At 46.6% G+C, this 120,618-nt stretch overlaps 3 protein-coding genes, 2 long non-coding RNA genes, 5 other non-coding genes and 1 pseudogene across 28 annotated transcripts; 6 read left to right on the top strand and 5 right to left on the bottom strand.

The window, feature by feature from the left end:
* Positions 1 to 15,886: 15,886 nt before the first annotated feature.
* LOC118143488 (U11 spliceosomal RNA) lies at positions 15,887 to 16,020 on the bottom strand. Its single transcript, XR_004727697.2, has one exon. It is a non-coding gene; the product is annotated as a U11 spliceosomal RNA (small nuclear RNA).
* LOC103794324 (uncharacterized) lies at positions 15,909 to 22,976 on the bottom strand. Its single transcript, XR_001912711.4, has 2 exons — positions 22,626 to 22,976; positions 15,909 to 16,427 (listed from the first exon to the last, which is right to left on the bottom strand). It is a non-coding gene; the product is annotated as an uncharacterized LOC103794324 (long non-coding RNA).
* TAF12 (TATA-box binding protein associated factor 12) lies at positions 16,304 to 71,008 on the top strand. Of its 14 annotated transcripts, XR_013519896.1 has the most exons (9): positions 23,039 to 23,151; positions 24,991 to 25,095; positions 43,613 to 43,693; positions 45,500 to 45,751; positions 50,243 to 50,320; positions 57,046 to 57,160; positions 63,517 to 63,635; positions 68,531 to 68,619; positions 70,529 to 71,008. XR_013519896.1 is itself a non-coding variant. In XM_078330925.1 (8 exons), the coding sequence occupies exons 4-8, from the start codon at positions 45,584 to 45,586 to the stop codon at positions 70,562 to 70,564; spliced, it is 486 nt and encodes a 161-aa protein (XP_078187051.1). In that variant the 5' UTR covers positions 23,039 to 23,151; positions 24,991 to 25,091; positions 30,944 to 31,058; positions 45,500 to 45,583; the 3' UTR covers positions 70,565 to 71,008. The 14 variants fall into 14 exon arrangements, 13 of the variants coding, with proteins under 13 accessions (XP_054114994.1, XP_078187051.1, XP_078187047.1 ...); XM_078330925.1 differs by lacking the exons at positions 43,613 to 43,693; positions 63,517 to 63,635 and adding an exon at positions 30,944 to 31,058 and having other exon boundaries at positions 24,991 to 25,091; XM_078330921.1 differs by lacking the exon at positions 63,517 to 63,635.
* On the bottom strand, positions 63,724 to 64,954 carry LOC103794323 (tRNA (guanine-N(7)-)-methyltransferase pseudogene; annotated as a pseudogene).
* A 6,773-nt stretch (positions 71,009 to 77,781) lies between the features above and the next one.
* On the bottom strand, positions 77,782 to 80,806 carry RAB42 (RAB42, member RAS oncogene family). The gene is made up of 2 exons (XM_002750518.7): positions 80,563 to 80,806; positions 77,782 to 79,943 (listed from the first exon to the last, which is right to left on the bottom strand). The coding sequence occupies exons 1-2, from the start codon at positions 80,793 to 80,795 to the stop codon at positions 79,520 to 79,522; spliced, it is 657 nt and encodes a 218-aa protein (XP_002750564.2). The 5' UTR covers positions 80,796 to 80,806; the 3' UTR covers positions 77,782 to 79,519.
* Positions 80,807 to 85,526: 4,720 nt separating this feature from the next.
* LOC103794322 (uncharacterized) lies at positions 85,527 to 89,128 on the top strand. Of its 5 annotated transcripts, none has more exons than XR_621651.5 (6): positions 85,527 to 85,802; positions 86,251 to 86,286; positions 86,737 to 86,830; positions 87,637 to 87,703; positions 88,034 to 88,086; positions 88,984 to 89,128. It is a non-coding gene; the product is annotated as an uncharacterized LOC103794322 (long non-coding RNA). The 5 variants fall into 5 exon arrangements; XR_004745847.3 differs by having other exon boundaries at positions 86,737 to 86,967; XR_621645.5 differs by lacking the exon at positions 86,251 to 86,286.
* LOC118143462 (small nucleolar RNA SNORA16B/SNORA16A family) lies at positions 86,327 to 86,461 on the top strand. Its single transcript, XR_004727674.1, has one exon. It is a non-coding gene; the product is annotated as a small nucleolar RNA SNORA16B/SNORA16A family (small nucleolar RNA).
* Positions 86,880 to 87,009, top strand: LOC118143473 (small nucleolar RNA SNORA44). Its single transcript, XR_004727685.1, has one exon. It is a non-coding gene; the product is annotated as a small nucleolar RNA SNORA44 (small nucleolar RNA).
* On the top strand, positions 87,733 to 87,862 carry LOC118143477 (small nucleolar RNA SNORA61). The gene has a single exon (XR_004727689.1). It is a non-coding gene; the product is annotated as a small nucleolar RNA SNORA61 (small nucleolar RNA).
* Positions 88,840 to 88,913, top strand: LOC118143502 (small nucleolar RNA SNORD99). The gene has a single exon (XR_004727708.1). It is a non-coding gene; the product is annotated as a small nucleolar RNA SNORD99 (small nucleolar RNA).
* Positions 89,129 to 90,093: 965 nt separating the features above from the next.
* Positions 90,094 to 115,118, bottom strand: TRNAU1AP (tRNA selenocysteine 1 associated protein 1). 2 transcript variants are annotated; one of them, XM_002750517.7, is made up of 9 exons: positions 115,003 to 115,118; positions 114,403 to 114,500; positions 105,200 to 105,299; positions 104,520 to 104,572; positions 101,924 to 102,055; positions 99,299 to 99,418; positions 95,599 to 95,761; positions 95,039 to 95,072; positions 90,094 to 90,660 (listed from the first exon to the last, which is right to left on the bottom strand). In XM_002750517.7, exons 1-9 carry the CDS (start codon positions 115,027 to 115,029, stop codon positions 90,524 to 90,526), a joined length of 864 nt encoding a protein of 287 aa, XP_002750563.1. In that variant the 5' UTR covers positions 115,030 to 115,118; the 3' UTR covers positions 90,094 to 90,523. The 2 variants fall into 2 exon arrangements, with proteins under 2 accessions (XP_002750563.1, XP_008999006.1); XM_009000758.5 differs by lacking the exon at positions 99,299 to 99,418.
* Between the last annotated feature and the right edge of the window lie 5,500 nt (positions 115,119 to 120,618).

Genomic DNA, 120,618 nt, shown 5'->3' with positions numbered 1-120,618 from the left:
CCAAAGTCCTGGAATTACAAGTGTGAGCCACTGTATGTATGTATGTATGTATGTATTTATTTATTTATTTATTCCAGTCTCACTCTGTCACCAGGCTGGAGTGCAGTGGTGCGATCTCGGCTTACTGCAACCTCTGCCTTCTGGGTTCGATTCTTCTGCCTCAGCCTCCTCAAAAGTAGCTGGGACTATAGGTGTGTGCCATCACACCCAGCTAATTTTTGTATTTTTAGTAGAGACGGGGTTTTACCATGTTGGCCAGGATAGTCTCGATCTCTTCATTTCATAATTCACTCGTCTCGGCCTCCCAAAGTGCTGGGATTACAGGCATGAGCCACCGTGCTCGGCCATTTATTTTTATTTAGTTTTTTTTTGGGGGACAGAGTCTCACTGTCAACCAGGCTGGAGTGCAGTGGCGCAATCTCAGTTCATCTCCTCAACCTCCCGGGCGCAAGTGATCCTCCAAACTTGACCTCCTGAGTAGCTGGGACTACAGGCTTGCACAACCATGTCTAGCTACTTTTTGTATTTTTCATAAAGAAGGAATTTACCAAGGCTGGTCTCAAATTCCTGAGCTCGAGTGATCCACCCAGTTCAGCCTCCCAAAGTGCTGGGATTACAGGCGAGAGCCACCATACCTGGATGATAACTTTTTCTTTCTTTTTTTTGAGATAGAGTCTTGCTCTGTCGCCCAAGCCGGAGTGCAGTGGCCCACGGTCTCAGCTCACTGCAACCTCCACCTTCTAAGTTCATGGATTTCTCCTGCCTCAGCCTCCCAAGTAGCTGGGATTATAGGCATGCGCTGCCATCCCTGGCTAATTTTTGTATTTTTAGTTGAGATGCTGTATTGGACAGGCTGGTCTCAAACTCATGACCTCAGGTGACCCACCCACCTCAGCCTCCCACAACGCTGGGATTACAGGCATGAGCCACTGTGCCCGGCCTATAACTAATTTTTTTGTTTTTTTGGAGACAGAGTCTCGCTCTTGTCACCCAGACTGGAATGCAGTGGCGTTATCACTCACTGCAACCTCTGCCTCCCAAGTTCAAGTGATTCTCCTGCCTCAGCCCCCCCAAGCAGGTGGGATTACAGGGGCCACCATCATGCCTGGCTAATTTCTGTATTTTTAACAGAGATGGGGTTTCATCGTGTTGGCCAGGCTGGTCTTGAACTCTTAACCTCAGGTGAGCCATCCACCTCAGCCTCCCAAAGTGCTGGGATTACAGGCATAAGCCACTGCTTCCGGCAACTTATTTTTTAAAAGATAAAAACTTCAAGCATCATCTGGTCTCTCCTCCAGCTTGGAACAGTATCTCTGACTGTCCACCGACTCTCCATACTCTATATGCCCACAACTAAATTGATTTCTCTCCCCACCTCCCCTTACATGTCTCCAACAAACCTGCTTCTCTCCTGGTGTCCTCCACCTAAGGAATGTTGCCCTTATTTCTCAGTCACCTCCCAAAGACCCGTAGAATATTGCCTCTTCTCTAACCCTGCCTTGGTCCAGATCATCATCTCTTGCCTCTGTCACAGCCAAAGCCTCCTAATTGGTCTCTCTACTTCCTGTCTTGCTGCCTCTGAGTCTTCATTCTTAATTATTCTAGTGGCCTCCTATCCCCCTAGAAAAAAAAATTGATTGTGGCCAGGCACAGTGGCTCATGCCTGTAATCCCAGCACTTTGGGAGACCAAGATGGGTGGATCATGAGGTCAAGAGATGAAGACCATCCTGGCCAACATGGTGAAACCCCATCTCTACTAAAAATACAAAAATTACCTGGACATGGTGGCATGCACCTGTAGTCCCACTCAAGAGGCCGAGGCAGAAGAATCACTTGCAGGAGGCAGAGATTACAGTGAGCCAAGATCGTGCCATTGCACTCTAGCCTGGTAACAGAGCAAGACTCTGGCTCAAAAAAAGAAAAATTGATTGTGAACTCCCCATCATGGTCTACAGCTGGCACTGGGATCCTCTCTTGACTTGCTTTTTTTTTTTTGAGACTGTCTTACTCTGTCACCCAGACTGGAGTGCAGTGGTGCAATCTCAGTTCACTGCAACCTCTGCCTCCCAATATCAAGTGATTCTCCCACCTCATTCTCCCAAGTAGCTGGGAATACAGACACGTGTCACCATGCCTGGCTAAGTTTTATATTTTTAGTAGAGGCGGGGTTTCACCACATTGGTCAGGCTGGTCTCGAACTCCTGACCTCAGATGATCCACCCACCTCAGCCTCCCAAAGTGCTGAGATTACAGATGTGAGCCACCATGCCAGGCCTTGACTTGCTTTCTTTGTGGCACTCTGGTACAGCCACACTGGACTTCTTAAAGTTCCTCCGGCACATGGATTTCACAGACTTTCCCTATACCGTTTCACCAGGGTAGGCACCCTCTTCCTGTGGATCTTCAGCTGCCTCCTTCCCATCCCGCAGATCCCAGTTCCTCAGCCTGGTCTTCCCTGTTCTAATTGTCTCAAGTCATGCCCCCTCTCCAGACACTCTCACCTCCTTTATAGTCCTTACCCATTTCTGACATATCTTGTCCCCATCTGTATCCACAGCCCACTCCCCTCCCCTCCATACATATATATCCTGCAATGGAACCTCTGTGAGAGCAGGGACAAAGTCAATTTTATTCACGGTGGGACTCCCCTAGCTCCTAGAACATTGCTTGATATCTAGAGAGCACTCAAAAAATATTTAAAAGCCTATTAAGGACTGCCTGTGTTTTTGTATGTACTTCCCCACCCCCTACAGCTTACCCCATCCTTTTGCATCCACATTCTCAGAAGCCAGAAGCCACTAACAGATGGAGAGTGAATCAGAAAAGGAGGCAGAGAGAGAAAGCCAGGAAATTCTTCCAGTTGGTGCAAAAAAAAAAAAAGACTATGATGAATCTAGATGTGGCAGTTAGGTGTATCACCTCCTCCTCCACCCCACTGCAACCCTACCCTCACCCAGGGTCCACCACCATGACCTAAGCAAAATCAAGGCCACATGTGGTGGCTCACACCTATAATCCCAGCGCTTTGGAAGGCCAAGGCGGGTGGATGGCTTGAGTCCAGGAGTTCAAGGAGGCAGTGAGCCATGATCAGGCCACTGCACTCCAGCCTATATGACTGTCTCAAACAACAACAAAAACCTTCCACTAACACTTACCACCCACTCACCTTACAGAACTCAGAGCCCAGTCAGTGCTGCCTCCGTTGCCATGTGACCTTCCTTCCTTTGTGAAGGCTCTCTCTGGGCCTCGGTCTACCTATCTGTGATGGTGACCATTATGCCAGCTAAAATTAAGGCTCTTGAGGCACAAATAATTTGATAAAGGCTTATTGGAAGTCAAATGTGAGGACTAACCCCAGGAAGACACACCAACAGAGTTGAGCATGTTATGGAGCCTGTCCCAAGGAGAAAGATTTTGTCTTTTTTTTTTCTTTTTCTTTTTTTTTTTTTTGAGACGGAGTTTCGCTCTTGTTACCCAGGCTGGAGTGCAATGGTGCGATCTCGGCTCACTGCAATCTCTGCCTCCTGGGTTCAGGCAATTCTCCTGCCTCAGCCTCCTGAGTAGCTGGGATTACAGGCACGCACCACCGGGCCCAGCTAATTTTTTGTATTTTTAGTAGAGACGGGGTTTCACCATGTTGACCATGATGGTCTCGATCTCTTGACCTTGTGATCCACCCGCCTCGGCCTCCCAAAGTGCTGGGATTACAGGCTTGAGCCACGGCGCCCGGCCCAAGGAGAAAGGTTTTTACAGGAAAGTTTGAAACGAGGGCGTAGGCTTCTCATACCAAAATTGTCCTTTTTTTTTGCTGTTTTTAGATGGAGTCTTGCTCTGTCACCAGCCTGGAGTGCAGTGGCATGATCTCGGCTCACTGCAACCTCCACCTCCCGGTTCAAACGATTCTCCTGCCTCAGCCTTCCAAGTAGCTGGGACTACAGGGACATGCCGCCACTCAGCTAATTTTTATATTTAATAAAAATACAAAGAGGCTTGCCCAGCCTCTTTTTTCTTTTTTTTTTTTTTTTTGAGACGGAGTTTCACTCTTGTTACCCAGGCTGGAGTGCAATGGCACGATCTCGGCTCACCACAACCTCCGCCTCCTGGGTTCAGGCAATTCTCCTGCCTCAGCCTCCTGAGTAGCTGGGATTACAGGCACGCACCACCATGCCCAGCCAATTTTTTGTATATTTTTTAGTAGAGACGGGGTTTCACCATGTCGACCAGGATGGTCTCGATCTCTTGACCTCGTGATCCACCCGCCTCGGCCTCCCAAAGTGCTGGGATTACAGGCGTGAGCCACCGCACCCGGCCCCTCTTTTTCCTTCTTTTTTTTTTTTTTAAGAGACAGGGTCAGGCCGGGCACGGTGGCTCACACTTGTAATCCCAGCACTTTGGGAGGCCGAGGTGGGTGGATCACGAGGTCAAGAGATCGAGACCATCCTGGTCGACATGGTGAAACCCCGTCTCTACTAAAAATACAAAAATTAGCTGGGCATGGTGGCGCGTGCCTGTAATCCCAGCTACTCAGGAGGCTGAGGCAGGAGAATTGCCTGAACCCAGGAGGTGGAGGTTGCGGTGAGCCGAGATCGCGCCAATGCACTCCAACCTGGGTAACAAGAGTGAAACTCCGTCTCAAAAAAAAAAGAGAGACAGGGTCTCACTATGTTGCCCAAACTGGAGTGCAGTGGCTATTCACAGGCGCCATCCGACTACTGATCAGCACAGGAGTTTTGACCTGCTCTGTTTCTGACCTGGGCCAGTTCACCCCTCCTTAGGCAACCTGCTGGTTCCCCACTCCCAGGAGGTCACCATATTGATGCCGAATTTAGTGCGGATACCCGATCGGCATAGTACACTACAGCCCAGAACTGCTGGACTCAAGAGATTCTCCAGCCTCAGCCTCCTGAATAGCTGAGACTATAGGCACATGCTACCATGCCCAGATTTTTTTTTTTTTTTTTTTTTTAGAGACAGGGTCTCACTTCAATGCTTAGGGTGGAGTACAATGGCACAATCATAACTCACTATAGCCTGGAACTCCTGGGCTCAAGGGATCCTTTCGCCTCAGCCTCCAGAGTAGCTAGGCATGCTTCAGTTAGTCTTAAAATAAATCAGCGTCCTAGTTAGTGTCCCACAGGTTACACATTGATCAGTACAACAATTTGAGGAATTTACAATAAGATTCTTTGCTGGGATGTTCCCATTGTTCCGTACAAAGAAGAAAAAAACAAAACAGTTTTTTTTTTTTTTTTTTTTTGAGACAGAGTCTCTATCGCCAGACTGGAGTGTAGTGGCAGGATCTCGGCTCACTGCAACCTCCGCCTCCCAGGTACAAGCAATTCTCCTGCCTCTGCCTCCTGAGTAGCTGGGACTACAGGCACGCGCCACCACACCCAGCTGATTTTTGTATTTTTTAGTAGAGACGGGGTTTCACCATGTTGGCCAGGATGGTCTTGATCTCTTGACCTCATGATTCGCCTGCCTCGGCCTCCCAAAGTACTGGGATTACAGGTATGAACCACCACACCGAGCCGGATTTTTTATTTCTTTTTCTGAGGAAGGGTTTCACTCTGTTACCCAGGCTGGAATGTAGTGGCACCATCTTGGCTCACTGCAACCTTCACCTCCTGGATTCAAGCAATTCTCCTGCCTCAGCCTCCCAAGTAGCTCAGATTACAGGTGCCTGCCATCACTCACAGCTAATTTTTTAAAAATTATTATTATTTTTTCGAGACGGAGTTTCACTGTTGTTACCCAGACTGGACGGCAATGGCATGATCTCGACTCACCGCAACCTCCGCCTCCTGGGTTCAAGCAATTCTCCTGCCTCAGCCTCCAAGTAGCTGGGACTACAGGCGTGCACCACCATACCCAGCTAATTTTTTGTTTTTTGTTTTGTTTTGTTTTTGAGATGGAGTTTCGCTCTTGTTACCCAGGCTGGAGTGCAATGGCGCGATCTCGGCTCACTGCAACCTCCGCCTCCTGGGTTCAGGCAATTCTCCTGCCTCAGCCTCCTGAGTAGCTGGGATTACAGGCACACGCCACCATACCCAGCTAATTTTTTGTATTTTTAGTAGAGATGGGGTTTCACCATGTTGACCATGATGGTCTCGATCTCTTGACCTTGTGATCCACCCGCCTCAGCCTCCCAAAGTGCTGGGATTATAGGCGTTAGCCACCGCGCCCGGCCCTAAAAATTATTTTTAATAGAGACGGGGTTTCACCATGTTGGTGTGCCTGGTCTGCGAACGCCTGACCTCAGGTGATCCACCCGCCTTGGCCACCGAAAGTACTGGGATTACAGGCATGAGCCACCAAGCCCAGCGAAAACAGAGACAGAATATCACCATCGAGTCATAAGACTTCTCCAAGGTGGATTAATTTGGAATCCTGTTTACTTTCAAAAGTGAGCTGAGGGTTATCAAATAATAACTGCATTTATGAGCACTTCTGCTCTACCATGTGTGGTGTGGACACTTGGTATACACACTGTTGGCCCATTATCATGTAGGCCCCCTGAACCAATGACCACCTCCCAGCCCAGTGCCAGGGATATCATAGGCACACTTGAAGTCTTACTCTTCAATATCTTTCCCTTTTTTTTTTTTTTTTTTTTTGAGATGGGAGTTTCACTCTTGTCACCCAGGCTGGAGTGCAATGGGTACTATCTCAGCTCACTGCAACCTCCACCTCCCAGGTTCAAGTGATTCTCCTGTTTTAGCTTCCTGAGTAGCTGGGATTACAGGTGCCCAGCACCAGGCCCAGCTAATTTTTGTATTTTTACTAGAGACGGGGTTACACCATGTTGGTCAGGCTGATCTTGAACTCCTGACCTCAGGTGATCCGCCTACCTCAGCCTCCCAAAGTGCTGGGATTACAGGTGTGAGCCACCACGCCTGGCCTATAAATTAACTTTTATTTATTTATTTATTTTGAGACAGAGTTTCGCTGTTGTTACCCAGACTGGAGTGCAATAGCACGATCTTGGCTCACCGCAACCTCCGCCTCCTGGGTTCAAGCAATTCTCCTGCCTCAGCCTCCTGAGTGGCTGGGACTACAGGCGCACACCACCATGCCCAGCTAATTTTTGTATTTTTTTCATTTTTTGAGCTGGAGTTTCGCTCTTGTTACCCAGGCTGGAGTGCAATGGCGTGATCTCGGCTCACCGCAACCTCCACCTCCTGGGTTCAGGTAATTCTCCTGCCTCAGCCTCCTGAGTAGCTGGGATTACAGGCATGCACCACCATGCCCAGCTAATTTTTTGTATTTTTAGTAGAGACGGGGTTTCACCATGTTGACCAGGATGGTCTTGATCTGTTGACCTTGTGATCCACCCGCCTCGGCCTCCCAAAGTGCTGGGATTATAGGCTTGAGCCACCACGCCCCGCCCAATATTTGTATTTTTAATAGAGACGGGGTTTCACCTTGTTGACCAGGATGGTCTCGATCTCTTGACCTCATGATCCACCCGCCTCAGCCTCCCAAAGTGCTGGGATTATAGGCATGAGCCACCGCGCCCAGCCTAACTTTTAATTTTTTATTGTGATAAAATAGACATTATATAAAGTTGATGATTTTAACCTTTTGAGACAGAGTCTTGCTCTGTCACTCAGGCTGGAGTGCAGTGGTGCAATCTTGGCTCACTGTAACCTCTGCTTCTCCGGTTCAAGCAATTCTCCCATTTCAGCCTCGAGAGTAGCCGGGCTACAGGCATGTGCCACCACACATGGCTAATTTTTGTACTTTTAGTAGAGACAGGGTTTCACCATGTTGTCCAGGCTGGTCTCAAACTTGTGACCTCCAGTGATCCACCCACCTTAGCCTCCCAAAGTGCTGGGATTATAGGCTTGAGCCACCGAACCTGGCCAGAATTTGACTGTGCTGAGTGTTTCATATGTTATAATATTTGTCCTTTTGAGTCTGATTAATTTTACTTAGCATAATGTGTTCAAGATTCATTCATGCTATAGCATGTTTCAGTACTTCATTCCTTTTTATGATCAAATAATAATTCCATTGTATAGACATCCATTCATTTGGTTTCCATTTATCCTTTGATGGACATTTGAATTATTTCTACCTTTTGGCTATTGTGAATAATGCTGCTATAAATGTGGTTGTACAAATATCTGTTCAAGGTCCTGCTTTCAATTGTTTTGGGTCTATAACCGAAAAGGATTTGCTGGATCACATGTTTATTCTGTGTTGATTTTTTTTTTTGAGATGGAGTTTTGCTCTTGTTGCCCAAGCTGGAGTGCAGTGGCTGATCTTGGCTCTCTGCAACCTCAGCCTCCCAGGTTCAAGTGATTCTCCTGCCTCAGCCTCCTGAGTGGCTGGAATTACAGGCATGCACCACCATGCCCAGCTAATTTTTTGTACTTTTAGTAGAGACAGGGTTTCATCATGTTAGCCAGGCTGGTCTTGAACTTCTGACTTCGGGTGATCCACTTGTCTGGGCCTCCCAAAGTGCAAGGATTACAGGCTTGAGCCACTGCGCCTGGCCCCGTGTTGATTTTTTTTTCTTTTTTTCTTTTTTTTTTGAGATGGAGTCTCATTCTGTCAGCCAGGCTGGAGTGTAGTGACTCAGTCTCTGCTTCTGCCTCCCAGGTTCAAGCAATTCTTCTGCCTCAGCCTCCTGAGTAGCTGGGACTACAGGTGCACACCACCACGCTCGGCCAATTTTTGTATTTTTAGTAGAGATGGGTTTTCATGATTTTGACCAGGCCGGTCTCGAACTCCTGACCTCAATTGATCTGCTGCCTCAGCCTCCCAAAGTGCTGAGATTACAGGTGTGAGCCACCATATACAGTACCTACTGCATTCTTACTTAATTTGTATAAGCAGAAAACTTTCAGGTTAAGTGGACAAAAGACTAATTTGAGGCCAGGAGGCTGAGGCAGGTGGATCACATGAGGTCAGGAATTCAAGACCAGCCTGCCCAACAAGGGGAAACCCCATCTCTACTAAAAATACAACAAATTAGCCAGGCATAGTGGCAGGTGCCTGTAATCCCAGCTACTCAGGAGGCTGGATCCCAGAAGACAGACGTTGCAGTGAGCGGAGATTGCACCACTGCACTCCAGCCTGGGCAACAAAAGCTAAAATGTCTCAAAAAAAAAAAAAAAAAAGACTATGCCGGGCCCGGTGGCTCACACCTGTAATCCCAGCACTTTGGGAGGCCCAGGTTTGTGGATCATGAGGTTAAGAGATTGAGACCATCCTGGTCAACATGGTGAAACCCCGTCTCTACTAAAAATACAAAAATTAGCTGGGCATGGTGGTGCGTGCCTGTAATCCCAGCTACTCAGGAGGCTGAGGCAGGAGAATCACTTGAACCTGGTAGACGGAGGTTGCAGCAAGTTGAGACAGCATCCAGCCTGGGCAACAAGAAGGAAACTCCATCTCAAAAACAAAACAAAACAAAAAAGCAATATTGTATCCCTGGAGGGGTTGCAGAGATTAGTGTCACCATTAAGGATCTGAAAGACAAAGAGATGATGATTCCCACCACATCTCCTTTCAACTCTCCTATTTGGCCTTTGCAGAAAACAGATCTTGGAGAATGAGAGTGGATTATAGTAAGCTTAACCAAGTGGTGACTCTAGTTGCAGGTTCTGTACCAGATGTGCCTTCGTTGCTTGAGCAAATTAACACATCTTCTGGTACCTGTTATGCAGCTACTGATATGGCAAATGCCTTTTTCTCCATTCCTGTCCCTAAGACCCACCAAAAGCAATTTGCCTTTAGCTGGTGAGGCCAGCAATATACTTTCACTGCCTTACCTCAGGTGTATATCAACTCTCCAGCTTCATGTCATAATGTTGTTCGCAGAGATCTTGATCACTTTTCCCTTCCACAAGATATCACACTGGTCCATTACATTGATGACGTTATGCTGATTACACCCAGTGAGAGGGATGTAGCAAACACTGGACTTTTGGTGAGACGTGTGCTAGGGATGGGAAGTAAATCTGACTAAAATTCAAGGACCTTCTACCTCAGTGAAATTTCTAGGAGCCCAGTGGTGTGGGGCCTGTTGAGATATTCCTTCTAAGGTGAAGGATAAGTTGCTGCATTTGACTCCTCCTACAACAAAGAAACACCTACTGGGCCTATTTAGATTTGGGGGCAATACATTCCTCATTTGGATATGTTACTCCAGCCCATTTATCAAGTGACCCGAAGGCTGCCAGTTTTGAGTGGGGTCCAGAACAGGAGAAGGCTCTGCAACAGGTCCAGCTGCTGTGCAAGCTGCTCTGCCACTTGGGCCATAGGACCCAGCAAATCCAATGGTGCTTGAGGTGTCAGTGGCAGATAGGAATGCTGTTTGGTGCCTTTGACAGGCCCCTGTAGGTGAATCACAGCAGAGGCCTCTAGGATTGTGCAGCAAGGCCCTGCCATCTTCTGCAGATAATTATTCTTCTTTAGAGAGACAGCTGTTGGCCAATTACTGGGCTTTGGTAGAAACCGAACATTTGATGATAGGTCATCAAGTTACCATGTGACCTGAACTGCCTATCATGAACTGGGTGCTTTCTGACCCATCTAGCCATAAAGTTGGGTGTGCACAGCAGCATTCCATCCTCAAATGGAAGAGGTTATACGTGATCGAGCTGGAACAGGTCCGGAAGACACAAGTAAGTTGCATGACTCAAATGCCCGTGGTCTCTACTCCTGCCACCCTACCTTCTCTCCCCCAGCCTGTACCCATCGCCTCATAGGGAGTTCCCCCTGATGAGTTGACAGAGGAAGAGAAGACTAGGGCCTGGTTTACAGATACATACATGATATGCAGGCATCACCCCAAAATGAACAGCTGCAGCACTACAGTCCCTTTCTAGGACATCTCTGAAGGACAACAGTTAAGGGAAACCTTCCCAGTGGGCAGAACGAGAAGTGCACCTGGTTGTGCACTTTGCTTAGAGGGAGAAGTGACCAGATGTGCAGTTATATATTAATTCATGGGCTGTAGCCAGTGTTTTAGTTGGATAGTCAGGAACTTGGAAGAAGCATGATTGAAAAATTGGTGATAAATTCTGGAGGCTGGGCGCGGTGGCTCACGCCTATAATCCTAGCACTTTGGGAGGCTGAGGCGGGTGGATCACGAGGTCAAGAGATTGAGACCATCCTGGTCAACGAGGTGAAACCCCCTCTCAACTAAAAATACAAAAATTAGCTGGGCATGGTGGCGCGTGCCTGTAATCCAGCTACTCGGGAGGCTAAGGCAGGAGAATTGCTTGAACCCAGAAGGCGGAGGTTGCAGTGAGCCGAGATCGTGCCATTGCACTCCAGTCTGGGTAACAACAGCAGAACTCCGTCTCAAAAAAAAAAAAAGAAAGAAAGAAATTCTGGAAAGAAGTATGTGCAGGGACCTCTTTGAGTGGTCAAAAACTGTGAAGATGGCCGGGCTCGGTGGCGCATGCCTGTAATCCCAGCACTTTAGGAGGCTGAGGCGGGCAGATCACCTGGAGTTCAAGACTAACCTGGCCAACATAGTGAAACCCCGTCTCTACTAGAAATACAAAAATTAGCCAGGCGTGGTGGCAGGCACCTCTAATCCCAGCTACTCAGGAGACTGAGGCATGACAATTGCTGGAACCCGGGAGGCAGAGGCTATAGTGAGCCGAGATCATGTCACTGCACTCCAGCCTGGGCGACCGAGAAAGACTCCGTCTCAAAAAAAAAAAAAAAAGTAAAGATATTTGTATCCCATGTGAATGCCTACCAATGGGTGGCCTCGGCAGAGGAAATTTTTTTTTCCCCTGGGCTCAAGAGTTCCTCTCACCTTGGCCTCCCAAAGCACGGAGATTACAGGTGTGAGCCACAGCACTGATCTTTATTATTATTTTGAATTATTGTCTGGCAGCATCTTGGGCCAGAGTACTCTCAGAGAAACTCCCAATATATATTTTTAAATAATAGCTATCCTAATGGGTGTGAAGTGCTATCTCATTATGGTTTTGATTTGCATTTTCCTAATGATTAGTGATGCTGAGCATCTTTTCATATGCTTATTGGCCATCTTTGGAGAAATGTCTATAGAAGTCCTTTTTTTTTTTGAGACGGAGTTTCACTGTTGTTACCCAGATTGGAGTTCAATGGCACGATCTCGGCTCACTGCAACCTCCGCCTTCTGGGTTCAAGCAATTCTCCTGCCTCAGCCTCCCGAGTAGCTGGGATTACAGGCACACGCCACCATGCCCAGCTAATTTTTGTATTTTTAGTAGAGATGGGGTTTCACCATGTTAACCAGGATGGTCTCGATCTCTTGACCTTGTGATCCACCCGCCTCGGCCTCCCAAAGTGCTGGGATTATAGGCGTGAGCCACCGCGCCCGGCCCTTTTGCCCATTTTTAAATTGGGCTGGGTTTGTGTCGTTGTTATGAGTTCCTTGTGTATTGTGGATATTAATCCATTATGAAATATATGATTTCTCCAATTCTGTGGGTTCTTTCCACTCTGTTGATAGTGTCCTTTGATGTACAAGGGTTTTTCTTTTTCTTTTTTTTTTTTGAGACAGCATCTCTCTCTGTCACGAGGTGCCAGGATGGAGTGCAGTGGCGCAATCTTGGCTGACTGCAACCTCTGTCTCCCAGGTTCAAGCGATTCTCCTGCCTGAGCCTCTGGAGTAGCTGGGACTACAGGGACTCGCCACCATGCCCAGCTAATTTTTGTATTTTTAATTTTTTCTTTATTTTATTTTATTTATTTTTTAGAAACGGGGTTTCTCCATGTTAGGCTGGTCTCGAACTCCTAACCTCAGGTGATCCGCTCGCCTTGGCCTCCCAAAGTGCTGGGATTACAGGTGTGAGCCACCGTGCCCGGCCAATTTTTGTATTTTTTTAGTAGAGACAGGGTTTCACCAGGTTGGCCAGAATGCTCTCGATCTCTTGACCTCATGATCTGCCTGCGCTGGCCTCCCAAAGTGCTGGGATTACAGGCATGAGCCACCGTGCCAGGCTTTTTTTTTTTTTTTTTTTTTTGAGATGGAGTTTCACTCTTGTCACCCAGGCTAGAGTACAATGGCACAAACTCGTCTAACTGCCACTCTGCCTCCTGGGTTCAAGCAATTCTCCTGTCTCAGCCTCCTGAGTAGCTGGTATTACAGGCGGCTGCCACCATGCCCGGCTAATTTTTGTATTTTTAGTAAAGACGGCGTTTCACCATGTTGGCTAGGTTGGTCTTGAATTCCTGACGTCAGGTGATCTGCTCACCTCAGTTTCCCAAAGTGCTGGGATTATAGGCGTGACCCACTGTGCCTGGCCAGGTTTTTCATTTTAATTTTAAAATTAATTTTACAGGAGGCCAGGAATTTGAGAGCAGCCTGGTCAACATAGTGAGACCTCCGTCTCCACAAGAAAAAAAAAAAAACAGCTTTTAAAATTAATTTTAATGTTTTAAAATTTGATGGCCGGGTGTGGTGGCTCACGCCTGTAATCCCAGCACTTTGGGAGGCCGAGGCGGGTGGATCACGAGGTCAACAGATCGAGACCATCCTGGTCAACATGGCGAAACCCCATCTCTACTAAAAATACAAAAAATTAGCTGGGCATGGTGGCGTGTGCCTGTAGTCCCAGCTACTCAGGAGGCTGAGGCAGGAGAATTGCCTGAACCCAGGAGGCAGAGGTTGCGGTGAGCTGAGATTGCGCCACTGCACTCCAGCCTGCGTAACAAGAGCGAAACTCCGTCTCAAAAAATATAAATATAAATATAAATAAAATTTGATGAAGACTAATTTAATTATTTGTTGTTGCGTGTGCACCATTGTGTTATATCTGAGAAATCATTGACAAATTCAATGCCATTTCCCCCTGTGTTTTCTCTTTTTTTTTTTTTTTTTTGAGATAGAGTCTAGCTCTGTCGCCCAGGCTGGAGTGCCGAAGTGCAGTGGCATGATCTCAGCTCACTGCAGCCTCCCAGGTTCAAGCAATTCTCCTGCTTCAACCTCCCCAGTAGCTGGGATTATAGGCGCCCACCGCCATGCCCAGGTAATTTTTGCATTTTTAGTAGAGACAAGGTTTCACTGTGTTGGCAGGATGGTCTCGAACTCCTGACCTTAAGTCATCGGCCTGCCTTGGCCTCCCAAAAGTCCTGGGACTACAAGTGTGAGCCACCGTGCCTGGCTTTCTTTTTTTCTAGAGATGGAGTCTTGCTCAGTCACCCTGGCTGGAGTGCAGTGTCGCCCAGGCTGGTCTCAAACTTCTGAGCTCAGGCAATCTACCCACCTGGGCCTCCCAAAGTGCTAGCATTACAGGCGTGAGCCACTGCACCCGGCCTTCTCTAAATTTTACACTTTAAACTCTTACGTTTAGGTCTTTGATCCATTTTGAATTAATCTTTTTTTTTTTTTTTTTTGAGACGGAGTTTCACTGTTGTTACCCAGACTGGAGTGCAATGGCACGATCTCGGCTCACCGCAATCTCCACCTTCTGGGTTCAAGCAATTCTCCTGCCTCAGCCTCCCGAGTAGCTAGGACTACAGGCGCACACCACCATGCCCAGCTAATTTTTGTATTTTTAGTAGAGATGGGGTTTCACCTTGTTGACCAGGATGGTCTTAATCTCTTGACCTCGTGATCCACCAGCCTCGGCCTCCCAAAGTGCTGGGATTATAGGTTGAATTAATCTTTTGTATATGGTATAAGGTGTAGAAAGTTTGCTGAGGCCTAATAAAGGTAATTTCCATTTCTTCTGCTTTATAAAATAATATTGCAGGCCAGGCATGGGTGGCTCATGCCTGTAATCCCAGCATTTTGGGAGGTTGAGGCAGGTGGATCACGAGGTCAAGAAATGGAGACCAGCCTAGCCAACTAGGTGAAACCCCATCTCTACTAAAAATACAGATATTAACGCCAGGCTTGGTGGCTCACGCCTGGAATCCCAGCACTTTGGGAGGCCAAGGCAGATGGATCACGAGGTCAGATGTTCGAGACTAGCCTGGCCAACATGGTGAAACTCCATCTCTACTAAAATCACAAAAAAATTAGCTGGGTGTGATGGCACACGCCTGTAATCCCAGCTACTCAGGAGGCTGAGGCAAGAGAATTGCTTGAACCCAGGAGGTGGAGGTTGCAGTGAGCTGAGATCGTGCCACTGCACTACAGCCTGGGCAACAGAGCAAGGCTCTGTCCCAAAAACCAACCAAACAAAATTAGCTGGGCATGGTGGCACCCGCCGGTAGTCCCAGCTACTCGGGAGGCTGAGGCAGGAGAATCGCTTGAACTGGGGAGGCAGAGGTTGCAGTTAGCTGAGATCGCGCCACTGCACTCTAGCCTGGCGACAGAGGGAGACTCCATGACAAGAAAAAAAAATTGCAATGACCATTCAAGGCTCATTCAATATGCCTGGCCACTTGGATGGTTGGTACCACTCTGGTCTTTTACTCCCTGAATTGGAGCACATTCTCTCCAACGTGGAGTGTTATGCCTTTTCTTAAATTGCCGCTTCCATACTTGCCAGCTCTTCATGTATTTATTCTTTAATTTTCAGCTTCAAAGTCATTGCCTCAGGAACGACTTCCTCCGTATCAAATTCAGAGTCATAGTTAAGTCTTGTGAAGTCAAGAACTAGGACTATTCCATTTGCTGTTAGATTGTAACACAGTCAGTATTTTAATGACAACACGCAGGAATAATTCTCTAAATGTTCTTGTTACAGGGGCTTCTGATGTATTGTTCAACCTGGCCTCCCACATGCGATCACGCGGTTGTCCGCCCCACGAGTTACCTCACCCCCGGGACCACGCGGCTATCTTAAAGCTTCGACCACTACTTACATATGTGGTTGAGTTGATGCCTGTAACTGTTCCCAAATAACTCACGTGAAAATGCATCATAAGAAGAAACACCAAATCAAAACGCAATATCTAACTTACAAACAATGAAAGAAGGGCGCCGGGACCAACGATCACCAGCTGCCCAAATACCAAAAAATTATGCTTCCGAAATCTCTTGATGTCGATTCCGCACGAAAAGCAATCGAGTTGCTCTACGTGTGCCACTCACGACAGAAGCCCTTTTTGCCATCCCGGTTACCAAAGCAGACTGGCAGTGTTAGCAAATTCATATTTTGGTAAAGGTGAACACAAAAACCTAAGCAAAGCCTTATTCCATGTTCGTTGCTGAAGTCGAAGAGGGAATTCCGGTTCTTCTGAATTGAAAGGAAGACTTACAAGGAAAATCTGGAATTTGTCTTTTCGATTTTTATTTAGAAGTAAAGGACGTGAGTTGATATGCAAATTTGAGCAGTGCTTGCTGGGAAGGTGCTGGCGGGAGTCAAGGGAGTGGCGGGGAAGAGCGGCTGCGCGAGCGAGGGAGAACCTGCTCCTTCCGGTTGCAGTTAGCGGTGGTTCTCTCTTGTCAACTGCTCAGGAAAGCAGGCGTTTCCTGGCGTTGGAATACTGGCTTTCAGCGGCTGTGGATACCTAACTGGGGAAGACAAGAATCACAGCCTATCCAAATTGAAAATGTGTAATTTGTGCCACCCCTAGCCACCACCCTGGAGCAGCCCAGGCAGTCGTGCAGTGGAAGCACAAGCTCACTGTAAGCGAAAACACCTTTCTGACAACAACACATAAGCTGACTGTCATGGTGTGTTCATAGGGTGGCAGGCTATATGCTGCACTTCTAAGGAATGTTATTATAAAGTAAAAAAAATTGATAAGAGTTGTAGAATAAGGTACAGCATAGCATTAAGTGAAAAATAATACTGTACCTCAGATGACTGAAGTAGATCTTCAACACAGTTTTTTTTAAACAGTGTCTCACTCTTGTTGCCCAGGCTGGAGTGCAGTGACGAAATCTTGGCTCACTGCAACGTCTGCCTCCTGAGTTCAAGTGATTTTCCTGCCTCAGCCTCCCAAGTAGCCGGGACTACAGGTTTGTTTGTGCCACCATGCCAGGCTAATTTTTTATTTTTAGTAGAGATGGGGTTTCACCATTTGTTCAGTCTGTTCTTGAACTCCTGACCTCAGCTTCCCAGTGCTGGGATTACAGGTGTGAGCCACCACCCCCAGCCAACACAGATGTTTTTAAAAGTGGAAAAAATGTGTTGAATAGGGTACAGCCTACTACTGTTGATCTAATCAAGAGCATGCAGGCATACCGGCAAAACCCTGTGCTATGTATATTCTACGGCCATGTGTTTGTATGAACAATATAAGATGTTAAAGAAGATCAGGAAACATATCAATGATTACCCCTTGGAAGGAGGTAGGGGATTAGGATGGGAGCAGTTGACACACAGGACTTTAGATTTATCTCTAATGTTCTCATTTTTTTGTTAAGGGTAATGATGGACAGCTGCGGTGGTTCATGCCTGTAATCCCAACACTTTGAGAGCCCAGGAGTTTGAGACCACTTTGGGCAACATACAGAGACCTCGTCTCTACCCCAAAATAAAAAATTAACCAGGTATCATGACATGGGCCTGTAGTCCTAGCTACCCCAGAGGCTGGGGCAAGAGGATTGCTTGAGCCAGGGAAGTCAAGGCTGCAGTGAGCCATAATCATGCCACTGCACTCCAGCCTGGGTGACAGATGAAGACCCTGCCTCAAAAAAAATTTTAAAAACAAAAAACCCAATATGTGACAATGGTAAGAAATTGAAATAGCACAGAAATGATATAAAATATATATAAAAAAGAAATAAATGCGGCCGGGCGCGGTGGCTCAAGCCTGTAATCCCAGCACTTTGGGAGGCCGAGGTGGGTGGATCACGAGGTCAAGAGATCGAGACCATCCTGGTCAACATGGTGAAACCCCGTCTCTACTAAAAATACAAAAAATTAGCCTAGCATGGTGGTGCACGCCTGTAGTCCCAGCCACTCAGGAGGCTGAGGCAGGAGAATTGCCTGAACCCAGGAGGCAGAGGTTGCGGTGAGCTGAGATCGCGCCATTGCACTCCAGCCTGGGTAACAAGAGCGAAACTCCGTCTCAAAAAAAAAAAATGATATAAAATTCGCTCACACATGTAATCCTAGCACTTTGGGAGGCCAAGACAGGTGGATTACCTGAGATTGGAAGTTCGAGACCAGCCTGACCAACATGGAGAAACCCCATCTCTACTAAAAATACAAAATTAGCCAAATGTGGTAGCACATGCTTATAATCCCAGCTACTTGGGAGGGTGAGGCAGGAGAATCACTTGACCCCAAGAGGCAGAGGTTGCTGTGAGCTGAGATCGTGCCATTGCACTCCAGCCTGGGCAAAAAGAGTGAAACTCCATCTCAAAAAAAAAAAAAAGTGAAAATGCTTCCTCCAAACTACTGTTAACAGTTTAGTGTTTATCTTGCCAGACTGCTTGCTATGTACATACACATTATATACATATAAATAAATGTTTTGGGCTGGGATTACACCTGTAATCCCAGCACTTTGGGAGGCCAAGGTGGGCAGATCACCTGAGGTCAGGAGTTTGAGACCAGCCTGGACAACACGATGAAATCCTATCTCTACTAAAAATATCAAAAATTAGCTGGGCGTGGTGGTGGGCACCTGCAATCCCAGCTACTCAGGAGGCTGAGACAGGAGAATTGCTTGAACCTGGGAGGCAGAGGTTGCAGTGAGCCGAGATTGCAGGAGATGGAGGTTGCAGTGAGCTGAGATCACACCATTGCACTCCAGCCTGGGCAACAAGAGTGAAACTCCATCTCAAAAATAAATAAATACATACATACATATATAATAATAAAATGAAGTCAATAAAAAATACAGGCTATTAGGTAATTTACTTTTTTTTTTTCTTTTTAAGATGGAGTCTTGCTCTGTTGCCCAGGCTGGAGTACAGTGGTACGATCTTGGCTCACTGCAACCTCTGCCTCCCTGGTTCAAGCAATTCTCCTGCCTCAGCCTCCTGAGTAGCTGGGATTACAGGCGCACACCACCATGCCCAGCTAATTTTTGTATTTTTAGTAGAGATGGGGGTTTCACCTTGTTGACCAGGATGGTCTCGATCTCCTGACCTAGTGATCCACCCTCCTTGGCCTCCCAAAGTGCTGGGACTACAGGCGTAAGCCACCGCGCCTGGCCAATTTACGTTCTTTTTTTTTTTTTGCCTATCAGTTTGAGCTTATGAGGTTGCTCAGGTTAGCCTTGAACTGATGACCTCGCCTTCGCAAGCACCATGACCTCCGGCGGGAGCCACTTTGGACCCCACGTTCTTTAATATATTTAAATAATACATGGAGGTCTTTGCTCTTTACAAAGTAGAAGTCATAAGAGAAAGGACATACATAAACAGCTCTTACATTGTTATAGGAAGCAGAGGTGTTACATAAACTTGTGAGAAGCCCAGAGATGGTACTGTCAATTGCTCTTCCTGTCATCCACCAGTGTTGTGTTATCTCTTTCTCTTTCTTTATTTCTTTCTTTATTTTTTGACAGAGTGTTGCTCTGTCACCCATGCTGGAGTGCACTATGGAGTGCAGTCATAGCTCACTGCAGCCTGGAACTTCTAGGCTCAAGCAGATCCTCTTGCCTGTCAGTCTCCAGAGTGACTGGGACTGCAGGCCCACACCACCATGCTGAGGCTAATTTTTTTTTTTTAACAGAGACGTTGGACCAGACGTGGTGGCGCATGCCTGTAATCCAAGCACTTTGGAGGCCAAGGCAGGTGGATCACCTGAGGTGGGGAGTTCAAAACCAGCCTGATCAACATGATGAAACCCTCTCTTTTAAATAAATAAATAAAATAAATAAATAAATAAATAGAGACATTGTCTCCATATGTTGCCCAGGCTGGTCAAACTACTGGGCTCAAGCAATCTTCCTGCCTGGGCCTCCCAAAGTGTTGGGATTACAGGCATAAGCCACCACATCTGACTTTATCTGTTTTTTTTTTCTTTTCCTTTTTTTTTTCAGACAGAGTCTCACTCTGTTGCCCAGGTTGGAGTGCAGTGGCATGATCTTGGCTCACTGCAACCTTTGCTTCCCGGCTTCAAGTGATTGTCCTGCCTCAGCCTCCTGAGTAGCTGGGACTACAGGCATGCGCCACCACGCCTGGCTAATATTTTTAGTAGAGACAGGTTTCACCCTGTTGGCCAGGCTGGTTTCAAACTCCTGACCTCAAGTGATCCACCCACCTTTGCCTCCCAAGGTGCTGGGATTACTGGCGTAAGCTACCGTGCCTGGCCTGGCCTTATCTCTCTTTTTTTCCTTTTTTTTTTTTTGAGATGGAGTCTCACTCCTGTGGCACAGGCTGGAGCCTAGTGGTGTGATCTCGGCCCACTACAACCTCCACCTCCCAGGTTCAAGCAATTCTACTTCCTCAGCCTCCCAAGTAGCTGGGATTACAAGCATGCCCCACCACACCTGGCTAATTTTTGTTTTTAATAGAGATGCATTTCATATGTTGGCCAGGCTGGTCTCGAACTTCTGACCTCAGGTGATCACCCACCTTGGCCTCCCAAAGTGCTAGGATTACAGGCCTGAGCCACTGCTCCCAGTACCTTATCTCTTAAAAATATAACAAAGAAAAAAGAAAAATCAGGCCGGGCATGGTGGCTCATGCCTGTCATCCCAGCACTTTGGGAGGCCGAGGCAGGTGGATCACTTGAGGCCAGGAGTTCAAGACCAGCCTGGCCAACGTGGCGAAACCCTGTTCTACTAAAAATACAAAAATTAGCCAGGGGTGGTGGCAGATGCCTGTAATCCCAGCTACTTGGGAGGCTGAGGCAGGAGAATCGCTTGAACCGGGGAGGTGGGGATTGTAATGAGCTAAGATGGCGCCATTGCACTACAGCCTGGGTGACAGAGTGAGACTCCATCTCAAAAAAAAAAAAAAAAAAAAAAAAAAAAAAAGAAGGGTCGGGTGCGGTGGCTCAAGCCTGTAATCCCAGCACTTTGGGAGGCCGAGGCGGGTGGATCACGAGGTCAAGAGATCGAGACCATCCTGGTCAACATGGTCAAACCCTGTCTCTACTAAAAATACAAAAAACTAGCTGGGCATGGTGGCGCGTGCCTGTAATCCCAGCTACTCAGGAGGCTGAGGCAGAAGAATTGCCTGAACCCAGGAGGCGGAGGTTGCGGTGAGCCGAGATCGCGCCATTGCACTCCAGCCTGGGTAACAAGAGCGAAACTCAGTCTCAAAAAAAAAAAGGAAAAATCATCTACTTGGGAGGCTGATGTGGCTCACTTAAACACAGGAGTTTGAGGCTGCAGTTAACTATGATTGTGCCACTGCACTCCAGCCCAGGTGACAAAGTGAGACCCTGTCTCATTTAACAATCACCATAATTTCACCATTCTTCCAATACCTTCCCATTGCATACTGAATAAAATCTCAAGTCCCCATCATAATCTAGTCTAAAAGGTCCAGACTAGAACAAACCCCTGCCCACCTCTCCAAACTCATTGTCTTTCCAGGTTATCGAAGCTCCCCACCACCTTGGCCTTCTTGGTCCTTGAATAAGTACTTTCCTTACTGAGGACCATGGCTCAGGCCATCAGTTAGCTAGGTAAGTCTGGCTTATTCTGGTATTCTCTCCTTTTACCCTTTTGTGCAGTTGCTAATGGTCTGTTTGTTTCCCACCCTAGGTTGCAAACTTTTTTTTTTTTTTTGAGATGGAGTCTCGCTCTGTCACCCAGGCTGGACTGGAGTGCAGTGGTGCGATCATGGCTTATTGTAACCTCTGCCTCCTGGGTTTAAACAATTCTGTCTTCACTTCCTGAGTAGCTGGGATTACAGGCATGCGCCACCAGGCCTGACTAATTTTTTTTTGTATTTTTAGTAGAGACTGGGCTTCACCATATTGGCCAGGCTGGTCTCAAACTACTGACCTTGTGATCTGCCTGCCTCGGCCTCCCAGAGTGCTGGGATTACAGAACTGCGCACAGCCCAGGTTGCAAACTTTTTAAGAACCAGGATATCATCCGTCTTAGACACCAGTTATGTACTCAGGACATAGCAAAAGGCTTGGCACACAAGACTCAATAAACACTTGTCAAATGATTCAATCTGGGTCTTAAAAAAGAGGTATAGGTGTTCAATAACAAAAAGTGGAATGCCAGACCCTAAAAAGAATGGAGAGCAGTGGCAGGGAAATAAGGCTAGGAATACAGCTTGGAGCCCAATGTTCATGAGGACTTGAATCTGAGAATTTGGATTGGGTGGCAGTGAAGAGCGTGGATTGGGAGTGTGGTAGGATGATTCGGAAGATATAAAGACAGGGGAGGATGCCGCACCAATTTGGGCAGCTCTTTGTGATTCCTGCTGGCAGATACTGTGGCTTACTCTGGGCTGTCACAGCTCTTTATAAATTTTTTGGTGTTTGTGGGTTCTTCTCCGACTTACTGTGAACCTCACAGATGCTGGAATTGTGAGGCATGCTTGCATGCCTAACATTCCAGTCTGGCAACAAGTAAAAAAAATACAGCAGTTCTCACCAAGCATTTGACAACTGAAAAACTGAAAGCACTAGAGATTGCTACAGGACAGGCTCTGGCGTAGGAGTGAGTTCTGAGTTCAAGCTGAGGCTCTGCACTTATTAGCTAGAACTTTTCTTAATCACTCACAGGTCTCCTCTGATTAAATGTCGTAACGGAGGAGGTAAGCGGATTAGCATAATTCCTGGCAAACAGTAAGCATTCAACTGTATTGTTGAATTGATAGTTCACAAGCACAACCAACCGATTTCTCTCGTCTCCCAGTTCTTGTGCTGCCAACTTCCTCGTTGAGGTCCAACAGGATATCTATAGGGTAATGTGTCCCAGATGATATCCCGGTCCTGACACCATGACAAAGACAACAACCAAAAATGGCGACCTCAAAGCCATCTGAGGGCGTCAATTACCCGTCCTGCTACCGATAGATAAATAAGCAGGGTCAGTTAGAGAAGCTAGTGAAGGATTCTTAACGCTGGGGTGGAATACGCAGAGCTCACTCACGTTGCCACTCAATCACAAGCAGTTAAAACCGCAAGCTGCAGAGTCTAGCTACATACAGCCCAATACAGCCACCACGTGTCGGAGGGCAGTCTGCGCCTGCGCTAGCGAGGCGCGCGCCCGCCTGCCGGAAGAGCCGCGCGTTTCCGGGTTGGAGGCGGGGAGCGGTGCCGGAAGTAGTCGGGGAGGGCCGCGCAGTCGGACCGGCTGCTGAGACGAACGCTACATTGGGGCAGTCTCCGCATATCATGGGGAGATAGACGCTGCTGCCTGTGAGTCTTGGGCCCTGGCAGTTGAGGAACAAGAGCGGGAGGAGGGAGTCAGGACCCAGACCTACAGTAGGTCAGTGTTCGAAGGTCCAGGTTGTGAACGAGATGGGGCTGTGAGGATTCAGGTTCTCGGGAAGGGACCTACTGAGAGGATCGGGCTCGGAGAAGACGCGGCTCTGGGGACCCGGGCTCTAGATGGGACTTAGGGAACGGGAATGGATGTGAGTTCTCCAGCATCTGAGGGAAAGCGGTCTGAGAGGAACAGGATTATGAGAACCGGCACTCCTAAGAGGAGAGGGTCGTAAGTGAATGGGGCGTGAAGACGGGCTCCGGAGTGGTAAAAGTGGAGCGGTGAGGACTTGGGCTCCTAAGAGGCAGAAGCGGGACAGTGAAGACCCGGGCTCCTAAGGATTCAGAAACGGGGCAGCGAAGACTTAGGTTCCTGAGGGGCAGAAGCAGACAGCGAAAACTTGAGTTTGGAAGGGAACAGAAGCGGACAGTGAAGGCTGGAGCTTCTGTGGGGATGGGATCCGGGCTTTGAGACTCCGAGTTCCTGAGTCTCAGAACAGGGCTGTGAGCACCAGAGCTCCTAAAAGCCTTGGATCTAAGGGACCATGGATGTGAGATCAGCCTACAAAGTAAAGGGAAAGGGCTTGGAAAAGATTCAGTGATCCATTTTTTTCTCGTATTCTCTGAACCCAGAGGGATAAAGGACATATCAGGGGAAGACAACTTCTCCTTCGCACTGCCTTTTTGGCTCTTGGCAGGCTTTTCTTGTGTCAGATACTCAATCTAGGAAGCCCACATGCAAACATCTTCATTTTCTGCTTCATTCTTGGGAATCAGATGTGAAGTTGAAAACAGTTGAAACTCAGTTATATACTTAGTAAGTGCTTTAAATCCCATTCCACTCAACCCTGAATGATCACAGAACTCTGCGTCTCAAATTAAAGAGTGTCAGTGATGGAAGGGTCCCAAAAGATCATCTCTTAAAAACTCCTATTTTACATTTAAAGAAGCTAAGTTTCAAAGAGACTTAGATCACAGTGAGGCAATGGTTAGTTAGATCATAATTTTAATACAGTACCCTGCTATATGTAGCAAATGAGATGCTTGGTTAATGTGCCTTAAATAAATGCTTCTAGAATGTTTGCTTTATCTTCAAGCTCAGGAGGAAATTTTTTTTTTTAAGGCAGGGTCTCTGTCACCCAGGCTGAAGTGCAGTGGCTCAGTCTTGGCCATGCACCCTCAACTTCTGTCTCAAGCAATCTTCCCACCTATACCTCGTGAGCAGCTTGAACTACAGGCATGTACCACCATGCCCTGTTAATTTTTAAATTTTTTGTAGAGACAGGGTCTCACTATATTGCCCAGGCTGGTCTCAAACTCCTAGGTGCAAGCGATCCCCTCCCACCTTGGCCTCCCAAAGTGCTGAGATTACAGGCATGAGTCACCTTGCCCCCTCCTCCAGTTTTGTTTGTTTTTGAGACAGAGTCACCCAGGCTGGAGTGCAGTGGCAAGATCTCGGCTCACTGCAATCTCTGCCTTCCTGGTTCAAATGATTCTTCTGCCTCAGCCTACGGAGTAGCTGGAATTACAGGTGTGTGTTGCAACGCCCGGCTAATTTTTGTATTTTCAGTAGAGATGGGGTATTGCCATGTTGGTCAGGCTGTCTTGAACTCCTGCCACCACCATCAGCCTCCCAAAGTGCTGGGATATAGGCGTGAGCCACTGTGCCTGGCCCAGTTTTTATTGAATGTTGTTAATGTATTGACATCAATATAGTGAATGTCACTTAATAGTGAGGAAATCTTTTTTTTTATTTTTCTATTTTTGAGACAGGGTCTTGTTCTGTTGCCCAGATTGGAGTACAGTGGCATCATCATGGTTTGCTGCAACCTATATTCTTGGGCTCAAGCACTCCTCCTGTGTCAGCCTCCCAGGTAGGTGGGACTATAGGCATGAGCCACCACACCCAGCTAATTTTTTTTTTTTTTTTGAGACAGTCTCTGTTGCCCAGGCTGGAGTGCAATGGTGCAGTCTCAGCTCATTACAACCTCTGCCTCCTGGGTTTGAGCAATTCTCCTGCCTTAGCCTCCCGAGTAGCTGGGATTATAGGTGCCCGCCACCACCTGTGGCTAATTTTTGTATTTTTAGTAGAGATGGGGTTTCACCATGTTGGCTAGGCTGGTCCCGAACTCCTGACCTTGTGATCCGCCCACCTCAGCCTCCCAAATTGCTGAGATTACAGGGGTGAGCCACCGCACTGGACGGCACCCAGTTAATTTTTTAATTTTTTTAATAGAGACAGTGTTTGGCTGTGTTGCCTAGGTTGATGTTGAATTTTTGGCCTCAAGTGATCCTCCCGCCTTGGCCTCCCAAAATATTGGGATTATAGGCATGAGCTACTACTGCACCTGGCTGGAACCTTCAAATAAAGCTCAGTGTTATTTGTTTATTTAACAAGCCGTTTGGAAAGTCATAAATAAGTGTGTCCTATATTTTTAATAGAAGCATTTATTAGAGATGGCCACTTTTGGGTAAGGATGGTGGGGAGACTTGCACTAGTCACTTCCTTCAATATGACTATCTTTTTCTGAAACCTACTCAGATTAACTAAGCACAGCTTAAGCACTTTCAAGTATTGTATGATTTAATTATCACAGCCCCACAAGTTAGATATTGTCAGTCCTGTTGTACAGATAATGAAATAGGTTTAGAGAGGTTAAATACTTTGCCTGAAATCACACAGTACTGAGTGACCGAACTCCAGTTATGTATGCCTCTGAAACTTTTTTCTACTTTTCTTCTTTTTTTTTGAGACGGAGTTTCACTCTTGTTACCCAGGCTGGAGTGCAATGGCGCAATCTCGGCTCACCGCAACCTCCGCCTCCTGGGTTCAGGCAATTCTCCTGCCTCAGCCTCCTGAGTAGCTGGGATTATAGGCACGCGCCACCATGCCCAGCTAATTTTTTGTATTTTTAGTAGAGACGGGGTTTCACCATGTTGACCAGGATGGTCTCGATCTCTTGACCTCGTGATCCACCCGCCTCGGCCTCCCAAAGTGCTGGGATTACAGGCTTGAGCCACCGCGCCCGGCCCTACTTTTCTTCTTTTTTTAGAGATAGGATTTCACCATGTTGGTCAGGAGGCTGGTCTCAAACTCCTGACCTCGTGATCCACCCACCTCAGCCTCCCAAAGTGCTGGGATTACAGGTTTGAGCACTGCCACCAGCCACTTTTTTCTACTTTTCTAAGTGGATTCCTCTGTCTCAGTTTGCCCTTCAGCAAATTAGAAGTAATAGTTATACAAAACATATCATTGAATGAAAGCATCCCCTCCTTAAGGCTCCTCTAAATGTCAAGAACCAGAACTTATCAGGGTACTTACGTATTGTGGCATTTAAGGAGAATTAAATTGTTTTCACAGAAGCATAGATTTCAAGATAGAAAAATGGGAACTTTGTAGAGCTTTTTCTTGCAATATAGTAAGAAATATTTAATTTTAGATTTAGGAGACCAAGAAAGACTAATTTGGACTGGGCGTGGTGGCTCATGCCTATAATCCCAGCACTTTGGGAAGCCAAGGCCGGTGGGTCACCTGAGGTCAAGAGTTGGAGACCAGCCTGACCATCATGGCAAAACCCTGTTTCTACTAAAAATACAAAAATTAGCTGGGCATGGTGGGGCATGCCCAGAGTCCCAGCTACTCTGGAGGCTGAGGTGGAAGAATTACTTGAACTCTGGAGGTAGAGGTTCCAATGAGCCAAGATTGTGTCACTGCCCTCCAGCCTGGATGACAGAATGAGACTCCATCTAAAAAAAAATAATAATAATAATTTGAAAAACAAGGGCTTAAATTTGATTAACTTTGCAGTTAATTATATCATGAACTAGATGTTTGGGGGACTTGGGCTACTTTGTTAAAACTACTATTTTTTTTTGCCGGGCGCGGTGGCTCACGCCTGTTATCCCAGCACTTTGGGAGGCCGAGGCGGGTGGATCACGAGGTCAAGAGATCGAGACCATCCTGGTCAACATGGTGAAACCCCGTCTCTACTAAAAATACAAAAAATTAGCTGGGCATGGTGGCGCGTACCTGTAATCCCAGCTACTCAGGAGGCTGAGGCAGGAGAATTGCCTGAACCCAGGAGGCAGATGTTGCGGTGAGCCGAGATTGCGCCATTGTACTGCAGCCTGGGTAAAAAGAGCGAAACTCCATCTCAAAAAAAAACTACTATTCTTTTCCCCAGGGTTAGTCTGTACCATTTGCAAGCACCTATACCATATACAAATGATCAAAACTTACACCAGCTTATAAGGGAAAGCATACCCACATCACCACTTCAAAGTACTTGATGTTTGTTTGTTTGTTTGTTTTTTGAGACAGAGTTTCGTTCTTGTTACCCAGGCTGAAGTGCAATGGCACGATCTTGGCTCACTGCAACCTCCACCTCCTGGGTTCAGGCAATTCTCCTGCCTCAGCCTCCTGAATAGCTGGGATTACAGGCACAGGCCACAGTGCCCAGCTAACTTTTTGTATTTTTAGTAGAGATGGGGTTTCACCATGTTGACCAGGATGGTCTTGATCTCTTGACCTGGTGATCCACCCGCCTCTGCCTCCCAAAGTGCTGGGATTACAGGCGTGAGCCACTGTGCCCCAGCCCTAGTACTTGATGGTTTAATTAATGATAATTTATTCCTGAGTTAACACCCTTACCTATACTTGGAAACTTCTTTATTTCATTTGTGGCTCTAGCATTTGACTTATTATGATAGGACGTCAAAATACCCAATCAGAAAATCATTGTGTTATAATTAGAGCAGATAGGAACATAGGACATACTACTTTTTTATTCATTTTTATTTTATTATTATTATTTTTTTGAGACGGAGTCTCGCTCTGTCCCGCAGGCTCTAGTGCAGTGGCTCGATCCCGGCTCACTGCAACCTCTGCCTCCTGGGTTCAAGTGATTCTCCTGCCTCAGCCTCCTGAGTAACTGAGATTACAGGCACGCACCACCATGCCCGGTTAATTTTTGTATTTTTAGTAGAGACGGGGTTTCACCATGTTGGTCAGCCTGGTCTCAAACTTGTGACCTCGTGATCCACCTCGGCCTCCCAAAGTGCTGGGATTACAAGCATGAGCCACTGTGCCCGGCCAACATATTACCTTTTTTTTTTTTTTTTTTTGAGGCAGAGTCTCACTCTGTCGCCAGGCGCCAGGCTAGAGTGCAGTGGCGCAATCTCGGCTCACTGCAACCTCCACCTCCCGGGTTCAAGCAGTTCTCCTGCCTCAGCCTCCCGGGTAGCTGGGACTACAGGCGCATGCCATCACACCCAGCTAATTTTTTTGTATTTTTAGTAGAGATGGGGTTTCACCATGTTGGTCAGGCTGCTCTCAAACTCATGACCTCGTGATCCACCCGCCTCAGCCTCCCAAAGTGCTGGGATTACAAATGTGAGCCACTGTGCCCAGCCAACGTATTACCTTTTTAAAAAAAATAATAGAAATGGAGGCTGGGTGTGGTGGCTCATGCCTGTAATCCCAATACTTGGGGAGGATGAGGCAGGCAAATCACTTGAGATCAGTAGCTTGAGAACACCCTGATCAACGTTGTGAAACCCAGTCTGTGCTAAAAATACAAAAATCAGTGGCGGACACCTTTATACCAGCTACTCGGGAGGCTCTGGCAGGAGAACCGCTTGAACCCGGGAGGTGGAGGTTGCAGTGAGCTGAGATTATGCCTCTGCACCCCAGCCTGGACAGCAGAGCAAGACTCTGTGTTAAAAATTAGGCCAGGCGTGGGCTCACTCCTGCCACCACTCCTGATCACAAGGTAAGGAGATTGAGACCATCCTGCCTAACATGGTGAAACCCTGTCTCTACTAAAAATACAAAAAATTAGCCAGACATGGTAGCACGTGCCTCCAGTTGCAGCACTCTGGAGGCTGAGGCAGGAGACTCACTTGAACCTGGGAGGCAGAGGTTGCAGTGAGCCGAGACTATGCCACTGCACTCCAGAGTGAGACTCCATCTCAAAAGACAAATAAGTAAATAAATAATAATTGAAAATAAATAAAACATTAAAATAAAATACAAAAATTAGCTGGATGTGGTAGACACCTATCTTCCCAGCTTCTTGGAGGCTGAGGCAGAAGAATCCCTTGAACCCAGGAGGTGGAGGTTGCAGTGACCCGAGATCACGCCACTGCACTACAGCCTGAGCGACGAGAGACTTCATCTCCAAAAAAATAAAAATAAAAATAAATAAATATGCTTTATTAGGCAAAAAAAAAGAAAAAGAAATAATAAAAACTGATAGGAATGGGGTGTCCCTACATTGCCCAGTCTGGTCTTGAATTCCTGTTGTCAAGTGATCCTTCTGCCTCTGCCTCCTGAAATGCTGGGCCTGGGATTATAGGTATGAACCATGACACCTGGCCAAGACATGTTACTTTTTTTTTTTTTTTTTTTTTTTTTTGCTCTTGTTGCCTAAGCTGGAGTGCAATGGCAAGATCTCAGCTCACCGCAACCTCCGCCTCCCAAGTTTAAGCATTTCTCCTACCTCAGCCTCCCAAGTAGCTGGATTACAGGCCCCTGCCACCACACCCAGCTAGACGTATTACTTTTGATTAGAGTTCTTTATGGAAAGCCCCAAAATATTTTGTAGGCAGTATATCACTAATGTTTACAGGCTGCACTGTGAAACAGGTGTGTTGGAGGCAGACAGACTTTGAAATCTCTATGTATAGACTTATACATAGATCTCATCACTACAAAAAAATCTATGTCAGACAGGGAGGGTAAAGAGGGCAAAAAAAAAAAAAAGGAAAATCTTACACTGATTTTTTTTTCTTCTTTGTCTTCTTACACTGATTTTTAATGCTGAAAGGGACTTTAGAATTTGCTTGATCCAGCCGGGCGTGTTGGCTCAGGCCTGTAATCCCAGCACTTTGGGAGGCTGAGACAGGCAGATCATGATGTCAGGAGTTCAAAACCAGTCTGACCTACATGGTGAAACCCCATCTCTACTAAAATACCGAAATTAGCTGGGCGTGGTGCCAAGCGCCTATAGCCCCAGCTACTCCAGAGGCTGAGGCAGGAGAATCACTTGAACCTGGGAGGCAGAGGTTGCAGTGAGCCAAGATTTTGCCACTGCATTCCAGCCTGTGTGAGAGAATGAGACTCCATCTCAAAAAAAGAATTTGCCTGGTCCAACTCCTAATTACAGATGTGGAAACTGACCGAAGATGGCACCCAGCCCTCTTGATTTGGATTTTGTACAGTACCTCTCATCAGCCTCCTGCTGACAACTTGCTGCTACCATTTTTTTTTTCAATCCACCATTCTTTTGCTAATCTCTGAAGTCACAAGAATACTTATATGGTGCCAACAACACATGGATATGTGTGCTGGGTTAGTAGCAGGATGGATGAAACACTGGTATTTCTTGAAAGATGAGGTCTTGCTTTGTTGTCCAGGCTGGAGCATGGTGGCTAGCCACAGTCCTGATCACAAGGCACTGCAGCCTCGCACTCCTAGGCTCAAGTCATTTTATCATCTCAGACCCCATAGAAGCTGGGACTATATATACATGTGCTATTGAGCAGTACCGTTTTTTTTTTCTTTCTTTTTTTTTTTTTTAAAGACGGGGTTTCACCATGTTGGTCAGGCTGGTCTTGAACTCCCAACCCCAGTTGATCTGCCTGCCTTGGCCTCCAAAGTGCTTGGATTACAGGCGTGAGCCACCACGCCCGGCCTGATTTTTTTTTTTTTTTTTTCTTGAGACAGGGTTTTGCTTTGTCACCCACGCTGGAATGCAGTGGTGCCATCACATCTATACAGCTTCAACTTCCTAGGCTCAAGCAGTTCTCCATCTCAACCTCCCAAGTAGCTGAGACCACAGGTACATGCCACCAAGCCTGGCTAATTTTTTGATTTTTTTTTTTTGTGGTGACGAGATCAGGGACAGAGGGAAGAATTTATTTTATTTTATTTTTTTATTTTACTGTACTAGTCTGTTTTCAGAATATTTTTTTTTAAAAGAAGAAAATAAAATATATATATAGTGACAAGATCTCACTATGTTGCCCAGACTGGTCTGAAACTCCTAGGCTCATGTGATCCTCCCACTCAGCCTGCCAAACTGTTAGAATTATATGTATGAGCCACTGAGCCCACCATGTACTTCATTATTAACTTCAGTTTTTCAGATGAGAAAATTGAGGCATAAAGAGTATATGTAACTTGCTCAATACAGCTAAAAAGTTGCATAGTTGATACTTAAACCCAGATACTGCCACCGTAGTTCATATCCTTGACCACTGTACTGTATACTATACTACCTTTTATTGTTGATGTTAGAGATCAAATCTTTCTGTGTTACCCAGGCTGGTCTTGAACTCCTGGCCCCAAGCAATCCTCCCATGTTGGCCTCCCAAAGTTCTGGGATTACAGATGTGGGCCCCCACATGTAGCCTATACTGCCTTTTTGATAAGTCAAAATCACCCGGAGCCTCAACTAACCAATCCTATCATTAATTTCAAATGAAAAAATCTTGCATTTCTGTTGTTCTCTTAAGTTTATTTAGGCTGGAAAATATGAGCTCATTTAGATACATTTAGAAGCCAGAGAGGAAAGGAAACAGCCAGGTAGAAAAACCAGTCATTGGCCAGGCACTGTGTCTCACACCAATAATCCCAGCACTTTGGGAGGCCTAGATGGGTAGATCATGAAGTCGGGAGTTCGAGACCAGCCTGGCCAAGATGGTGAAACCCTGTCTCTACTAAAAATATAAAAATTAGCAGGGCATGGTGGTGGGGGCCTATAATCCCAGCTACTTGGGAGGCTGAGGCAGAAAATTGCTTGAATCCAGGAGGCAGAGATTACAGTGAGCTGAGATCACGCAACTTCACTCCAGCCTTGGTGACAGAGTGAGACTGTCTGAAAAAAAAAAAAAAAAAAAAGTCAGTAAGTGAAGTCATACACCACAGTAATAGGGCTTTTATGCCAAGGCCAGTCCTCTTGATTCCAGTATTTTGCTTAAATAATAAATTACTAAATATTTCAGAGGTTAAAAAGTTTTGAAGTTTGAAGGCCATCTAGTCGTCTGTTCCCCTATTCCCTTCACTTTTTTTTGAGGCAGTTTCACTGTTGTTGCCCAGGCTGGAGTGCAATGGTGTGATCTCTGCTCACTGCAACCCCTACCTCCTGGGTTCAAACATTCTGTCTTAGCCTCCCGAGTTGCTGGGATTATAGGCATGTGCTACCACGCTCGGCTAATGTGGAATTTTTAGTAAAGATGGGGTTTCTCTGAGTTGGTCAGACTGGTCTCAAACTCCTGATCTCGGGTGATAAAGTGCTAGGATTGCAGACATGAGCCACCACTCCTGGTCTTTTTAAAAAAAATGTTTTTCTTCTTTTCTTTTTTTTTTGAGACCAAGTTTCGCTCTTGTTACCCAGGCTGGAGTGCAATGGCGCGACCTTGGCTCATCACAACCTCCATCTCCTGGGTTCAGGCTATTCTCCTGCCTCGGCCTCCTGAGTAGCTGGGATTACAGGCACACGCCACCATGCCCAGCTCATTTTTTGTATTTTTAGAGACGGGGTTTCACCATGTTGACCAGGATGGTCTGGATCTCTTGACCTTGTGATCCACCCGCCTCGGCGCCAAAGTGCTGGGATTACAGGCTTGAGCCACTGCGCCCGGCCTAAAAATTTTTTTTCTTGAGACACAGTCTCATTCTGTCGCCCAGGCTGGAGTACAATAGCGAGGTCTTGGCTCACTACAACCTCTGCCTTCTGTGTTCAAGCCATTCTCCTGCCTCAGCTTTCCGAGTAGCTGGAATTACAGGAACCCACCACCATGCCTAGCTAATTTTTGTATTTTTAGTAGAGACAGGGTTTTACCATGTTGGTCAGGCTGATCTTGAACTCCTTACCTCAAGTGATCTGCCTGTCTTGGCCTCTCAGAGTGCTGGGGTTACAGGCATGAGCCATCGTGCCTGGCCCTGTTTTACTTTTTAAAATTTATTTTTGGCCAGGCACAGTGGCTCATGCTTGTAATCCCAGCACTTTGGGAGGCCAAGGTAGACAGATCACTTAAGGCCAGGAGTTCGAGACCACCCTGGCTAACATGGCCAAACCATCTTAGTAAAAAGTATAAAAATTAGCTGGATATGGTGGCATGTGCCTGTAATCCCGGCTACTCTGGAGGCTGAGGCAGGAGAATCACTTAAACCCAGGAGGTGGAGGTTGCAGTGAGCCAAGATTGGGCCCCAGCACTCTGGCCTGGGCAACAGTGAGATTCTGTCCCCACACCAAAAAAAGTTAGGCTGGGATTGTAATCCCAGCACTTTTGGAGGCCGAGGTGGGTAGATCATGTGGGGTCAGGAGTTTGCCACCAGCCTGACTAACATGGTGAAGCCCCATCTCTCCTAAATGAAAAAAATAGCCAGGCTTGGTGGCACATGCCTGTAATCTGAGCTACTTGGGAGGCCGAGACAGGAGAATTGCTTATACCTGGAAGGCAGAGGTTGTAGTGAGCTGAGATCATGCCATTGCACTCTAGCCTGGGCAACAAGAGTGAAACTCCATCAAAAAAAAATTTTTTTTTTAATTTATATACAGTAAAATTATTATGGGGGTATAGTCATAACTCATAGAATATGACACATACTGTCATATAAGCACCACAACACTCAAGATAGGAAACAATTTCACTCCCCACCCTTGCAGATTTAATCATGCTGTTCCTTTGCAGTCAAACACTCCTCTGCCCCAGACTCCTTAGCAGCCACTGATCTGTTTTCTATCCCTATAACTTTTTTTCCAGAGTGGCCTGTAGATGGAATTATATAGCCATCTGAGCCTTGCCTTTTTCACTTAGCATGATACATTTGAAATTCATCTCTGTTGTTGCATGTATCAGTAGTCTTTTGTTGTTATTGTTAAGACAGAGTCTTACTCTGCTGCCCAGGCTGGAGTGCAATGGTTCAATCTCTGCACACTGCATCCTCTGCCTCCGGGTTGAAGTGATTCTCCTGCCTCAGCCTCTCAAGTAGCTGAGATTACAGGCTCGAGCCACCATGCCCAGCTAGTTTTTATATTTTTAGTGGGGACAGCGTTTCACCATGTTGGCCAGGCTGGTCTCAAACTCCTGACTTCAGGTGATCCACCCACCTCAGCCTCCCAAAGTGCTGGGATTACAGATGTGAGCCCTGCAACCGGCCTTTCCTTTCTGTTTCTGAGTATTCCATTGAATGGTTATACCATAATTTATCTCTTCACCATTTGAAGGACACCTGGATTGTTTTCAGTTTGCAGTAGTTGTGAATGATGTTGCTATAAACATTTATATACAGATTTTTGTGTGAATGTAAGTTTTCATTTCTCTGGAGTAAGTACCTAGGAGTGGGATTGCTGAGTCATGTAACTATATGTTTAACTTTATGACCAAACTGTCTTCCAAAAAAACTATACCATTTTACATTCACACCAGCAATGTATGAGGATTTCAGTTCCTTTGCATCCTCTCCAGCATTGTTTTTGTTAAATTTTAGCTATTTTGTCTTATTTATTATTATTATTTTTTTTTGAGATGGAGTTTCGCTCTTTTTACCCAAACCGGAGTGCGATGGCACAGTCTCGGCTCACCGCAACCTCCACCTTCTGGGTTCAAGCAATTCTCCTGCCTCAGCCTCCTGAGTAGCTGGGACTACAGGCACGCACCACCATGCCCAGCTAATTTTTGTATTTTTAGTAGAGACAGGGTTTCACTTGTTGACCAGAATGGTCTCGATCTCTTGACCTCATGATCCACCCCCCTTGGCCTCCCAAAGTGCTGGGATTATAGGCATGAGCCACCGCACCCGGCCTGTTATTTTTTTTAAGACATGGTTTCACCAGGCTGCCCAAGATGGTCTTGAACTCCTTAACTCAGGCAATCCACCCACTTTGGCCTCCCAAAGTACTAGCTAGGATTCCAGGCGTGAGCCGCCGCACCTGGCCATTTAGCTATTTTATGTAGGTGTATTATATTTTTAAAAATTTGCATCTTCCTGATGACTAATGATATTGAACATCTTTTCATGTGCTTATTTGCCATTTGTTTATCTTTGATGAAGAGTCTGCTCAGATCTTTTGCCTATTTAAATAAATAAATTAAGTAAGTCAGGGTCTCATTATGTTACCCAGGCTTGTCTCAAACTCCTGAGCTCAAGCAATCCTCCTGCCTTGGCCTGCCAAAGTACTGGGATTACATGCATGAGCCATCATGCCCAGTCAGCCCATTTTCTTTTCTTTTTTTTTTTTGATATGGAGTTTCGCTCTTGTTACCCAGGCTGGAGTGCAATGGCGCGATCTCGGCTCACTGTAACCTCTGCCTCTTGGGTTCAGGCAATTCTCCTGTCTCAGCCTCCTAAGTAGCTGGGATTACAGGCACGCGCCACCGTGCCCAGCTAATTTTTTGTGTTTTTAGTAGAGACGAGGTTTCACCATGTTGACCAGGATGGTCTTGATCTCTTGACCTTGTGATCCACCCGCCTCGGCCTCCCAAAGTGCTGGGATTATAGGCGTGAGCCACCGCGCCCAGCGCTTGCTTTTTTTTTTTTTTTTTTTTTTTTTTTGAGAGACAGAGTCTTACTCTCTTGCCCAGGCTATAGAGCAGTGGTGTGATCTCAGCTCATCGCAACCTCTGCTTCCCAGGTTCCAGTGATTCTCCTGCCTCAGCTTCTCAAGTAGCTGGGACTATAGGCATGTGCCAACAAACCCAGCTAATTTTTGTATTTTTTTAATAGAGACCAGGTTTCACTATATGTTGGCCAGGCTGGTCTCAAACTCCTGACCTCAGGTGACCCACCCTCCAAGGCCTTCCAAAGTGGTGAGATTACAGACGTGAGCCACTGTGCCGGGCTGAGTCTGCCCGTTTTCTAAAATGGGTTCTTATTCTCTTATTGTTCAATTTGGAAAAAAAAAATTTTTTTTCCTCCCCCACCAGCCTTTGCAATGAAAATTCTTTATATGTGTGCTGGATACAAGTCATTTGTTGGCTATGTGATTTATAAATTATTTTCTCCTAATCTATGACTTATCTACTTGTTCACGCTATCAGTTTTTTTCTTTTGTGGATTGTACTTTTGGTGTTATATCTAAGTACTCTGACTAACCTGAAGTCTTGAAGATCTTTCCTGTTTTCTTTAAAATGTTGTATATTTTTACATTAGGTCTATGATCAGTTTTGAACTTTTTGTTGTTGTTTTGTTTTTGAGATGGCATCTGGAACTGCAACCCAGGCTAGAGTGGAGTGGTGCGATCTCAGCTCACTGCAATCTCTGCCTCCCAGCTTCAAGTGATTCTCCTACCTCAGCCTCCTGAGTATCTGGGATTACAGGTGCACACCACCATGCTGGGCTAATTTTTTTAATTTTAGTAGAGACAGGGTTTCACCATGTTGGTCAGTCTGGTCTCAAACTCCTAACCTTGTGATCCCAGCCTGCCTTGGCCTCCCAAAGTGCTGGGATTACAAGCATGAGCCACTGCGCCCGGCCCTGAATTTATTTTCGTGTAAATGTGGGCATGGAGGCTTGTGCCTATAATCCCAGCACTTTGGGAGGCTGAGGCTGGAGGATCACTTGAGCCCAAGAGTTTGAGAGCAGCCTGGGCAACATGGTGATACCTCTTCTCTACAAAACATATAAAACTACCTGGGCATTGTGGTGTGAATCTGTAGTTACAGCTACTGGGGAAGCTGAGGTGGGAGGATAGCTTGAGTCCAGCTGGTTGACGCTGTAGTGAGCTATAATTGCACCACTGCACTCAAGCCTAGGCCACAAAGCAAGACCCATTTCTAAAAAAATAAACAGATTAGAGTTGGGTGTGGTGTCTTGCACATAATCCCAGCTATTCGGGAATCTGCGGGCTTGAGGATTGATAGAGGCCAAGAGTTCAGGGCCGTCCTGGGCAACACAGCAAGACACTTGTCTCTAAAAAAAATAGCCAGGTGGGGCTTGTACTTGTAGTCCCAGCTACTCAAGAGGCTGAAGCAAGAGGATTGCTTGAGCCTAGGATTTTGGGGGTACAGTGAGCTGTGATTTCACCACTGCACTCCAGCCTAGACAACAGTGAGATCCCATCTCTGCAAACAAAAAAGAATTCTATCTGGGCTTGGTGGTGCGTGCCTGTAGTCCCAGCTATTTGAGAGGCCGAGGCTGGAGGATCTCTTGAGTCCAGGAGTTCTGGGCTGTAGTGCACTATGCCGATAGGCTGTCCGAACTAAGTTTGGCATCAATATGGTGACCTCCTGGGAGCGGGGGACCACCAGGTTGCCTAAGGAGGGGTGAACCGGCCCAGGTCGGAAATGGAGCAAGTCAAAACTCCCATGCTGATCAGTAGTGGGATGGCGCCTGTGAATAGTCACTGCACTCCAATCTGGGCAACATAGTGAGACCCCGTCTCTTAAAAAAAAAAAAAAATTCCAAGGCCAGGCACAGTGGCTCATGCCTATAATCCCAGCTCTTTGGGAGACCAGGGTGGGCAGATCACTTGAGGTTAGAAGTTGGAAACCAGCTTGGCCAACGTGGAAAAACCTGGTCTCTGCTAATAATACAAAAAATTAGCTGGGTATGATGGTATGCACCTGTAATCCCAGCTACTTGGGAGGCTAAGGCAGGAAAATTGCTTGAACCCAGGAGGCCAAGGTTTCAGAGAACCAAGATTACGTCACTGCACTCCAGCCTGGGTGACAGAGTGAAACTGTGTCTCAGAAACATACAAACCAAAAAGAAAAGAGTGAGTATGATCTATTTCTTCAGAGAAAAAAATCCAAGCCGGGCGCGGTGGCTCAAGCCTGTAATCCCAGCACTTTGGGAGGCCGAGGCGGGTGGATCACGAGGTCAAGAGATTGAGACCATCCTAGTCAACATGGTGAAACCCCATATCTACTAAACATACAAAACAATTAGCTGGGCGTGGTGGCGCGTGCCTGTAATCCCAGCTACTCAGGAGGCTGAGGCAAGAGAATTGCCTGAAAGCCCAGGAGGCAGAGGTTGTGGCGAGCCAAGATCGCGCCATTTCACTCCAGCCTGGGTAACAAGAGGGAAACTCCATCTCAAAAAAAAAAAAAAAACATCCAAATAGTAGTTTATCTTAATTTTTTTTCCATAGGTAACATATGCACATAATACAGGATTTGGGGTGTACAGTGAAAAATAAGATTCTCCCATCTTGGTCTCATAGGCCACCCAGATACCACCATTCCTCCTCCTCCCTCTGTTATCAGTTTCTTGTATCTTTCCAGGAATAATTTATGAATTTACAACTGTGTCTGTGTATGTGTGTTTGTTTGTTTATTTTTGAGATGGAGTCTTGCTTTGTCGCCCAGACTAGAGTGCACTGATGCAATCTCAGCTCACTGCAACCTCCACCTCTCAGGTTCAAGCAATTCTCCTGCCTCAGCCCCCTGAGTAACCTGGGATTACAGGTACCCACCACCATGCCCAGCTAATTTTTGTATTTTTTTTTTGAGACGGAGTTTCGCTCTTGTTACCCAGGCTGGAGTGCAATGGCACGATCTCGGCTCACCGCAACCTCCGCCTCCTGGGTTCAGGCAACTCTCCTGCCTCAGCCTCCTGAGTAGCTGGGATTACAGGCACGCGCCACTATGCCCAGCTAATTTTTTGTGTTTTTAGTAGAGATGGGGTTTCACCATCTTGGTCAGGTTGGTCTTGAACTCCTGACCTTGTCATCCACCTGGCTTAGCCTCCCAAAGTGCTGGAATTATAGGTGTGAGCCACCAAACCTGGCCAATATGTGTGTTTTAATAAATGATAGCAAATTATTCTCCCATTCTATACCTTGCATTCATTCATTGAACAATTTATCTTAGAGACCATCTCATGAGCTTCCTCATTTGTTAAAAAAAAAAAAAAACTTTATTTAGATTATTCACATATCATACAAATCACCAATTTAAAGTGTATGATTCTACAAACCACAGTGCTTCTGTTATTTGTGTTAAAGTATGATTCAGTGGTTTTTAAAAAATACAATCAGGGTTGTTTAGTCATCACAATATAATTTTAGATCAATTTTTTATCCCCTAAAAGAAACCCAGTAGAAGTCAGTCACTTTTCCTTTCCTACATGCCTGGCCATACGCAACCACTAATCTACTTTCTGTTTATGGGTTTACTTATTCTGGACATTTCATATACTTGGAATCATATAATATGTAGTCTTTTGTGACTAGCTTTTTTAGTTTTTTTTTTTTGAGATGGAGTCTTGCTCTGTCACCCAGGGTGGAATGCAGTGGTGAGACCTCAGCTCACTGCAACCTCCACCTCCCGGCTTCAAAAAAGTCTTGTACCTCGGTCTCCTGAAGAATTACACACCCCCTGCCTGGCTAATTTTTGCATTTTTTTGGTAGAGACGGGTTTCACCATACTGGCTGAGTTCAAGGCTGGTCTTGAACTCAAGTTTTCCTTTCTGTAGGATGAATATTTAGGAGTACACTGTTTTTCCTGGGGAGCTGGAGGGGTATTTGATTTACTGTTCTTGGTTTTAATATAATTTACATACAATAAAATGCACAGATCTTAAATGTTTAGTGGGAGGAGTTTGACAGTTGTATAAACCCATGTATTGCCACCCACTCAAATGTGTTACAGTTTTAAAATCCTACCATATCAAGGAATAGTTTAGGAAACTAAGGGTAATGTTAGTCTGGCAGTGGGTGTCTGGTTATCATCTGTTTTTGTTTTTTTTTTTGAGATGGAATTTTGCTCTTGTTACCCAGGCTGGAGTGCAATGGCGCGATCTCGGCTCACTGCAACCTCTGCCTCCTGGGTTCAAGCAATTCTCCTACCTCAGCCTCCCGAGTAGCTGGGACTACAGGCCACGCCACCATGCCCAGCTAATTTTTGTATTTTTAGTAGAGACAGGGTTTCACCATGTTGATCAGGATGATCTTGATCTCTTGATCTCGTGATCCACCCGAAAGTGCTGGGATTATAGGAGTGAGCCACCACGCCCGGCCTGTTTTGTTTTTATAGGAAGAAATAGCTTGCTTAGCCAGAATTCAAAATTAGGAAGTATTGTTTGCTTTTCAGCAAGGTCAATGACAGCAGTACATTTTTGTCTAGTTTCTTAGGGAGAAACTGATTTTTTCTCTTCCCCAGAGGTTCCACTTACTTCTTTCTTTTTTCTTTTCTTTTTTTTTTTTTTTTTTGAGACAGTCTCACTGTCGCCAGGGCTGGAGTGAAATGGCCTTATCTTGGCTCAGTGCAACCTCTGCCTCCCAGGTTCATGTCTCAGCCTCCTGACTAGCTGGGATTACAGGTGCATGCCACCATGCCTGGCTAATCTATTTTTAGTAGAAACGGGGTTTCATGATGTTGGCCAGGCTGGTCTCAAATTCCTGACCTCAAGTTATCCACCTGCCTCGCCCTCCCAAAATGCTGTGATTGTAGGCATGAGCCACTGTGCCCAGCCTCCACTTATTTCATTAAAGTGACGTTGGAGCTATTCCTTAAGGTTATTTCCTAATTTAATTCAACTTCACTGGAAATAAGAAAACAAAAAATAATCCTAATTTTGTAATGTGAATATTCATATTTGGTACTATGTAGATAGGCTGTATTTTTTTGTCTCTAGGTCTTAAGGTCTTGGCCCAATGCACACTCTGCCTCCTGGGTTCAAGGGATTCTCCTGCCTCAGCCTCCACTAGCTGGGATTATAGGCGCCTGCCGCCTGGCTAATCTTTTGTAATTTTAGTAGAGACAGGTATCACCATGCTGGCCAGGCTGCTCTCGAACTCCTGATCTCAAGTGATCTGCCCACTTTGACCTCCCAAAGTGCTGAGATTACAGGTGTGAGCCACCACACCCAGCTCTAAAATTTTTTTTAAAGAGGCGGGCGTGGTGCCTGTAATCCCAGCACTTTGGGAGGCCAAGGCAGGTGGATCACAAGGTCAGGAGTTCTAGACCAGCCTGGCCAACATGGTGAAACCCTGTGTCTACTAAAAATACAAAATGTAGGTGAGCATGGTGGCACATGCCTGTAGTCCCAGCAACTCAAGAGGCTGAGGCAAGATAATTGCTTGAACCCAGGAGGTGGAGGTTGCAGTGAGCCGAGACTGCGCCATTGCACTTCAGCCTGGGTGACAGAGTGAGACTCCTCTCAAAAAAAAAAGTTTAAAGAGACAGGGCAGAGTGTGGTGGTGGCCCAAGCCTGTAATTTCAGTACTCAGGTAGGCTGAGGCAGGGGAATTGCTTGAGGCCAGGTGTTTGAGACCAGCCTAGGTTGCATAGCAAGACCCCATCTCTACCAAAAAAAAAAAAAAAAAAATTAGCTGGGTGCAGTGGTGTGCATCTGTAGTCCTAGCTGCTTAAGAGGTTGAGATGGGAAAATTGGTTGAGTCCACGAGTTCAAGGCTGCAGACAATCATGATTGCACCATTGCACTCTAGCCTGGCCTACAGAATGAAACCTTGTCTTAAAATTAAAAAAAGAGAGAGAGAGAAAGATTGAGCCAGTGTCTCATAATGTTGCCAAGTCTAACCTCAAACTCCTGGGCTCAAGCAGTACTCCTATCTCAGCCCCTGCATTACTGGGATTATAGGTGCATACCACCACACCCAGCTATGTCTCCAGATGTTCTAACGGAAATTCTCATTCAAACATCTTTTTTTTTTTTTTTTTTGAGACGGAGTTTCGCTGTTGTTACCCAGACTGGAGTGCAATGGCATGATCTCGGCTCACCACAACCTCCGCCTTCTGGGTTCAAGCAATTCTCCTGCCTCAGCCTCCCGAGTAGCTAGGACTACAGGTGTGCACCACCATGCCCAGCTAATTTTTTGTATTTTTAGTAGAGACAGGGTTTCACCTTGTTGACCAGAATGGTCTCGATCTCTCGACCTTGTGATCCACCCGCCGAGTCCTCCCAAAGTGCTGGGATTATAGGCGTGAGCCACCGCGCCCGGCCTCAAAAATCTTTATTATAAAATGTCTCCACTTATTTTGTGTGATACTCAGTGTTATTTGGGAAGTCCCTTGAAGATTGTGGGAGTGTTTTGAGAGATACAGTATGTTCAGTGTGAGGCTAGAGTGATGAGGATACAGTTTGATAATCTTTAATGGGGCTTTTCCATAGAACTTGTGTTGGGAAAATAGTTAGCTTTTATAATATTAGAACAGCTATTAGCATGTTAAGAAAGGTTTCTCTGCTGACTCCTATTGGTAATGTTTGTTGATAGAGAAGAGGAGAAGGAGGCCACATATAGTTAAAACAAACAAGTGATCCTAACACTCTGCTGTGCCTTTCAGCTGGTTCTTGGCCAGCAAGTCAGCCTAGTCTATCTTTTTTTTTTTTTAAAAAAAACTAGTACATACTTAGTTGCTTTTATTGAGAGTAAACCAGGAGAACATGATTTCTTATATTATTATTATTATTATTTTTGACAGTCTCGCTCTGTCGCTCAGGCTGGAGTGCAGTGGCCTGATCTCAGATCACTGCAAACTCTACCTCCTGAGTTCAAGCGATTCTCTTGCGTCAGCCTTCCAAGTAGCTGGGATTAAAGGCACTTGCCACCAAGCCTGGCTATTGGCTAGTTTTTGTATTTTTAGTAGATACCAGGTGTCAACATGTTGTCCAGGTTGGTCTCAAACTCCTAACCTCAAGTGATTTGCTTGCCTTGACCTCCCGCAGAGCTGGGATTACAGGCGTGAGGCACTGGACCAGGCCAGATTTCTCATATTAGAAAGTCAGACAGTGTGTTGAGGAAGAACTCAGCACTAGGGAAAAGAGTAGAATAGATACAGATAGACATTTATGTTGCCAACAAAGCCATTGACATAACCTCTGCAGGTTCATATCCCACAATTTTGCCCAATAAAATAGTCCATATGCTGTTAGCTTTTCCCTGACAGCAGACATTCATTTCATAAGAAGATGGTCTAGGCTGGGTGCAGTGGCTCACACCTGTAATTTCAGCACTTTGAAGGCCAAGGTGGGTGGATTACGAGGTCAAGAGATTGAGACCATCCTGGTCAACATAGTGAAACCCCATATCTAATAAAAATACAAAAATTAGCTGGGCTTGGTGGTGTGTGCCTGTAGTCCCAGCTACTTGGGAGGCTGAGGCAGGAGAATTGCTTGATCCCAGGAGGTGGAGGTTGCAGTGAACTGAGAACGCGCCACTGTACTCCAGCCTGGTGACAGAGCGAGACTCTGTCTAAAAAAAAACGAAGATGGTCTATATATGCCATAATCATCATTAATTAATTTTCAAAGTTGCTTATAAAAGAGGTGGAGATGTTTATCTTGGCTTCCACTAAGGAAAAGGAGATATATTTTTCCACATCCAGTTTGCTTGGATCCTGGTTGGTAAAGAGGTACCAGGCCATGCAACTAAAATGATTCCATGGCAAGGATATTGCTTGATGCTAGTTGTTCATTTACAGGTAGCTTTTGAAAATGGCTGCCTCTCATTTCACCGGGCTCACAGCTGTTGCTGATGTAATTAAAGATCTAGACACTCAGATAGCTGTAAGTAGGTTTGAGGCTACTGTGGGCAAAACTTGGTGAATGTGCTTCTGATTGTCATGACCCCCAAGCTGACGTCCACAGAGTAAACCTCATGGCTCTAAGATTCAGGAGTCTCAGCTGCTTCAGGCTAGGGTGTCTGCATGTACTTAGATTGCTAACACTCCGAGAAAAATTGCTGTTGACAAAAAGGAGTTTACTTTTAACAACAGCTAAAATTTATGTTTTTGGGGCATACCCCCGACATAAACTTAAGCATGTTTGAAATGCCAAAATGAACTAGTCTGTATTGTTAAGCTTTGTGACTGATTTTTTTAAAGGATGTGATTGTGCCATGACTTATTTGAATTTAACATTATTTGATACTTTAAAAATAATGCATGTAGTACTTAACTATTTTTACAAAGTTCTCAAAAATGTCTTGCTTATTCTAGTTTATTTTTATTTTATTTTATTTTATTTCATTTTATTTTTAGACAATGTCTCACTCTGTCACCTAGGCTGGAGTGCAGTGGTGGTATGATCACAGCTCATTGCAGCCTCAGCTTCTTGGATTCAGGCAATCCTCCTCCCTTAGCCTCCCGAGTAGCTAGGACTACATGCTAAGTGAGTCCAGTTAAGTGGGATTTTTTTTTTTTTTGAGATGGAGTTTCACTCTTGTTGCCTAGGCTGGAGTGCAATTGTGCAATCTCAGTTCAACGCACCCTCTGCCTTCCAAGTTCAAGCAGTTCTCCTGACTCAGCCTCTCAAGTAGCTGGGATTACACATGCCACCATACCTGGCTAATTTTGTATTTTTAGTAGAGACAGGTTTTCTTCATGTTGGCCAGGCTGGTCTTGAACTCCCAGCCTCAGGTGATCTGCCTGCCTGGGCCTCCCAAAGTGCTGGGATTATAGGTGTGAGCCACCATGCCCGGCCCCTAAATGGTTTTTTGTTTGGTTTGTTTGTTTGTTTGCTGAGACAGAGTCTCATTCTGTTGCCCACGCTGGAATACAGTGGCATGATCTTGGCTTACTGCAAGCTCTGTCTCCCATGTTCAAATGATTCTCCTGCCTCAGCCTTCCCAGTAGCTGGGAGGGATTACAGGAGTGTGCCACCATGCCCAGCCAATTTTTTTGTATTTTTGGTAGAGATAGGGTTTCACCATGTTGGTCAGGCTCATCTCGAACTCCTGACCTCAGTTAATCCACCCGCTTTGGTCTCCCAAGGTGCTGGGATAATAGGCGTGAGCCACCACGCCCAGCCCCAGCTAAGTTTTTGCAGATAGGGCTTCCCTATGTTGCCCAGGCTATTCTGTAACTCCTGGACTCAAGTGATCCACTACAGGCACCCAAAATGCTGGGATTACAATGAGCTACTGCACCCAACCCTAGTTTATTTTTGTACGTAAGATTCCTTATTTCATTTACTTTCTTCCTTGTTTCAATTTTGTGGTCAATTTTATTTAACATTTAGAGAAGAGATGGTTTCTAAATGTCAGGTGAAAGCAAAAACCATTCTTCATTCCCTCAATTTTTAACATGTAGGTATTAAATGGTCACCATTCCATATATACTGAAGAACTCTCAAAGTCTAACAGACCTGATTTTACTTGCTTTTTTTTTTTTTTTTTTTTTTGGTAGAGATGAGGTCTCACTATGTTGCCCAGGCTGGTCTTGAACTACTGGCCTCAAGTGATCTGCCCACCTGGCCCTCCCAAAGTGCTGGGATTACAGTTGTGAACCATTGCACCAGGCCTCTTTTTACTCTCAAGACTCATTCTTTATTACAGGTTCTTCTAGAACTAATTCTTATGCTTTTCTTCTTCAGTTAATTGGCCTTGGTCCTCACAGCTCCAAAAAGAAACAGGATCTCGATAAGCTCTATGAGCTGAAGTCCAAAGCTCGGCAGATTATGAACCAGTTTGGCCCCTCAGCCCTAATCAACCTCTCCAATTTCTCATCCATAAAACCGGAACCAGCCAGCACCCCTCCACAAGGCTCCATGGCCAATAGTACTACAGTGGTAAAGATACCAGGCACTCCTGGGACAGGAGGTCGTCTTAGCCCTGAAAACAATCAGGTATCATCCTCTTACTCTTTCTTCCCTGTAGCCACCTCTCACCTGTTATTTCAACCTGTAATACTTAAGAGATGTCCATCTTATATGCTGCCTTTTTCTCTTAGCCGAAAAGGTCTTTTCCGTCTTACGGATTTCTAAGTTTTTTGTTTGTTTGTTTTTTTTAAGGCTAGTCATGTTTGTTTGTTTTAATGTAAGTAGAGACTATATTTGGGCCAAATTTGAGGACCCCAACTCAGGAGACACAGATTCAGTTTGCCCTGAATATATGATCCTCTAACATTCTTTAGCAAATTATCATGTACAGTGTTTATCAAGTTTTACTGTGTTGTATATTGTTGTGTGTATGCATGTATCCATCCATCCATGCCTGTGGTAGGTTTTTTCTTTCATTTTGATAGGTGTTTTATATATATGTTAACTATATAGTTGTTAAATAAAATAATTAATTCATTTTTCCTATGATGGAAATACTCTTGGTTCTAGCCATTCCACCTTCTAGTTCATCCAATTCCTGCCATTATTAATTTTCTGCAGTGATTCTAAAATCTGCTCCCTTCTTTCTACCCATAATTCTGATTTTGCCTCCAGAGCCACAAGAAATAAGTATAATCTCTTTGAATTGGGTTTTGTAGGCTGTGAAGAAAAAAATGAATGAGTTGGCCCAGTATTTCAAGGGAATGAGTGAAGGAACTGGCAAAGGTTAATGAGGGATGGTTGGGCAGACAATCAGGAGATCAGTCTCTTTTGAATATGGAGTCTGTTATAGAAGACAGAATTTAAAATTGTATAGGTAGCGAGGCGTGGTGGCTCAAGCTTGTAATCCCAGCACTTTGGGAGGCCGAGGCGGGCGGATCACCTGAGGTTGTGTGTTCTAACCAACATGAAGATCAAGACTATCCTGGCCAACATGGTGAAACTCCATCTCTACTAAAAATACAAAATTACCTGGGCGTGGTGGCTCATGCCTGTATTCCCAGCTACTTGGGAAGCTGAGGCAGGAAAATTGCTTCAGCCTGGGAGGTGGAGGTTGCCATGAGCTGAGATCGCAACATTGCACTTCGGCCTGGGCAGCAAGAGAGAAATTCCACCTCAAAAAAAAAATATTGTCTAGGTAGGGTTATGGCAGAACATAGTGACCCTGTACTAGTAAGTTTCCATTGGAACTTTCAGGTAATATACAATCTTTGCAGATATTTAATAAAGAAGTAAAAGTATGTAATAAAAATAGTGTATTCTATAGAGTAGTAACTTGGCAGTAAGGGGACAGGATGGGTAGAAAAGGGGGTTAGACTGGGTGGATGACCAATTCTAAGACTTTTTCAATAAATCAAGACATGTAGTGAAGGCTTGAATTAGGTGATTAGGATAGAATGAAGAAGAATAGATAGATATGAGACATCATTAACTTTTATTTATTTTTTAGAGAAAGGGTTTTGCTCTGTTGCCCAGGCTAGAGTGCAATGGTATAATCATAGCTCACTATAGCCTCAAATTTCTGGGTTCAAGCAATCTTCCCACCTCAGTCTCCTGAGTAGCTAGAACCATAGGCATGCACCATCATGCTTGGTTAATTTTTTTTTTTTTTTTTGGAGAGACAAGGTCTTGCTGTGTTGCCCAGGCTGGCCTCAAGTGATCTTCCCTCCTCTGCCTCCCAAAGTGCTGGGATTACAGATGTGAGCCACCATGCCCAGCTGAATATTCATTTTAGAAAATTATTTTCAGCCGGGCATGGTGGCTTATGCCTGTAATCCCAGCACTTTGGGAGGCCAAGTGGGCGGATCACCTGAGGTTGGGAGTTTGAGACCAGCCTGTCCAACATGGAGAAACCCTGTCTCTATTAAAACTACAAAATTGGCCAGGTGTGGTGGCACATGCCTATAATCCTAGCTACACAGGAGGCTGAGGCAAGAGAATCACTTGAACCCAGGAGGCAGAGGTTGCAGTGAGCCGAGATTAAGCCATTGCACTCCAGCCTGGGCAAAAAGAGCAAAACTCTGCCTCAAAAAAACAAAACAAAAAAAAATATTTTCTTTTTTTCTTATTTTAAAAATTATACATGGTTATTACAGAAGCTGCAGAAATACACAAAAAATAAATAGCCCGTAATTCTAATGCCACCACCATGAAATAGCCATGGTTAGCATTTTAGTGTATGTCTTTTGTTTTTTTTTTCTCTTTCGTTCTTTTTTTTTTTTTTTTTTTGTAGTGGAATTTTACTAGAAGCTTTAGAGCAAGAAAGGAAGAAAAGTGCCTAATTTTTAAAAATTATATAGATAGATGTTTATTTATTTATTTATTTTCTTTTTCTTTATTTTTATTTATTTATTTTTATAAAGATGGGGTTTCACCATGATGGACAGGCTGGTCTTGAACTCCTGACCTCAGGTGATCCACCCACCTCCACCTCCCAAAGTGCTAGGATTACAAGTGTGAGCCACTGCGCCCAGCCAGATATTTTTTTTAAATAGAGATGCAGTCTCGCCATGTTGCCCAGGCTGGTTTCAAATACCTGAGCTAAGGCAGTCCTCCCGCCTCGGCCTTCCAAAGTGCTGGTGGGATTACAGGCGTGAGCCACTGTGCCTGGCCCTTTTTTTTTTTTTTTGAAGACAGAGTCTTGCTCTGTCCTCAGGCTGTAGTGCAGTGGCGTGATCTCCGCTCACTGTAACCTTTGCCTCCCGGGTTCAAGCAATTCTCCTACCTCAGTCTCCTGAGTAGCTGGGACTACAGGGGAGCACCAACACGCCCAACAGTGTTTCAACGAGTTGGCCAGGATAGTCTTGATCTTTTGACTTCGTGATCCGCTCACCTCAGCCTCTCAAAGTGCTGGGATTATAGACGTGAGCCACTGCACCCAGCCGTTTTTGTTTTTTTTAATATGGAGTCTCACTGTGTCACCCAGGCTGGAGTGCAGTGGCATGATCTCAGCTCACTGCAACCTCCACCTTCTGGGTTCAAGTGATTCTCCTGCCTCTGCCTCCTGAGCAGCTGGGACTACAGGTGCCCACCACCATGCCCAACATATATATATATATATATTTTTTTTTTTTTTTTTTTTGAGACGGAGTTTTGCTCTTGTTACCCAGACTGGAGTGCAATGGCGCTATCTTGGCTCATCGCAACCTCCGCCTCCTGGGTTCAGTTCTCCTGCCTCAGCCTCCAAGTAGCTGGGATTACAAGCACACACCACCATGCCCAGCTATTTTTTGTATTTTTAGTAGAGATGGTGTTTCACCTTGTTGACCAGGATGGTCTCGATCTCTTGACCTCGTGATCCACCCGCCTCGGCCTCCCAAAGTGCTGTGGTTATAGGCGTGAGCCACCACGCCTGGCCAATTTTTGTATTTTTTAGTAGAGATGGAGTTTCACCATATTGGCCAGGCTGGTCTCGAACTCCTGACCTCGTGATCCGCCTGCCTCAACCTCCCAAAGTGCTCAGATTACAGGCGGAGGGCTTGCTGTATTCCCAGGCTGGAGTGTAGTGGCACAATTGTAGCTTACCGCAGTCTTCAACTCATGGCCTCAAATGATCCTCTTGTCTCAGCTTCCTGAATACCTGGGACTACAGGCACAGATCACTGTGCCTGGCTTTCTTTTGATTACTTTTTAAATTTTATTTTTATTTAATCCGAGGAGTGGGGAGGAAGGAGCTTGATCACTTTTTAATGGCATACATATGTAACATTTCCTTTATGAAGGCTGCCCTCAGAGAGTTTTAGCCTATTAAGTCAGAAACAGGGAAGTGTATAAATATGCACAATGAAAACGGGTGCATAAGGTACAATAGAGGCCAAACGAGGAAGTGGTTACTTCTCCTGGGATGGGCTAGGAAAGGCATCACAAAGAGGCACCATGAGCTGAGCACGTAGGAAGAAGGGACGTAGAGCATGTGTAGCACTTTGGGAGGCCAAGGTGGAAGAATCACTTGAGCCTAGGAGTTTAAGAGCAGGCTCCACAACATAGTGAGAGCCCATCTCTCCAAAAAAAAAAAAAAAAAAGTAGCCACGTGTGGTGGCATGTGCCTATGGTCCCAGCTACCTGGGAAGCTTAGGTGGGAGAGCTTGTCAATCAAGGTGACAGTGAACCATGATCATGCCAGTGCACTCCAGTGGGCAATAGAGCAAGACCATGTCTCAAAAAAAAAACAAAAAACACTTGCCTAAAGGCAAGGGGCATGGTACAATTTGTGGTGGTCAGAGAATTGCAAATTTCTTCATGTAGATAGGCACAGTGAGAAAAATACATGAGGGTGAAATATACTGTCTGACAGCTGGATGCTGGCCTGTCTTCAAACTGCTCTTTCCACCTTTCCTTAAGTTACTTCTCTCTTGACAGTATAGTCTTATAGCAGCATAGTCAGGTAGGGCAGACTGTGAACTCTTTGGAAAGTGGAAACTAAACCCAACAATTTGACAGCCTTTCTTCATTACATGGTAATGATCTATTTTGTTTCCTTAATACCTGGCTGAAAAATCTTTTCCCAATTAACTTTAGGTATTGACCAAGAAGAAATTGCAGGACTTAGTAAGAGAAGTGGATCCTAATGAGCAGTTGGATGAAGATGTGGAGGAGGTAAGGTGGGGTTGGGTACCCCAGAAACTGGTCCCTGAGAACTGGTATAGCATAGTGGTTAAGAGCACAGACAGGCTAGATGCAGTGACTCATGCCTTTTGAGAGACTGAGGCAGGAAGATTGCTGGAGCCCAGAAGTTCAAAACCAGCCTGGGCAATATAGTGAGACATTGTATCTGCAAAAAATTACAAAATTAGCTGAGCCTGGTGGTGTGCCCCTGTAGTTCCAGCTACTAGGGAGGCTGAGGTGTTCTTAAACCTGGGAGGCCAAGGTTGTAGTAAGACAAAATTGTACCACTGCACTCCAGCCTGGGTGACAGAGCATGATCCTGTTTCCAAAAAAAAAGAGGGCCAGGTATGGTGGCTCACACCTGTAATCCTAACACTTTGGGAGGCTGAGGTGGGCAGATCATGAGGTCAGGAGCTGGAGACCAGCCTGGCCAACATAGTGAAATCCCATCTCTACTAAAAATATAAAAATTAGCCAGCCATTGTAGCACACGCCTATAGTCCCACCTATTTAGGATACAGGCAAGAGAATCTCTTGAACCCGGGAGGCAGAGGTTGCAGTGAGCCAAGATCACGCCACTGCACTCTAGCTTGGGCAACAGAGTGAGACTTCATCTCAAAAAAAAAAAAAATAAAGGCTGGGCACAGTGGCTCATGCCTGTAATCCCATCACTTTGGGAGGCTAAAGTGGGTGGATCACCTGAGGTCAGGAGTTTGAGACCAACCTGGCCAACAAGATAAAACCCTGTCTCTACTAAAAATGCGCAAATTAGCCAGGTGTGGTGGTGGGCGCCTATAATCCCAGCTGCTTGGGAGGCTGAGAGGAGAATCGCTTGAACCCGGGAGGCTGAGGTTTCAGTAAACTGAGATCATGACACTGTACTGTAGCCTGAGTGACAGAGAAGGACTCTGTCTCAAAAAATAATAAAATAAGAGCAGAGACAAATGTATTTGATTCTTGGCCCTTCTATATACCAGCTGTGTTGCTGTAGACAAGTCACATAAGTTTTTGAGACTTCGGTTTCTCCTATATTAGTAGCATATGGACGTTGTTTACCTGCAGGGTTATTGCAATTTATACACATCTAGGAGAATGCCCAATGCTTTACACCCAATAACTGCTGCTACTTTTGCCTGTTAAAAAGGCATAGTCTGTTGCTCATAGGCAATCACTTTCAACAAGTTTAGCTGTTTCTGTAACATTCTTCTGTATTTCTAAGTAATATACTTAAAGAGATATTATTTGACCCATTAATTTTTATAATATTCTCTCTTTTTTTTTTTTTTTTTTTTTTGAGACAGTGACAGAGTTTTGCTTTTGTTGCCCAGGCTGGAGTACAATGGCATAATCTTGGCTCACTGCAACCTCCACCTCCTGGGTTCAAGCAATTCTCCTGCTTCAGCCTCTAGAGTAGCTGAGATTATAGGCATGCCCCACCACACCTGGCTAATTTTGTATTTTGAGTAGAGATAGTTTATTCATGTTGGACAGGCTGGTCTCAAATTCCCGACCTCAGGTGATCTGCCCACCTTGGCCTCCCAAAGTGCTGGGATTACAGGCATGAGCCACTGTGCCTGGCCATCTGTATAATATTCTATTGACTTCCTGTTACCGTAGATGAGAATTTTGTTATACCTCTCACAAATGTGCCATATAACTTTCTTTGTTTGTTGTTTTTGTTTTTGTTTTTTTGATACAGAATCATGCTCTGTTGCCCAGGCTGGAGCATAGTGGCGCGATCTCAGTTTACCACAACCTCTGCCTCCCAGGTTTAAGTGATTCTCCTGCCTCAGCCTTCGGAGTAGCTGACTATAGGCACATGCTACCACTCCTGGCTAATTTTTGTATTTTTAGTAGAGATGGGGTTTTGCCATGTTGGCCAGGTTGGTCTCGGATTCCTGACCTCAGATGATCCATCCACTTCACTCAGCCTCCCAAAGTGCTGAGATTACAGGCATGAGCTACCATGACTGCTGGCCTATATAACTTTCCTTATCTTTTTTTTTTTTTTTTTTGGGACAGAGTCTTGCTCAGTCGCTCAGGCTTGAGTGCAGTGGCACAATATTTGCTCACTGCAAACTCCATCTCCCAAGTTCAAGCGATTCTCTCACCTCAGCCTGCCGAGCAGCGGGGATTACAGGTGCAAGCCACCATAGCTGACTGATTTTCATATTTTTATTAGAGATGGGGTTTCACCATGTTGGCCAGCCTGGTCTCGAACTTCTGACCTCAAGTGATCCATCCACCTCAGCCTCCCAAAGGTCTGGGATTACAGGTGTGAGCCACCACACCCAATCCTGGCTATTCATTCTTAAAGAATGACCCACTGCAACTGGGCATGGTGGCTTCTGCCTGTAATCCCAGCACTTTAGGAGGCTGAAGTGGGTGGATCACCTGGTGTCAGGAGTTCAAGACCAACCTGGCCAACATAATGAAACCCCATCTCTACTAAAAATACAAAAAATTAGCCGGGGTTGGTGGCACACACCTGTAGTCCCAGCTACTCAAGAGGCTGAGGTAGGAGAATCACTTGAACCCAGGAATTGGAGGTTGCAGTGAGCCATGGTTGCACCGTTGCACTCCAGCCTGGGCCACAGAGTGAGACCCCCCATCTCAAAAAAAAAAAAAAGAATGACTTACTGAAAACCTGATTTGAAGCATAATTGATGGATTTGGCCCAGTGATATATAGGTAAATGTTTAACAACCTGCTCTTCGGAGATAAAGACCTGATTTGAAGTACTTTATGATTTCTGCAGTGTAACTATTCCTCCCAACATGACATCACTGAATAAAAACTTGGGTGTAAAGAGGTACATAATTGACTTTTATGAGCTGGTCTCAGTTCATGCTAGCAGACCACAGATGTTACTTCAGAGTAATTTGGTCCACAAGTCAACCTTCCTAATGGAAGATTCCCTAAATGTCAGTATCTGTAAGTCTTTTCTCTGGAATCAGTCAATATCTCCAGAGAAAAGTCTTCCAGGCTCCTATCTGAAGGGTTGGTTTATCCTTTAGCTTCTCTATTTTTTTTGAAATGGAGTCTCGCCTTGTTGCCCAGGCTGGAGTGCAATGACATGGTCTCAGCTCTCTGCAACCTCCGCTTCCTGGGTTCAAGTGATTCTCCTGCCTCAGCTGCTCGAGTAGCTGGGATTACAGTGCCTGCCACCATGACCAGCTAATATTTGTATTTTTAATAAAGACAGGGTTTCACCATATTGGTCAGGCTGGACTTGAACTCCTGACCTCAGGTGATTCACCTGCCTTGGCCTCCCAAAGTGCTAGGATTACAGGTGTGAGCCACCACGCCCAGCCAGTTTCCTTTTTTTTTTGATGACAGGGTCTCATTATTACCCAGGCTGGAGTTCAGTGGCATGATCATAGCTCACTGTGGCCTCGACCTCCTGGGCTCAAGTGATCCTTTCACCTCAGCCTTCCAAGTAACTGTGGCTATGGTGTGTGCCACCATATCTGGCTAATTTTTAAATCTTTTGTAAAGATAAAGTCTTGCCATGTTGCCCAGGCTGATCTTGAACTCCTGGGCTCAAGCAGCCCACCCACCTTGGCCTCCCAAAGTGGTGGGATTACAGGCTCCATCTCTATAAAAATTTTAAAAATTAGCTAGGCCTGATGACATATACCTGTAGTCTCAGCTACTTGGGAAGCTGAGATGGAAGGACTGCTTGAGCCCAAGAGGTTTAGACTGCAGTGAGCCTTGATTGGGCCACTGTACTTCAACCTGGGCAATAGAGGGAGACCCTGTTTCAAAAACAAACAAAAAAAAGTTATTGGTTCTTTTCTATGGTAAGGCTCAGGAAAAAAAAGTTTATTGGAAATTCTTGCCCATTCAGATTTTCTCTTCTGTTGCTGATGTCTTTGTGGATTAATATTTTATTTTATTTTATTTATTTTGAAATGGTGTCTCACTCTGTCGCCCAGGCTGGAGTTCATTGGTATGATCTCTGCTCACTGCAACCTCTGCCTCTCAGGTTCAAGCCTCCCAAGTAGCTGGGACTAGAGGCACACGCCACCATACCTGGCTAATTTTTGTAATTTTAGTAAAGAAGGGGTTTCATCATATTGGTCAGGCTTGTCTCAAATTCCTGACCTCAAGTGATCCACTTGCTTTGGCCTCCCAAAGTGCTGGGATTACAGGCGTGAGCCACTGCACCTGGCAATAAGTTGGTTTTTTTTTTTAACTGTTTATTTTAATGCACTGTGGGAGGGATAGGCAGTAATTTTTGGAGTTGATCTGCTGTTTAATCAGAAGTCTTTCTTTTAGATGGTATCCATTTGGTTCCCACAGTAAAGATGACACTGAGTTAATGACCAGAATAAGGAATTTTGTGTCTATGGTTGTAATTTTAGTTTGTTTTTGTTTGTCACTAGAGGAAGCCATGGGAAATATATTGACTGATAAAAGTCTCAGTTTTGCCAGGCACAGTGGCGCATGCCTGTGATCCCAGCACTTTGGGAGGCCAAGGTGGGCAGATCACGAGGTCAGAAATTAGAGGTCAGCCTGACCAACATGATGAAACCCCATCTCTACTAAAAATATAAAAATTAGCCAGGCGTGGTGGTGTGTGCCTGTAATCCTAGCTGCTTGAAAGGCTGAGGCAGCAGAATCATTTGAACCTGGGAAGCAGAGGTTGCAGTGAGCCCAGATTATGCTACAGCACTCTAGCCTAGGCAACAGAGTGAGACTCCGTCTCAAAAATAAATAAATAAATAAGTAACCTCAGTTTTTTTTCATGTATTTATTTATTCATTTATTTTTGAGACAAGGTCTCTGTCACCCAAGCTGGAGTGCTGTGCCACAATCACCGCTCACTGCAGTCTTGATTAACTGGATTCAAGCAAGCCTCACACTTCAGCCTCCCAAGTAGCTGGGACTACAAGTGCATGCCTCCAAACTCAGCTAATCTCTGTATTTTTTGTAGAGATAGGGTTTTGCCATCTGTGTTGCCCAGGCTAATCTTGAACTCCAGAGCTGAAGCAAACCATCTGCCTCAACCTCCCAAAGTGCTGGGATTATAGGAGTGAGCCATTGTGCCTGGCCTCATGTAGATGATTATCTTCAGAATTCTCATCCTTCTCTTCACACAGTCCAATAATAATTGATAGTGATGTGGAAAGAACTCAGGATTAAGACTCAGAACCCTTTAGGTGGAATCCTGGTTCCTCTTGTTTCTTTCTTTTTAATTAATTAATTAACTTATTTATTATTTTTATTATTGTTATTATTTTGAGACAGAGTCCTGCTCTGTCACCCAGGCTGGAGTGCAATGGTGCGGTCTTGGCTCACTGCCACCTCAGACTCCCAGGTTTAAGCAATTCTCTTGTCTCAGCCTCCCAAGTAGCTGGGATTACAGGCATGAGCCACCATGTCTGGTTTTTTGGTTTTTTTTTTTTTTTTTTTGAGACGGAGTTTCGCTCTTGTCACCCAGGCTGGAGTGCCATAGTACCATCTTGGCTCACTGCAACCTCTACATCCTGGATTCAAGAGATTCTCCTGCCTCAACCTCCAGAGTAGCTGGGATTACATATGCCTGCCACCATGCCCAGCTAATTTTGTATTTTTGGTGGAAACAGGGTTTCATTATTTTGGCTGGTCTCAAACTCCTGACCTCAGGTGATCCACTTGCCTGACCTTCCAAAGTGCTGGGATTACAGGAGTGAGCCACCGCACCTGACCCTTAGAGACTGGGTTTCAACATGTTGGTCAGGCTGGTCTCGAACTTCTGACCTCAAATGATCTGCCCACATCAGCCTCCCAAAGTTGTGGGATTATGAGTGTGAGCCACCATGTCCACCCTCAATTTATTTATTTTTAAATACAGATGAGGGTCTTTCAGTATTGTTGGGTTGGTCTCAAACTTCTGACCTCAAATGATTCTTCCAACTCAGCCTCCCAAAGTGCTGGGATGACAGGCATGCACCACTGCACCTGGCCTTCTGCTTTCTCCTTACATGGCCAGGAACAAATTAGTCTCTCTGAGTCTCTAAAATCCTCTATAGAATGAATAAAATCCATGTCCAATTTTCTTCATAGGATAATTACAAGGACTAAGTGAGATAATAGAAATAAAAGTGCTTTTAAGAGTCTGTGAGTGAGGAATTCAAATGATTCACTTTTATTTTTCCACCAATAAAGATATGAAAGGTAGGGATTGTGATAGTTGATCACTGCCAGGTAAAAAGTATATGCTGAGGCCGGGCGCTGTGGCTTAAGTCTGTAATCCCAGCACTTTGAGAGGCTGAGATGGGCAGATCACCTGAGGTCAGGAGTTTGAGACCAGCCTGGCCAACTTGGTGAAACCCTATCTCTAAAAATACAAAAATTAGCTGGGTGTGGTGGCGGGCACCTGTAATCCCAACTACTTGGGAGGCTGAGCAAGAGATTTGCTTGAACCCAGGAGGTGGAGGTTGCAGAAAACCAAGATCATGCCATTGCATTCCAGCCTGGGCAACAAGAGCGAGATTCCATCTCAAAGAAAAAGAAAGTATATGCTCAGAAAGGTGTGAGTTATACTCAACCTGGGTAATGTTTTTCTTTTGTCCTTCTCATTCCTCTTCCCCACCTTAGCCCAAATGCTAATTCCAGCCTTCTACTAGAAATCCTGACTAGATATATAACCTAAGCAGAAAGCAGTTGTCCCACCACCAGAAGCCTATTTGCCAATGTCGTGGTGACTCTCCCCACTTTACCTTCCCCAGATGCTGCTGCAGATTGCTGATGATTTTATCGAGAGTGTGGTGACAGCAGCCTGTCAGCTTGCACGGCATCGCAAGTCCAGCACTCTGGAGGTGAAAGATGTCCAGCTACATTTAGGTATGTGGTTTTGTTTCTCCCTGAAATATGTATTCACCTGCTGCTTCAGGACTGCCAGGGGAAGTGTAGTCAGAGGAACCTTCATGCCAGAACCAGACTTTTGGGCACTGGGATTTATGTATTAATTCAATAACAGCACTAAATAGAAAAGAAAAATCCATCCATGGTAGGGGGAATGAGCGCAGGCATGGATTTGAAACCAGATTCTGCCACTTTCCAGCTGTATCAGCCTATTTTTACTACCTAGTTTCTCTTAGACTCTGTTTCCTCATTTGTAAAGTGAGGATCATAGTCTCCTCCTTACAGGATAAATCTGATAATTATAGACTATGTCTGTAAAGTGACTGGCACTGGGCCTGCACAAAGTAGGACCTGGTAAGTATAGGCACTGTTATGTCTCTACCATTCAAATAAAACTGTTCCTCAGTGTTCCCTTACAGTTTTAGTCTATTTATGCATTTTTCCCCAAGGTGATAATCATAATATACATACAACTTTTTTTTTCTTTTGTTTTTAAGACAGGGTTTCATCATGTTGGTCAGGCTGGTCTTGAACTTCCCGACCTCAGGTGATCTGCCTGCCTTGGCCTCCAAAGTGCTTGTATTACAGGCGTGAGCCACCATGCCCGGCCTACATACAACTTTATGTTGTTTGTTTGTTTGTTTGTTTTGAGACGGAGTTTCGCTCTTGTTACCCAGGCTGGAGTGCAATGGCGTGATCTCTGCTCACCGCAACCTCCACCTCCTGGGTTCAGGCAATTCTCCTGCCTCAGCCTCCTGAGTAGCTGGGATTACAGGCACACACCACCATGCCCAGCTAATTTTTGTATTTTTTAGTAGAGACAGGGTTTCACCATGTTGACCAGGATGATCTCGATCTCTTGACCTCGTGATCCACCCGCCTCAGACTGCCAAAGTGCTGGGATTACAGGCGTGAGCCACCGCGCCCAGCCTTTTTTTTTTTTTTTTTTGAGATGGAGTTTCGCTCTTGTTACCCAGGCTGGAGTGCAATGGCATGATCTCAGCTCACCGCAACCTCCGCCTCCTGGGTTCAGGCAATTCTGCTGCCTCAGCCTCCTGAATAGCTGGGATTACAGGCATGTGCCACCATGCCCAGCTAATTTTTTGTGTTTTTAGTAGGGTTTCACCATGTTGACCAGGATGGTCTCGATCTTTTTGACCTTGTGATCCACCCGCCTCGGCCTCCCAAAGTGCTGGGATTACAGGCGTGAGCCACTGTGCCCGGCAGACAACTTTATATTCTTAATAAACACTAAATTTGAGTTTGGGTTTTTCTGGGAGATACTTAGCTAATAGTGATAACCATAATCACTTGGAAATGAATAAGCAGCCCTCTGCATTGGTTACAATGTGATCAAAAGAAAGAGATCAGTATATATATGTATATATATAATTTTAATTATTATTATTATTTTTTTGGGACAGAGTCTTGCTTTGTCACCAGGCTGGAGTGCAGTGGTGCAATCTCAGCTCACTGCAACCTCTGCCTCCTGGGTTCAAGTGATTCTTTCGCCTCAGTCTCCCAAGTAGCTGGGACCACAGGTGTGTGCCACCACATTTGGCTAATTTTTTTGTATTTTTAGTAGAGATGGGGTTTCACTGTGTTGGCCAGGATGGTCTCGATCTCTTGACCTCATGATCCGCCCACCTCGGCCTCCCAAAGTACTGGAATTACAATAATTTTAATTTTTAAAATTGTGTTTTTTTGATTATTTATTTATTTATTTGTTTTGAGACAGAGTCTTGCTCTGTCACCCAGACTGGAGTACAGTGACATGATCTCAACTCACTGCAACCTCCACCTCCTGGGTTCAAGCGACTCTCCTACTTCAGCTTCCTGAGTAGCTCAGACTACAGGCACCTGCCACTGCACCAGGCTAATTTTTGTATTTTTAGTAGAGACAGGGTTTTGCCATATAGGCCAGGCTGGTCTCGAATTCCTGACCTTGTGATCCACCTGCCTCGGCCTCCTAAAGTGCTGGGATTACAGGCATGAGCCATTGCGCCTGGCTATTTTTTTATTTTTTGAGATGGAGTCTCTCTCTGTCACCCAGCTGGAGTGCAATGGCGCTATCTCAGCAACCTCCGCCTTCTGGGTTCAAGTGATTCTCCTGTCTCAGCCTCTCAAGTAGCTGGGACTATAGACCTGTACCACCACACCTGGCTAATTTTTGTATTTTCAGTAGAGATGGAGTTTCATCATGTTGGTCATGCTGGTCTCACACTCCTAGCCTCAGCTGATTCACCTGCTTTGGCCTCCCAAAGTGCTAGGATTACAGTCATGAGCCACCATGCCTGGCCCAGTCTATACCTATAGAGACAGTCAGGCCACATGAATGAGACAGACAATATTAAGGGATTTGGTGCAGATCAGCCCATGAATAATTACTGAAAGGCTTCCTTCACAGTGTCAAGAAGCTATTGCCTTCGGGAGACATTGGTAGTTTAGGTAAAGTAACACACTTTGGTTAATATTGCTGGTATATAGAGAAAAGGATAGATATTCCAGTTATCCATCAATGTGTAATAGACCACCCCACAACAGTGGCTTAGCACAATAACAGTTGTTGATTTTATTCATGAATCTAGGGGTTGAATGGGCTCAGCTAGTTTTACTATGTTAGGCAGTGGCTGGGCCTGAGATTGTCTTGAAGGAAGGCATACTAGTTTCCTAGGGTTACCTTAACAAAGTATCATAAACATGGCAGCTTAAAACAACAAAAAATTTTATTTCACAGTTCTGAGGCCAGAAATCTGAAATCTAAGTGTCGGCAGGGTCATGTTCCCTCTGCTGCCCCTAGGGAAGAATCTATTCTTGCCTCCTCCCAGCCTCTGGTGGTAGCTGGCAATCCTTGGTTTTCCATGGCTTGTAGCTGCAGAACTCCAGGCTCTGCTTTGGTCTTCACATGTCCTTTTCCCTGTGTGTCTCTATCTCTGTGTCTCTTCTCTTCTTCTTATAGAATACCAGTCATATTGGATTAAGGGCTAACCCTACTCCAATATGATCTCATTTTAACCAATTTCATCTGTAACATCCTATTTCCAAATAAGATCATATTCTGAAGGTACTTAAGGTTAATACTGCAATGTATCTTTTTGAGGGACACAATTTAAATAACCCATAATGGAAGGCTTCATATGTCTTCCACGTCTGATGCCTGGTCTAAGAACATTGAAAAAGCTAGGATTCTGCAGGTGTCTTCCTCCATCCTTCCCACCCTCCCATTCCCCTTCACATTCCCCGATCCTACCCTTCCCATCCTCTCCATCCACCATCTTTCCATATGGTCTTATGCTTTAGCAGTCCCAGGATAACTAGACTTCTTACATGACAGCTAAAGACTCCCAGAATTAGCATCCCATGAGCACCTGGCAGAAAACGTCATGGCCAGCTGGGCGCGGTGGCTCACACCTGTAATCCCAGCACTTTGGGAGGCCGAGGCGGGTGGATCATGAGGTCAAGAGATTGAGACCATTCTGGTCAACATGGTGAAACCCCATCTCCACTAAAAATATTAGCTGGGCACGATGGCGCACGCCTGTAGGCTCAGCTACTTGGGAGGCTGAGGCAGGAAAATTGCTTGAACCCAGGAGGTGGAGGTGAGCCGAGATTGCACCATTGCACTCCAGCCTGGGTAATAAGAGCCAAACTCTGTCTCAAAAAAAAAAAGAAAACTTCATGGCCTTTTCTAACCTAGTCTTCAGCATCACTCTTGGTGAATTCTGTTCTTTGAGGCAGTCAGACCTGTCCAGCTTCAGCAGGAGGGAACACAGACTCCATCTCTTGATAGCAGGAGTGTGAAGGAATTTATAGACATGTTTTACAACCACCACTAGGGGCCTGGCATGGTGGCTTATACCTGTAACCTCTAGCATTTTTGGAAGCTGAGGCAGGAGGATTGTTTGAGCCCAGAAGTTCAAGACTAGCCTGGGTAACATAGTGAGACCTCATCTCTACAAAAGATTTAAAAATTTGCTCATGCATGGCTAAGAGGAAAAAAATATAAAAAAATAAATAATTTTAAAAAAGATTTAAAAATTAACCAGGCATGGTGGTGTGTACCTGTAGTCCCAGCTACTCAGGAGGCTAAGGCAGGAAAATCACTTGAGCCCCGAAGGTCAAGGGTGCAGTGAGCTGTCATCATCACACTGCACTCTAGCCTGGGTGACCCTGCCTCTAAATAAATATATAAGTAAATACATACATACATTAAAAAACAACTCGTTTGGGTGTGGTCCTGTGATCCTGGCACTTTGGGAGGCCAAGGTAGGTGGATCACTAGGTCAGGGGTCGAAACCAGCCTGGTCAAGATAGTAAAACCACCTGTCTATTAAAAATACAAGTTAGCCAGATGCAGTGGTGGGCACCTGTAGTCCCAACTACTTGGAAGTCTGAGGCAGGAGAGTTGTTTGACCCCAAGAGGTGGAGATTGGAGTGAGCTGAGATCATGCCACTGCACTCCAGCCTGGGTGACAGAGGGAGACACTGTCTCCAAAAAAAAAAAAAAATCAATCCACCACAACACAAATTCATAGAGACACAAAGAATAAGTAAGCCAGGGCTGGGCATGGTGGCTCACACCTGTAATCCCAGCACTTTGAGAGGCCAACGCAGGTGGATCACAAGGTCAGGAGTTCGAGACAAGCCTGGCCTACATAAACCCCTTCTCTACTAAAAATATAAAAATTAGCTGGGCGTGGTGGTGCACACCTGTAATCCCAGCTACTCAGGAGGCTGAGGCACAGGAATTGCTTGAACCAGGGAGACAGAGGTTGCAGTGAGCCAAGATCGCACCACTGGACTCTAGCCTGGATGACAGAGTGAGACTCTGTCTCAAAAAAAAAAAGTAGAATAAGTAGAACACTGTTTCCAGGGCTGAGGGGGAAGAGGGTAGAGGGAGTTACTTAATGGATATAGAGTTTCAGTTTGGGAGGATGAAAAAGTTCTGGAGATGGATGATGGTGATGGTTGTATAACAAACGTGAATTGGGGCCAGGTGCAATGGTTCATGCCTGTAATCCCAATGCTTTGGGAGGTAGAGGTGGGCGGATCACCTGAGGTCAGGTGTTCGAGACCAGCCTGGCCAACATGGCGAAGCTCTTCTCTACCAAAAATACAAAATTTAGCTGGGCGTGGTGGTACGCACCTGTAGTCCCAGCTACTTGGGAGGCTGAGGCAGGAAAATTGCTTGAATCCAGGAGTTGTAGGATGTAGTGAGCCAAGATTGCGCCACTGAATCCAACGCGGGTAGCAGAGCAATAGCCCATCTCAAAAAAAAAAAAAAAGTTAGAGGAGATAATTTATATAGAATGCTTTGCACAATGTTGCTTTGACCATGCATTTACTACATTTCATTAACTAAATGATTGCTGTTACTATTAAGATTATGTAGAATATGCCAGGCACTGTGGCTCATGCCTATAATCTCAGCACTTTGGGAGGCTGAGTCAGGCAGATCACGAGGTCAGGAGATTGAGACCATCCTGGCTAACATAGTGCAACCCCATCTCTGCTAAAAAAAAACAAACAAAAAAAATTAGCCAGGCATGGTAGCATGAGTCTGTAGTCCCAGCTACTTGGGAGGCCGAGGCAGGGGAATTGCTTGGAGGCAGGAGAATTACTTGGACCCAGGAGGCGGAGGTTGCAGTAAGCCAAGATCATGTCATTGGACTCCATCCTGGGTGACAGAGCAAGAATCCATCTCAAAAAAAAAAAAACAACGCAGGGCACAGTGGCTTATGCCTGTAATCTCAGCACTTTGGGAGTCCAAGGCAGCCAGATCACCTGAGATCAGGAGTTTAAGACCAGCCAGACCAACATGGAGAAACCCCATCTCTACTCAAAATACAAAAATTAGCCAGGTATAGTGGTACACGCCTATAGTCCCAGGTACTCAGAAAGCTGAGGCAGGAGAATTGCTTGAACCCGGGAGGCAGACGTTGTGGTGAGCCGAGATTGCACCATTGCACTCCAGCCTGGGCAACAGCCTGGGCAACAAGAGAGAGACTCTGTCTCAAAAAAAAAAAAAAAAAAAAAAGATTATATAAAATATATGTATACACACATAAAGTACCCAGGTATACAGTTACAGATACACATACATGTATATATTCATGCCTGGTAGCTACTCTCTTTATTTTTTATATTTTTATTCATTTTTTTTGAGAAAGTTTCATTCTCATTGCTCAGGCTGGAGTACAAGGGCAAAATCTTGTTTCACTGTAACCTCTGCCTTCCAGGTTCTCCTGCCTCAGTCTCCAGAGTATCTGGGATTACATAGGCACCTTCCACCATACCTGGCTAATTTTATTTATTTATTTTTTTTTTTGAGACAGAGTCGTGCTCTCTTGCCCAGGCTGGAGTACAATGGCATGCTCTTTGGCTCACCGCAACTTCCGCCTTCCGGGTTCAAGCAATTCTCCTGCCTCAGCCTCCCAAGTAGCTGAGATTACAGGTGCGCACCACAATGCCCGGCTAATTTTTATTTTTTTTCTGAGAAATGGCAGAATGGGCATGTGTATATACATACACATTATCCCAGGACTGCAAAGTAGACACAAGTGGTAATTGAGCCCAGCAAGCAGTTTAGATGGACTACATTCCTCATTCTAGCTAAGGAGAGATCAAATAAGAAGGGAGTGCTAAGGGAGAGCAAGACCCCACAGCCTTCCAAAGATCCCCTATGGTCCAAAGTCCTCTGACCATCTCAGTCGGCTGCTTTGTTTTATGTTGGCAGTGGAGGGACAAGGTGAGAGGAGCCAGGGGTAGTCATGAACACCAGTGGGTTCTGCCCTGGGCAGCTCCCCACCTTCTTTGAGGGAGTACTGTGTCTCAGCTCCAGCAGTCTCAACTGGGAAGACCCAGGGCTCTTGCTCTTTTCTCTAGTCCCTGGAAGACAAGGTCCAGCTAAGGTAGAGTATGTAGTCAGTGACCAGGCAGGCTGGATTGGGGGGTTACTGCCTGGAGGACGGGATCTTGTATTCTTCGGAAGATGGCTGGGAAATTCTTCCCTCCGTTACGTAGAACTTTCTTCCCCTCCTCAGTTGAGATGCCTAGATGTCCCACAATAGGGTCTTCACTCAGGTCCTCCAGGGGCACACGCTCAAACAGCAGGTGCTCTTCAAAATGAGTGCTCATCCAGTCATGTAGCTCCAGCACATCGGTTATGGTATACATCAGCCCCCCAACTCTCAGCACATAGGCATATTCTGCTAGCAGTGTGGGACTGATGATTCGCCACTTGTGCTTTGTCCGCTTGAAATGTGGGTCGGGGAAGAGGAAGAACATCTTTATCAGCTGGCCCTTGTAGAAGTTAGGAAGGTGCTTCATGGCATTGCTACGGAGACAGGCGATGTTCTGGAAGCCACCTCCGGGAGCTGCGCATAGGACCCGAATCCGGTCTTGAACATAGTCTGAGACCTTCACCCGGATCTCCAGACCCAGAATCAGTGTGTCTGGGAACAGCGGTGACAGTTCCACTAATGGGCCACCATAGCCACAGCCTGTCTGCAAACTCCACTTGGGCCTGAGCTCTCTTTTCTTTCTCATCCTTTGGGTCATCGTGGCTCTGATTTTGAGTGAGTGGAGTGAAGAACTCTGGGTATAGCTCAGATCAGTCCATCTCCTCTTGCTTCACAGGGCAGCGCAGCGTGTGGTCCGCCATGGGGTTGGAGTGAGCATGTTGCCGGTAGTAGCGCTTCTGGGCGGTGGGGCCTCTGCTCCAGCAGCGTTCCAAGTCTCTGCTGCCATGATCCCAGTCCGGGGTTTCTCTCTAATTTTTATATTTTTAAGTAGAGATGGGGTTTCACCATGTTCATCAGGCTGGTCTCAAACCCCTGACCTCGTGATCCACCCACCTGAGCCTCCCAAAGTGCTGGGATTACAGGCGTGAGCTACCGCGCCCGGCCTTACTCTCTTTCTTTAAAGTGACTTTGCACACTTTATCTACTTTTTGTTGACTGTAAAGTTTATTCCTAGAGAATAAACTTTGTCTGCAACCTCTGGCTCACTGTAACCTCTTCTGCCCGGGTTCAAGTGATTATTGTGCCACAGCCTCCCAAGTAGCTGGGATTACATGCACTCACCACCACTCCTGGCTAATTTTTGTGTTTTTAGTAGGGACAGGGTTTCACCATGTTGGCCAGGCTGGTCTCGAACTCCTGGCCTCAAGAGTTCCATCTGCCTCTGCCTCTGCCTCCCAAAGTGCTGGGATTATAGATGAGAGTCACTGTGCCTGGCCCTTTTTATTTTGTTTTGAGGCAGGATCTTCTTTGTTTGAGGCAGGTGCAATTATGGCTCACTGCATCTTCTACCTCCTGGGTTCAAGTGATCCTCCTGCCTTAGACTCCCAAGTAGTTGTAACTACAGGTACACACCACCACATTTAGCTAGTTTTTGTTTTTGTTTTTTTTTGAGATGGAGTCTTGCTTTGTTGCCCAGGCTGGAGTGTAGTGGTACCATCTTGGCTCATTGCAACCTCTGCCTCACAGGTACAAGTGATTCTCCTGCCTCAGCCTCCCAAGTAGCTGGGATTACAGGTACCTGCTACCACACCCGGCTAATTTTTGGTATCTTTAGTAGACACAGGGTTTCACCATGTTGCCCAGGCTGGTCTTGAACTCTTGATCTCAGGTGATCCACCCACCTCAGCCTCTCGAAGTGCTGGGATTACCAGCGTGAGCCACCACTCCCCAACCAGCTAATATTTTTATATTTAGTAGTGAGGAAGTCTCACTATTTTGGTTAGGCTTCTCTGAAACTCCTGGGCTCAAGCAGTCCTCCCATCTTGGCTTCCCAAAGTGGTGGGATTACAGAAGTGAGCCACCACACCTGGCCAGTGTCACTTTCAAATACTAATAACTTAAATTGTTAGCAGAAGGTTTCAGAGATTCTGTTTTCAAAGAAGTATTGTGCCAGGTGTTGTGGCTTATGCCTGTAAATATCGGGTTTGCTTAAAATGCAGTACACCTTTATATGGGAGTTTAGGGGGCCAAGCAGCTATACCAGTTACTAAGTGGAATAAATAAAGTCCCTATCCTCTGGGAACTTCTTGTGATAATCTTAGGAGGAGGATAATATCCAGGGACACCAGGGCATGGAACTGTGTTGTGGACATACCTCTATCTATATCCATACCTATTTATTTATTGCAGGCTCTGGGCTGAACACTTCACATGCATTATGTCGTTGAATACCCCAACCACCCTCTCAGGTGGTTATTATTATTGTTATGGCTACATAAAAAATGAAGAAACTGGCTGGGCGCAGTGGCTCACGCCTATAATCCCAGCACTTTGGGAGGCCAAGGTGGGTGGATCACGAGGTCAAGAGATTGAGACCATCCTGGTCAACAAGGTGAAACCCGTCTCTACTAAAAATACAAAAATTAGCTGGGCATGGTGGTGCGCACTTGTAGTCCCAGCAACTCTGGAGGCTGAGGCAGGAGAATTGCTTGAACTCAGGAGGCGGAGGTTGTGGTGAGCCGAGATCCTGCCATTGCACTCCAGTCTGGGTAACAACAGTGAAACTCCATCTCAAAAAAAAAAAAAAAAAAGAAGAAGAATAAACTGAGACCCAGTGTCATACAGCTGATCAGTGAAGCAGCAGACCTCAGCTTTGGCTCTTGATTTCAGAACGCTTGAAGTGCCTTCATGTCCTTAAGTGTGAGAGGGGTTACTTTGAGTTTTAGGAATAAGACAACTGAAGAAAGAAATGATGTTTATTTTCTGTGGATTAGATAAGCTGCATGGAAACCCCAGGGCTCAGCATTCACAGCTTTGACTACCTCTTTTTCTTTGCAAACAGCTTGAATTTAGTCCTTTAAAAACCTTGGAGGATCAGCTGGGCATGGTGGTTTAGACCTGTAATCCCAGCACTTTGGGAGACTGAGGCGGGTGGATCACAAGGTCAGGAGTTTGAGACCAGCCTGGCCAAGGTGGTGCAACCTTGTCTCTACTAAAAATACAAAAAAATTAGCCAGACCTGGTCGTGGGCAGAGAATTGCTTGAATTCGGAAGGTGGAGGTTGCAGTGAGCTGAGATTGTGCCACTGCACTCCAGCCTGGGCAACAGAGCAAGATTCTGTCTCAAAAACAAAACAAACCTTGGAAGAAGCCAGGTATGGAGGCTGATGCCTGTAATATCAGTACAACACTTTAGGAGGCTGAGGCAGGAGGATCTGCTTGAGCCCAAGGAGTCAAGACCAGAGTGGACAACATAACAAGACCCCATCTCTACAAAAAATAGAAATATAAGGCTGGGTGTGGTGGCTCATGCCTGTAATCTCAGCACTTTGGGAGATCAAGGTGGGCGGATCACCTGAGGTGAGGAGTTGGAGATCAGCCTGGCTAACATGGTGAAACTCCGTTTCTACTAAAAATATAAAAAATTAGTCGGGGGTGGGCGGGGTGACTCATGCCTGTAATCTCAGCACTTTGGGAGGCCAGGGCAGGTGGATCACAAGGTCAGGAGTTCAAGACCAGCCTGACAAAGATTGTGAAACCCCATCTCTACTAAAAATACAAAAATTAGCTGGGCGCAGTGGCAGGCGCCTGTAATCCCAGCTACTCAGGAGGCTGAGGCAAGAGAATCGCAATCGCTTGAACCCAGGTGGCAGAGTTGCAGTGAGCCAAGATCAAGCCACTGCACTCCATCCTAGGCAACAGAGTGAGACTCCATCTCAAAAAAAAAAAAAATTAGCCAGGAGTGACAGCACGCACCTGTAATTCCAGCTACTCAGGAGGCTGAGGCAAGAGAATCCCTTGAACCTGGCAAATGAGCCTGTGGTAAATGAGCCAGGGCAGTCAAGTCTGCAGTGAGCCAAGATTTCCCCACTCTGGGTGGCAGAGCAGAAAGACCACGTCTTCAAAAAAAACCTTGGAGGGGCCAGGCGCGGTGGCTCACACCTGTAATCCCAGCACTTTGGGAGGCCGAGGTGGGTGGATCACGAGGTCAAGAGATCGAGACCATCCTGGTCAACATGGTGAAACCCCGTCTCTACTAAAAATACAAAAAATTAGCTGGGCACAGTGGCGCATGCCTGTAATCCAAGCTACTCGGGAGGCAGAGGCAGGACAATTGCCTGAACCCAGGAGGTGGAGGTTGCGGTGAGCGGAGATCACGCCATTGCACTCCAGCCTGGGTAACAAGAGCAAAACTCCATCTCAAAAAAAAAAAAAAACCTTGGAGGACCCATGTTTATTTTCCCCATTTGTAATAGAATCCCTCTGTGGAGTTAGTGTTAGTATCCAGATGCCTGCATTCATCCTCCCTGATCCAAGGGATCAGGACATTGCATTCCTGGTACTGCCTTCTTGGTACCTTTATCTCTGTGCTGATGTCTTCCTTGCAGAGCGCCAGTGGAACATGTGGATCCCAGGATTTGGCTCTGAAGAAATCCGACCCTACAAAAAAGCTTGCACCACGGAAGCTCACAAACAGGTGAGGAAATGATTCATTGAGCTACCTCTCAAAGCGAGTACACACAGCTACCTTCTAGGGAGTCTCACTTCCCGCACACGGCAAGCTTCGCTCTCTGGATCAAGAGTCAGAGAGGGCAAGAGGCAGCAGCGATCTCCAGGAGATCAATAAGATACTGACTTGGTGCTGTGCTATTCCCACATGCAGTCTGTTTTTACTTTTAACTCTGAGGAATATCACTTAAAGCTGTTAATTCTGGGTTCTTCTAATATGGATGGAGCTCACCCCACCATGCCTCCTTAATGAAATCTTTATTCTTGCTGATCACAACACCATATATGGCCCTATGAAAAGAGGAGAGGTTAAAGAAACCAGAAATGTGCTGTACTTGTGCTGAGAGGTAGTATCCAGGCTGCTATGCCAGACATTCTGGCCTGTCTCCCGGTTTTTCTTTGTTTTGGTACCTAGGAGTCAGTGTGAGAATACCACTTCTGTTGTGGACCAAGTCATCCCCATCTTCAGTCAGTCTAACAGTGTTGGCCTCCCTCTGACAAGACTGTTATCCTTATCCTTTCTGTCTTAATTTAAGTGGCTACTCTGATTTGAAACATGAGCTTTTTCCAAGCTTGGCAGGCACAACTGGGTAGTCCTGGTTGAGTGCCTCTGCTTTGCCATAGCCTTGTATCTCTGAAGTAGGTGTTTATAGAGCTCACAGAGCAAGTCCTTCAAGGAAGCCACCAGTTACCTGAATGGAAGGATTGCACTGTTCAGAAGAGAATCCCTCCAAACAATGGACTGCCACTTTGGCTCTGCTCCCAAATTAACCATTTTTCAGCCCTATTTATTTAGTCAACAAATACTATAATATTGATAATTTGGTCAAAAAGAATGAGCAAAGCAAGTTATTAGTTTGGCCTGTGACTGGTATAATAGTAAAAGAATTCAGGAGCAAGGTGGCTCAAGCCTGTAATCCCAGCACTTCGGGAGGCCGAGGCAGGTGGATCACGAGGTTAAGAGATCGAGACCATCCTGGTCAACATGGTGAAACCCCGTCTCTACTAAAAAAGTACAAAAAATTAGCTGGGCATGGTGGCGCATGCCTGTAATCCCAGCTACTCAGGAGGCTGAGGCAGGAGAATTGCCTGAACCCAGGAGGCGGAGGTTGCGGTGAGCAGAGATCACACCATTGCACTCCAGCCTGGGTAACAAGAGCAAAACTCCATCTCAAAAAAAATAATAATAATAATTCAGATCATGAAACCTGTGATCTCAGTGTTTCCATGATGGGTTGTGGTAGAAGTTGTTAGTCTTCAGTTTCCCTTCATTGCAGGTCACAAGGTGCGAAATGTCAGTTCCCTTTGAAATTGAGGCCCTTTCCTTATTTGTGTCCATCACCAGAGAAAAGCTTGGTGTTGGGGGACCCCAGAAAACACATGCTTGGCCAGGCATTGTGGCTCATGCCTGTAATCCTAGTGCTTTGGGGAGGCTGAGGCAAGAGAATCGCTTGAACTCGGGAGGCAGAGGTTTCAGTGAGCTGAGATCATGCCACTGCATTCCAGCCTGGACAACAGAACGAGATACCATCTTTAAAAAAAAAAGGAAAGAAAACAAATGCTTTGTCAGCTCATCCTCTAAGTCCCCAAAACTCAAGAGCTGTCACTTTCTTCTGCTCTTAACTTTTTTGCCATCCTGCTAGCCTAGAGCAGTTCGGTGGATGAAATGGGTCCACTAGCCCATCTAAACATTTCTTGGAGCCTTGCAGACCGCTCTCCAGTTAGAAGGAATCTACTGAGATGCCTTGCGACTGCAGGTCTTTGAGGGCTGTAGCCTACAGTGTAGACCATGAGGCCTGCTAGCCACATAGAATGTTCCCGGAAAGCTCCTGACTCCAGCTGCTGCTGTATAACCGCTTATTTCTCTCTCCTTTCAGAGAATGGCATTAATCCGGAAAACAACCAAGAAATAACACGTGGAAAGGTCAGGGAATGGACAACAATGTATTTGGAGATACTTGAGCTGAGAACTCAGCCATCTCATCCATGGATTTTTTTTTTTTAATGCTTTACAGAGAAGCATATATTTTTTATTAACAGTGCAGCAATATCTATAATGACTGAGAGGATCTGCCAAAAGAATAAAGCCTCCTACCCCAACTTCTGGTCCCTTTTCCCTGCCATCTCAAAGAGGAGCAGTGTATCTTCCAGAGAAGATTTTATTTGTGTTTTATTATATAAGTGACTGAATATGGGACAAAGCATTATGGTCTTTTTGGGTAAGACAGTATTAGCAGGATTTGTAAAGGGTTTTGTTTCCTTCTCCTTTCCCCTTTTCCCTGTACTTTGTAATGTCAGTGTTTATATGAATATGACTTTCATTTGCTTTTCCAGAATAAAGAAGTTATTAATCAAAAGACAGGGTACCTTTGAAATCCCAGAAGTAAGGACAAGCAAGTCTGGATTGTAGCTCTCTACTCAGCAGGTGGCAGCACCATTATTCCTTTCTGCGTTTCAGAAAAACTCGGGGATTTTCCATTATTTTACTCCAAGGGAGGCTATAACATCAGTAGGAGTTTGAGCCCAGCTTCTCTGTCATAAGAATTGAATATGGCGGCCTTCTCTTATGGCCCTGAACTGAAGAGACATCCTTATTTTGGCAGTGTTATGTGCCTAAAACCCCTTTTTGACCTTCTGTAACCTGGAGAAAGCTGTGTTTATCCCTGGCCCTGGGAAAGGATGGGATTAGGCCTGTCCTCTGAATAGTCCTGGCTGTGCAGGTTCCCATCTCTTCTTAGTTGCTGATATCTTTGATCCTGGTGTTTTCACCATTGTGCAGAGGAAACCAGGCCCCTTCTAGACCTCAGGGTCATGTCCTTCAGTGGCACCTAGCATTGTCCTGTCCTGGGCCTAGCATGGCCCTGGTGGATTGTGAGAGTTATGTGGGCTCTAGGGAGCATGGCTATCCTACTCAAGGGTCACTAGCACAGGCACAGCCACCTTGATCTGCTTTGGTCCTCTGAGTCCTGAAGCTTGGTCCAGGATGGGACCCTGCTTTTCTTTTCTTTTTTCTTTCTTTTTTTTTTTTTTTTGGCCCACTTGCATCTGTCTTGATCGAGTTATAGGGACCCTGCTTTTCAAAACTCCCTCCCACCCTGGGTTAGATCTCATGTCCCCCCCTTCACAGCCTCACAGATATACTGAGTGAGCACCTCAAAGGCTGTGCTAATGTTACCATTGCTCTTGGCTAAAGTTTCACTGCCCCAAGGAGGCAGCCAGTTTCTTTCCCTGTGGTGTTACCCAGTGCTCAGCCACCAGGTCACTCTTGTGGCCAACCATCAGGATGAGGGTGTTGAAGGGTTTCACTTTCTCCAGAACCTCCTGATGCCAGTGGTGACACTCATAAAGGATGTTCTGTCAGTGACATCAAACAGCAAGGGGCCTCCAGCTGGGTTTCAGTAGTAGGAATAGATCACTGACCTTGGCAGCCAAGGAATTTAGAATCAGTTTTGAGATCTCCACTAAGAACAGAAGGGAACTCAGGAATCGGGAAGTTCAATGGAAAGAGCTGGGGTAGAATCAAAAGACCCCAGTTCTTGATTTACCGTGCAACAAGTAAGTGGTGTCATCTGTCTCAGTCTTGGCCTGTCTGCATATTACGGGGCTTGTTTGAGCTTGTTCATTTATTCAACAAGTATTTTTAAGCCCCTGCCTGTGCTAAGCAAAGGAATACAATGATGAATAAAAACAGACCCAGGCGGCCAGGTGCAGTGGCTCAAGCCTGTAATCTCAGCAGTTTCGGAGGCCGAGGCAGGTGGGTTACTTGAAGTCAGGAGTTCCACTCCAGCCTGACCAACATGGCAAGACCCTGTCTCTGCTAAAAATACAAAAAATTAGCCAGGCAGCTGAGGCAGGATAATTGCTTGAACCTGGGAGGTGGAGGTTATAGTGAGCTGAGATTGCGCTACTGCACACCAACCTAGGTGACAGAGCCAGACTTAGTCTCAAAAAAAAAAAAAGACCCAGGGGACCATCCTGTTATGTTATTAGATAAATGTAATAACACATTTATCCAATAAATGTGTTCACAGGGCTGGGGAGGGGTATGGTCAGCACAGGGACAAGGACTTCAAAGGAGAGGTTCACAGGGCTGAGGAGGGGTATGGTCAGCTAGGGAGAAATTTTGTTTGAGCTGAGATGTGAGGGATCCAGGTGAAGGGGATGAGGATCTCTTTCAAGGAGAGAAATTTGCCTGGTGTACAATCCTTGAGTTACTGGATTGAGGTAAGCTGGGCCAGGCCATGCAGTACATTGCAGATCCCAGCAAAGAGTGGCCTGTCAAAAAGTAACAGGAGCTACTTGATTTAGGATTTCAAGTAAAAGCGTAGTGTGTGCAAAGGCCCAGAGGTCTAATGAAGTGAGTGTGCCAGTGAGACCAAAGCATAAGATACAAAATTAGGGGAGAGTGGCTAGAGCTGAGTGGAAAGTGAGCATGGAGTGTGGACAGCTCTCAGGCTTAGTGGTGTGCACCTCATCTGGGCTTCTTTTGTTGTTGTTGTTGTTGTTGTTTTGAGACGGAGTTTTGTTCTTGTTGCCCATACTGGAATGCAATGGTGTAATCTCGGCTCCTGGCAACCTCTGCCTCCTAGATTCAAGCGATTCTCCTGCCTCAGCCTCCCAAGTAGCTGGGATTACAGGCATGTGACACCAAGCCCAGCTAATTTTATATTTTTAGTAGAGACGGTTTCTCCATGTTGGTCAGGCTGGTCTTGAACTCCCGGCCTCAGGTGATCTGCCTGCCTCGGCCTCCCAGAGTGCTGGGATCACAGGCTTGAGCCATTGCGCCTGGCCTGTTGTTTTTTGAGACAGAGTCTCACTCTCTTGCCAGGCTGGAGTGCAGTGGCACAATCTTAGCTCACTGCAACCTCCTCCTCCTGAGTTCAAGCAATTCCCCTGCCTCAACCTCCCGAGTAGCTGGGACTACAGGCGCACACTACCATGCCCTGCTAGTTTTTTTGCATTTTAGTAGAGACGGGGTTTCACCATGTTGGCTAGGCTGATCTCAATCTCCTGACCTCGTGATCTACCCACCTTGGCCTCCCAAAGTGCTGGAATTAGAGGCATGAACCACCATGCCCAGCCCCCCCGCTTTTTTTTAAAGACAGGGTTTCACCATGTTGGTCAGGCTGGTCTCAAACTCCCGACCTCAGGTGATCTGCCTGCCTTGACCTCCAAAGTGCTTGGATTACAGGCGTGAGCCACCATGCCCGGCCCCCCTTTTTTTTTTAAAACAAAAGTCTTGGCCAGGCCTGGTGACTCACACCTGTAATCCCAGCATTTTGGGATGCTGAGGCAGGTGGATTACCTTTCCTCTTTCTCTCTCAAAGGGTTTGGAGATTTGTCTTGAGCACCTGACAGCCTCCTCTCGACAAGCTTATCTCCCAACTGATCATCAATTTAGACCCGGGCTCCTGAACAGGAAAACCAGAAACCATAGACCAGGTCTGGCACAGTAGCTCACAACTAATCCCAGCACTTTGGGAGGCCAAGGCAGGAGGATTGCTTGAGCCCAGGAGTTTTAGACTGGCTTGAACAATATAGCAAGACCTTGCCTCTATTAAAAAAGAAAGGCCGGGCGCGATGGCTCACGCCTATAATCCCAGCACTTTGGGAGGCCTAGGTGGGTGGATCACAAGGTCAAGAGATCGAGACCATCCTGGTCAACAAGGTGAAACCCTGTCTCTACTAAAAATACAAAAATTAGCTGGGCATGGTGGTGCACGCCTGTAGTCCCAGCTACTCGGGAGGCTGAAGCAGGAGAATCGCTAGAATCCAGAAGGCGGAGGTTGCGGTGAGCCAAGATCGTGCCATTGCACTCCAGTCTGGGTAACAAGAGCGAAACTCCATCTCAAAAAAAAAAAGAGAAAGAAAGAAACCATCTTCCCTACCCATGGACTCCACACTCAGATCTGTAAATTCCTGGAAAGAGCCCAGGCCACAGTGGCCTCCATTCTGTTGCTGTTGCTATCCTACCCCTCTACTTACCAGCTGTGAGACTTTAGGCAAGCCGCTTAACCTCTCTGGGCCTGTCTCTTCATGGGTAAAAAGGAATGACTGACTTACACAGGTATTGTGAAGGTTGAATTAATATATATCAAGCCCCTAGTGTGTTAGGGGCTCTTCACTTGGCTCCTCCTCCTTCAGGTCTCAGCTCAAGGCTGTCTCATCAGAGACACCCTCCCTGACCACCTGCTCTAAAGGACCCCTCATCACTCCCAGTTCCCTCTCCCTGATCTATGGTCTTCAACAGCACTTACTGCAACTGGAAATCATTCAGTTCATTTATTTACTTTTTTTTCCTCTCTCTTCCACTAGAATGTCAGACCAGGGGTTTTCTGTCATGTTCACTGCTGTATCCCCAGATACAGATTAGAACAAACTAGATGCTCACTTAAGAAAATTTATGAAGCAGCTGGCACAGTGGCTCACGCCTGCAATGCCAGCATTTTGGGAGGCCAAGGCAGCCAGATCACTTGAGGTCAGAAGTTCAAGACCAGCCTAACCAACATGGTGAAACCCCAACTCTACTAAAAATACAAAAATTAGCTGGGCATGGTGGTGCGCGCCTGTAGTCCCAGGTACTTGGGAGACTGAGGCAGGAGAATTGCTTGAAACCGAGAGGCAGAGTTTGCAGTGAGCCAAGATTGCACCACTATACTCCAGCCTAAGCAACAGAGTGAGACTCTGTCTCAAAAAAAAAACTGATTAAGGAGACCAGGTGTCGTGGCTCACACCTGTAATCCCGGCACTTTGGGATGCTGAGGAAGGAGAATTGCTTGAGGCCAGGAGTTTGAGACCAGCCTTGGCAATATAGAAAGACCCTGTCTGTACAAATAATTTAAAAAGTTGACGGGATACGGTGGCTTATGCCTGTAATCCCAGCACTTTAGGAGGCTGAGCTGGGCGGATCATGAGGTCAGGAGATTGAGACCATCTTGGCCAACATGGTGAAACTTGCCGCTACTAAAATACAAAAAAAATACCTGAGTGTGGTGGCACATGCCTGTAATCCCAGCTACTCAGGAGACTGAGGCAGGAGAATTGCTTGTACCCAGGAGGTGGAGTTTGCAGTGAGCCGAGATCGTGCCATTGCACTCCATACTGGTGACAGAGCAAGACTCCGTCTCAAATAAATAAATAAGAATTTAAAAGTTAGCTTAGCATGGTGAAGCACATCTGCAGTCCCAGCTACTTGGGAAGCTGAGGTGAGAGGATCACTTGAGTCCAGGAGGTCAACATTATAGTGAGCTATGATTGCCCCACTGCACTCGAGCCTGGGCAGCAGTGAGACCGTCTCTAAAAAAAAAAAAAAAATTTGATGAAGGAATGAAAAGACACCCTACAGAAGTGATTTCCCTCTCCTAGCCCCAGCTTTCTTATCTGTGAAATGGGGATGATTTTGCCAGCCTCACCATGTTGTCACAAGGGCAAAAAATGATTTTTTTTTGGGGGACGGAGTTTAGCTCTTGTTGCCCAGGCTGGAGTGCAATGGCTCGATCTCAGCTCACCGCAACCTCCTCCCTCTCCCAGGTTCAAGTTACTCTGCCTCAGCCTCCAGAGTAGCTGGGATTACAGGCATGTGCCACCACGTCCGGCTGATTTTTTTATTTTTTATTTTTAGTAGAGACAGGATTTCTCCATGTTGGTCAGGCTGATCTTGAACTCCCAACCTCAAGTGATCAGCCTGCCTCGGCCTCCCAAAGTGCTGGGATTACAGGCATGAGCCATCTTGCCCGGCCAATAAGGATGTTTTAAAAAGGAGGCAGGTCATTTGCAACAACGTGGATGGAACTGGAGGAAACTATAAGTGAGAAAAGCCAGGCACAGAAAGACAAACTTCTCACATTCTCACTTATTTGTGGGAGCTAAAAATTAAAACAATTGAACTCATAGAGACAGAGTAGAATGATGGTGACCAGAGGCTGGGAGGGGTAGTGGAGGGGCAGAGTGGGTATGGTTAATGGGTACAAAAATATAGCTTTTATTTATTTATTTATTTTTGAAATGGAGTCTCTATTGCCCAGGCTGGAGTGCAGTGGCGTGGTTTCAGCTCACTGTAGCTTCCGCCTCCCGGGTTCCAACAATTCTGCCTCAGCCTCTAGGGTAGCTGGGATTACAGGCACCTGCCACCACATCTGGCTAATTTTTGTGGTTTTAGTAGAGACAGGGTTTCACCATGTTGGCCAGGCTGGTCTCAAACTCCTGACCTCAGGTGATTCACCCTCTTCTGCCTCCCAAAGTGCTGGATTACAGTTGTGAAACATCGTGTTCAGCCAAAAATATAGTTACATAGAATGAATAAGATCTAGCATTTGATAGCACCACAGGGTTACTACAGTCAGCGATAATGTAAAAGAGCATAAACTGGATTGTTTGTAATGCAAAGAAAATATAAACCTTTGAGGCCATGGATACTCCCCACCCCCCACAAAATAGAACAGGTGCATTTTTATGGGTTTTAAAAAAAAAAGAGGCAGGACCAAGTGCACAGAAAGACCTCCTCAGCCCCGTCTCCATGGGGAGAAAGCTAAGAAACTCACTCTGATTGAAAACCTAAGAACCCTAGGAAGGAGGGATTATCAGTCTCGTGTTACTGACTGAGGAGGAAACTGAGGCTCAAGGAGACCGAGTAACTAGCCCAAGGTCACAAAGTGAGTTAAGTAACTATGCTTTTATTTATTTATTTTTGAGATGCGGTATTGTTCTGTCGCCCATGTTGGAGGGTTGGAATGCATGGCTCGCTGCAACCTCTGCCTTCTGGGTTCAAGTGATTCTCATCCCTCAGCCTCCTGAGTAGCTGAGATTACAGGTGTGAGCCACCATGCCTGGCTTATTTTTGTATTTTTAGTGTAGACAGGGTTTAGTTATGTTGGCCGTGCCATGACTAGGTCTCGAACTCTTGACCTCAAGTGAACTGCCCGCCGGCTTCCCAAAGTGCTGGTATTACAGGCGTGAGCCACTGCACCTGACCAAGTGGCTGTGCTTTCTGCTACAGCACAATGCTACCCACTAAGCCCTACACCTGCTGAGATTCTGCCTAACATAAACAGCATCTCTTCCACCCTAATTTTGCCCAGGACATTCCCTGCCTAGCAGTCCCCCATTGTAGGCTAGGTTGCCAGGAGACAGATTTCGAGATGGAGACAAGTGTGCAGATGTTTATTAGGGGATATTCTTGAGAATACCTGTTTTGGGGAAGAAGAAAAGGAAGCCGGATTGGGCATCGGGATAACTTGGCTGTGATGTTGTCACAACAGTGTCCTCAATGAAGCCCATAGAGACTGATAAAGTTGGGTTTGACTTTCAGAGTCGTCCACAGCTCGGTCAAGAGGGCAAGGCCTTGAAGGCCCCCCAGTGTAGATGGATGTTGGATATGGCTGCCCTGAGGGGTTGGCCTTTCCCAGAAAGTGCTGCAAGCTGAAATCATCCAGTGGTACTCCAGCAGCTGGGGAGAGGGTTGATGGGTTCCCCAGCCAGGAAGGGGGATCTTGGTGGCTCATAATAGTGGCCACTCTGTGCCCAACATAATTGCTGCACATTCATGTTCATCCCAGCCTCCAACATCCATTTTCATTCAGCCCCTGGGCCCGGGGTGGGGGCATTGGCCAGCAACCCTGGGTTTGACATCACATATTAATCCCATGCCCAGAATCATTTTAGCCTGAGGACCTAAGGAGGCTCCAAGCCAAGCTCCCCTTGGAATTTCCCACACCTGCCTTTGCCCGTGCAGCAGCTTCCTGATGCTGGCTTCTGTGTCTAAGCTCAGGAATGCTGCCAAAGTAGCCACATTGCAGCCAAGAAAGAGAGTGGGAATGAGAGCTTTTGTCATGCAATTCATAGCATGGCAGGCTCTGGGTGAGCACACCCTGGACACTATCTCATTCATGGCCACTACCTCCCTGCAAGGCGAGATCTTTTACAAGCCCCATTGACAGTTAAGGACATTAAGGCTCAAGGACTTGCACATCTGGTCTCTCAGACCTTTCTTTCTTCTTTTCTTTCTTTCTGTTTGTTATTTTCTTTTTTTTTCTGTGTTTTTTTTCTTTCTTTCTTTCTTTCTCTTTCTTTCTTTCTTTTTTCTTTTTTTTTTTTTAGACAGAGGCTCACTGTCACCCAGGCTGGAGTGCAGTGGTGCAATCTCAGCTCACTGCAATCTCTACCTTTTGGGTTCAAGCGATTCTCTGCTGGAGACCCCAAGAATGTGGGGCGTGACCAACTCAATATACCTCTGGAGGCTATAGGAGTAAACAGCAAACTCCTCATGAAAGCAGGATGTCAAACTGACAAACTGCGTGTGGCTAGAAGGAATGTTGAGGGCAGTCACACGCCAGGTCCCGTGCTCCTTGAGTCTATCTACCTGAACATCTGGAACCTGCTGAACCTATGATAAATCAAGTAGCTGACCACGAAGGGCTGTAAAACCTCAGGGCCTTCGTTCACTAGAAGCAGAGTCCCCTGACCCCTTCTTTCAAACAGAACCTTTTGTCTTTGTCTTAGTCCTCTTTGGTTCATGAGATAACTAAGGCAATTCTGCCTCAGCCTCCCAAGTAGTTGTGATTACTGGCATGCACCACCATGCCTGGCTAATTTTTGTATTTTTAGGAGAGACAGGGTTTCACCATGTTGGCTAGGCTGGTCTCAAACTCCTGACCTCAAGTGATCCGCCCAAGAAGAGTGACCCACCCCACCCAGCCATCAGACCTTTCTTTTCTGTAGAAAGCTTTGACTCCAAAATCCAGGAAGCATGACTGTGTCCAGATACTGTTTATATGAGCCCTTCTGGAATTTGTCCTCCAGAGAGATACTAACATTCCCATGCCACCATGTGGGCTGAGGCTGGGACTGCTTTAACCCTTTCTCTCCTAGAGTCAACACTGGCATGGGCCTGGGTGCTGCTTCCTGCTGGCGGACCTGGGGATTTGGGTCTTGTGGATGAGCCGGACACCCCCCCAGCCTTCTTCTAGCTTGATGTCCCCCTGCTGCAGGGCCTGCTGGATAGCATCAGCGAGGGTGTCAAAGGCCAGGTCCACGTTGCAGTTGTTTTTAGCTGAGGTCTCCACGAAGGCCATGCCCAGGGAGGCAGCCAGCTCCTTGGCCTCCTGGGCTGAGACACAACGGGTGCTCTGCAGGTCACTCTTGTGGCCAACCAACAGAAAGATCACCTTGTCCAGGCCCTGAGTGGCCATGACCTCCTCGTGCCAGTCATGGATGTGTTCAAAGGACTTCCTGTTTGTGACATCAAAGACCAGCAGGACACCCACCACGTTCCGGTAAAAGGACCTGGTGAGGCACCTGGGGAGGCAGGGAGGCAGGAGGTAAGCTGGGAAGTGCCTTCAAGACACCCCTAAAGGCAGGACCTCCTCCCCCTGGGAAACACAGAATGCCTCACACCCCATCAGGGCCCACTTCACCCGGCCCTGTGCTCCTCTGCCTTGGTGTCTGTCTCTCCTAAAAGTCTGGGTGCTCCCCAGCTAGAGGGCAAGCGTGACCCGAGTCCCTCATGCCTGGTGGAGGGACCAGGCATTCATTTCTCTTCCTGGCAAACTCCTGCTGACCCTTCAGGGTCAACACAAACCTCTCTCCCTTCAACATCCCGCCGGCACTTCTCGCCCTGTGCCCTTGAGCTCTCAGCACCCGGGGCCAGTATCACTCAGCATCTCTTCAGAGTCCAGAGCTCAATTCAACGCCGGGATGTTCCAGGGCTCTGGGCCTCGGCTCACCCCAAAGTGTTCGTGGGAAGAATGACTCTGAGCAGGGGAAGGTCTGGCATCAGCGGACCAGGCTGGACCCAGGGCAGGGACCCCGCCCTCCGCTTGACCACTGAGTTGGCCTCTCCTGGGGGTGCCACGGCCCAGCGCACCGGCACCGAGTCCCCCACCAGGAGTCCCTCCCGCGCCCCTGCCGCCCGCACCTGAAGCGCTCCTGGCCTGCGGTGTCCCAGAGCTGCAGCTTGACCCGCGGCCCGGCCCGCAGCTGCAGCGCGCGGCGGTAGCACTCGGCGCCCACCGTGGGCTCGGGCTCGGGTTCGGGCTCCGGGGCGCCAGGCGCGCCCGCCACGTAGCTCCGCAGCAGCGACGTCTTGCCCACCGCCGCGTCCCCCAGCAGCACGACCCGAAACTGGTAGCGGCAGCCCTCGGCCTCCATGGCCGCGTCCCCCGCCCCGCCGCCCCACGGCCGTTTTGTCCGCGTCCTGCCCCGCCTCTGCCCGGGGCCCCGCCGGCGCCGCCCCCCTCTCCCCGCGCCCTGCCACCCTCCCTGGCGGGGCACCTGGGAACCCGGACGTCTGCAGCACAAGTGGAGAAGTGCCATTTCCACTCGGTCCGAGGGCGTCGGACCGAGTGGAAACACTTGGCCAAGTTTCTCTCTGAGTCTCAATTGTCTCCTCAGCAAAAGGAGGCTAATGATGACCCTCTACACTTCCCTGAACTATACTAGATGAAGGTAGGGGGGCAGAGGGAGGAGGCTAACAGCGCTAAAGCATCTGCCTCACTCATTCCTTCACTCTCCAGCTCCACCCCGTTACCCGCTCCACCCCGCCCGCTGTGGATTCCCTAGTTGGCCCCCACCCCTCTGCTGGACCCAGGAAGGCCACTGTGGAAGTGGGTGGTTTGTAGATGCTCCCTCTCCACCCAGAAGCCCTTTCCTGGAGCCCTCATTGGCCCTGGCCTGGGATCTCTAGTTCCAAGTGCAGGTTCAATGTTCAACAGCCCCCTCGGCTTCCTCGATGGCTGAGTTGGACACCAGGGCCCCAGAATGAACTTGGGCAGAGTCTGGTTGAGAAGGCAGGACAGACACACACAACTGCAATTCTAAAAGGAGTGAAGTTGGCCTGTGGATTTGACAACTAACATATATAAGGCCAAAGGTCAGTTCATGTTTTGTGGGCCGCAACCCTTTGACAGAGCCATGGAGTGCCCCTTTTAAGAGCTGAGAAGACAGGTTCAGAGTCATGGCTTGTCCGAGGTCACACAGCAGAGCTGGGGCTCACATTCAGGTTTGTCTCATCCTTCATCACACCCTTGAAGCCACAAAAGGGGACAAGGCAGGTCCCATGAGAACTAGGACACTGGTTGAGTCTTGCTTGGGTAAGGGGCTAGGATGAGGCAGCACATGAGCCACCAAGGTTTACTCCACGCTTTCCAGGCCCGCCTTCTGGAAACCCAGACAATGAGGCTGGAGTTCCAGCCAGCCCCAGACAGCTCTAGTCTCTCTCGTCTTTTTTTGTTTGTTTGTTCGTTTGTTTGTCTCACTCTGTTGCCAGGCTAGAGTGCAGTGGCACAATCTCGGCTCACTGCAACCTCCACCTCTTGGGTCCAAGCCATCCGCCTACCTTGGCCTCCCAAGTAGCTGGGATTACAGGCCCCCACCACCACACCCAGCTAATTTTTGTACTTTTAGTAGAGACTGGGTTTTACCATGTTACCAGGCTGGTCTCAAACTCCTGACCTCAAGTGATCTGCCTGCCTCGGCCTCCCAACATGCAGGGATTACAGGTGTGAGCCACTACGCCTGGCCCACATGCACTTCTGACCACCTGTGATGTCAGTCTCTCTCCTACCCTGCAGGCTTCTTGAGGACAGGGACTATGATTGTATCCTCAGGGCCTAACTCAGTGCCTGGCATAAAGTAGAAACTCAAGATGGCACATGGCTCACACCTGTAATCCCAGCACTTCTGGAGGCTAAGGTGAGCAGATCACTTGAGTTCAGGAGTTTGAGACCAGCCTGGCCAACATGGTGAATAAAACCCCGTATCTACTAAAAATACAAAATTAGTCAGGCATGGTGGTGGCCACCTGTAATCCCAGCTACTTGGGAGGCTAAGGTAGGAGAATCACTTGAACCTGGGAGGTGGAGGTTGTAGTGAGCTGAGATCGCACCACTGCACTACAGCCTGGGTGATAAAGCAGGACTCCATCTCAAAACTAAATAAATAAATAAAGTAACTCAGTAAAAATTTGTAGCTAAATGAATTAAAGAAATTGGCTAAGTGCTGTTCATTCATCCAACCATTCATTCAAACACCATAATAGAGCTGGAATTAGGAAGCCAAAGGGTCAGAGAAGCCCATCCCAGCTGATGTTGAAGCTGGGTCTCCGAGGATACGTGGGATCTGGGAAGGTCAAGCAAAAAGGAGACTCCAGAGAGACACGAAGCGGCTGGAAATGCAGTCTGACCCTAGCCCTCCCTGAAGCCTTTCCGGTCAGCCCACGTGGGCAGTGCACTGTCAGCATCTGGCTTCTTGAACTTCCTCCCTCTTCCAGATGCTCCTACTGTGGGCTGGGATCATGTGTCTGCCTCTGACTGCAGTTAAATCCAGATGTCAGCTGACCTCTGCCACAGATTCACTGTGTAACCTCGGGTAAGGTATTTCCCTTCCCTGATCCCTGCTTCCTCTTCATCTAAGTGAGGCAAATCACGGTACCCACCACACAGGGTAAGTTCTGGAGGAGCCTCGAGACACAGCAGTTAAGTTTATCTGCATTTGCATTAGAACAGATCTGAGTTGGGCCCAGGGCGGTGACTCATGTCTGTAATTCCAGCACTTTGGGAGGCTGAGGCAGGTAGATCACGAGGTCAAGAGATTGAGACCATCCTGGCCAACATGATGAAACCCCATCTCTATTAAAAATAACAAAAATTGGCTGGTTGCGGTGGCTCACGCCTGTAATCCCAACACTTTGGGAGGCTGAGGCGGGTGGATCACGAGGTCAAGAGATCGAGACCATCCTGGTCAACATGGTGAAACCCCGTCTCTACTAAAAATGCAAAAACTTAGCTGGGCATGGTGGTGTGCGCCTGTAATCTCAGCTACTCAGGAGGCTGAGGCAGGAGAATTGCCTGAACCCAGGAGGCGGAGGTTGCGGTGAGCCGAGATCGCACCATTGCACTCCAGCCTGGGTAACAAGAGCGAAACTCCGTCTCAAAAAAAAAATTATTTGGGCTTGGTGGCACAAGCCTGTAATCCCAGCTACTCGGGAGGCTGCGGCAGGAGAATTGCTTGAACCTGGGAGGCAGAGGTTGCTGTGAGCTGAGATCGTGCCTCTGCACTCCAGCCTGGCATTCCATCTCAAAAAAAAAAAAAGAAGAAGAAAAGAAAGAAGAAAAAGAAAAGAACAGATTTGGATTGTCGTTCCAATGGCCACTTGCTGGTTATGTGAACCTGGGCCAAGTTTTATTCATTCATTCATTCATTCATTCATTCACTTGGTGATTATTTCAAGAATGCTGGCCATCTTTTATGTACCAGGCATTAATACAGCAGTAGAGGGGAAAAAAGACAAAATCCCAGCTCTCTTGGGATGCTGACATTCTAATAGAGAAAACAAAATACATACAAAATACCATGTCAGGAAGCACTAAGTGCTATAAATAACAATTATGCAGGCAGTGACTTGAAGGGTGGAGGATGATGGGGTACTGTATCAAAATAGGATGGCCTGAGGAGGTGGCATGTGGACAGAAACCCAGGGGAAGTGAGGCAGTAAGAAGTGTGGTTGTCTGTGATGATATTCAGGTGGGGCGAGTTCCAGGCAAGAGGAGCAGCAAGAGCAAAGGCTCTGGGCTGCTCAGAGAAGAGCAAAGAGTCCAGGGAGATGAAAGACTGAGAGAGCAAGTGGTGGGTGATGAGGGCAGTGAGGAGGAGGAGCCTGATTATCTGTGGCCTTGGAGACCATTATGGGGATTTCCGTTTTTATTCTATGTTGGGAAGTCATGGGAGAGTTCTGAGCAGGCAAATAACATGATGTAAGTGTTTTTTAGGCTGGGCATGGTGGCTCAGGCCTGTAAGCCCAGCACTTTGGGAGGCCGAGGCAGGAGAATCACCTGAGGTTGGGAGTTCAAGATCAGCCTGACCAACATGGAGAAACCCCATCTCCACTAAAATACAAAAAATTAGCCGATCTCGGCTCTCAGTAACCTCTGCCTCCCAGGTTCAAGCGATTCTTGTGCTTCAGCCTCCTAAGTAGCTGGGACTATAGATGTATGCCACCATGCCCAGCTAATTTTTTTTTTTGTATTTTATTATTATTTTAATAATAGAGACAGGGTTTCACCATGCTGGTCAGGCTGGTCTCGAACTCCTGACCTCAGGTGATCCACCCGCCTTGGGCTCCCAAAGTGCTGGGATTACAGGCTTGAGCCACCGCGCCTGGCTTTTTTTTTTTTTTTTTTTTTTTTTAATTTTTAAAATTTTTTTATTTTTAGTAGATACGGGCTTTCGCCATGGTGGCCAGGCTGGTCGCTAGTTCCTGACATAAGGTGATCCACCAGCCTTGACCTCCGAAATTGGTGGGATTACAGGCCTGAGCCACTGTGCCCCCCAGCGGATATAATTTTTTCTTATGGGTTTTTGTTTTTTGTTTTTTATGAGACCGAGTTTCACCCTTGTTACCCAGGCTGGAGTGCAATGGTGCAATCTCGGCTCACTGCAACGGTCACCTCCTGGATTCAAACGATTCTCCTGTCTCAGCATCCCGAGTAGCTGGGATTACAGGGGTGCGCCACCACGCCTGTTAATTTTGTATTTTTAGTAGAGACGGGGTTTCTCCACGTTGGTCAGGGTGGTCTCGAACTCCCGACCGCAGGTGATCCGCCTGCCTCGGCCTCCCAAAGCCACGGCAGGTCGGCTTCCTGCGTGGACCCGGCGCCTGGTACGTAACGGTGAAGGCGCTTCTTCCTGGAGGAAAGCCTCTGGCGGTTCGCGGTTCGCGGGCTCGGGCCGGACACGCGCGCGTAAGGCTGGGGAGGTGACGCGCGGACAACGCCAGGGTGAGCGAACTACGACTCCCAGCCAGCTGTGCGCCACGCGCGCGCCCGACCGTCAGGCGGGGCGCGAGGGGCGGCCTATATAAGCCCTTCCCCGCGAAAGCACCACCCTTTCTCTTTTCCGCAGCGCCTGTGTGCTGGTCTGTCAGCCTGTAGCCCCTGCCTACTGCCTTGCGCACCTTTCCTCGCTTAGTCATCGCGGCTACCGGCCCGCACTCGCCGGGGCTCTCTCCCAAGGCTGCGGGATGGTGGTGAACCTGGCACGGAGGAGCCGGGCCTTCCCACCCTGTGGGCTTGAGCCAGAAGGCTTCCTTGGCCGTGAGAGGGGCCTGGGGCCGCTCCCTTCTCTCGCCCCTTTCCCCAACGCTGCACTCTGGGCTGACAGGTGTGTTGCGGGCAGGAGGTCGGGTGCACCGAAGGGGTGGGGGTTTGGGAACCGGGCTCCTGGGGAATGCAGGGACGAAGCCCTGGGCCTTAATTTGCGGGAGGCCGCATGCTGGTGTCAGGATGGCCTCTAATGGAATCTGTGACAAGTTACCAGCTAGGTGACTTTGGGGCTGGTGACTACGCGCGAGGCCTCTGGAAGTCACCCTGGTGGACACGGTTTTCAGGGGCGGGTTTTAGGGATTCAGCGACCCTTGTTTGCATCCCAGCTTCTTGCTTTCAGCCTTGCTAAGCGACCTCCAGCAAGTAAGTTAATCGGTCTAAACCTCTTATCTGTAAAAGAGGGATAAAACGGTCCGGTTAAGATGAAATGAGTAAAAGCACACCAAAGATTGGGACAGCGTGGTTGGTGGGGCCTGCAGGATGACTGTTGACTTTTTTTACTACAGAGTGCCCGGCGTACTTCAGGTAGTAATGATGGACAGGTGAGGCCTTAATGTGGCTGCCCTGGGACCTGAATTGCCCCTTGGCCCTTATCGAAGCTGCAGCTGCTTCCACATAGCTGCTGTGGTCAAAAAGGAGCCCAGAGTGACAGTTTTCCTTGACGGTCGCCGTTCTGTTTGTTGTAACTGATCTGCAACATTTTGGGAAAAGACAGTTCCATTGTATCTGCCATCTTTCAGCTGTAGCCAGAGAGACCTTAATCAAAATGGGCATGTTTCCACAGACCAGCAGAAAAGTTGGGGGGTTGCATGTACAGTTAACCAGCATAACACTCATATTGGGAAAGCCCAGTTGGGATGTGACACAGCTTAACTGATAGCTTAAGGCATCAGTAATAGGAACCAAAGGCTGGTCAGACTTATGATTCTGAGGACCAAATGGTGGGAACAGTAAGATTGATCATGACAGTTGTTCTCCTTTTGCTGTTCCAGATGAAGAGTCTGAGATGACAGAAGTTTGATTTTTCTGGTGATCAAGGGCTCCCAGGGCCATTAGAGTGATGAAATGCAACTATTAAAGGACCTGGTAGGTTTCTTTTGGAGACTTACTTTGCAGGCTGCCTGGTGGGACAGAACAGCATGTTTCCAAGGGCTGTGGCTGGTTGTAGCCATGGGATCTCCAACTGCATGCAAGAGCAACCTGGAAAGACTTTGACAGCACAGGTCAGTAAATACCTGCGGCTGCCACTCGGCTTTCCTATAATGTTTCAGGACCAGGGCTGGAAGTCTTCCGCTGGTCAACTTCATGTAGACGGGTGTGTTGACTCAACTAATTGGTTTGGAGTATTGTTTTTTTTTTTTCCAACCCAGAATACTGGGGGTTGGAGTTTGTTTTTTTTTTTTTTTGAGATGGAGTTTTGCTCTTGTTACCCTGGCTGGAGTGCAATGGTGCGATCTCGGCTCACCGCAACCTCAGCTTCCTGAGTAGCTGGGACTACAGGCGCACGCCACCATGCCCAGCTAAGTTTTGTATTTTTAGTAGAGATGGGGTTTCACCATGGTGACCAGGATGGTCTCGATCTCTTGACCTCGTGATCCACCTGCCTCGGCCTCCCAAAGTGCTGGGATTATAGGCGTGAGCCACTGCGCCCGGCCTGGATAAAGTTTTCTATAGCTATGGCATCCTTTCTCCAACCCTGGATGGAGTGTTTTTTTTGTGGTGCTGGTGTCATTGAGTCTCACCCAGGCTGGAGTGCAGTAGCGATCACTGCAACCTCCGCCTCCCAGGTTAAGTGATTCTCCTGCCTCAGCCTCCCTAGTAGCTGGGATTACAGGCACCGCCATCATGCTGGGCTGGTTTAGAGTTTTCACACTAAGCTTTTTGTTTTGCAGGTTGCCCCAGGTTTCCTGGCAGTGTGATACTGAGGAAATCAGCTTGTTTCTGGAGCTGTGCTTTAAGGTAAAGTTGATGTGGAACAACACAGCTTAGTCCTCCTGTACCCTTTCCCATCAGATCTGAACGTTGGTCTTGGTGGTCGTAAAAGGAGGAAAACTAATACTGAAGCTGGCCTCAATGTTGTAATCTGGTATATAGCATGTGGGCTAGTTTCAAACAGGTTCATAGATGGTTGGGTCTCTGAAATTGTAAAATGAAGTATAATCTTTGGCTAAGGGAAGGATGCGTGTGAAGCTCTGCAGGTTGGTATAGGAATTGCTGACCTATTACTGCATTTGGGAGGGATCTGTCATAGCTTTCTTGCCTCTTAAGGGTGTCCTTTTTTTCTTGTAGATGTTACACATAAAGCTGTCCTCATTTGTGACTGTGGACCCTTATGGAGTTGGGTAAGTTAGTGACAACCTGAAGCTTTCTCGCAACTTTGCTTGTAGCTTCAGGTAGTGCTCAACTATCAGGGATCCTGTCCTAAGTGCTCAAGCAAATAGAACCATAAGTTACTCAGTATGTCAGTGTTAAGGCCTTTTATTTTTTGAGACAAGATTTTCCTGTTTCTCAGGCTCGAGTGCAGTGGTGTGATCTTGGCTCACTGCACCCTTTGCCTCCCAGGTTCAAGTGTTTCTCCTGTCTCAGCCTGCCAAGTAGCTGTAACCATTAAGTATGTACTACCATGCCTGGCTAATTTTGTATTTTCAGTAGAGTTTTGCCATGTTGGTCAGGCTGGTCTTGAACTCCTGACCCCAAGTAATCTGCCCGCCTTGACCTCCCAAAGTGCTGGGATTATAGGTGTGAGCAACTGTGCCAGGCCAGAAAGTCTTAGCGTTTTAGTAACATTTACATTTGGCCTTCTTCGTGTACCCTGTTTGTTAGCTGTTCATTACCAGCAGGGCAAAGAAATGCTTACATTATGATTTGCCCACCCTAAAATGCATGACCACATGCTCAAAGTTGAAGGCAGCAGAGGGAACAGCTCTGCACTGCAGGCCACAGGGCCTGGTAGCAGCAAATGTGTTGTGGCTGGAGCTCACAATGCATTGTTTGGCAGGACTTCAAATTCTCTCAGCCTCAGGGAGAGTTGGGAAATGGACTGCAAGGTAGAAACAAGGGGTTCCATCTAGCACACACTGTATTTATTTAGAGTGACTGGTCTAGGATGAAACCTAATCTGAGTGGACGTCCATGGATGAGAAATGCGGATATGGGACTGAGACCAGCTCCTAGGAAAATGTCTCTGGGTGGGGGAAATCTGGGAATTACTAACACAATGGCTTACACTTCCTTTTCAGGAGAATATGAGAAGCAGAAGGCAAGACCCCAGTCATTTTAGGTGGGAACAGCGGCATGTTCTAGGTGGAGACTTCCGGTTTTTTTTAAATGCAAAAAATTATGCAGTGTGCTACTGATCAATAAAAGACTCGAGTATGTTTGTCATTCTTTGTATATTTTGTAGATACCTGGTCTCTCCCAAGCTTAACCAATCCATCGCCCAAATTGCTGGGTAACAGGCATGAGCCAGCATGCCTAGCTAGCCCTTAAGATCTTTTGAGGTTTTTTATGATCTAGGATCATGCTTTACCTCAAGCAGGTGCCAGCAAGTGTCTTGTGTATGGCACATGGAAAATGCAGTTTTCCCATTTACTTGGGAAACGCAGAAGGGAGCAGTATAAGGTTCACATGAAGGTCTGCTTTGGCTTTAAGCTGTCTTGGTCAACAATCCTTTCTGAGCTGCCTTCTCCTGTATCAAACTATTGATTCCTAAGGTGATCCAGGCCTTGTAGGTGGAGATGCTGCAACTCATGAAAATAGGCTAGACCCATTCTTGGAGCAAGTACCAATTTTTTTTTAAGACAGTCTTCATTCTGTCACCACATTGTGGAGTGCAGTCCTCACCTCCCAGCTTCAAGTCACCACACCCAGCCCAGCTAACTTTTGTATTTTTAGTACAGATGGGGTTCACCATGTTGGCCAGGATGATTTCCAATCTCTTGACCTGCCTGCCTCAGTCTCCCAAAGTGCTTGGATTACAAGTGTGAGCCAACCACACCTGAGCTAGTACCAATTCTTAAACCAACTGGCCTGCTCCATCATACCCACCACATTCTATCTCCTAGGGGCATGCTCCCACCCCTGCTAGAGTGCCCTTTCTACATAGCTTCCAGACCTGTGACAAGTACGTTCTAAAATGCGGCAGGTACTAGAGATGCTCCAGAGAACCTTGATTTACATACCTGTCAACTGAGAGAAGTCCTCTAGCCCAGGCTTTAGTGTTCGAATCATCCCAAGCTGCTCATCCCAGTTTTGGGTAACTGCCTGGACAAAGATTTCTTGTGAAGGAAAGCAATTTGAACCTTGTTTAAAAGTTGTTCCCTTGACCTTCAAATGGTCAAATAAATATAGCAGTGATGCAGAAATATTTATAATTTCCAGAAACAGTCATTAAGATCTTACAAATCGTATTTCCAAAAAGGTTTCACAATTTTTTTTTGGAGACAGTCTCACTGTTGCCCAGGCTGGAGTGCAGTGGCGTGATCTTGGCTCACTGCAACCTCTGCCTCCCGGGTTCAAGCAATTCTCCTGCCTCAAACCTCCCACGTAGCTGGGATTATAGGTGTGAGCGACCGCGCCCAGCCATTTTTTTCTTTTTTTTTTTTCGTAGAGACAGGGTTTCACCAAATTGGCCAGGCTTATCTCCAATCCCTGACCTCGTGATCTGCCTGCCTCTGCCTCCCAAAGTGCTGGATCACAGGCATGAGCCACTGCACCTGGATTTTTTAAAAGGAGTCTCTCATCTTAATGTCGTGCAGCCTGGCTTGTCCTTTGGCCTAGCTACATCATGGCAGGGATCTCTGAAGACACTGTGTCCAGGGGCTGCCAGTGACAGTCCATCAGAGCATCATACAGCTCCTCACTCTGTTCCATGAACTCCTTGTTGGCCTCAGTCACATCCAGCTGTGGCATGGGGTCTGAAAAATAAAGCAAGAATGGGGGTCAAGGGACCTGGGTCAGTTCCCTTCCAGAACTCTGTTCTATAGTAAGGTCCCTATCCTGCCAGTTTCTTTTAGGAAATGAAACCACTGCCTTGCAGGGTTCTGGGGAAGATGAAAATAGGATAACAAATCTAGAGAATAGAAAAATGGCACCTGTTAGCCTACATCTATTAAAAGTTACACCTGTGTCTCTAGCCACCATTTATCCTGGATTTTCTGGTCTGGTTTAGAAGGTCTAATCAAAGTTATTAAGTCTAGAGCATCATCTCAAGACTTGACCGGGGAGTTACTAGGTTCAATGGCAGGCTTTATTAATGCAGTAGTAGAGCATAAAGTCCAGGGCGGGATTGGACTGCAGGGATTCTAAGACAGACTCCACCTCCTGTTATTATGTTGTACTTTCTCTGTTGCCCAGGCAAGTGCAGCCCTGTAAACACTGCTCACTGCAGTCTCAACCTCTCAACCCCCGGGGCTCAAGGGATCCTGCCACCTCAGCCTCCTGAATAGCTGGGACTACAGGTGTGAGGCACCATGCGAGGTTAACTTTTTGTATTTTCTGTATAGATAGGGTCTCACTGTGTTCCCCAGGCTGGTCTCGAACTCTGGGACTCAAGAGGTCCTCCCACCTTAGCTTCCCAAAGCTATGCTGACCTTGATTGAGAACTAACTTAGGTCAGCTTTCTATTCTACAAAATCAGGATAACTGGAATTTACCTCTAGATTGTTCTGAAGATGAAATGACTTAATATATGTAAACTGCTTACAACAGTGCCTTGCATATAGTACAGCTTCAATAACTATTAGTTACTACTACTGATAACTGCTTTTGGCTCAGTGTTCTTTTCTGCCTAATGGGAATTGGAATGGTACCTATCCATCCTGATACCTGAGAGATAACAGTGCATGGCATAAAATACATTGGCCATATAGGCCAGACACAGTGGCTCATGCCTGTAATCCCAGCACTTTGGGAGGCCAACGCGGGTGGATCACTTGAGGTCAAGTGTTCAAGATTAGCCTGACCAACTGGTGAAACCCCTCTCTACTAAAAATACAAAATTAGCTGGGTATGGTGGGACACGCCTGTAATTCTAGCTACTTGGGAGGTTGAGGCAGGGGAACTGCTTGAACCCAGGAGGTGGAGGTTGCAGTAAGCTGAGATTGCACCATTGCACTCCAGCCTAGACAACAAGAACAAAATTCCATCTCAAAAAAAAAAAAAAAAGGTCTGACATGGTGACTCATACCTGTAATCCTACCCATCACTTTGGGAGGCCAAGGAGAACAGATCATGAAATCAAGAGATGGAGACCATCCTGTCCAACTTAAGCCAACATGGTGAAACCCCATCTCTATGAAAAATACAAAAATTAACTGGGCATGGTTTCACCAGCCTGTAGTCCCAGCTACTCCGGAGGCTGAGGCAGCACAATCGCTTGAACCTGGGAGGCAGAGGTTGCAGTGAGCTGAGATCGCACCACTGCACTCCAGCCTGGTGACAGAGCAAGGCTCCATCTCAAGAAGAAAGAAAGAAGAAAAAAAAGGATGAAAAAGAGATTGGAGGCCAGGCGCGGTGGCTCAAGCCTGTAATCCCAGCATTTTGGGAGGCTGAGGCAGGTGGATCACAAGGTCAAGAGATCGAGACCATCCTGGTCAACATGGTGAAACCCCGTCTCTAGTAAAAATACAAAAAATTAGCTGGGCATGGTGGCGCGTGCCTGTAATCCCAGCTACTTACTCAGAAGGCTGAGGCAGGAGAATTGCCTGAACCCAGGAGGTAGAGGTTGCGGTGAGCCGAGATCCCGCCATTGCACTCCAGCCTGGGTAACAAGAGCGAAGCTGTCTCCAAAAAAAAAAAAGATTAGAAAATTCTAAGGACTTATATACAAATATATATGGATATTATAATTAGGCTAATTATCTCTAGAAAGAAGGTAGTGTCTCCTGGGCGGAAAGAGGTAGAGACTTGAGTATAAAAAGACCATGACTGTCCTGACTGCCCCACACTGTGTGACCCTCAGCAGATCACTTGGGCTTTCCAAGCCACTCGTTCCCCATCTGTGAAGTGGAGCTCCTACATCTTTCCCAGACCACCTGACATGGTCACCACAGTTGGCATCACATGAAATGACATGTGAAAGTAATTTAAAACATTATGGGGGGAGGTGGGGAGGGATAGCCTGGGGAGAAATGCCAAATGTGGGTGAAGGGGAGAAGAAAAGCAAAGCACACTGCCATGTGTGTACCTACGCAACTGTCTTGCATGCTCTGCTCATGTACCCCAAAACCTAAAATCCAATAAAAAATTAAAAAACAAACAAACAAACAAACAAAAAATTATGAATTAGAAAAGTTTGTTCATGGTCTAAAAGTGATGTTTCCTTTAATGAACATTTTCTTCACCTAAAACATTTTCCCTATGACTTCTCTTGAAGAATAATCCTTAAAATAGATTTCAAACTTTGAGTCTTTTTACTGGGTGCAGTTGGCCAGCACTTTGGGAGGCCAAAGTGGGCAGATCACCTGAGGTCAAGAGTTTTGAGACCAACCTGAGCAACATGGAGAAACCCTGTGTCTACTAAAAATACAAAATTAGCTGGGTGTGGTGGCACATGCCCGTAATCCCAGCTACTCAGGAGGTTGAGGCAAGAGAATGGCTTGAACCTGGGAGGTGGAGGTTGCAGTCAGCCGAGATTGGAGAGAGTGCCACTGCACTCCAGACTGGGTGACAGAGCAAGACTCTGTATCAAAAAAAAAAAAAGAGAGATGGAGTCTCACTATGTTGCCCAGGCTGGTCTCCAAGTTCTAGGCTCAAGTCATCCTCCAAGCCACCTTGGCCTTCCAAAGACCTTATAGGCTTTAGCCAATGTGCCCAGATAATAAATACTTTTTTTTTTTTTTGAGAAGGAGTTTCGGCTGGGCATGGTGGCTCACACCTGTAATTCAAGCACTTTGGAGGCCAAGGTGGGCGGATCACCTGAGGTCAGGAGTTCAAGACCGGCCTGACCAACATGGTGAAACCCTGTCTTTATGAAAAAAAAAAAAAAAAAAAAAAAAAAGAATAAATTAAAAAAGAGAAGGAGTTTCACTCTTTACCCAGGCTGGAGTGCAATGGAGTGTTCTTGGCTCACTGCAACCTCCACCTCCCGGGTTTAAGCGATTCTCCTGTCTCAGCCTCCCAAGGAGTTGGAATTACACCATGGGCTACCATGCCTGGCTAATTTTGTATTCTTAGTAGAGACAGGGTTTCATAATGTTAGCCAGGCTGGTCTCGAACTCCTGACCTCAGGTGATTTAACCACTTCAGTTTCCCAAAGTGCTGGAATTATACACATGAGCCTCTGCAGTTGGCCTAGTAAATTTTTTTTTTGAGACGGAGTCTTGCTCTGTTGCCAGGCTGGAATGCAGTGGCACGATCTCGGCTTACTGCAACCTCCTGGGTTCAAGCAATTCTCCTGCCTCAGCCTCCCGAGCAGCTGGTACTACAGGCATGTGCCACCACGCCCAGCTAATTTTTGTATTTTTAGTAGAGATGGGTTTCACCATGTTAGCCAGGATGGTCTTGATCTCTTAACCTTGTGATCCACCCTCCTTGGCCTCCCAAAGTGCTGGGATTACAGGCATAAGTCACCGCGCCCAGCCCCTGGCCTAAATATTTTTAATTAAAAAATTGTTGGCAGGGCACGGTGGCTCACGCCTGTAATCCCAGCACTTTGGGAGGCTGAGGCGGGCGGATCACAAGATTAAGAGATCGAGCCCATCCTGGCCAACATGGTAAAACCCCGTCTCTACTAAAAATACAAAAATTAGCTGGGCGTGGTGGCGTGTGGAGGCTGAGGCAGGATAATTGCTTGAACCCAGGAGGTGGAGGTTGCAGTGAGCCGAGATCACGCTACTGCACTCTAGCCTGGCAACAGAGCAAGACTCCGTCTCAAAAAAAAAAAAAAATTATCGGGAATTCTCAACTTAATCTGGATCAAAAAAGAGAAAAAGAAAAGAAAAAAGTTTAAAAAATAATAATAATGGCTGGGTACCATTATTGGTCATAATGGTCAAATTTGTTTTATAAATGGTCAAGCAAATATAAAGTAACAGTATTATCGTTAGAGGCCCACATCCTGGGATAGTATGCCACATGTCGAGGGGGTGATGGGCTCTCTTGGATCTGTACTCACACCTCTGGGTAACACTCAACACATCTTACTGTAAGTACGTATTCGTCTGGCTGTCTAACCAGAATATAAGTTCTTCCAGAGCAGAATTTACCCTGTCTTCCCTCTAGCTGAAAGCACAGTGCAAGCCAGAGTAGTCACCTGATAATGGCTGACAGAGGAAGAAACACATGAGCCCTTACCTTCCAATGCATCATCTCCAACTTCTTCATATGTCTGCCAAGAGACCAGAGACGTGGGTGAGGGGGGTGATGAAATCCCGGCCCATGATCACAATGGCTTATTGATTTTTTATTTTTTGAGGGGGAATCTAGCTCTGTCACCCAGACTGGAGTGCAGGGGAGTGATCTCGGCTCACTGCAACATCTGCATCCCAGTTTCAAATGATTCTCCTGCCTCAGTCTTCTGAGTAGCTGGGATTATAGGCACCTGCCACTATGTCTGGCTAATTTTTTGCATCTTTAGTAGAGGCAGGGTTTCACCATGGTGGCCAGGCTGGTTTTGAACTCCTGACCTCAGGTGATCCGCCTGCCTTGGCCTCTCAAAGTGCTAGGATTATGGGCATGAGCTACTGTGCCTGGCCCACAGTGACTTATTTTTAACGAGGAACTGGACTGCTTCAGCTTTCCGCATTTTTTCTGAAGCCCAAGCTCCTGTCCTTACCAATCCCATCCTAGAGAATGACCTGTTTCTAGAGGAGAGACATAACCCAAGGGGACCAGACTTGCCAAGTCATGGTTACCTGCATGGTGCTCTGAGTATAGCCATACTGGGGGTAACTGTAGCTATAGCTGCCTGTGTTCTGGTCATAGCCCCACTGAGCATAGTAGTTCTGGTACTGCTGGTAATACTGGTTGTAGCTGTAACTGTACATCTGACTATATTCCACTGGCTTTACACGGCTCCTTAAATGAAGAGGGAAACAAAAGTAAGTGTAAGCAAACATTTCCACAACGCTGCCTACATAGCCAGAGACTATTTTAAGTGCTTTATACCAATTAACTCTTCTGTTTTATTTTATTTTTATTTTTTTGAGAGAGAGTCTCCCTCTGTCACCAGGTGTCAGGCTGGAGTACAGTGTTGGGATCTTGGCTCACTGCAACCTCCGCCTCCTGGGTTCAAGCAATTCTCCTGCCTCAGCCTCCTAAGCAGCTGGGACTACAGACATGCGCCACCACCCCCAGCTAACTTTTGTATTTTCAGTAGAGATGGGGTTTCACCATGTTGGCCAGGATGGTCTCCATCTCTTGACCTTGTGATCTGCCTGCCTTGGCCTCCCAAAGTGCTGGGATTACAGGCGTGAGCCACCGTGCCCAGCCCTGTTTTACTGTTCTTTTTTTTGCTAAAAACAGGGTTCACCATATTGGCCAGGATGGTCTTGATCTCCTGACCTCATGATCCACTTGCCTCAGCCTCCCAAAGTGCTGGGATTACAGGCGTGAGCCACCACGCCCAGCTATACCGATTAACTCTTTTAATCCTCAAAACAGCCATAAACAATAAGTAGACCATTCCTATTTTACAGATGAGGAAACCCAGGAATAGAGAGGTCAAGTAATTTATCCAAAGTCAGACAACTAATATGAGACTCAAAAAGAGGCAAAATGGCTCCAGAGACCATGCTTTTAAGACAGGAGGTTTTTGTGTTTTTTTTTGTTTTTAAAGACAAAGGGTTTTAATGGATAGGTTTGTCTCTCTTATCGAACTTTGTCAGGACTGACAAAAGGATATCCTGGTTTTTTTTTTTTGAGACGGAGTTTCGCTCTTGTTACCCAGGCTGGAGTGCAATGGCGCGATCTCGGCTGGGTTCAGGCAATTCTCCTGCCTCAGCCTCCTGAGTAGCTGGGATTACAGGCATGTGCCACCATGCCCAGCTAAGTTTTTGTATTTTTAGTAGAGACAGGGTTTCACCATGTTGACCAGGATGGTCTCGATCTCTTGACCTTGTGATCCGCCCGCCTCGGCCTCCCACAGTGCTGGGATTACAGGCGTGAGCCACCGCGCCCGGCGGATAACCTGTTTAAAAAACAAAAAACAACTTTGGGAGGCCGAGGCGGGTGGATCACAAGGTCAAGAGATCAAGACCATCCTGGTCAACAAGGTGAAACCCGTCTCTACCAAAAATACAAAAATTAGCTGGGCATGGTGGTGCGTGCCTGTAGTCCCAGCTACTTGGGAGGCTGAGGCAGGAGAATTGCTTTAACCCAGGAGGCGGAGGCTGCGGTGAGCCGAGATCGTGCCATTGCACTCCAGTCTGGGTAACAACAGCAAAACTCCGTCTCAAAAAAAAAAACACACACACACAAACAAAAATTCCTAAATCATTACTTTTAAAAAACATGGCCATTTGGCAGGGCATGGTGGCTTATGCATATAATCCCAGCACTTTGGGAGGCTGAGGCAGGCAGATCACCTCAGATAAGCAGTTCAAGACTAGCCTGGTCAACATGTGAAACCCTGTCTCTACTAAAACTACAAAAATTAGCTGGGCATGGTGGCACACACCTGTAGTGACAGCTACTCAGAGGCTGAGGCAGGAGAATCACTTTAACCCAGGAGGTGGAGGCTGCAGTGAGCTGAGTTTGAATGCCACTGCACTCTAGCCTGGGCAACAGAGCAAGACTACATCTCAAAAAAACAAAAACAAAAACAAAAACAAAAAACACCCCAAAAAAACATAGCCATTTGCATTTGGAAATTCTATCCTAAGAGTTCAGCTACTCTTAGGGTAGAGTTTGGCTCAGCGTCTCTCAGCCTGGATCTATTGACAGAAGGTCATAAGGTGGTAGGAGGCTGTCAATGACAGGATATTTAGTAGCATCCTTGGCTGATACCCACTAACCCACTAGGTGCCATTAGTACATCCTTGGTTGTGATAACCAAAAATGTCTCCAGATGCTGTAAATGTCCCCTGGGAGGCAAAATCACTCTAGTTGAGAATAATTAATTTGGCTAAAGAAGAAAAGATCCAGCCAGGCACAGTAGCTTATGCCTGTAATGCCAACACTTTGGGAGGCCAAGGTGGGCAGACTGCTTGAACCCAGGAATTCAAGACAAGCCTGGGCAACAAAAATACAAAAAATACAAAATAACCCTATCTCTACAAAAAATACAAAAATTTACTAAGTATAGTGGTGTGCACCTATAGTCCCAGCTAATCAGAAGGCTGAGATTCGAGGATCACCTGAGCCCAGGGAGGGCAAGGCTGCAATGAGTCATGATTTCCAGCCTGGGTGAGTTTGAGACTCTGCTCAGGGAAAAAACAAACAAAAAATCCTATTCAGAGAAAAGTCTGGAGTTGTAAGGGAAAAAGTTTTTCTTTTTTTTTTTTTTTGAGACAGAGTTTCGCTCTTGTTACCCAGACTGGAGTGCAATGGCACGATTTTGGCTTACCGCAACCTATGCCTTCTGGGTTCAAGCAATTCTCCTACCTCAGCCTCCCGAGTAGCTGGGATTACAGGTGCACACCACCATGCCCAGCTAATTTTTGTATTTTTAGTAGAGACGGGGTTTCACCTTGTTGACCAGGATGGTCTCGATCTTTTGACCTCGTGATCCACCCACCTCGGCCTCCCGAAGTGCTGGGATTATAGGCGTGAGCCATCGCACCCGGCCGGGAAAAAGTTTTTCTACCTAGCATGATAGGTATAATGTGAAGTATATAATGTTCTGTAGAGTGTCTGAAATATTTTTTTTTTTTAATTGAGCCAGAGTCTCACTCTGTTGCCTAGGCTAGAGTGCACTGGTGCCGTCTTGGCTCACTGCAACCTCTGCCACCCAGGTTCAAGTGATTCTCCTGCCTCAGCCTCCTGAGCTGTGGAGACTACAGACATGCAACACCATGCCCGGCTAATTTTTGTGTTTTTAGTAGAGACGGGGTTTCACAGGTTGGCCTGGCTGGTCTCAAATTCCTGACCTCAGGTGATCCACCAACCTTGGCCTCCCAGTGCTGCAATTACAGCTGTGAGCCATTGCTGCTGGCCAAGTGTCTGTAATATTAATTCTTATCCATTCCCACAGCATGGTGCACTCATAGGAGGGTTGTAGTTTTCATTAAATAAGGCTAAAACTGGAAGTAATTTTTTCCTTTTGCTCAAATGTTATTAATTCTATGAATAAGTTCCCAGTAGTGGGACTACTGGGCAAAGAGCAGGGACATCAGGTATGAACAGCCAAACAACTTTTCCAATGCTACCACTAGCAACATCTGAATGTATCAGCCTTTCCAAATCATACTCTATCCCAACTATAAGCTTCTGCAGGAGTGGGGCTGGTTCATTTTCTACTCACAGCCTGGCAAACAGCAGGCATTCAGTACTTGTGACTTAAATTGGATCCCACTTCAGCCTCCCATCCAGCATATGGATGCCCTGATTCTCAGCAAACAAAAAGAGTGTCTGGAGGGGAGTCTAGAGTCTCTCTACCTTCCCTGCAAGACTCACGCTTTAGGGATTGCCACGCTCAGCCGCACAGGTTTAGACCCCAGTCCCACTGCTCCCTGGCACTCCGTCAGGGCCCGTTTCTGTTCCAGTTCATCTGTGAATTTCACAAAACCATAACCCCTGCATGAAAAACAAACAATATACAATTTAGATCACAAATGTGATGAAAGTCTAAGAATGGACACATGAAAAAGAAGGAAGGATAAGAAGGTAGACAGGAATGCAGAAAGGAAAAGAGGCTGAGGAGAGAGAGAGTCCAGTATGTGAAAAATATATATATATAGGAAGCGGCCAGGTGTGGTGGCTCACATCTGTAATCCTAGCCACCGTGCCTGGCTTTTATATATATATATATATATATTTTTTTTTTTTTTTTTTTTTTTTTTTGAGATGGATTTTTGCTCTTATTGCCCAGGCTGGAGTGCAATGGTGCAATCTCAGCTCACTGCAACCTCTGCCTCCCAGGTTCAAGTGATTCTCCTGCCTCAGCCTCCTGAGTAGCTGGGACTACAGGCATGTGCCGCCGTGCCTGGCTAACTTTTGTATTTTTTTTTTTTTTGAGATGGAGTTTCACTCTTGTTGCTCAGGCTGGAGTGCAATGGTGTGATATCAGCTCACTGCAATCTCTGCCTCCCGGGTTCAAGCAATTCTCCTGCCTCAGCCTCCCGAGTAGCTGGGACTACAGGAATGTGCCACCATGCCTGGCTAATTTTTTGTATTTTTAGTAGAGCCAGGGTTTCTCCATGTTGCTCAGGCTGTTCTTGAACTCCCGACCTCAGGTGATCCACCCACCTCAGCCTCCCAAAGTGCTGGGATTACAGGCATGAGCCACTGTACCCAGCCAATGTTTGTATTTTTTTAGTAGAGATGGGGTTTTGATGTTGGCCAGGCTGGTCTCAAACTCCTGACCTCAGATGATTCACCTGCCTCAGCCTCCCAAAGTGCTAGGATTACAGGCGTGAGCCACTGTACCCAGCCAATGTTTGTATTTTTTTTAGTAGAGATGGGGTTTTGATGTTGGCCAGGCTGGTCTCAAACTCCTGACCTCAGGTGATTCACATGCCTCAGCCTCCCAAAGTGCTGGCATTACAGGTGTGAGCCACCACACCCACCCTGGTTTTTCTAATTTTGAAGTGGAAAACTCTTTTTTTTTTTTTTGATGGAGACAGAGTCTCACTCCATCAGCAAGGCTGGAGTGCAGTGGTGCAATCTTGACTCACTGCAACCCATACCTTCCGGGTTCAAGCAATTCTCCTACCTCAGCCTCCTGAGTAGCTGAAACTACAGGTGCCTGCCACCACGCCCGGCTAATTTTTTGCATTTTAGTAGAGACAGGGTTCCACCATGTTCCCTAGGCTGGTCTTGAACTCCTGAGCGCATGCAATCCGCCTGCCTCGGATCCTCAAAGTGCTAGGATTACAGGCATGAGCCACTGCACCCGGCCTGAAGTGGAAAACTTCTAACTACACTGAAAGGCTCGGTAATAATAATAGGCGGCCCAGTGCGGTGGCTCATGCCTGTAATCCTAGCACTTTGGGAGGCCGAGGTGGGTGGATCACCTGAGGTCAGGAATTCAAGACCAGCCTGGCCATCATGGTGAAAGCTCATATTTATAAAAAAAATAATAATAATTAAAAAATAATAATAATAGTAGTAGTAATAATAAGAACAATAATAGGCAATGCCGGGCACGGTGGCTCAAGCCTGTAATCCTAGCACTTTGGGAGGCCGAGGTGGGTGGATCACGAGGTCAAGAGATCGAGACCATCCTGGTCAACAAGGTGAAACCCCGTCTCTACTAAAAATACAAAAATTAGCTGGGCATGGTGGTGCATGCCTGTAGTCCCAGCTACTCGGGAGGCTGAGGCAGGAGAATTACTTGAACCCAGAAGGCAGAGGTTGCGGTGAGCCGAGATCGTGCCATTGCACTCCAGTCTGGGTAACAACAGCGAAACTCCATCTCAAAATAAGTAAATAAATAAAATAATAGGCAAAACAACAAACACCTATGAAGCATTTCAAATGTGACTTATTTATATTATATCCTTTAATCCTTAAATCAACCCTATAGGCAGCTACTATTACTCAGCTACATTTTACAGATGGGGCTGTAAGGGTCACGGAGGTGCTAGTAACTTGTCTTAGAAGTTACTGGCATTGGCTGGGCGCAGTGCCTCACGCCTATAATCCCAGCACTCTGGGAGGCCGAGGCAGGTGGATCACGAGGTCAAGAGATCGAGACCATCCTGGTCAACAAGGTGAAACCCTGCCTCTACTAAAAATACAAAAATTAGCTGGGCATGGTGGTGCGCGCCTGTAGTCTCAGCTACTCGGGAGGCTGAGGCAGGAGAATTGCTTGAACCCAGGAGGCAGAGGTTGCAGTGAGATAGTGCCATTGCATTCCAGTCTCGAGCAAAACTCCGTCTCAAAAAAAAAAAAGTTACCGGCCTTCTACAATACTGGCATTCTTCCACACCAGTATTGGAGCTGGGATTCGAACCAGGCAGTTTAGCTCCAGAGCTTGTGGTTTTAACCGCTATGCTACATGGCCTTTCTAAAACATCTCCACTCATGAGAGAATGCTGAAACTAACACAGTAAGCATCAGTAACAGGTAAGGCCTTACTTAGACACGCCTGTCTGGTCCAAAACCACCTTGCCTCCCCGACAGGAGGGATAGACTTTGACGAAGAATTCATACAGCATGCCATCATCCACGTCTGGGGTCAGGTCCCCCACAAAGAGGGAATACTCAGGGCTGAGGAGAGAGAACAAGAAGATTCAGAGGCAAAGACCGAAATATCTGCTCTGAAGAGCCCTTTCACATATTCCAGGTAAAGTTTTCCCAGACCCCTTAAGGAACACATATGATGACTCTACTTAACTAGGGCCTACTTGTTTCATTATAGCAGTCCTGGCAGAAGAGTTATGGAAGCAGTGCCTGCCCCAAATCCCTCACCCACTACACAGAACTTGTCTGACTCCAAGTATTACATGAGTGCAGATTCGGGGATGGGGTCAGAAGTGCATCTCTGGGCCAGGCGCGGTGGCTCACACCTATAATCCCAGCACTTTGGAAGGTTACTCATGAGGTCAAGAGATCAAGACCATCCTGGTCAACAAGGTGAAACCCCGTCACTACTAAAAAAAATACAAAAATTAGCTGGGCATGGTGGTGCGTGCCTATAGTCCTAGCTACTCGGGAGGCTGAGGCAGAAGAATTGCTTGAACCCAGGAGGCGGAGGTTGCGGTGAGCCGAGATCGTGCCATTGCACTCCAGCCTGGGTAACAAGAGCAAAACTCTGTCTCAAAAAAAAAAAAAGAATACACAAAAATACCAGGCACAGTGGCTCATGCCTGTAATCCCAGCACTTTGGGAGGGAGGCCAAGGCAGGTGGATCACCTGAGGTCGGGAGTTCAAGAACAGCAACATGGAGAAACCCCATCTCTACTAAAAATACAAAATTAGCCAGGCGTATATGCCTGTAATCCCAGTTACTCAGCAGGCTGAGGCAGGAAAATCACTTGAACCTGGGAGGAGGAGGTTGCAGTGAGCCAAGATCATGCCATTGCACTCCAGCCTGGGCAATAGGAGCGAAACTCTATCTCCAAAAAAAAAAAAAAAAAAAAAAAGAATATACAAAATCACAAAGAAAAATAAAATTGCTATAACCAACCACTTGAAGATAATCACCAAAATGCTTTGATATATATACTTTTGTCTTATTTTCTTATGGCTTTTCTTCTAAATGTTCATAAATACAATCCATCCTCCCCCCGTGCTACTGCTCAGAGTATTGAAGTTTTATTCAATAAGAATTGGTCTGTTATCCAGGTCCAGTGGCTCCTGCCTATAATCCCAGCACTTTGGGAGGCAGAAGCAGACAGATTGCTGAGCCTAGGAGTTCCAAGAACAGCCTGGGCAACATGGCAAAACCCTGTCTCTACAAAAAAATATAAAAATTATCCAGATGTGGTGGCATGTACCTGTAGTACATCGTATTTTGTTTATAGTATTTTTTTTCAGTTTCAACATATTGCCAACATCTTGACATGGCAGGATACTGCAACATGACTTGTTAGTGGATACATAGCATCCTAACTAATGACCATAATTTAATCACTTCCCTACTATTAGGTTATTCTTTACCCATTATACACAATACTTCAATGAACACATCTGAGGGAATCTTTGCACACATCCATGAATAAATACTGAAAAGCAGAATTACAGGGTCAATGCATATAAACGTTTTTAAAGCTTTTGGTACACTATTTTAAAGCTTTCAAATGGCAACCTGAAATGCCAATCAATTTATGTTGCTATAACAGGCCAATTCTTTGGCTTTGTTTTCTTTTCTTTTGCAACAGAGTTTCACTCTTGTTGTCCATGCTGGAGTGTAGTGGCCTGATCTCCACTCACTGCAACTTCTGCCTCCTGGGTTCAAGTGATTCTCCTGCCTCAGCCTTCCAAGTAGCTGGGATTACAGGCGCCCACCACCATGCCTGGCTAATTTTTTTTTTTTTTGTATTTTTAGTAGAGACGGGGTTTGCCAAGTTGGCCAGGCTGGTCTCAAACTCCTGGCCTCAAGTGATCTACCCACCTAGGCCTCCCAAAGTGCTGGGATTACAATCGTGAGCCACCACGCCCAGCCTCTTTGTTTTTTTCTCTTGAGACAGGGTATCACTCTATTGCCCAGGCTGGAGTGCAGTGGCATGATCATGGCTCACTGTAGCCATGATCATTGTAGCATTCCCTGGGCTCAGGTGATCCTCCTGCCTCAGCCTCCTAAGTAGCTGGAACTACAGGTACATGCCACCACATCTGGATAATTTTTATATTTTTTTGTAGAGACAGGGTTTTGCCATGTTGCCCAGGCTGTTCTTGGAACTCCTAGGCTCAGCAATCTGTCTGCTTCTGCCTCCCAAAGTGCTGGGATTATAGGCAGGAGCCACTGGACCTGGATAACAGACCAATTCTTATTGAATAAAACTTCAATACTCTGAGCAGTAGCATGGAGGGAGGCCAGGGATAGGGACCAAATATATAAAAGCCATGGCCTTGCATGAAGCACACCAGGAAGGTCCACCAGGACAGGGAAGTGAGAAGGGCAGTGTCCCTCACCAGGGGACAAAGTGCAGCCAAACAGGTTCCCTTCCTCCTATATGGCAGTAACTGGCACAGGGACACATCTTATCTCTAGACATGACTTTGTACCTACCTGTTATCTGGTTGTTTCCCATAAGTGGCATAGTTCAGTTTAAAACGTTTCGCCTGGAAATTTAAAAATAAACAAACTAAAACAGAGAAAGGTGTTTCAAGAGTTGAACAATATTTGAAAAAAACTGAAATAAATTACCTTGGCCAAAACATCTCCCCCTCTCTAAGCCTCAGCTTTTTCTCCTGTATAAAATGAGGGGGTTGCACGGATGATCGCTAAGGGCACTGCCAGCTCCATGGTTCTATGAGCCCAGGTGTGCCAGCTGGTGCAGCTGTAAGCTAAGTAACTGTGGGAAGAGCAGAATGCAACTCTCTTGAAATGTGTCCTTGCTGCTGCCAGCCTGTTCTACTTTCTCAATCAGGCAAGAGGTCTAGAGTTTCAAGTCTTCTGTTATGGGAGGCAGCAATGCAGAATGGGAAGGGCATGGATTTAAGAAGCAACCAGTCTTCCGTCTGAATCCTGGCTCTGCCACTTACTACCTGTGTTGCCTTGGGCAAGTTATTTCACTTCCCTGAGCTTCACTTTCCTGGGCCTACAAAGATAACAATGCCTACTGCACTGGGTTATTATAGGATTAAATAAAAGGATTACATAAAATAAGTATACAGTAGGGATTCAAGAGATTGTAGTAAGCAGTGACAATAATAATGGCAACATCATCATTATCTAAATGTCCTTACAGGTGTGGCTCCTGGAAGGGGTTTCCCATTAATTTTATGCAAACACTTCTCAGCTGTGGCCAAATCTGCGAATTCTACAAAGCAGTAGCCAGCTGGGATCCTGGAAAAAAAGTAAACAGAGAAAGAAAATAAGAAAATGTTAAAGATAAAATGACTCAAAATGAGGCCGGGCACGATGGCTCACACCTATAATCACAACACTTTGGGACAGTCCCAGCTTTCTTGGGAGACTGTAACCAGGAGGTGGAGATTGCAGTGAGTGGAGATCACACCACACTGCACTCCGGCCTGGACAACAGGCTGATTTGAGACTCTGTGTCAAACAAAAAAGAAAATAAAAAGACTCAACATGAGTGTTAGCCTTGAAGGGAGAAAGAAATGGTTTTCTAATCTGAGTCAGCACTGACTTTGTTCCCTCCAAAACCCAGCTCAGACCTAACTTACAAACCTGAATATAAGGACTGCCAATCTGGGCCAATCCAAGATTCATTGATCTTATTTATTTATTTATGAGCTGGATCTTGGCTGGATCTCGGCTCACTATAACCTCCGACTCTCAGGTTCAAGTAATTATCCTGCCTCAGCCTCCTGAACAGCTGAAATTACAGGTGCCCACCATCATGCCTGGTTAATTTTCCTATTTTTAGTAGAGACAGGGTTTTGCCATGTTGGTCAGGCTGGTCTTGAACTCCTGACCTCAAGTAATCCACCCACCTCCACCTCCCAAAGTGCTGGGATTACAGGCCTGAGCCACAGCATCTGGCCCCAGACTTATTTAGTAAACATTTATTTATGCATTTTATAATGAGTGAAATACTCCTGCCAAACTTGTTTTATGTAATCTCATCAAGCCTTTAGATCAAAGATCCAGTTTCCAGGAAATTTTATGAATAGACTATGTAAAACACAATGAATCCAGAATGTAGGATCTTATATAAAGACAACTAGCCTTACCTCCTTAAAAAATTAAACAATATGAGAAAAGAAAGAGGTTTGGCTTTTGTACATTAAGAAACTCAGAACTAAATCTTATGCAGTTTCCTAGATTGCATTATAATTCACTAATAAATAAAAAAAATTATCAATATTGTGGGGACAATTATAAAAATTTAAATGTAGGCCCGGCGCAGTGGCTCATCCCAGCACTTTGGGAGGCCAAGGCGGGCAGATCAGGAGGTCAGGAGATAGAGACCATCCTGGACAACATGGTGAAACGCCATCTCTACTACAACTACAAAAAAATTAGCTGGGCATGGTGGCGCACCCTGTAGTCCCAGCTACTCAGGAAGCTGAGGCAGGAGAATTGCTTGAACCCAGGAGGCGGAGACTACAGTGAGCCGAGATCACGCCACAGTACTACATACTACAGCCTGAGCAACAGTGTGAGATTGGTCTCAAGAAAACCAAATCACATAGCTGGTATGTGCTAAAGTATGGATCTAAATTCAGGACAGCCGACTATTTGTTATTTGAGATGGAGTTTTACTCTTGCTGCCGAAGCTGGAGTGCAATGGCTCGATCTCAGCCCACGGCAACTTCTGCCTCCCAGATTCAAGCTATTCTCCTGCCTCACCCTCCCAAGTAGCTGGGATTACAGGCATGCACCACCCCGCCCTGCTAATTTTGTATTTTTTTTAGTAGAGATGGGGTTTCTCCCTATTGGTCAGACTGATCTCAAACTGCCAACCTCAGGTGATCTGCCTGCCTTGGACTCCCAAAGTGCTGGGATTACAGGCATGAGCCACTGAGCCCAGCCAAATATTTATTTAAGAGACAGGGTTGGCCAGGAACTGGTGGCCCAATACTTTGGGAGGCCAAGGCAGGCAGATCACCTAAGTCAGGAGTTTGAGACCAGCCTGGCTAACATGGTAAAACCCTGTTTCTACTAAAAATTAGCTGGGCATGGTGGTGCATGCCTGTAATCCCAGCTACTCGGGAGGCTGAGGTGGGAGTATCGCTTGAACCTGCGAGGCAGAAGTTGCAGTTAGCCAAGATTGTGCCATTGCACTCCAGCTTGGGCAACAAAAGCAAAACTCAGTCTTAAAAAAAAAGAGAGACATGGTCAGGCCAGGTGTGGTAGTTCATGCCTGTAATCCTAGCACTTTGGGAGGCCAAGGCGGGCAGAACATTGGAGGTCAAGAGTTCGAGACCAGCCTGGACAATATAGTGAAACTGCTGGGTGCAGTGGCATGTGCCTGTAGTCCCAGCTACTTGGGAGGCTGAGTGGGAGGATTGCTTGAGCCCGGGAGTTCTGGGCTGTAGTGTACTATGCTGATCAGGTGTCCGCACTAAGTTCAACATCAATATGGTGACTTCCCTAGAGCGGGGGACCACCAGGTAGCCTAAGGAGGGGTGAACCAGCCCTGGTCAGAAACAGAGCAGGCCAGCCGGGCGTGGTGGCTCACGCCTATAATCCCAGCACTTTGGGAGGCTGAGGCAGGTGGATCACGAAGTCAAGAGATCGAGACCATCCTGGTCAACATGGTGAAACCCCATCTCTACTAAAAATACAAAAATTAGCTGAGCGTGGGGGTGCATGCCTGTAGTCCCAGCTACTCGGGAGGCTGAGGCAGGAGAATTGCTTGAACCCAGAAGGTGGAGGTTGCGGTGAGCCGAGATCGTGCCATTGCACTCCAGTCTGGGTAACAACAGCGAAACTCCGTCTCAAAAAAACAAAAACAAAAACAAAACAAAACAAAAAAAACCTAAATATACACGATGTAACCTGAGATCAGCAAGTCCAGGCCTGTATGTTTCCCTAAGAGAAATGAAAACATACATTTATGTTTTCACACAAAAAGAGGACTTGTAAAATAATATTCACCACAGCAGTATGACAATAGCCAAAAACAGCAAACAGCCTGGGTATCTATGAGGAGGTGAATAAATAAACAAATACTGATATAGTCATACAATGCAATACTCTTCAGCTACAGAAAGAAACTACTGATACAGCAACAATGTGGATGAATCTCCAAAACAAGCTGAATGAAAGACACCTTATAGCTGGGCTCGGTGGCTCACACCAGTAATCCCAGCACTTTGGGAGGTTGAGATGGGTGGATCACCTGAGGTCGGGAGTTTGAGACTAGCCTAACGTGGAGAAACCCATCTCTAATGAAAATACAAAATTAGCCAGAAATGGTGGCACATGCCTGTAATCCCAGCTACCCAGGAGACTGGGACAGGAAAACTGCTTGAACCAAGGAGGCGGAGGTAATGGTGAGCCAAGATTGCCCCACTGCAATCCAGCGTGGGTAACAAGAGCGAAACTCAGTTTCAGAAAAAAAAAAAAAAAGAAAGACACCTTACACTATGATTTATTTCAAATTCTAGAATACACAAAATTAATCTGTGGTGGAAATAAGTCAGCCCCTAGAAGGATTTGTGCATTTCACAGCATGTAAATTTTACAAGGAAAAAAAAGGTTTCAAACCTAGGGGCATGATCATGGCTCGCTGCAGCTTCAACTATCTGGACTCAAGCCATCCTTCTGCTTTGGCCTCCCAAAGTGCTGGGATTATAGGCATGAGACACTGCACGTGACCCCTTTTATTTATTTTACAATATTCCTTATGCCCTAAGTGCATGCAAAAAAAAAAACAACAATATTCCTGTAAGTCACTTCAAAGCCTTTGTCAAATGAGGATGTAAGTATGCCTGTAGGTAACACCATAAGTGACAGCTAGAGTTTAGAAACCATGGGTAAGAGGCCGGGTGCAGTGGGTCACACCTGTAATCCCAGCACACTGGGAGGCGAAAGTAAGTGGATCACCTGAGCTCAGGAGTTTGAGACCAGCCTGGCCAACATGGTGAAACCCCATTTCTACTAAAAATACAAAATTAGCCATGCGCGGTGGCAGCCACCTAGAAGGTAATCCCAGCTACTTGGGAGGCTGAGGCAGGAGAATCACTTGAACCAGGGAGGCAGAAGTTGCAGTGAGCCGAGATTGTGCCATTGCACTCCAGCCTGGCAAGAGTGAAACTCTGTTTCAAAAAAAAAGGCCAGGCATAGTGGCTCACACCTGTAATCCCAGCACTTTGGGAGGCTGAGGCAGGCAGATCATCTGAGGTTGGGAGTTCAAGACCAGCCTGACCAACATGGAGAAACCCAAATCTACTAAAACTACAAAATTAGCTGTGTGTCATGGCGCATGCCTGTAATCCCAGCTACTCAGGAGGCGGAGGCAGGAAAATCGCTTGAACCTGGGAGACAGAGGTTGCAGTTATCCAAGATCCTGCCATTGCACTCCAGACTAGGCAACAAGAGCAGAAATCCGTCTCAAAAAAAAAAAGGAAAAGGAAGAAACTAAGAAACGAGAAAATCGGCTGGGCGCGGTGGCTCACACCTGTTATCCGAACACTTTGGGAGGCCGAGGCAGGTGGATCACAAGGTCAAGAGATTGAGACCATACTGGTCAACATGGTGAAACCCCGTCTCTACTAAAAAAAAATACAAAAATTAGCTGGGCATGGTGGTGCGTGCCTGTAATCCCAGCTACTCAGGAGGCTGAGGCAGGAGAATTGCCTGAACCCAGGAGGCAGAGGTTGTGGTGAGCCGAGTTGGCACCATTGCACTCCAGCCTGGGTAACAGAGCAAAACTCCGTCTCAAAAAAAAAAAAAAGAAATGAGAAAATCTTATTTCAATAAAGATTAAGGTCAGGCACAGTGGCTCATGCCTGTAATCCCAGTATTTTGGGAGGCTGAGCTGGGCAGATCAACTGACGTTAGGAGTCTGAGACTAGCCTGGCCAATATGATGAAAACTCAACTCTACTAAAAATAGAAAAAATTATCGGCCAGACTTGGTGGCTCACGCCTGTAATCCCAGCACTTTGGGAGGTCGAGGTAGCTGGATCACGAGGTCAGGAGTTGGAGACCAATCTGATCAACATGGTGAAATTCGTCTCTATCAAAAATACAAAAAATAGCTGGGCATGGTGGCATACACCTGTAATCCCAGCTACTTAGGAGGATGAGGAAGGAGAATTGCTTGAACCCGGGAGGCAGCGGTTGCAGTGAGCCAAGATCACACCACTGCACTTCAGCCTGGGCAACACAGCAAGACTCTGTCTCAAACTTAAAAAAAAAAAAAAAAAAAAATTGCCGGTGCGGTGGCTCATGCCTACAATCCCAGAACTTTGGGAAGCCGAGGCGGGTGGATTACCTGAGGTTGGGAATTCAAGACTAGCTTGACCAACATGGAGAAATCCCATCTCTACTAAAAATAGAAAATTAGGCCAGGCGCAGCGGCTCAAACCTCTAATCCCAGCACTTTGGGAGACCGAGGCAGGCAGATCACGAGGTCAGGAGTTCAAGACCAGACTGGCCAACATGGTGAAACACTGTTTCTACTAAAAATACAAAAATCACCTGGGCATGGTAGCTCGTGCCTGTAATCCCAGCTACTTGGGAGGCTGAGACAGGAGAATTGCTTGAACCAGGACTCAGGAGGCCGAGGTTGCAGTGAGCTGAGATCTCGCCACTGCACTCCAGCCTGGGCTACAGAGCGAGATTCCATCTTGAAAAAAAAAAAATACAAAATTACCCAGGCGTGGTGACGCATGGCTGTAATCCCAGCTACTTGGGAGGCTGAGGCAGGAGAATTGCTCGAACCCAGAAGTCGGAGGTTATGGTGAGCTGAGATCTCCAGCCTGGGCAATGGGAGCAAAACTCGGTCTCAAAAAAAAAATTAGCAGGGCATGGTGGTGAGTGCCTGTAATCCCAACTACTCAGGAGGCTGAGACATGAGAATTGCCTGAACCCAGGAGGCAGAGATTGTGGTGAGCCAAGATCTTGCCTCTGTACTCCACCCTGGGTGACAAAGCGAGACTGTCTCGGGGGGTGGGGGTAAAAAAAAGAGACAAAAATGTGAGACTCTATGCTAGCGTTTTAGCTAATGTTTTCTTTTTTCTTTTTTTCCTCCCTCCCCATCCCAGCTAATGTTTTATTTATTTTTATTTTTTTATTTTTGCAACCAAGTCTCCCTCTGTCACCCAGGCTGGAGTGCAGTGGCGCAATCTTGGCTTACCACAATCTCTGCCTCTTGGGTTCAAGTGATTCCTTAGCCTCAACCTCCCAAGTAGCTGGAATTACAGGTGTGTCACCACACCTGGCTAATTTTTGTATTTGTTTAGTAGAAACGGGGTTTCACCATGTTGTCCAGACTGATCTTGAATTCCTGACCTCATATGATCAGCCTTCCTCAGTCTCCCGAAGTGTTAGGATTACAGGTGTGAGCCACTGCACTTAGCATATGCCTGTTTTAAAAAGTAAAAAGTATTAGAGAATGAATTTTCATAATAGTAGCTGATTATCTGGGTTTTTTTGCTTATGAGTAAGAACATAAATATTTAGGTGGGCATGATCTACCAGTTAGAAAAATCTTTTTATTTTTTTTTTTTTGAGATGTTCTTTTGCTCTTGTTGCCTAGGCTGAAATGCAATGGCGTGATCTCGGCTCACCGCAACTTCCACCTCCTGGGTTCAAGTGATTCTCCTGCCTCAGCTTCCCGAGTAGCTGGGATTACAGGTATAAACCACCGTGCCAGGCTAATTTTGTTTTGTTTTGTTTTGAGACCAAATTTCACTCTGTTGCCCAGACTGGAGTGCAGTGGCGAGATCTTGGCTCACTGCAAACTCCACCTCCTGGGTTCAAGAGATTGTCCTGCCTCAGTCTCCAAGTAGCTGGGATTACAGGTGCATGCCACCAAACCTGGCTAATTTTTTGTAGTTTTAGTAAAGATGGGGTTTCACTGTTAGCCAGGATGGTGTCGATCTTCTGACCTCATGATCCTCCCACCTTGGCCTCCCAAAGTGCTGGGATTACAGGTGTGAGCCACTGCACCTGGCCTAATTTTGCATTTTTTGTAGATATGGGGTTTCTCCATGTTGGTTGGGCTGGTCTCGAACTCCTGACCTCAGGTAATCTACCCACCTTGGCTTCCCAAAGTGCTGGGATTACAGGCATGAGCGACTATACCCAACAGAAAAATGTTTTCCTTGGTAATGGGGTTCTGAATACACAAAATATATTTCAAATGTCTCATCTCTATTTTTAAACCATTTGATTATTATTTTTTTTCTGAGACAGGGTCTCGCTCTGTCACCCAAGCTGGAGTGCAATGGTGCAATCTTGGCTCACTGCCACGTCCACTTTCTGAGTTCAAAGGATTCTCCTGCCTCAGACTCCTGAGTAGCTGGGATCACAGGCAAATGACACTGCGCCTGGCTACTTTTTTGTATCTTTAGTAGAGATGGGGTTTCACCATGTTGGCCAGGCTGGTCTCGAACTCCTCACCTGATCTGCCTACCTCGGCCTCCCAAAGTGCTGGGATTACAGGCATGAGCTACCATGCCCGGCACTATTTGATGTTTTAGCAAGCCACATGTAGTAGAGTACCTGGAAAAGAGTGGCTGCTTGATAAACACTGTCAAATTGATAAAGGAATCTTCTCATTTCTAACCAGAACCCTAAGGAAAACTAAGACCTCAAAGAGAAAGAAGAAAACAGAGGCAAAAGAGTACCACTATCTGAAAATATTATGCATTTGGTTATGTTAACTTATTTACTGTCTCATTCCCCACTAGAATGTAGTAAACTCCAGGAGCAAGGGCTATATCTGGATTATTTCAGCCAGGAATTTAGAACAGTAGAACATATAGCACATAGAGTATCTCCAAAAACAATTATTATTATTGAGATAGAGTCTTGCTCTGTTGCTCAGACTGGAGTGCAATGGCACAATCTCAGCTCGCTGCAATCTCCACCTCCTGGGTTCAAGCCATTCTGCCTCAGCCTCCCAGGTAGCTACAGGCATGGGCCGTCACGCCCAGCTAATTTTTTTGTCTTTTTAGTAGAGATGGAGTTTCACCATGCTGGCCAGGCTGGTCTCAAACTCCTGACCTCAAGTGATCCACCCGCCTTGGCCTCCCAAAGGGCTGGGATTACAGATGGGAGCCCCTTCCCCTGGCCCAATTTTTTAAATGAATGGCCTAAGAGTTAAGGACCCTCTTGCTTTGGACTTTAGAATAAAAAAAAAAAAAGAGGAAAAAAAAGAGTTAAGGACCTTCATGAACTTTCAGGATAGACTCAAATTCAAGTCCTGACTTGTCATTTATTATAATTCTTAAAGTTATTAAGCTTCTTCATAATAGTACCTACCTCAGAGGTTTTTGTGATTTTAAGAAGATAATGGATGTAAAATGCTTATTACCCAGCAAATCGTAATCTGACTATACTTACTGAGCATATGCTATATGCCAGACCCTGTCCTGATGATGCATGTGAATTCACTCATTTAATTCTCACCATAACTCCAGGAGGTAGGTGCTTTTATTATTTCCATTTTTATACTCAAAGTAAATGAGACAGGGCAGTCAAGTAACTTACCCAAGGTCATATAGCAGAAATAGCTTTCAAACCCAGTCTGGCTTGAGTCTCGCCTCCCCCCCTTTTTTTTTTTTTTTTTGAGATGGAGTTTCGCTCGTTACCCAGGCTGGAGTGCAATGGCACAATCTCGGCTCACCGCAACCTCCGCCTCCTGGGTTCAGGCAATTCTCCTGCCTCAGCCTCCCGAGTAGCTGGGATTACAGGTGTCCGCCACCACAGTCGGCTAATTTTTGCATTTTCAGTAGAGACGGGTTTCACCAAGTTGGCCAGACTGGTCTCAAACTCCTGACCTCCGGTGATCGGCCCACCTCGGCCTCCCAAAGTGCTGGGATTACAGGCAAGAGCCACCACGCCAGGTGAGTCCTACCCTTAAGGTACAAGCTATACTTCCACTCTTTAGGACCTCAAGTGTTAACTCCTACAGTTTTAACAATGACGCCTGTAATCCCAGCACTTTGGGAGGCCGAAGTGGGTGGATCACAAGGTCAAGATATCGAGACCATCCTGGTCAACATGGTGAAACCCCGTCTCTCCTAAAAATACAAAAAACTAGCTGGGCATGGTGGCGCGCGCCTGTAGTCCCAGCTACTAGGGAGGCTGAGGCAGGAGAATTGCCTGAACCCAGGAGGCGGAGGCTGTGGTGAGCCGAGATCACACCACTGCACTCTAGCCTGGGTAACAAGAGCGAAACTCCGTCTCAAAAACAAACAAAAAAACAATTTTACAATGACTATTATTAAGGGCAGTGAGAAGCCATGACTCAATGACTGTTGGAGCAAGCTGTATTAAGAGCGAACTGAGATGAGACTTACCCGGTGAGGCGGTTTCGGATAATTTTGACGCTCATTACAGTCTCCCCCATGGTGGCGAAAGCTCTGGAGATGAAGTTCTCATCCATATAGGGTTCCAGCTGCATAAATACAAGAGCACAGCGGCTCAGGCCGGCGGCCGGGCTTCCCCCTCCGGGTTCCAGAGCCCCTCCCCGTCAGCCCGGGGCTGGCTACGCGCCGCTGGGGGCGCGGGCCGGGAGGTTAGCCTCTGCGGAGCGGCCTGAACCCCCAACTCCTTCGCTTCAAGCTTGTCCCGCTTTAGGGAGCCTCCCCTTGGACCTAGAAACCACCACCCTCCGGTCCTAGAATAGCGCGACTCAGTTCTTGGATTCCTCCCATTCTATGTCACCAAAGCACCACCTTTCCTTCCCACGAACCCAGGTGGGGCTCCAGGACCCCTAGCTCCACTAACTCAGCCTCTTCACTTAGATGCTGGAACCCGCTTCTGTGTCACCAAAAAGAACCCCCGTCTCACCTCTCTGGTTTTTGGGATCCCAAGTCCCCTCCCCCTCAGACCCTTCCTCCCTCGCCACAAAGAGATGCCTCCTCGTCCTCAGACCCCGGACGGCTTCCCTCACTCACGTCGCCCATCCACAGGCTGGCCGCCATGCCCGCGCACCCGGGTGGGACTTTACGGGCGGGGCTCGAAGGCCCCTGCGCGGGCGCCAATCCTGGCTGCGGAGACCGCTACAGAGCATGCGCCCCCGACGCCTACTGCGCAGGCTCCAGAGCTCAGCTACCAGGGTCGGGCGGTGTAGTCAGCTCCGCGCTTTTCCTGCAACCCGGCTGGGCGCTGGGCTTCCGGATCGCGGTGGCCGGAGTTCAGGCTGGAATGGGACCTGGCAGATACCACCTGGCCCAGGCGGCTGGGTTACCTAGGTTTATTTCTGTCTTTATATATTTAGAAAACAAAACCATATACACGTACACGCACACACAGAGCTGGGTTACCTGGGTTTATTTCTGACTTTATATATTTAGAAAAAACCATACACACGTACACACACACACAGCGAGGTTACCTGGGTTTATTTTTGACTTTATATATTTAGAAAATAAACAAAACCGGCTGGGCACGGTGGCTCACGCCTTGGGAGGCCAAGGTGGGTGGATCACAAGGTCAGGAGATCCGAGACCATCCTGGTCAACATAGTGAAACCATGTCTCTACTAAAAATACAAAAATTAGCTGGGCGTGGTGGCACGCGCCTGTAGTCTCAGCTACTCAGGAGGCTGAGGCAGGAGAATCGCTGGAACTGAGGAGGGAGACCCAAGCATTTGGGATTCCCTCTCCCTCTGTTATTCACTGTGCATCTCAATAGAAGAGAGAGTAGGCCAGCTGGCGCCTCCTTGCTCCACTTTTTCCTGAAAACAACAGGCTAGGCCTTGGGGAAACTCTCCAGAAGGCACTATTTTTACTTAAACAAGATCAACCCAGAACCCTTTTCACATGTGAGTCCTAAAACTGTAAACCGGGAACCCTTTCATATGTAATTCCCGAAACTGTAAACTAAAACCTTTTCACATGTGAGTCCTAAAACTATGAACCTAAGATTCTTCCACGTGTAACATCTAAAGTAGAAGCCTATATAAAGGCTGAACCTCCCTTTGTTAGATGAGCTTGGCTGTTAGGCACCTATGCCACCTTGCTCCCAGCTGAAATGAATTCCTTCCTCCTGTATTCCGTGTCCGAGAGATCCTTTCCCGCCACCGCTCCTGCTACAGAACCAGCAGGTGGAGGTTGCAGTGAGCCGAGATTGCGCCACTGTACTCAAGCCTGGGCCATAGAGTGAGACTCTGTCTCAAAAAAAAAAAAAAAGGCCGGGCGCGGTGGCTCACGCCTATAATCCCAGCACTTTGGGAGGCCAAGGCGGGTGGATCATGAGGTCAAGGGATCGAGACCATCCTGGTCAACAAGGTGAAACCCCGTCTCTACTAAAAATACAAAAATTAGCTGGGCATGGTGCTGCGCGCCTGTAGTCCCAGCTACTCGGGAGGCTGAGTCAGGAGAATTGCTTGAACCCAGAAGGTGGAGGTTGCGGTGAGCCGAGATCGTGACATTGCACTCCAGTCTGGGTAACAACATCAAACTCTGTCTCAAAAAAAAAAAAGAAAACAAACAAAACGTACACATGTACACACATACAAGCACAGATAAAATTGTTACTTGGGTTTATTTCTGACCTTATATGTTTAGAAAACAAACATGTAATTGCAGCCTTTGGGAGGCCAAGGCAGATGGATCACGAGGTCGGGAGATTGAAGCCATCCTGGCCAACATTATGAAACCACATCTCTACTCAAAATACAAAAATTAGCCAGGCATGGTGGCCAGTGCCTGTAGTCCCAGCTACTCAGGAGGCTGAGGCAGGAGAATAACCTGAACCCGGGAGGCAGAGGCTGCAGTGAGCTGAGATCTTGCCACTACACTCCAGCCTGGGCAACAGAACAAGACTCCTCCGTCTAAGAAAAAAAAGAAAAAGAAAACAAAACCATACACAAGTACACACACGCCCACATGTATAATTACAACATTAATATATGCTATTGTAAAAAAAAATGCAGATACAAGCGCATCCAAAAAAGTAAAAATACCCCTCTAAGGCTGGGTGCGGTGGCTCACGCTCGTAATCTCAGCACTTTGGGAGGCCAAGGAGGGTGGATCACCTGAGGTCAGGAGTTCAAGACCAGCCTGGCCAACATGGTGAAACCCTGTCTTTAAAAAAAAAAAAAAATACCCCTCTGCATAACCCAGCTCCACTACCTCCCTGTTATTACAGGGGTTTCTTGGGTTCTCAATGCAACAGAAATTAACATGAGTCCAAAAGAGTTTTCCCAGGCAAATCTTTTTTTCTTTTTCTTTTCTTTTTTATTTTATTTGAGACGAAGTCTTGCTCTGTTGCCTGCCTCAGCCTCCCAAGTAGCTGGGATTGCAGGCATCTGCCACCACACCCAGCTAATTCTTTTGTATTTTTAGTACAGACAGGGTTTCATCAGGTTGGCCGGGCTGGTCTCAAACTCCTGAACTTGTGATCTGCCCGGACTCAGCCTCCCAAAATACTGGGATTATAGGTGTGAGCCATTTTGCCCAGCCCTTTTTTTATTTTTTGAGACGAAGCCTTGCTCTGTCACCCAGGCTGGAGTGCAGTGGCAAGATCTTGGCTCACTGCAACCTCCGCCTCCCTGGTTCAAGCTGATTCTCCCACCTCAGGAGGAGTAATCCCAAGTAGCTGGGATTACAGGTCCGTGCCACCACGCCCAGCTGATTTTTCTTTTTTTTTGGTGCCGTGACTCAGATGATTTTTGTATTTTTTTTTTATTTTATTTTTTCAGCCGGAGTTTCGCTCTTGTTACCCAGGCTAGAGTGCAATGGCGCGATCTCGGCTCACTGCAACCTCCGCCTCCTGGGTTCAGGCAATTCTCCTGCCTCAGCCTCCTGAGTAGCTGGGATTACAGGCACACGCCACCATGCCCAGCTAATTTTTTGTATTTTTAGTAGAGATGGGGTTTCACCAAGTTGACCAGGATGGTCTTGATCTCTTGACCTCGTGATCCACCCGCCTCGGCCTCCCAAAGTGCGGGGATTACAGGCTTGAACCACCTTGCCCGGCCGATTTTTGTATTTTTAATAGAGAAGGGGGTTTCACCATGTTGGCTAGGCTGGTCTTGAACTCCTGACCTCAGGTGATCCGCCCACCTCAGCCTCCCAGAGTGCTGGGATTACAGGCCTGAGCCACCGTGCCCGGCCGAGACACATAAGCTTCATTGGAGCTTATGCCTAGGTATAAGGAAGGCAGCTGGAGAGGGGAAGAGAATTCCCTGACTCTGAAAAGAGCTGGTTGTTTTTTTATTAGGCAAAGCACAGAAATTGATATCAAGGGTAGGGTATACAGGTTAGGCAGGACAAAGATTGTGAGGGTGGGTATACAGGTCAGCATATCCTGTTGTGATGATTATCTTTTTTTTTTTTTTTTGAGACAGAGTCTTGCTCTGTCACACAGGCTGGAATGCAATGGTGTGATCTTGGCTCACCTCAATCTCCGCCTCCTGGGTTCTAGCTATTCTCCTGCCTCAGCCTTCTGAGTAACTGGGATTACATGCACCCACCACCATGCTCAGCTTTTTGTAGTTTTAGTAGAGACGGGTTTTTAACCATGTTGCTCAGGCTGGTCTCAAACTCCTGACCTCAGGTGATCCACCTGCCTCAGCCTCTCAAAGTGCTGAGATTACAGGCCTGAGCCACCATGCTCAGCCAATGATTATCTTGAGTACTGAGCTACCTGGTGGTTGGTCTGTCAGCAACAAGTCTATAAATGAAGTATTCAGCATTTCTTCCTGAGATGGGACATTCCACAACCTTGCTTGGATAATTTGGATCTCCTAAGGCCAGACCCTGGATTCTTTTCATTTTATTTGCTTATTGATTTATTTTTTGAGACGGAGTTTCTCTGTTGTTACCCAGACTGGAGTGCAATGACACGATCTCAGCTCACCACAACCTCCACCTTCTGGGTTCAAGCAATTCTCCTGCCTCAGCCTCCCAAGTAGCTGGGACTACAGGCGCACCCCACCATGCCCAGCTAATTTTTGTATTTTTAGTAGAGACGGGGTTTCACCTTGTTGACCAGGATGGTCTCGATCTCTTGACCTCGTGATCCACCCGCCGCGGCCTCCCAAAGTGCTGGGATTATAGGCGTAAGCCACCGCGCCCAGCCTTGCTTATTTATTTATTTATTCAGTCAGTCATTCTGAGAGAGGGTCTCACTTTGTCACCCAGGCTGGAGTGCAGTGACACAATCTCAGCTCACTGTAGCCTCAAACTCCTGGACTCAAGTGATCCTCCTTCCTCAGCCTCCAGAGTAGCTAGGACTACAGGTGCGCATCACCATACCTGGCTAATTTTTCGTTTCTGTAGAGAGGAGAGCTCACTATGTTGCCCAAACTCGCTTTGAACTCCTAGGCTCAAGCGATCTTCCTGCCTTGGCCTCCCAAAGTTCTGGGATTATACGTGTGAGCCACAGCGCCTGGCATTTTTTTTGTGTGTGGTAGATCCTGGAATTATTTCAGTAAAGGGCATGATTACACATTATAAGAGCACAAAACAACAATATATAATGGCTATTTTTCTTTGCATGACTAAAGCCTCAGAGTTAGCGGGTATGGTTGTGTGGGGTTTTTTTCTTTTTAAAGATGGGGTTTCACCATGTTGGTCCTGAACTCCCGACCTCAGGTGACCTGCCCGCCTTGGCCTCCAAAGTGCTTGCCAAGTGGTGGCATGAGCCACCACACCCGGCGATTGTGTGGGTTTTTAAAGTGGGAATGCATGAAAGAATGCTGTAGGCAGGGCACGGTGGTTCACGCCTGTAATCCTAGTACTGTGGGAGGCTGAGGCGGGTCGATTATCAGGTCAGGAATTTGAGACCCGCCTGGTCAACATGGTGAAACCCTGTTTCTACTAAAAATGCAAAAAATTAGCTAGGTGTAGTGGCAGATGCTTGTAACCCCAGCTACTAGGGAGGCTGAGTCAGGAAAATTGCTGTAACCCAGGAGCTGGAGGTTGCAGTGAGCTGAGATCATATCACTGCACTCCAGCACGGGCAACAGAATGAGACTCTGTCTCAAAAAAGAAAAAAACAAAACAAGAAAGAAAGAATGCTCTAGTGCAGGGGTCCCCAGTCTTCAGGCTACAGACTAGAACAAATCCATGGCCTGTTAGGAACCAAGCTGTACAGCAGGAGGTGAGCCAGCAAAGCCTCATCTGTATTTACAGCCTTCCCTATCACTTGCATTACTGCCTGAGTTCTGCCTCCTGTCAGATCAGCCAAGCACTGGATTCTCATAGGAACACAAACCCTATTTGGGAACTCTGAATGTGAGGAATTTAGGTTGTTCACTCCTTATAATAATTGTTTTTTATTTATTTTATTTTATTTTATATTTTCTTTTTTTTGAGACGGAGTTTTGCTCTTGTTACCCAGACTGGAGTGCAATGTCACGATCTCGGCTCACTGCAACCTCCGCCTCCTGGGTTCAGGCAATTCTCCTGCCTCAGCCTCCCAAGTAGCTGGGACTACAGGTGCGCGCCACCATGCCCAGCTAATTTTTGTATTTTTAGTAGAGACGGGGTTTCACCTTGTTAACCAGGATGGTCTTGATCTCTTGACCTTATGATCCACCGGGCTCGGCCTCCCTAAGTGCT

Source organism: Callithrix jacchus, chromosome 7 (assembly GCF_049354715.1).
Source record: "Callithrix jacchus isolate 240 chromosome 7, calJac240_pri, whole genome shotgun sequence".
NCBI classification, from domain to species: domain Eukaryota; kingdom Metazoa; phylum Chordata; class Mammalia; order Primates; family Cebidae; genus Callithrix; species Callithrix jacchus.
The sequence above is the reverse complement of the archived record's forward strand: the minus strand, read 5'-3'. Positions and strand labels throughout refer to the sequence as shown.

Excerpts from the sequence above, each read along its gene's own strand:
- TAF12 (XM_002750519.7), top strand. The coding sequence starts at position 43,622 with ATGGCTGCCTCTCATTTCACCGGGCTCACAGCTGTTGCTGATGTAATT. Across the intron at positions 43,694-45,499 it reads ATCTAGACACTCAGATAGCT|TTAATTGGCCTTGGTCCTCA; the intron begins GTAAGTAGGTTT and ends TTTCTTCTTCAG. Across the intron at positions 45,752-50,242 it reads TTAGCCCTGAAAACAATCAG|GTATTGACCAAGAAGAAATT; the intron begins GTATCATCCTCT and ends AATTAACTTTAG.
- TRNAU1AP (XM_002750517.7), bottom strand. The coding sequence starts at position 115,029 with ATGGCGGCCAGCCTGTGGATGGGCGAC. Across the intron at positions 95,762-99,298 it reads AGCGTGGCAATCCCTAAAGC|GAGCCGTGTAAAGCCAGTGG; the intron begins GTGAGTCTTGCA and ends TCTTCATTTAAG. Across the intron at positions 90,661-95,038 it reads TGGAGATGATGCATTGGAAG|ACCCCATGCCACAGCTGGAT; the intron begins GTAAGGGCTCAT and ends TTTATTTTTCAG.
- RAB42 (XM_002750518.7), bottom strand. The coding sequence starts at position 80,795 with ATGGAGGCCGAGGGCTGCCGCTACCAGTTTCGGGTCGTGCTGCTGGGG. Across the intron at positions 79,944-80,562 it reads GCAGGCCAGGAGCGCTTCAG|GTGCCTCACCAGGTCCTTTT; the intron begins GTGCGGGCGGCA and ends CTGCCTCCCCAG.